At 41.0% G+C, this 144,179-nt stretch overlaps 3 protein-coding genes across 5 annotated transcripts; all 3 read left to right on the plus strand.

Annotated features, from left to right (window-relative positions):
- Positions 1–21,514: 21,514 nt before the first annotated feature.
- LOC129836465 (sulfotransferase 6B1-like) lies at positions 21,515–30,517 on the plus strand. Its single transcript, XM_055902670.1, has 7 exons — positions 21,515–21,813; positions 25,878–25,990; positions 26,877–26,966; positions 27,981–28,107; positions 28,257–28,351; positions 28,449–28,605; positions 29,883–30,517. The coding sequence occupies exons 1-7, from the start codon at positions 21,621–21,623 to the stop codon at positions 30,008–30,010; spliced, it is 903 nt and encodes a 300-aa protein (XP_055758645.1). The 5' UTR covers positions 21,515–21,620; the 3' UTR covers positions 30,011–30,517.
- A 2,685-nt stretch (positions 30,518–33,202) lies between these two features.
- Positions 33,203–81,686, plus strand: acoxl (acyl-CoA oxidase-like). Of its 3 annotated transcripts, XM_055902673.1 has the most exons (20): positions 33,203–33,432; positions 33,745–33,841; positions 33,963–34,049; positions 34,208–34,294; positions 34,572–34,670; positions 35,126–35,240; positions 35,345–35,431; positions 35,614–35,686; positions 35,856–35,988; positions 36,844–36,878; positions 51,065–51,181; positions 51,737–51,890; positions 54,139–54,228; positions 55,838–55,947; positions 57,237–57,348; positions 57,583–57,670; positions 60,088–60,158; positions 75,909–76,010; positions 77,279–77,350; positions 80,250–80,338. In XM_055902673.1, exons 1-19 carry the CDS (start codon positions 33,278–33,280, stop codon positions 77,309–77,311), a joined length of 1,845 nt encoding a protein of 614 aa, XP_055758648.1. In that variant the 5' UTR covers positions 33,203–33,277; the 3' UTR covers positions 77,312–77,350; positions 80,250–80,338. The 3 variants fall into 3 exon arrangements, with proteins under 3 accessions (XP_055758648.1, XP_055758646.1, XP_055758649.1); XM_055902671.1 differs by lacking the exon at positions 77,279–77,350 and having other exon boundaries at positions 80,250–81,686; XM_055902674.1 differs by lacking the exons at positions 33,203–33,432; positions 77,279–77,350 and having other exon boundaries at positions 33,752–33,841; positions 33,954–34,049; positions 80,250–81,686.
- A 1,180-nt stretch (positions 81,687–82,866) lies between these two features.
- Positions 82,867–102,144, plus strand: bcl2l11 (BCL2 like 11). The gene is given in 5 exon segments (XM_055902675.1): positions 82,867–83,220; positions 84,971–84,986; positions 84,988–85,339; positions 87,925–88,058; positions 96,780–102,144. Coding segments are annotated over 5 exon segments (648 nt in total). The 5' UTR covers positions 82,867–83,203; the 3' UTR covers positions 96,909–102,144.
- The last annotated feature ends 42,035 nt before the right edge of the window (positions 102,145–144,179 follow it).

Raw genomic sequence — 144,179 nt, forward strand, 5'->3', positions numbered from 1 at the left:
CAGGATCCCCCACTCTTGACCCATCCTCCTCTACTTTCTTCACTGCCTCAGCATACTACTGCACTTTTTTAAATATATTTTTTTATATTTAACCTTTATTTAGCGAAAACCAGATTGCATACCAGAGTGAATACTATAGACATCAAGTAAGCCAGTCAGTTGATCATTGACAAGTTTTTCCAACACTTTTTATAAACACTGCAAAATAGAAATAGGCCTATAACATTCAGGATCGGCTTGATCTCCCCCTTTAAATAAAGGACGAACCGTGGCTGCCTTCCAAGAAACAGGAACCTCCCCAGAAAGGAGAGACAGGTTAAAAAGGTCAGAGATAGGCTTTGCGATGACAGGGGCAGCAAGCTTAAAACTTCTTATGGCTGGGATCCTGTTAACGGGATCGATATGACAACAGCCAGTGAAAGTGCAGGGCGCCAAATTCAAAACAACAGAAATCTCATAATTAAAATTCCTCAGACATACAAGTATTTTACACAATTTTAAAGATAAACTTGTTGTTAATCCCACCACCGTGTCCGATTTCAAAAAGTCTTTACGACGAAAGCACAACATATCATTATGTTAGGTCAGCACCCATTCACAGAAAAACACAGCCATTTTTCCAGCCAAAGAGAGGAGTCACAAAAATCAGAAATAGAGAAAATTAATCACTAACCTTTGATGATCTTCATCAGATGACACTCATAGGACTTCATGTAACACAATACATGTATGTTTGTTCGATAAAGTTCATATTTATATCCAAAATAAAAAATTGTCCAAAATCTGTTTACAAAAATCCGAAATCTCAGTTTATATTGGCGCGTTATGTTCAGTAATGTTTTGCCTCCTAAACATCCGGTGATTTTGCAGAGAGCCACATCAATTTACAGAGATACTCATAATAAACATTGATAAAAGATACAAGTATTATACATGGAACTTTAGATAAACCTCTCCTTAATGCAACCGCTGTGTCAGATTTAAAAAAAAATCTGATTTCAGAAAAAGAACACCATGCTATAATCTGAGTACAGCGCTCAGAGCCCAAACAAGCCCTGAAGATATCCGCCATGTTGTGGAGTCAACAGATGTCAGAATAGCATTATAAATATTAATTTACCTTTGATCATCTTCATCAGAATGCACTCCCAGGAATCCCAGTTCCACAATAAATACTTGATTTGTTCCATAAAGTCCATCATTTATGTCCAAATACCTCCTTTTTGTTCACGCGTTCAGTACACAATCCAAACTCACAACGCGCGGGCAAGTCCTTGCGAAAGTTCAGACGAAAAGTCATATTACAGTTCGTAGAAACATGTCAAACGAAGTATAGAATCAATCTTTAGGATGTTTTTAACATAAATCTTCAATAATGTTCCAACCGGAGAATTCCTTAGTCTTCAGAAATGCAATGGAACGCAAGCTAACTCTCTCACGTGAACGCGCCTGGTCAGCTCATGGCACTCTGCCAGACCCATGACTCAAAGAGCCCTCATTCCCCCCTCCTTCACAGTAGAAGCATCAAACAAGGTTCTAAAGACTGTTGACATCTAGTGGAAGCATTAGGAAGTGCAATATGACCAATATTCCACTGTCTTCGATAGGCGATGAGTTAAAAACCTACAAACCTCAGATTTCCCACTTCTTGGTTGGATTTTTTCTCAGGTTTTTGCATGCCATATGAGTTCTTCATCATTCAAACAGTTTTAGAAACTCCAGAGTGTTTTCTATCCAAATCTACTAATAATATGCATATATTAGCAACTGGGCATGAGTAGCAGGCAGTTTACTCTGGGCACCTTATTCATCCAAGCTACTCAATACTGCCCCCAGCCATAATAAGTTTTAAACAAGAAAGGATCTAAACCATCTGACCCAGATGTTTTTTTGGGGTCAAGTTTCAGGAGCTCCTTTAGCACCTCGGATTCAGTGACTGCCTGCAGGGAGAAACTTTGTTGCGGGGCAAGTGAAGAAGAGGGAGAAACATCGGGGATATTCATATTAGAAGGGGTGGGAGATGAGGAAATGTTGGACGGGCAAGGAGGCATGGCTGAGTCAAATAGGAATCCAAACTTAATGAAGTGATTTAAAGAGCTCAGCCATGTGCTTCTTGTCAGTAACAACCACATCATCAACATTAAGGGACATGGGCAGCTGTGAGGAGGATGGTTTATTCTCCAGGTCTTTATCCGTTTTCAAGAACTTCTTGGGGTTAGACCCACAGAGAGAGAACTGCTCCTTAAACTAACTAACTTTGGCCTTCCGGATAGCCTGAGCGCACTTATTTATCATTTGCCTGAACGAGAGCCAGTCAGCCTCAGTATGCGTGTGCCGAGCCTTTCGCCAAATGCAATTCTTGAGGTGGAGTAACTCTGCAAGATCACGGTTCGAACCAGGGGCTGACCAGGGGCTGAACCTGTTTTTAATTCTATTTTTCTTTATGGGGGAGTGTTTGTTAACAATACCACTGAAAATATCAAAAAAGAAGGTCCAAGCGTCTTCGACAGAGCTGATTCTATACCATTTTACAGAGGCCAGTTCATGAAGGAAGGCTTGCTCATGAAAGTTTTTTAGCAAGTGTCTATGACAAATCAGGACAGGTCGTTTCACTGAACAGCCATTACGAACACAGGCTGTTAAACAGTGATCACTAAGGTCATTACAGAAAACACCAGACTGATACCTATCAGGATTATTTGTGAGGATAACATAAAGAAGAGGAGGCTTTTCTGGGTGTTTGGAGTCATACCTTGTGGGATTGGTAATAATCTGAGAAAGATTTAAGGAGTCCCATTGCTTTAGGATTTGGTCAGGTGGTTTAAGCATGCACTACTCTGACTCTAGCACCTCAACCTGCCTGTCTCGCACCGGACACTTCCGATCCTCAGCAACATGGGCAGTTGACACAAACAACTTTATGCATATAAATTACACAATCCTCTATCCCATTCTCTCCTGCACACTTCCCACATCTTGGAATCTCCCTCCTACAAACTGCTGCGACATGACCATAAATATTGCACCTAAAACAGTGCAGTGGATTTGGTGCAAAAGCTCTAACAGGATAACTGATATATCCTAACATGACTTTGTCGGGTAGAGACTCTGACTCAAAACGACTTTACAATGACTCCTCTGTTTCACAACGCTCACCACTGGTTCTGCGTCACACCAAATGCCGAGCATCACAAACACCAGGACTTCAATTGCTCCACCTCCAAACTCCAAGTTTACTTCGATATGATGGTAATTGGCCATAAAAGCTTTTCCACCATAATTTGTCACATTATTAATTTTACCAATGCAAAAAATTCCACCATGTCGCACGAACAAATTATCTTTTGGCATTTATAAAATTGTACCAAAACTTCCTTTTTCCATTACAGCTGTCGTGATTTAAAAAAAAATGTATATGGTATGGCTTTACTCGCATAAAAACTGGATAGGAACGTGGTTATTGCACAAATCATAATCAAATCTACATTGATTGGTGGAGTACACAGATTCACAGATTTGCAGTGAAATGCTTGTGTTTCTAGCTCCAATAATGCAGTAATACCTAGCCCAATAATGGACTAAAGGAGCATAACGTTACTCCTTATAGTCCAAAGACCTTAAAGGTTCTATTTAAAGGTGAATTGTTTCAGGAAACCAACAGCCAAATGCTCCATCTAAACATGAATCGATTCTCAATTGCAGTATGATTCTATCAACATAAATCCCTCTACTTTCATATCTCAAAATAATTTCACAAATGCAAAATACACACTTACTGTACACTGTTTTAACACAGTTGCAGCCGACAGTATTTTTCAGTGACAGCAAGTTTGTGGCGTCCGTCTTCTGTTTACAAATAACATTTATTTATAAAGCCATTTTTACATCAACAGATGTCATAAAGTGCTTATACAGAACCTAGCGTAAAACCCCAAACAGCAAGCAATACAGATATAGAAGCACGGTGGCTAGGAAAAACTTCCTATAAAGGCAGAAACCTAGGAAGAAACCTAGACAGGAACCAGGCTCTGAGGGGTGGCCAGTCCTCTTCTTGCTGTGCCAGGGGAGATTATAGGACTGCATGGCCATTAAGGCCAGATCATTCTTCAAGATGTTCAAACGTTCATAGATAACCAGGAGGGTCAAATAATAATCACAGTGGTTGTAGAGGGTGCAACAGGTCAGCACCTTAGGAGTAAATGTCAGTTGGCTTTTCATAGTCGAGCATTCAGAGGTCGAGACAGAAGGTGCGGTAAAGAGGGAGAAAAGGAACAGAGAGGTAATGAGAGGTAAGGAGCTCACGAGTTCTTCTGCAAAAAGATAGAATAAGGTGTAAACTTGGCAGTAGAAAACCTAAACAGTATATTTGACCACTCAGCTTCCCTATCAAAACATTTCAAGCAGACAACCTAAGAAAATTAACAACAATGTCAAATATTTTGATGAAGAATGCAAAAACTTAAGAAAGACATTGAGAAACTTATCCAACCAAAAACATAGAGACCCTGAAAGCCTATGTCTTCACTATGGTGAATCAATAAAACAATACAGAAATACACTACGGAAAAAGAAGGAACAGCACATCAGAAATCAGCTCAATGTAACTGAAGAATCCATAGAATCTAACCACTTCTGCGAAAATTGGAAAACTGTAAATGAACAACAACACAAAGAGAATGGATAAACCACTTCTCCAATCTTTTTGGCTCTATAACAAAGAACAAACAGAAAAAACATATACATGATCAAATACAAATCTTACTATCAACCATTAAAGACTACTAGAACCCACTGGATTCTCCAACTAGATTGAATGAACTACAGGACAAAATGCAAAGCCCCCAAACCAAAAAGGCCTGTGGGGTTGATGGTATCCTAAATGAAATTATAAAATATACAGACCACAAATTCCAATTGGCTGTACTTAAACTCTTTAACATAATCCTCAACACTAGCATCTTCCCCAATATTTGGAACCAAGGACTGATCACCCCAATCCACAAAAGTGGAGACAAATTAGACCCCAATAACTACCGTGGGATATGCGTCAACAGCAACCTTGGGAAAATCCTCTGCATTATCATTAACAGCAGACTCGTACACTTCCTCAGAAAAAACAATGTACTGAGCAAATGTCAAATTGGCTTTTTACCAAATTACCATACGATAGACCACGTATTCACCCTGCACCCATCCTAGAAACCAAGATGGCGTAGCAGTGCAGACGTGGTTTGTTGTCCTCTCGTTTACTTTTTTTTTTTTTTGTATATATTCTAATTTATTTTTCAATCTCTTTATCCATTTTTAAATTAAATATACCTTCTGGTAACCCACCTCACTCAATGTGACACGGATCCGCAATTTTCTTTAGACCTTATAGCCAAAACTTTCATCAGAAGCTAGCCAGCTAATTAGCTACTAGCTATTTAGTCATTGTTAGCCACTGCTAGCGGCCTTTACCCTCTGCTCAGGCACCAGCCGTTTTTTAACCTGGATAATACCTGCTAGCCTTGGACTGTTTTTCTCCACTACAACGCAGGATTCCTGTCGTAAACCCTGGACCATTGATCATCACAGCTAGCTAGCTGCCACTGAATTACCCAGCCCCGAAGCTAGCCCTGAGCAAGGTGCATCTCCCGGCTAGCAAACTAAATTACCACAACTACAATACCTCTTTCGCCATCTGGCCCGGTCCCTTTGTCGACACGGCACCCCGCCGTACCACCACGACTGGTCGCAGACATAATTCCATCAGCTGTGCCTTCAACCGGCCTCTGCCGGACGTCGGAGCAGACGCTTCTCCCTACCCCGGCCCGCTAACTTGAAACGTCGTGTCTCCCGCGTGCTAGCGTAGCAACGACTACCCCGCAGCTTCCCTGTTCCATCTATTGCTGAACACTGGACCCTATGATCACTTGGCTACATAGCTGATGCCTGCTGGACTGTTCATTTATCACGGTACTCCACTTTGTTTATCTTTGTTTAGCTGTCGGCCCTAGCCCCGAACTGTGTAGTTAACCGACTCTCTCTGCCCATTCATCGCCATTTTACCTGTTGTTGTCTTAGCTGATTAGCTGTTGTTGTCTTACCCGTTGTTGTCTTAGCTAGCTCTCCCAATCAACACCTGTGATTGCTTTATGCCTCGCTTTATGTCTCTCTCAAATGTCAATATGCCTTGTATACTGTTGTTTAGGATAGTTACCATTGTTTTAGTATACTGCGGAGCCCCTAGTCCCACTGTACATGCCTCAGATACCTCCTTTGTCCCACCTCCCACACATGCGGTGACCTCACCCAGTATAACTAGCGTGTCCAGAGATACAACCTCTCTTATCATCACTTAGTGCCTGGGCTTACCTCCACTGCACCCGCACCCCACCATACCCCTGTCTGCACATTATGCCCTGAATCTATTCTACCATGCCCAGAAATTTGCTCCTTTTTTTCTCTGTCCCCAATGCACTAGACGACCAGTTTTGCTAGCCTTTAGCCATACCCTCATCCTACTCCTCCTCTGTTCCTCGGGTAAATGTGGAGGCTTACCCAGGCCCTGCGTGTCCCCAGGCACTCTCATTTGTTGACTTCTGTAATCGAATAAGCCTTGGTTTCATGCATGTTAACATCAGAAGCGTCCTCCCTAAGTTTGTTTTACTCACTGCTTTAGCCCACTCCGCCAACCTTGATGTCCTTGCCGTGTCTGAATCCTGGTTTAGGAAGGCCACCAAAAATTCTGAGATTTCCATACCAAACTACAACATTTTCCGTCAAGATAGAACTGCCAAAGGGGGAGGAGTTGCAATCTACTGCAGAGATAGCTTGCAACGTTCTGTCATAATTTCCAGGTCTATGCACAAACAGTTCGAGCTTCTAATTAAAAAAATTAATCTCTCCAGAAATAAGTCTCTCACTGTTGCCACCTGTTATAGACCACCCTCATCTCCCATCTGTGCCCTGACACCATTTGTGAATTGATTGCCCCCCATCTATCTTCAGAGTTCGTTCTGTTAGGTGACCTAAACTGGGATATGCTTAACACCCCAGCAGTCCTACAATCTAATCTAAGATGTTCTCAATCTCACAAATTATCAAGGAAACCAACAGGTACAACCCTAAATCCGTTAACATGGGTACCCTCATAGATATTATCCTGACCAACTTGCCCGCCTAATACACCTCTGCTGTTTTCAATCAGGATCTCAGCGATCACTGCCTCATTGCCTGCATCCGCTATGGGTCCACGGTCAAACGACCAGCCCTCATCACTGTCAAACGCTCTCTAAAACACTTCTGCGAGCAGGCCTTTCTAATCGACCTGGCCCGGGTTTCCTGGAATGATATTGACCTCATCCCGTCAGTCGAGGATCCCTGGTCGTTCTTTAAAAGGAATTTCCTCACCATCTTAAATAAGCAAGCCCCTTTCAAAAAATGTAGAACTAAGAACAGATATAGTCCTTGATTCACTCCAGATCTGACTGCCCTTGACAGGCACAAAAACATCCTGTGGCGGACTGCAATAGCATCGAATAGTCCCTGCGATATGCAACTGTTCAGGGAAGTCAGGAACCAATACACACAGTCAGTCAGGGAAGCAAAGGCTAGCTTTTTCAAACAGAAATTTGCATCCTGTAGCTCTAACTCCAAAATGTTTTGGGACACTGTAAAGTCCATGGAGAACAAGAGCACCTCCTCCCAGCTTCCCACTGCACTGAGGCTAGATAACACGGTTACCACCGATAAATCCATGATAATCGAACATTTCAATAAGCATTTCTCTACGGCTGGCCATGCTTTCCTCCTGGCTACCTCAACCCCGGCCAACAGCTCCGCACACTCCGCAGCTACTTGCCCGAGCCTCCCCCCGCTTCTCCTTCACCCAAATCCAGATTGCTGATGTTCTGAAAGAGCTGCAAAACCTGGACCCGTACAAATCAGCTGGGGTAGACAATCTGGACCCTCTCTTTCTAAAATTATCCGCCGCCATTGTTGCAATCCCTATTAAAGGTCTGTTCAACCTCTCTTTCATATCGTCCGAGATCCCTAAAGATTGGAAAGCTGCCATCGTCAGCCCCCTCTTCAAAGGGGGTGAAACTCTAGACCCAAAATGTTATAGACCTATATCCATCCTGTCCTGCCTTTCTAAAGTCTTTGAAAGCCAAGTTAATAAACAGATCACTGACCATTTCGAATCCCACTGTACCTTCTCCGCTGTGCAATCCGGTTTCCGAGCTGGAAGCCACGCTCAAGGTACTAAGCAATATCATAACCGGCATCGATAAAAGACAGTACTGTGCAGCCGTCTTCATCGACCTGGTCAAGGCTTTTGACTCTGTCAATCACCGTATTCTTATCGGCAGACTCAATAGCCTTGGTTTCTCAATTGACTGCCTCGCCTGGTTCACCAACTACTTTGCAGACAGAGTTCAGTGTGTCAAATCGGAGGGCCTGTTGTCCGGACCTCTGGCAGTCTATGGGGGTGCCACAGGGTTCAATTCTCGGGCCGACTCTTTTCTCTGTATATATCAACGATGTCGCTCTTGCTGCGGGTGATTCCCTGATCCACCTCTACTCAGACGACACCATTCTGTATACATCTGGACCTTCTTTGGATACTGTGTTATCTTCTTATGGCTGCAGGGGCAGTATTGAGTAGCTTGGATGAAAGGTGCACAGAGGTGCCCAGAGTAAACGGCCTGCTCCTCAGTCATAGTTGCTAATATATGCATATTATTATTAGTATTGGATAGAAAACACTCTGAAGTTTCTAAAACTGTTTGAATTATGTCTGTGAGCATAACAGAACTCATATGAAAAAATCCAAACCGGAAGTGGAAATTCTGAGGCTGGTGGATTTTCAACCAAGATCCCATTGAAATCACAGCGAGATATGAATGGGTTTGCACTTCCTACGGCTTCCACTAGATGTCAACAGTCTGTAGAACTTTGTCTGATGACTCTACTGTGAAGGGGGGCCGAATGAGAGAATAATTAGTCACCACTGCCATGAGGTGACCATTCTTTGACTATGCGCGTTCACATGAGAGTGAGCTCCGTTCCATCGCTCATCTGAAGTCAATGTAATTCCCCGGTTGGAACGTTATTCAAGATTTATGTTAACAACATTCTAAAGATTGATTCAATACATCATTTGACATGTTTCTACTGACTGTTACGGAACTTTTGGACATTTCGCCACGTTTCACTGAACGCGCTTCGTGACTTTGGAATTGTTTACCAAACGCGCTAACCAAAGTAGCTAATTGGACATAAATACCGGACATTATCGAACAAATCAAGCATTTATTGTGGACCTGGGATTCCTGGGAGTGCATTCTGATGAAGATCAAAGGTAAGGGAATATTTATCATGTAATTTCTGGTTTCTGTTGACTCCAACATGGCGGCTATTTGACTATTGTTCTAAGCGCCGTCTCAGATTATTGCATGGTTTGCTTTTTCCGTAAAGTTTTTTTGAAATCTGACACAGCGGTTGCATTAAGGAGAGGTAAATGCACCAATTTGTAAGTTGCTCTGGATAAGAGTGTCTGCTAAATGACTTAAATGTAAATGTAGGTATATCTATAATTCCATGTGTATAACTTGTATTATCATCTAAATTTATGATGAGTATTTCTGTTGAATAGATGTGGCTATGCAAAATCACTGGAAGTTTTTGGAACTAGTGAACGTAACACGCCAATGTAAACTCCGATTTTTTAAATAAAAATATGAACTTTATCAAACAAAACATACATGTATTGTGTAACATGAAGTCCTATGAGTGTCATCTGATGAAGATCAAAGGTTAGTGATTCATTTTCTCTCTATTTGTGCTTTTTGTGACTGCTATCTTTGGCTGGAAAAATGGCTGTGCTTATTCTGTGGCTTTGCTTATTCTGTGGCTTGGTGGCGACCTAACAATCGTTTGTGGTGCTTTCGCTGAAAAAGCATATTTGAAATCGGACACTTTGGTGGGATTAACAACAAGATTATCTTTAAAATGGTATAAGACACATGTATGTCTGAGGAATTCTAATTATGAGATTTCTGTTGTTTTGAATTTTGGCGCCCTGCACTTTCATTGGCTGTTGTCATATCATCCCGTTAACGGGATTGCAGCCGTAAGAAGCTAACTAACCTCCAAACAAGCTTCAATGCCATACAACATTCCTTCTGTGGCCTCCAACTGCTCTTAAACGCTAGTAAAACCAAATGCATGCTTTTCAACCGTTCGCTGCCCGCACCCGCCTGCCTGAGTAGCATCACCACCCTGGACGGTTCTGACCTAGAATACGTGGACAACTACAAATACCTAGGTGTCTGGCTAGACTGTAAACTCTCCTTCCAGACTCATATCAAACATCTCCAATCCAAAATCAAATCTAGAATCGGCTTTCTATTTCGCAACAAAGCCTCCTTCACGCATGCCGCCAAACTTACCTTAGTAAAACTGACTATCCTACCGATCCTCAACTTCGGCGATGTCATCTACAAAATAGCTTCCAATGCTATAATCAGCAAATTGGATGCAGTCTATCACAGTGCCATCCGTTTTGTTACCAAAGCCCCCTTACCACCCACCACTGCGACCTGTATGCTCTAGTCGGATGGCCCTCGCTACATATTCGTCGCCAGACCCACTGGCTCCAGGTCATCTATAAGTCTATGCTAGGTAAAGCTCCGCCTTACCTCAGCTCACTTGTCACGATAACAACACCCACCCGTAGCATGCGCTCCAGCAGGTATATCTCACTGTTCAGCCCCAAAGCCAACACCTCTTTTGGCCACCTTTCCTTCCAGTTCTCTGCTGCCAGTGACTGGAACAAATTGCAAAAAAAATAAATAAATAAATAAATAAAATAAAATAAATAAATAAATAAAAATCGCTGAAGCTGGAGACTTACATTTCCTTCACTATCTTTAAAAATCAGTTATCTGAGCAGCTAACCGATCGCTGCAGCTGTACATAGTCCATCTGTAAATAGCCCACCCAATCTACCTACCTCATCCCCATATTGTTTTTATTTACTTTGCTGCGCTTTTGCACACCAGTATCACTACTTACACACCATCATCTGCTCATCATCATCTGCTCATCTATCACTCCAGTGTTAATCTGCTAAATTGTAGTTACTTTGCTACTATTTATTGCCTTACCTCCTCATTCCATTTGCACACACTGTATATAGACTTTCTTTTTTTCTATTGTGTTATTGACTGTATGTTTGTTTATTCCATGTGTAACTTTGTTGTTTGTGTCGCACTGCTTTACTTTATTTTGGCCAGGTCGCAGTTGTAAATGAGAACTTGTTCTCAACTAGCTTACCTGGTTAAATAAAGGTGAAATAAAAAATTAAATAAAACAATTGACAAACAAACCAAAACAAAGGCAAAGTCTACTCATGCTTTGTTGATTTCAAAAAAAGCTTTAGACTCAATTTGGCATGAGGATCTGCTATACAAATTGATGGAAAGTGGTGTTGGGGGAAAACATACGACATTATCAAATCCATGTACACAAACAACAAGTGTGCGTTTAAATAACACACATTTCTTTTCACAGGGCCGGGGGGTGAGACAGATTAAGCCCCACCCTCTTCAACATATATAGCAACGAATTGGCGAGGGCACTAGAACAGTCTGCAGCACCCGGCCTCACCCTACTAGAATCTGAAGTCACATGTCTACTGTTTGCAGATGATCTGGTACTTCTATCCCGAAACAAGGAGGGCCTATAGCAGCACCTAGATCATCTGCGCAGAAGTAAATCTCAGTAAAACAAAAAAAATGGTGTTCCAAAAAAGTTCCAGTTGCCAGGACCACACATACAAATTCCATCAATACACCATTGCCCTAGAGCACATAAAAAAAACTATACAGACCTCGGCCTAAACATCAGCTCCACAGGTAACTTCCACAAAGCTGTGAATGATCTGAGAGACAAGGCAAGAAGGGCCTTCTATGCAATCAAAAGGAACATAAAATCCGACATATCAATTAGGATCTGGCTGAAAATACTTGAATCAGTTATAGAACCCATAGCCCTTTATGGTTGTGAGGTCTGGGGTCCCCTCACCAACCAATAATTCACAAAACGGGACAAACACCAAATTGAGACTCTGCATGCAGAATTTTGCAAAAATATCTTCTGTGTACAACGTTAAACACCAAATAATGCATGCAGAACAGAATTAGGCCGATACCCACTAATAATCAAAATCCAGAAAAGAGCCGTTCAATTCTACAATCCCCTAAAAGGAAGCAATTCCCAAAACTTCCATAACAAAGCCATCATCTACAGAGAAATTAACCTGGAGAAGAGCCCCCTAAGCAAGCTGGTCCTGGGGCTCTGTTCACAAACACAAACACACCCCACAGAGCCCCAGGACACAATTAGACCCAACCAAATCATGAGAAAACAAAAAGATAATTACTTGACACATTGGAAAGAATTTACAAAAAAACATAGCAAACTATAATGCTATTTGGCCCTAAACAGAGAGTACACAGTGGCAGAATACCTGACCACTGTGACTGACCCTAAATTAAGGATATCGTACAGACTCCGTGAGCATAGCCTTGCTATTGAGAAAGGCAGACCTGGCTCTCAAGAGAAGACAGGCTATGTGCAATCTGCCCACAAAATGAGGTGGAAACTAAGCTGTACTTCCTAACCTCCTGCCAAATGTATGACCATATTAGAGACACATATTTCCTTCAGATTACGCAGACCCACAAAGAATTGGAAAACAAATCCAATTTTGATTACCTCCCATATCTATTGGGTGAAGTACCACAGTGTGCAATCATAGCAGCAAGATTTGTGACCTGTTGCCACAAGAAAAGGGCAACCAGTGAAGAACAAACACCATTGTAAATACAACCTATATTTATGTTTTTTTATTTTCCCTTTTGTACATCATTATAACACTGTATATAGACATAACATGACATTTGAAATGTCTTTATTCTTTTGGAACTTTTGTGAGTGTAATGTTTACTGTACATTTTGTATTGATTATTTCACTTTTGTTTACCTTTTTAACTTGCTTTGGCAATGAAAACATGTTTCCCATTGAGAGAGAGAGGGAGAAGGAGAAAGACGCATGTCCGGGACAAGGTAGCATGTCTGGTGAACAGGTCAGGGTTCCATAGCCGCAGCCAGAACAGCAGAAACTTGATCAGCAGCACGACCAGGTGGACTGGGGACGGGGGCAGCCAGGAGTCCTCAGCCCAGGTAGTCCTGAGGCATGGTCCTAAGGCTCAGGTCCTCCAGGAAGGGATAAAGAGCGAAAGAGATTGGAGAATTAGACGGAGCATACTTAAGATCACACTGGCACAGACTAATGCAGCATAGTTACTGGAGACTGAGACGGGGGGAGGGGGACACTTTGGCCCCATCTGACGATACCCCCGGTCACTGCCAACCAGGCAGGATATAACTCTACCTACTTTGCCCAAGCACAGCCCTCACATCACTAGAGGGATATCAACAGACCAACTTACTACCCTGTGACAAGGCTGAGTATAGCCCACGAATATCTCCCCCATCGCACAAGCCAGAGGGGGCACAAAACTGGACTCAAGTCGAGTATGGCGAAAAAAGCCTGGCACAACGTGACGCACCCCTCTTAGGGACGGCATGGGAGAGCACTAGTAAGCCAGTGACTCAGCCCTCGTAATAGGGTCAGAGGCAGAGAATCGCAGTGGAGAGAGGGGAGCCAGCCAGGCAGAAACAGCAAGGGTGGTTTGTCACTCCAGTGCCTTGCCGTTCCCCTTCGCACCTCTGGGCCAGACTACACTCAATCATCAGACCCACTGAAGAGATGAGTCTTCAGTAAAGACTTAAAAGTCAAGACCAAGTCTGCATCTCTCACATTGATCGGCAGACCATTCCATAAACATTTTATTATATTGGAGAAAGCCCTGCCTCCAGCTGTTAGCTTAAAATTTTTAGGAACAATAAGGAGGTCTGCATCTTGTGACCGTAGCGTTTATGTGGGTATGTACGGCAGGACCAAATTGTAGAGATAGGTAGGAGCAAGTCCATGTAATGCTTTGTAGGTTAGCAGTAAAACCTTGAAATCAGGCCGAGCCTTAACAGGAAGCCGGTGTAGAGGCTAGCACTGGAGTAATATGATCACATTTTGGGGTTCTAGTTAAGATTCTAGCAGCCATGTTTAGAACTAACTGAAGTTTATTTTGTGCTTTATCTAGGTACCTGGAGAGTAGAGCATTGCAGTAATCTACTTTAGAAGTATGAAAAGCATGGATTAGCTTTTCTGCATAATCTTTGGACAAAATATTTGATTTTTGCAATGTTACGAAGATGGAAAATAAGCTGTCCTTAAAATATTTTTGATACAGTATGCTTGTCATAAGAGTCCAGAGTAATCAAGTCAAACTGTCACATGCGCCGAATACAACAAGTGTAGACCTTACCGTGAAATGCTTACTTACAAGCCCTTAATCAACAGTGCAGTTCAAGAAGAGTTAAGAAAATATTTACCATATAAATGAAAGTAGAAAATAATAAAATAGTAACACAATAAAATAACAATAACAAGGCTATATACAGGAGGTACCAGTACCGAGTCAGTGTGCGGGGGTACAGGTTAGTTTAGGTAATTTGTACATGTAGGTGGAGTGACTATGCATAGATAATAAACAGCGAGTAGCAGCAGTATACAAAACAAATGGAGGGGAAGGGGGGGTGTCAATGTAAATAGTCCGGTGGCCATTTGAACCTTTCCGCCATCCACCTCCTTATGTCAGGAACACAGGCTTCCAGGGATGGCAATTTTGGGGCTGCACCATGTTTCATTGAAATGTATAGCTGTAAGGGCCTCCCAAGTGGCGCAGTGGTCTAAGACATTGCATCACAGTGCTAGGTGTGCCACTAGACATCCTGGTTCGAGTTCAGGCTCTGTCGCAGCCGGCCGCGATCGGGAGACCCATGGGCGGTGCACAATTAACCCAGCATTGTCCGGGTTAGGGGAGGGTTTGGCCGGCAGGTATATTCCTGTCTCATCGCGCACTAGCGACTCCTGTGGTGGGCCGGGCGCAATGCACCCTGACATGGTCGCCAGGTGTACGGTATTTCCTGTGACATATTGGTGCGGCTGGCTTCCGGGATAAGTGGGCGTTGTGTCAAGAAGCAGTGCGGCTTGGCTGGGTTGTGTTTCGGGGGACGCACGGCTCTCGACCTTCACCTCTCCCGAGTCCGTACGGGAGTTGCAGCGATGAGACAAGACTGTAACTACCCAATTGGGCACCACAAAATTGGGGAGAAAAAAATCCTAGACGTATAATTACTAGCCTGCAGCTGGAAATGACTTAAGTCTAGTACAAGAATACCGACAACCGCGGAAGCATCTATTCTATGCAACGACCATCTGTAGGCCTGACGTATCCATTACAAGAGACACTATCCAGAGCCGCGGAGAAAGCTACAACCACGAAGGACATTGTGACTTCTGGGGAAGTTAACCAGAAACTCTCTGATGAACTGACACTCCAGCAGACGGACCGGCGATTCCAACAGAGAGGACAACAACGACATAGGGGCATAAATATATACATTGAAATTATTCTCGAATGAGCGGCCATTCATGTGCAAAGGATTAGCATTTCAATGAATATAGTTATCAACTGTGTGTAGTGAATCCATTTTGTCTTTCCTGCTCTTTCTCTGTCCCCACCCCTTTCCTTTGTCTTCCAAGCCATCATATTGTCTTCGTCCAATAGGGACTTATCAATGCATTGTGTTAGTAACCAATATCTACTGTTTGTTTGTTATGTATTTCTGTGATTATTTAGTTAGTAAATAAATAATTAAGTAAATTTGTATATCGCTGGAGTCAATCACCACCTTCCGGAGACACCTGAAACCCCACCTCTTTAAGGAATACCTAGGATAGGATAAAGTAATCCTTATAATCCCCCCCCCCCCCCCCCCCTTTAAAAGATTTAGATGCACTATTGTAAAGTGGCTGTTCCACTGGATATCATAAGGTGAATGCACCAATTTGTAAGTCGCTCTGGATAAGAGCGTCTGCTAAATGACTTAAATGTAAATGTAACTGATGAGGTAATGATAAGGGAATTATATGCTTAATGGTAATGACTAAAAATATTCCACCCTGAAACTATATAATTGTATGAAATGTATTATAATCATAAAACTATAATCTGATGTGCTTAGTTTTAGTCAGAATTAGAACAAGGACTTTTTGTTCCTTTTTAGTATGTAAGCAGGGTTCAAGTGTGAAACAAATGATAAGAGGAGCTATCGACAGACAACCTGTTTTACTGTGTTCCATACAGGACATTCTGTCCACACCCAGGGAGGGGAGAAACCTTGGGCTTGTAGTAGATTGTATAACAGGTGGCAGGCAATGTATGAGTAGGAGAAGACTTGAACTATATTGTCATTGTCTCAGAGGGACATTTATTAGGAAATGAGAGGTATATAAGCCAATGTACAGGAAAGGATAAGCAGAGCTCTCGTAAATAAACATTCTGACTATTGTAGACTGGCCTCTGTCTGTTTCATTTCAACAAGAACCTTACACATTCTTGGTAACAGACCGAGTAGTTTAATTTAAGTTCAGTTTATGAACATTGAGAACATAATTCTCTTAACAGGTAATAATAATTCATTGATAAGATATGAACATATCTGAAGAGTCAATTCGAGAAATAGACTCTATAAACATTTGTGGTGCCTCGACGTCCTAGTTAATTGAAATTGACATGATTAGTTTAATCACGTAATAATTACACATAGAGAATTGATTTGCTAAAATAACAGTCTTCACATTTAATAATAGTCACAGACACTACATTAGCTTTGCGACAGTATCAAAAATAAATGTTGGATAGTTTTTAACTCAGGTTAAAAAGTAGGCTGATCGCCTCCCGGGTGGCGCAGTGGTCTAGGGCACTGCATCGCAGCGCTAGCTGTGCCACCAGAGACTCTGGGTTCGCGCCCAGGCTCTGTCGCAGCCGGCCGCGACCTGAAGGTCCGTGGGGCGACGCACAATTGGCCTAGCGTCGTCCGGGTTAGGGAGGGTTTGGCCGGTAGGGATATCCTTGTCTCATCGCGCACCAGCGACTCCTGTGGCGGGCCGGGCGCAGTGCACGCTAACCAAGGGGGCCAGGTGCACGGTGTTTCCTCCGACACATTGGTGCGGCTGGCTTCCGGGTTGGAGGCACGATGTGTTAAGAAGCAGTGCGGCTTGGTTGGGTTGTGCTTCGGAGGACGCATGGCTTTCGACCTTCGTCTCTCCCGAGCCCGTACGGGAGTTGTAGCGATGAGACAAGATAGTAATTACTAGTAATTGGACACCACGAAATTGGGGAAAAAAGGGGATAAAATGTAAAAATAAAATAAATATTTTTAATAGTATGCTGATCGAGCAGCAGTGAGGGATCTTTGATATTACACAGTACTGTCTTTCCAAGATAGTCGGAAGACTTCCAATTTGGTGAAGCGCTATTTCCTTTCCAATTTCATGGAAACTTGCTTCAGGGCTCTGGCATTTTCTGTATACCAGGAAGCTAGCTAGATTTTTTTTTGTTTTTAGAGGTGCGACTGCATCTAGGGTATTATACAAGGTTAAGTATAGATCCTCGGTGAGGTGGTTAACAGATTTTTGTTGTCCAACGTCCATGGGTAGGTGGAGGGAGTATGGAAGGGCATCAAGGAATCTTTGGGTTGTCTGAGAATTTAAGATGGAGTCCGGCAATCCTCAGCAGGCCTGGCTTGCTCCTGTTTGTGGGGGAGTCACAGAAAGAGGGCCAGTTATCTACTAATTCTATCTTTTGGGAGTGGCAGAAAACAGTTGTCAACCAGCGATTGACTTGTACGAGTCTGCTATAGAGCTCATCACTCCCGCTAACTGGAAGGGGGCCAGAGACAATTATTCGATGCCAACACATCTTTCTAGCTAAGTTACACGCTGAAGTTATGTTGTGCTTGGTGACCTCTGACTGTTTCACCCTAGATCATTGGTGCCGACGTTGGTGCCTATACCATCTACACTCACAGGTTTAGCCTCAGCCAGCACCATCTTCAGATTAGCCTTCACGCCAGTAGCTCTGCCTCCTGGTAAACAATGTATGATTGCTGGATGATTATTTTTAAGTCTAATTTTACGGGTAATGGAGTCACCAATGACTAGGATTTTCAATTTGTCAGAGCTAATGGTGGGAGGATTCGACGGCTCAGACCACGTAACGGGTGCAGAAGAGTCCTGAGAAGGCTCGGGCTTTCACTCCGACGCAAAACCGGTTGAACATTTCTATCCACTGAATGAGTGACACCGGTTGAGCATGCCGATAACATTTCTTTCCAGAAGCTGTGAGAAAATTGTCCGGCTGTGGGGACTGTGCAGGGGGATTAATACTACTACTTGTATTTACTGGTGGCACAGAAGCTGTATAGTCGTTTCCTACACTTAAATTGCCCTTGCCTAATGATATTTTTATTTTATTTTAAATATTACATTTTCATAAGTATTCAGATCGTTTACTCAGTACTTTGTTGAAGCACCTTACATGTAAGTATTCTTGGGTATGACGCTACAAGCTTGGCACAACTGTATTTGGGGAGCTTCTCCAATTCTTCTCTGCAGATCCTCTCAAGGTCTGTCAGGTTGGATTGGGAGCGTTGCTGCACAGCTATTTTCAGGTCTCTCCAGAGACGTTTGATTGTGTTCATGTTCGGGCTCTGGCTGGGCCACTCAATGACATTCAGAATACCACTCTCCATATGTTCAAGCATAGTGGTGGCTGCATCATGTTATGGGTATGCTTGTAATCATTAAGGACTGGGGAGTTTTTCAGAATAAAAAATAAACGTAATGGACCTAAGCACAGGCAAAATCCTAGAGGAAAACCTTGTTCAGTCTGCTTTCCACCAGACACTGGGTGATTAATTCACCTTTCAGCAGGACAATAACCTAAAACATAAAGCCAAATCTACACTGGAGTTGCTTACCAAGAAGACAATGAATGTTCCTGAGTGGCCAACTTAGTGTTTGACTTAAATCTACTTGAACATCTATGGCAAGACCTGGGAATGGTTGTCTAGCAATTATCAACAACCAATTTGACAGAGTTGAAGACACACAATCCAGGTGTGGAAAGCTCTTGGAGACTTACCCAGAAAGATTCACAGCTGTAATTGCTGCCATCAGTGCTTCTACAAAGTATTGACTCAGGGGTGTGATATAAATTAGATAATTATGTATTTCATTTTCAATAAATGTGCAAACATTTATAAAAACATGCATTTACTTTGTCATTATGGTGTATTGTGTGTAGATGGATAAGAGAAAAAAAATAATTAAATACATTTTGAATTCAGGCTGTAACACAAATGTGGAATAAGTCAAGGAGCATGAATACTTTCTGAAGGCACTGTATATGGGGTATACAACCATCCCAGCTCTGCAGATTTTGCTGCGAAGAGACAGAATCATTAGATCCCTTGTTTTGGTACTGCCCATTTGCAGCTTGTTTTTGGTCGCAGGTTCAGGAATGGCTGAAGAATTATAACATTTACCTGGAGTTAACTCTACAAATAGCACTGCTGGGAGATTTGAAAAGTAATAGTCAATACTCTTAGCGAAACATTTTATCTTTAATTTACAATCTGGAGAATCTATGAGAATGGAAAGGTTCAGGACTTTTGTGAAATATCACAGCATAGTTAAAAATGATATGGCAAAACTGGATTGGTGTTCAGAGATATATGGGGTTGAGGGAAGCTGAAGGGTGGGACTAAAAATATTTAAAAAACAAAATAATTAATGTAAAATAAACTGTATATAGTATGTATGAGCTGGAAGTAGAAGCTTAAGTGTTGTTGTCCATTAGTTACTCCAATTAGTGGAGGGATGAAAAGGTTCGGAGAAAATAGTAAAGAAGGAAAATATATAAGAGATATTTACACCAAAATATATGGGGGATTGGAAATGATGCAGACAATTACATTGATAGAAGCCACAATCTTTCTGCAATATTAAAGCTGATCTACCCATAAACAAAAAAAAGTGCTTTCACAGTGAATTGCGGCTGAACTTGACAGCCTGTCGGCAGTGGTCAATGATCTTGAACCTTTGCATGCCAGTGATGGTTCAGTTTGGTTCGACAGTTCCTCTGTATTTCACTCTGTATCTCGGTACCTCATACGTTTCTTACATTATTTCTTGCCAGGTTATCACAGTGTTATGGCCTTGCTACAACACTGAAGAGCCATAGGAGAAGGCTTGACTGTGCTGTGTTTCTGTTCAGATCTGCATCCACATTTATTGAAATAATAGTCCTGTAGTCCTGTAATCACTTGGAGAGACTGGAGTCCTGCTAGAGGTTCTCATGTTTAGCACAGGGCACATCTCCTGACTGGCTGCTTGAACTGGAGGACCTCATCTTTTAGAAATGCCATCATTCTCTCCAACCGCTTTGACATATGTCAAGGTGAGTTTGAGTCTGGTTGCTGTGCAGTTTTGGGCGATAAAACATCCTTATGTGCACTTGAGTCGTTCCATTATAGTGCTCTGTATAGGTAGGTGGTATACAGTATATGCAACCTCTAAGTCATGCAGGAAAAGGGTATTGGCCTCGTCGATGGGAGAGGGTCAGAATAACCCCAGTCATAACATATCACATCATGTTAACATCTCATCCAATGCACACTTTCATCACAAAGCCCATGCCACATAGAACTAGGCCTATATAAGCAACACAAAAAACATTCTGCTCTAGAGATGCAATCACATCTTCTCTGTCTCCTCTGTTTTGGGCTTTTAGGGGTTGATGGGTTGTCCTTATTTCCCCTGTATTACCAGCAGCTGTCTCAGTAAGGAGTAGTCCAATAACCTACAATAAAAGCTAGAATTAATGACGTATGCATACCAAGATCCCAGCAGGATACGCTCTGCAGTAAAACATCTAACTAAAACCTCCCATTTTATTTATTTACCCCATGACCTTGTCTATTACCGGCACTGTTGAATGGGCCTCATTTCCAAAAGCATTATTATACAGAGATTATTAATTTCCATTAAGAGTATGGGGAAATGTGAAGTCTGATCACACGCCATGATTTATGTCCCACTGGGTGTGTTTGATTTGGTGGCACCATGTCAAGAGGGAGGCCAGAGAGGAAGCTTATTTGCTTATTTCTGGGCATGAGTAGTCACATTGTACAGAAACGGTTAATCAAGTGACAGTGAGAAATGTGAATGAGCCAACAGTATTTACTTTAGTTTTGAGTGGATGAAGCTATAGGGGCCACTAGATTCTAAGGGGAATTCCTGCACATATGAATGGTTTATATAAACACTCATGGGAGGACATTTCAACATCTGAGATATCACACACAGGAAACCAGATCTTCTCAACACCCCTACAGAAACCAGGAAACTCCTGCTTCTCATGCAAGCTTTATCTGAAGGACACACCTCTTTCTCCTCTTACTATACTCACTCTCACACACAACCATATTCACACATACCCACACTCAGAGTGGAGCTTGTGGCAGTCCAGCTGAACAATTTCACTGGAGGTGTAAACTGAAAAGATTCAAGCTTGAGATTTTCTCCAGGATTATACAAAATGAGCAGTTCTTTCTTAGCCAAAATCCAGTCCAAAATGGAACTGGCTAAAGATATGAAGGAGGAGGATAAGTTGTACAGATATAATGGAGTGCTGTACCCTGTCCTCATGAGTCCAGAGGAGAACCTGAAGGCTATGGAGAGGCTGGAAGCAAGAGCAGATGATGTCATGTTAGTTGCATATCCCAAATGTGGTAAGTCAAAAAATATTTAAATATGGAAAAACTGTATTTAGATGGTCAGAAGAATGTGCATTAGTAAAGTCATGTGTAGTTAGTTCCTTGAGAGACATCCTTTGGCAATGAGCATCTTGCTTATGCATTTATGTTTTCTAATAGTCACTGACTAGCTTATTATATCAAGTTTCATCAGTGGAAAAAGGAGTGTTCCACTTGGTCTTTACTAGTCTACTCTCTGCCTATACCTACTGTACACGCTTAGAAAAAAAGGGTTCTAAAAGGGTTCTTCGGCTGTCCCCATAGAAAACCCCTTTTTTGTTCCAAGTAGAACCTTTTTTGGCTCCAGGTAAGCCCATAACAATGTATGAGGTGTATACTTTTGTCTCAAAGTAGATTTAAGACTACCAAAAAACGCTGTATGACCATGATTTAGCCCACTGCAGTAAAAGGTTAAGGTTCGAGATAGCACTTTTTTTTATAATAGGCTCAAAGTTCAAGTTCAAAATACAATTGGGGTAATGAAACTTACTCATAGTGTCTTACACATAGCTCATAGCCTATGATATTTTGTCTTGCTGTGTATTTAAAAAGGAGACAGACAAAAGGTATTTGACTTGCTAACTGGGTTTGAAGTTATCTAAAATTCAGTTTCACAATGGATGGGCCTCAATGTTTGGACTTGCAGAATATAATCTGTGTGCTTTCTTTTGGGGTAGGCCCTCCCTGTCAGGCAAAAAGGGTTGCAATAAAGTCTGTTTCTGGTTTTAACCTTGTCAAAACAACCCAGTTTTGCAGCTTTGTCAGCTCTTTCCTCTGCACACTATAGAGTGATAAGGTAATCAGTGTTGAGGAATGTTGAATTAAACACACACCGCTCTGCACGCTGGCAGAGAGGCACCCTTGTAACAACGGTTAATGTAATAACACAGGTTAATGTAATACCTTGTAACAACGGTTAATGTAATAACACAGGTTAATGTAATACCTTGTAACAACGGTTAATGTAATAACACAGGTTAATGTAATAACACAGGTTAATGTAATACCTTGTAACAATGGTTAATGTAAAAACACAGGTTAATGTAATACCTTGTAACAATGGTTAATGTAATAACACCGGTTAATGTAATACCTTGTAACAACGGTTAATGTAATAACACAGGTTAATGTAATGACACCGGTTGATGTAATACCTTGTAACAACGGTTAATGTAATAACACAGGTTAATGTAATACCTTGTAACAACGGTTAATGTAATAACACTGGTTAATGTCTAAATGTTAACTTTTCGATTTATGATGTCATAAAACCGGTTTATGTAATATCTTGTAAACATTTTTAAATAGATACTGTAGTAACTTCAACCGATCATGTAATAGCATTCCAAAATCTATGCGTCACGTAAGACTTCCCTAATTTTAATACACATACTACCCTCCACCTTTCGCTAACACACACACAAACCCATGCACACTCTTACAAACACACACAAGCACACATTGAAATGCACACACACACACACATAAAATGTTTATACAACATCAATCGTAAAGGAACTTTCAAAAATAAAAGTCCCTTTGAATAGCTCTTTATATCATAACAAAGGAAATTTATTTTTTGCTGTCACAGTAGCCATCCCCCAACACACTATTTATGCAACGTTTAATATGTAGAATAAGGATTGTGTAATCCTCTTTTTTTTTGCAATCCAGGATCAGATCAATCTGGTTGATTTTGAGAATGTTTTTTTTAAGGATCGGACTAAGATCATTTTGATCCAGACACCACAATATCAAGATCACAGAATCTGGATTTTCAGTGCTTTTAATAGACCTACACCTAGCCATCTACTGGACAGGTCATGTTCCTACTTCGACACTGTCATAGGAAAACAGAAATTAGTAAACTACATGACTAAAGGTACCTAAGATTAAACATAATAGAGCCTGCATATTACTTGTAAGTACAGTCGTGGCCAAATGTTGAGAATGACACAAATATTAATTTTCACAAAGTCTGCTGCCTGAGTTTGTATGGTGGCAATTTGCATATACTCCAGAATGTTATGAAGAGTGATCAGATGAATTGCAAAGTCCCTCTTTGCCATACAACTGAACTGAATCCCCAAAAAACATTTCCACTGCATTTCAGCCCTGCCACAAAAGGACCAGCTGACATCATGTCAGTGATTCTCTTGTTAACACAGGCGTGAGTGTTGACAAGGACAAGGCTGGAGATCACTCTGTCATGCTGATTGTCATGCTGATTTGAATAACAGACAGGAAGCTTCAAAAGGAGGGTGGTGTTTGGAATCATTGTTCTTCCTCTGTCATCCATGGTTACCTGCAAGGAAACACGTGCCGTCATCATTGCTTTGCACAAAAATGGCTTCACAGGCAAGGATATTGCTGCCATTAAGACTGCACCTAAATCAACCATTTATCGGATTATCAAGAACTTCAAGGAGAGCGGTTCAATTGTTGTGAAGAAGGCTTCAGCGCCAAAGAAAGTCCAGCAAGCGTCAGGACTGTCTCCTAAAGTTGATTCAGCTGTGGGATCGGGGCACCACCAGTACAGAGCTTGCTCAGGAATGGCAGCAGGCAGGTGTGAGTGCATCTGCACGTACAGTGAGGCAAAGACTTTTGGAGGATGGCCTGGTGTCAAGGGCAGCAAAGAAGCCACTTCTCTCCAGGAAAAACATCAGGGACAGACTGATATTCTGCAAAAGGTACAGGGATTGGACTGCTGAGGACTGGGGTAAAGTCATTTTCTCTGATGAATCTCCTTTCCGATTGTTTGGGGCATCCGGAAAAAAGCTTGTCCGGAGAAGACAAGGTGAGCGCTACCATCAGTCCTGTGTCATGCCAACAGTAAAGCATCCTGAGACCATTCATGTGTGGGGTTGCTTCTCAGCCAAGGGAGTGGGCTCACTCACAATTTTGCCTAAGAACACAGCCATGAATAAAGAATGGTACCAACACGTCCTCCGAGAGCAACTTCTCCCAACCATCCAGGAACAGTTTGGTGACGAACAATGACTTTTCCAGCATGGTGGAGCACCTTGCCATAAGGCAAAAGTGATAACCAAGTGGCTCGGGGAACAAAACATTGATATTTTGGGTCCATGGACAGGTAACTCCCCAAACCTTAATCCCATTGAGAACTTGTGGTCAATCCTCAAGATGCGGGTGGACAAACAAAACCAAGGGGTCCAAGTCAGTCACACAGGTTTTCCATATGAGGAGATTCATCCATCTCTCTGCTGTACAGAGACATCCCTCTCCCTACAGTACATGTACTTATTTGACACTATCAACATAACTGAACACGCACATATAATGCAGTCAATTTAATATAATGAAATAATGCAAGTGGAGGTAAATCCCCAATATCAGCTTTACGCTTTTTTCAAACACAAAATAATTTTAAAAAAGTACTACTTTCAAATGGAGATAGCATGGGCAGCGTTGTTGAAGCTGTCACAGACACCATAATGGCACAGATACAAAGATGAGTCCTCTATCTAACTCTATGGGCCCTGTATGGGGAGAAAGCCCCATGTTTCTATAATAATCTGCATATGACATAAACATGGTTTATGTGGTCATGTACCTGCTGGGTGGCCGGTAGCCTAGTGGTTAAAGCATTGGGCCAGTAACCAAAAGGTTGCTGGTTTGAATACCTGAGTAAACATGGCGAAACATCTGTCTGTGCCCTTGAGCAAGGCACTTAATCCTAATTTGCTCCAGGGACGCTGTACTACTATTGCTGAAACCATTTTATGGATCATACAAAACACTAGGGGCTGGTTTCCTAGATCCAGATTAAGCCTAGTCCTGGACTAAAATGCACTTTCAATGGAGACTGGTTTTTCATCCATGACTAGACTCAATATCTGAATAGGATTGACCCTGATATTACAAATATTTTGGCATAATGCAATAATAACTCTCTCGTCTCATGGTTAAATGTGATGACACTTTTAGAAGAATATCAAATATATATACCTCTCTATTCCCGATCCCTCTGCGTAAATTGAAAAACGTAAATGGACCTGAATGTTCTCTGTGTCTGGCAGGTTTTAATTGGATGGTGGCGGTGCTGCGTAAAATAATAGCACAAGCAACTGGTGAGAAAGCAGAGTCCAAATTCCCTCCATTGATGGAGTTCTTTGGGACCGAAATGCTGCAGGTTTGTGCAATACTGGTTGACTTCCTGTAGCTTTAGCAACACTGCAGGTTTGTCTGCCTCAAATAAATCAAATATAGAAATACGACAGGTGTAGTTCATTGGAAATCCTGTTTATGGGTTGTTTGGTTCACTAATGCACAGATCCCCTATAGTCTAAAGAGGTTCTATAGTTATATTGGGAGGTGTTCAGCTAACTTTAGGTCTATAAAGTAGGTTTTCAAGACAGAATGTATATACAGCTAGGTGTAAAGGACGTCACGCTGCTTGCTTAGCGAGTGCCGCTCTCTCCTGAGTCGGCGCATACCGAGGCTCGAACTCAGAACGTCTGCCTCGCAAACACATGTGACCACCCTCCCGATGCGTCTATCTAGTCTGCAGCGCAAGTTGAGACAATTCAGGCTGAGGAGTGAGTTTCACAGATCCCCACCCGCTAAATAGTCATGTCGTTTTGCTGTTCTGTAACTGGCCACAATAATTACATGCAGGTGTTGCAATAATGCTGTGATCCAATAAGGCCAGTTAGTGAATGTTAAGTGAATTACTAACACATGTTCAGTGAGTGGCCTCAGCCTCTGTGTGTGTAAATGCTAGCACAGCTTGAGCTCATCCAAGAAGACGGGTCTAGCTACAGTATACACCAGTGATTCTCACATTGAATGCAATTAACTGTGGAGGATATAGTGAGATTCATTCATATAAAAGTGTTTTGTATGGCCATCTGTGTCAGGACAGGAGTGAAGAGTTTGTTCACTAAACTTGCGAGCTCCTGTGCCTAAAATTATATAACATGCCTGTTTGCACAGTGTCTGCTTAGATGAGCGTTAGAGCAACAGCATACCATGGCTCACGTAGAGTTAAATGGACACCTTGTCTATCTATCTCGCAGGTTATTCACCAAGCACCGTCCCCTAGATTTCTGGGGACACACATGCACCCAGATAACATTCCTGAATCCTTCACCACAAAGAAAACAAAGGTATGTACTTTCAACCAGAACATAGGTGTTGTTGTGGAACTCACAACAGCTGTTTTTTTAATGCTCCACAGTAGTTCATCTTCTTATACAAAATTCCATCACAACTTCCTCCAAACAGCAACTTGTAATTCCCCTGTTGTATAAGAGTGAAAGCTTTTCCTGTGTAGTATGTCAGCTAGTGTTTCTCTGCAGAGGCAGCCACAGCAGAGAGCGTACCACACAGACAGATACATACACTGCAAATCACACTGTACAGAGTACATGGTAGACAGATTAATCAAATAGCATACACACTTAGGACACTTTTCAGCAGACAGTAACTATGCTACACTGAAATATAAAACCTCCAATTTGCAATACAGTGTGTCTCACAACTCACCATAACTCTGCCCTCCCCTTCCCTCAGTGTAATGGACACAAGGGGAGACAGAGAGCTGGTTTCAAGCACAGGGAGCAGCAGGTGTTTATTTAAAAGAACCACAGGAGGAGGCAGGTAGCTGGGTCCAGGGCAGGCAGAAGGTCATACAAAGGGGGTCCAAAGCCAACAGTATAGGCAGGGAAAAGGCTAGTAATGTAGTCCAGGAGATCAGGCAATAAGTAGATAACAGGCTAAAGTACAGGCAGGGAATAGCCCCCAAAAAAGGCATCGTTAGTGAGGCAGGCAAAAACTATCATACACGGGAGGCATAAATCACAGAGAAAGACATGTCACAAAACAAACAATACCTCACAGTGATGGGGTGCAAAGAACTGAACTGAAGTGTGTGATAATAACATACAGGTGTGTGAACAGGTGATTAGAATTCAGGTGATTAGGATCTGGAGAGTGAGCGGCGTTCAGGGGATCTAGGCGTTTGAGAGTGTGAGCTGGAAAGTGAGCTGGGGATCTACGTGTTTTAGGGTGTGAGTTGGAAGCAGACGTTACACTCAGGATATAAACTTTAAAGAATGTCCTGGATCAATCTATAAAATATACTGTTGTCATAATCATGGTCTTCTGTTGATCAAAAACAGATGCTGGTGATATTCAGGAACCCGAAAGACACAGTGGTCTCTTTTTATCACTTCTCCAACAAGAACCCAGTGCTACCCACTGCAAAGTCCTGGGACTGCTTCTTCTCAGAGTTTATGAGTGGAAAAGGTACCTAAAGTGAATAGCCCTTATGAAAATTGGGTTTATATGTTGGAGTTTGCTTTATACGAAAGTATAACTTGAGTCAGTTGTATTACAGTAAGATTTGTACCTATACAGTACAAAGCCTCACCTGAATAGTAATGTCCTATTCCTAGTTCCCTGGGGTTCATATTTTGACCATGTACTTGGCTGGGAGAGGAGAATGGATGACCCTAACGTGATGATAGTCACCTTTGAGGAGTTAAAACAGGTATCAAGTATTCCTTTCTTTTTGATTACAGACATTAGTTTTGATCGGTCTGCTTTCTGTCATTTACATTCTGTCATGTTAATTGTGACCCACACAGGACCTGAGTGAAGGTGTGCAAAGGGTCTCTGAGTTCTTTGGTTTCAGTCTTAGTGATACCCAAGTCCAGACCATCGCAGAGGAGAGCACCTTCAATGCTATGAAGGAGAGCTCCAAGGCCTCACAAGGCCAGATGGCCAACGTCTTCTTCAGGAAAGGTGTGTGTGTGCGTGAGAGTGACAGAGGGAGCAAGAGAGAGAAAGAGCGCTGTATGTGGATAGAGGGAGCTTTGTTCCAGAGTTTGTTTAATCCTACCCACTGGAGACAGAAATTGTGGGATTATGGTGAGACAAACAAACACTTGATATGATGTATGTTGACTATGAATACAGACTCATGTCTCCGGTCTCCTGGTCCTCTATCCTTAAACAACCGTTGTCCTTTCCAGGGAAAGAAAGCATTGTCATACTGACCTCCTATAGGTTGAATGAATTATTAAGTGCCAAAAAAGTTACAGGGTTGATGATTTCAAATCAGCCATAAATCGCCTTATGACAGGGGGAATGGAAGCTTGTTGTCTGCAACAGGGAGGGACAATTGAATGCAAATTTCCCCAAAAAATTAATTGTTAAAACATTTCTAGCCTGCCTAATGTTTACATGTTATGCTCAACCCACTCAGTTTCCTACCACAAAACATAAGAAAATGGCTTAAAAGAGCAGAACAGGCTCCCCTGCGTTTACACTGTGATTTGACTAGATGTTCAATGTTCCTTTTAGTAAAAAAATAGGAATAGTTTCACCATATTAAAACGAGAGTTCAGTTCATGTAATAGGGCTGACCTTAAAATGAGGGACGGTTTACATTTTTTTCTCCTTAAATCACATGAAATAAATAATAATCTTCACAAATGACTTTGTCAAAAGAAAGAAAAATAACTAGGGCTTTACAATGGTGAAAACTTGGAGAAATGTTGGGGTTAAGTGGGTTAAAATCTTCCAAGAAGTCACAGAAAATGCTGAATTTTTGCAGTTTAACAAGTCTTTATTCATATTTAAAAAGATTTGAATTTTGTATGTGGTCTAAATTATAGAGCACTTTATTTAATGAATCAGGCTTTTAAAATCCAATATTGGTGCTCAATCTCTAATTCAAATATCAAAGGGGACGCAGAAGGGACTCATTTCATGGAAAGACCCATATACTGTATGTTTCATACTCACCATGTACATTCACAGTACTGCATGTCTTAGGTGTAAAGTTGAGGTAATCTTAACATCAAGCAAAGTGATACAACTATGTTATATTTTTTACAATATGTAGGCTACCTCACACTACCTTAAAGACTAGGTCAACTGTAATCTAAAAATAACTATAGATAATTTGCTTTATGTCCAAACTACAGAGTACTAGAAAATGTTATGTCGCTCTTGCTGTACATTGATCATGTGTTTTAGTTGTGTTCATGTGTTTTTGATGGGTATTTCCTCCCCAGGTGAAGTAGGGGACTGGAAGAACCATTTCAGCCCAGCCCAAAGCCAGGAGATGGACACAGCATTCAAGAAGCACCTGGCAGGGACTACGCTGGGGGCCAAACTAAAGTATGACCTGTACTGCAAGTAGACAGCAGACTGGACAAACACTTACTGAGCTGAGACAGGACACAAGGGAAACACTGACAGGGAAGATCAACCCAAACAGGCAGGCTGGTATGCAGTAGCTAAACTGACATTCACAATGAGGTATTTGGTGGTGCAACACTTGTTACTACAGAAACACTTTATTCCACTTGGCTATTCTACACTGGAGCCATTGAAGGGCATTTTTGTGGAAGTGTTACATGAGAAGAGTGGAGACTGGTGGGAGTAGCTATAGAGGGATGGCCTCCTTGTAATGGTTGGAAAGGATTATATGTAACAGAGTCAAACATGGTTTCCATATGTTTGATGTTTGATACCGTTCCATTAATTCCATTACAATGAGCCTGTTCTCTTACAGCTCCTCCCACCAGTCTCCACTGCATGAGAAAAAGTCGACATGACAATGACAGACTTCATGATAGATTTTTAAATTTTGTAATCCTTGTTTTTATATCACTGTTTGTTGATTAAAGTTGATATCGGCCTTGTATGCATTTTACAATATTTCAAGATGTCAGTGGAGGCTACTGAGGGGAGGACGGCTCATAAATGGCTGGAATGGAGCGAATGGAATGTCAAACACACGGAAACCATGCGTTGATGGTGATACCGTTCCACTTATTCCGCTCCAGCCATTACTACATGCCCGTCCTTCCCAATTAAGGTGCCACCAACAACCTGTGTAAGATGTTGTACTTTTCAGTTCAGAGTAATGGAATGTGTCAAAAAGTATAGTTCTACAAATGACATGCCACATGACAAACTATAATAATCATATGCTCAATGTCCTTGCTAGAACACCTGAGAGATCATATGGTAACCTACTTTACTGCAGGCCAGCAATGTGACCAGTTGCATGCAATAAAACCCTTGGATTGCAATGCATACAATACTAGATTCAAAGCAAATAGAATTATTCCATTTGGAAAAGGTGACCAAGATGAGACTGTCTAAATTGAAAGTAAAACATTCCATAAATTCTTAATTGTAAAGAGTGACAATCAAAACAGGGAATTTTCAAAAACTAAGACTATGGTAGCCTACTGATGTGATATTTACCATAGATACGGTATACATTGCGATATTCACCATAGATACGGTATATATCGTCTGATATTTGTGCTGTATGAGGGCCTACACTGGGGATTGCACCATTTCTTCCCTTAGTTGATAATTTCCATTATCCGTGAAACACGTTTTGATTTAGTGAAAAGAATGTCTATATCCAGTCGGTACAATATAGAACAAAAATGTTCAAATGCACTGTAGGCTACCTGTTATTGATACTGTTTTAGTTGTTTGCCATTGGTACTTGCATAACGTGGGACTAAGGCTGTGTTTACAGCCACCCTAAGAATCCAAATCTTATTTTCTTTCTATATCTGATCTACACAATCAGTTTTACATGTGACCGATGTGCACATTCACACTGATGTAACCTCTGAAGTAGCACCAGAGAGGAAGAGGCAAAGCGAGAGGTTTCACGCTCGCCAAAATAAGCCCAACGCATTTCTATGAGCTTATTTTGGACCTAAACTTGTCACCTGCCTTCAAGACAACGACTCCCATTGTTAAGCTGGAGACATGAGCATCTCATCATTATATACAGATTTCTAGTAGCACACAGATGCAATTTCCTGAAACTGTTGGTTAAAATATTATTTAAAAAAAAAAGTTATTGCAGGTCAAGTGCAACAACAAAAAACTTCAGCGCAAAAGCAATAATCACATCTTAGCATCCAGACAGAGACAACATATGGAGGATCATGATTCAAAAGATCAGATTCCATGATTTTGTTATTGCCGTTTACACATTAGGCAAAAGATCAGATAGGTGTCAGACAGTGGAGGCTGATGAAGGAAGGACGGCTCATAATAATGGCTGGAACAGAGCGAATGGAAACCATGTGTTTGTTGTTGATACCGTTCCACCTATGCCGCTCCAGCCATTACCACGTGCTCCCCAATTAAGGTGCCACCAAACTCTTGTGGTAACAGATATGCAAATAATTGGCAAAATATCTTAATTGGACTGCCTGTGTAAATGAAGCCTAAGCATCTTTACTAGCTACATATCTAGATATTGGTTAATCAACCACCCTGTTAATTGGTCAATCAGATAATCAATCTATTAATATCCACTGTGGACAATCAAGCATTACACATTGATACATTTATTTTAGTAGCTCAAGAAATACCATGTTAAAAAATAGACTGTTTTTGTAACATAGAGTAGACCTACCTCTGCGTTCACATACCTGTACAGTATGGTAGAGGCTAACTGCCAAAATAAAGGAAACACCAACATAAAGTGTCTTAATAGGGCATTGGGCCAGAACATCTTCAATGTACCTTGGCATAGATTCTACAAGTGTCTGGAACTCTATTGGAGGGATGCAACACCATTCTTCCACGATACATTTTGTGCTTTGTTGATGGAAACCGCTGTCTCAGGCACAGCTCGAATCTCCCGTAAGTGTTCAGTTGGGTTGAGATCTGGTGACTGAGGTGGTTTATATTTTATGGGGTCAGGCCATGGTAGTCTAAATAATGGCCCGCCCAGGGATGTTAATTGCTTAATTAACTCAGGAACCACACCTGCTTTCAATATACTTTGTATCCCGCATTTACTCAAGCGTTTGCAGTTTGTTGGCTATGGTCTATTCTCTGCTGACATCTAGTGAGTGTAAGTCACACAACATAATTGAATTTAAATTCCTGGGTTTCAGACTTGGTTTCAGTGCACTTTATGATGAGACATTAATGAAATGATGCAGTGCATTACATGCAATTATTTTTTTACTCATTGAATCGTTGATTATATTGTTCCCATTTACCTATACACGTCAATATCATCAATATTTATGAGCAAGTTCTGGGCAAGTATAAACATTACATGTCTGTCTCAAACACTTTTCTCTCTCATTTTGCTGACAGAGACATTTTACATTAAAAAAACGTATGATACTGCTGCGTGTACACAGCCCAATTAAAAAAAAGAACACAAATTGATGTTTTGAGGAATCAGATCAGCTCTGAAAAATATCTCATGTGAAAAGATCTGATGATTGGTCAAAAGACCAATTAGTGGAAAACTATCAGAATTTGGCTGCCTGTGTAATCGCAACCATGTATCATTTTGTACACGTTTCAGCTACACATCGAGTGACATCATCCGGACGCGGAAGTTGACAGTGAAAGTGACAATCTTCAGTTGTGTCTGGTTGTGTTCTGTGTGCTCCGCTTGACAATGGATATTTCCCAACAAGAGAGGACATGTGAGACATCAATGGCTGACAAATCTACTCCAAGTAGTCTTGCAAGATACCTCGATGGTGAATTTTGGGAAACCAAAGATCATATTCGTGAAGAAATATCCCAAGGCGAGCCCTTTCGAACTAGCAGGTTCGTGATCTCTTACTGGTGGTTTTATCCAACTTTTCTATCATATGTTGATCATCACGACTTAATCCTGTGGTAGCTAAGGTTTAAGGACATGCTCTTTTACGTATCTATCTACAGTTTTCAGCGGATGGCAAATCATGTCACGATGCCATCGCTTTATGAAAAGGGCTTGTGCGGCTGCCAGCTGTTGCGCGTTGCGCGCACATCTGGATTAAAATAATGCTAATTTCCCCGCTGCGATGTTCATTTTCAGTTCAATGTTCATGTTAAATTCTGTCACATACTAAAATGTAATACATCTTTATTCTACAGTTATGGTCTCACGTTGGACCAGAATAGAGATTTGACGGTGGAGAGACTGGAGTATATCTTAACGAGGCCACTAATGCGACATCACCTCAAAGATCAGGTGAACAAATTCAGTCTTAGACCCCTCAACTGATACCAATTTTACACCTCACTCATTGCAAATGTTTGTCTGGGTGTTGTTCAGTTATGAAACTGAGTGTTTATGTCTTGAGGGGTTTTAGATGAAAGAGAAACAACCAGGCTTCATAGCCAAGAGCTTGGGTATCACGGAACTGATATGCTCTGCAGATATGTCCACTGGAGTAAAGGTATGCTAATTGACTTCTCCAACACACACACACACTGCTTGTCATAGGCATTTATTTACATAACCAAATAACCAAATCCATGTATGATTACACTGTGTCAGCTGTGTGTACTCGCTGTCTGTACAGTGCTCTTTGGTGTTCTCCCCTCTGGTCCACAGTTGGGTGTTGTCTGTGGCTTGTTTGGTGGTGCAGTCACAAACCTTGGAAGCCCTGGTCAGAAGAAAAAATGGTATCTCCCGGTTACGGTATGTGTCCACTGCCACTCACACAGCTCACATGCAAAGTAATATAACAGATCATTTACAGCTTCTGTTCAATGTCTGCCTCTTGTCTTTACATTCATACCATGCATGCACTTGTATATAGCTTTTTCCGCCATACACATTCATTCATCCACAGCACATATTGCCATTTGATGTTATTTATCTGATACAACAATGGATTTAGCCTTTAATTTTTAACTCTTTGTCAAATCATCATCCTAATTGTTTTGGTTGAATGACTGGGTGTAACTTCTGTCAGGATTCGGAGTTCACTGGGATGTTTGCCATGACAGAGAGGGGTCATGGGAGTAACGTCCGGGGAATCCTTACAGAGGCCTGCTACGAGCCATCTACACAGGTCAGCTTAATAATATGCATAACACACTCACGAATCAAGTGACACCATTGAGGTCATGCGGAATTCTGAGCTGATGGACAGTTGTTTGGTTCAACACGGCAGTGGCCTCTTTTCACCACTCAACATGGACCAACTGTACCAGTCAGTTGGGTTAGGATGAAATTCCACTTTAGTTACAGTGTATCATAATTAGTTACACTATGTGCAGAGGACAATATACCACATACCCAAAATAGTCTGTTGTACGTGGTCCGTATTACAGTGGACTAGATAATATTGTGTTACAAAACTACATCAATATGTATTTGAAATGTGCAGGTCATATCTAGTACATACAGTATGTTCCCTCTTCGTCTGTGTTTCATGCCTTTCTTTACTGATCCTTGTACTCATTGAGTCCAAAAGAAGCATCAATATCATCATATTTAGTTATCCATTCCTCTTTTGGCCTTCAGGAGTTCATCATCCACACACCGTGTGAGGATGCCCAGAAGATGTACATCGGAAACTCCATGAAGGGGAATTACGCTTCTGTATTCGCTCAGCTCATCATCAATGGAGATTCCCAAGGTGGGACTCACTCAATACAACAGTCTGTCTGCTATGGATTGTGTTTAGCAACAGCCCCTGTGCATTTACTAGTGTGTGTTAAAATGTTTTATTCATCCCCATAGGTCCTCACTGTTTTATTGTTCCAATCCGAGACCGACATGGAGTCATGAATCCTGGAGTGACAGCCATTGACATGAAGCACAAAGAAGGTAGCTAGTTTTCAATGGCCTGTTTTTCATCTAAGCAGTATTCTTCTTCCAACTGTATGACAAATACATGAATATGATGCTGTGAGACAATCATTCTTGTCACAAATGCACACCGTTGTGTATTAATATGTGGATTTTCATTGAACATTTGAAACTTAGCCATGCTGTGTGTGTTGTCCCAGGCTTACACGGGGTTGACAATGGCATCTTGATATTCGACAATGTCAGGATACCGAGGACGAACCTGCTCAGCAAGTGAGTGGACTGTACATGTGCTCCACAGCCGGGTCATTAAACAGTTCTCTATAACTGCCTTTGGAAGTTGAATGCATTCCAGACATTATTGGAATATGTCCTCAATTAAATTATTCTTAGCTGTGTACAGTATGCAGCATCAATGTGTTTTATGACCCTCCAAATCCAGGTTTGGCTGTGTGTCAGCAGATGGGCTGTACTCTTCTCCTGTCCAGAACAAGAGCAAACGTTTTAACGCCATGTTGGCTGCTCTCACCCCTACCAGGCTGGGACTCACTGTCCAGGCCATAGCTGCCATGAAGGTGAGTTTACAAGGCCATGTGCACTATGATTTAGGCTAGTGTATGTCAACTGATTAGCTGTCTTTAGCTTTAACCATGTTTACCATCTTACTGTGATGGTTAGTGACAGCTAGAGGGCAGTCTTGATTTACGTTACCTCCCTCAACACCATCATAGGGACAAAGCATAACACTGCCTTTGTTACACCATCTTTTATATTCGACATGCTATTCTAATGAGAGAAATCAGCTCAGTCATCTGCAGTTTGAGTGGATTATGGGCCTCAGTCTGGGTAAATCTAGGCCAGATGGGTTGGCGTCATAGTCTGCTGTGTGTACCCAATGACTGGACTGAATTCCATGTTGTGTCCCAAGTCTGGCAGGTAACCAAGAGACAATCATACAAAGCTCTGACCATAGGTGACCCTTTGGTGATGTTGGATGGTTGCAAAAATAGAATTGTCATACTCTGAATGAGTTGCTAAAACAGATCTAGCTGCTTCAAAATATGATGGACTGTTATTAGCTTGGGGAGAGCAGAGAAGCATAGAAATCAGAGCTGTTAATAGATCTGGCCCAGATTATGTCCATGGTGTTCTTTTGGACTGATCTTATCAGTGTGTATAGGTTATGGTTCACAGTAACTTAGTCTTTGAACCTGTACAAAGTTTGCAGCTGTCTTTTTAATTGAAATAAAATAATACATTATGGTCCATAGACAGTTTCAAATAAACACAGTTACATTTTAAGCTTATGATTTTGTTTTTGGAACTGTAAGAACTTTACACAAAACTAATATGATTTTGCACTGAAGCTGTACCTAGAGATAAAGGCATGTAGCATCAGCGCTGTTCTGTGTTGTTTTTCTCACCTACAGTTGGGCCTCATCATTGCAGTGCGTTACAGCCACAGGTACAGTACATTTACATTTTAGTCAACACTCTTCTCCAGAGCGCCTTACAGGAGCGATTAGGGTTAAGTGCCTTGCTCAAGGGTACATCGACAGATGTTTCATCTAGTCGGCTTGGAGATTCGAACCAGCAACATTTTAACCTCTAGGCTACCTGCCGCCCCAGTGCACTTCTGACGCTCCCATACATCCCACATTAACTTAAAATGAGTTGCTTTTACATTTCATTTGACAAATGCATGTATGCACATATGCAATGGATGTGATTGAGATCGGAATTATATGATTTTCTTCATTGTATTTCAACTGAAAAGGTTCTGACAGTCATTCTAGTGGTAGTCTTTTGTATTCCTGCTCATGCACAATAGCACTTTTCATAATGTGGAACGTTTACATAAAGCCGATAGAAGTGATGGGTTAGCTCCACGCTAGCCTCGTCGCGAACCAGGCTTCCGTAAACAGTAAGCCTGGGGAAGTTCCGTCTTTAGCTGATTTCTGCAATGGATCGGAACCCGGTGAAATCGGTGACGCCTCGCAACACATCAAACCAATCAAATGCCTTGCTTGGGTGGAGCTCCAAAGGTGCTCACCAGATTAGTGCCGTATGAGCAACATAATTTAAATATAATGAAAAGAACCTCATTATTATTTTGTTGAACCCATCCGAGGGTTTTTCTTTATTTTTTTTACTATTTTCTACATTGTAGAATAATAGTGAAGACATCAACACTATGAACTAACACATATGGAATCATGTAGTAACCAAAAAAGTGTTAAACAAATCAAAATATATTTTAGATGATAGATTCCTCAAAGTAGCCACCTGTTGCCTTTGACAGCTTTGTACACTCTTGGCATTCTCTCAACGAGCTTTACCTGGAATGCTTTTCCAACAGTCCTGAAGGAGTTCCCACATATGATGAGCACTTGTTCGCTGCTTTTCTTTCACTCTGCAGTCCAACTCATCCCAAACCATCTTAATTGGGTTGAGGTTGGGTGATTGAAGGCCAAGTCATCTGATGCAGCACTCCATCACTCTCCTTCTTGGCCAAATAGCCCTTACACAGCCTGGTGGTGTGTTGGGTCATTGTCCTATTGAAAAACAAATGATAGTCCCACTAAGCGCAAACCAGATGGGATGGCGTATCACTGTAGAATGCTGTGGTAGCCATGCTGGTTAAGTGCGCCTTGAATTCTAAATAAATCACAGCCAGTGTCACCAGAAAAGCACCATCACACCTCCTCCATGCTTCACGGTGAGAACCACACATGTGAGATCATCCGTTCACCTACTCTGCATCTCACAAAGACACGGTTGTAACCAAAAATCTCATATTTGGACTAATCAGACCAAAGGACAGATTTCCACCAGTCTAATGCCAATTGCTTGTGTTTCTTGGCCCAAGTAAGTCTCTTCTTATTATTGGTGTCCTTTAGTAGTGGTTTCTTTGTAGCAATTCGACCATGAAGGCCTGATTCACGCAGTCTCCTCTGAACAGTTGATGTTGAGATGTGTCTGTTACTTGAACTGTGTGAAGCATTTATTTGGGCTGCAATTTCTGAGGCTGGTAACTCTAATGAACTTATCCTCTGCAGCAGTGGTAACTCTGGGTCTTCCTTTCCTGTGGCTGTCCTCATGAGAGCCAGTTTCATCATAGCGCTTGATGGTTTTTGCGACCGCAGTTGAAGAAACTTTCAAAAATCTTGAAATGTTCTGGATTGACTGACCTTCACGTCTTAAAGTAATGATGGACTGTCATTTCTCTTTGCTTATTTGAGCTGTTCTTGCCATAATATGGACTTGGTATTTTACCAAATAGGGCTATCTTCTGTATACCACCCCTACCTTGTCACAACACAACCTATTGGCTCAAACGCATTAAGAAATTCCACAAATTGACTTTTAACAAGGCACACCTGTTAATTGAAATGCATTCCAGGTGACTACGTCATGAAGCTGGTTGATAGAATGCCAAGAGTGTACAAAGCTGTCAAGACAAAGGGTGGCTACTTGTCAAATATTCTGATTTGTTTAACACTTATTTTTGGTTACTACATGATTCCATGTGTGTAATTTCATAGTTTTGATGTATTTTGGTGTACAATGTAGAAAATTTGTAAAAAATAAAGCAAAACCCTTGAATGAGTAGCTGTGTCCAACATTTTGACTTGTACTGTACATTTTACATACACATTTTGCATACATACTTTTATATAAAGCAATCACATAACAATAGTACATTACCAAACATAAGCTCTGTAATCCCAACCCTCAGCCACTCTCAGACCATCCCACCTATCACCATAGACCACCCTCGTTTGGTTTCCATGTGCCATATATTTTTCATTTGTGCTGTGATGTTTTACATACATTTTGAACCTTTCTAATCTTATAGTATCCACAAATTGTGAGCTAAAGATGAAAACCTTTTCTACAAATATTATTATATTATTTATTGACTGACCATGGCTTTCCAAATTGCCCAACACTGCTATTTGTAAGGTTCATTTTAAGTGAATGTTGTGATTTTTTTTTAAACATACCTGTGACCAGAGACCAGCTACATAGGGGCAATACCAGAATAAATTATCTAGTGATTCTGTCTCTATGCAGCAAAAGCTACAGAGCTGAGATTGTTGTGTGAGATTCTGTTGGTGGCAAGAATTTTGCATAATAATTTAAATTGAAAAACTCGAAGTCTTGAATCAAGTGTTGTTTTTTTTTGTACCAGTTCATAAACCATGTGCCATGGAATCGGTACATCGAAAATCTCTTCCCATTTATTTTGCAACCTGTATGGCGCAGCTGTCAACATTTTTGTCCTACGATGAAACTGGTAGATTTTTCTATATATGCCAATTCATTCTATTTCAATTTGTATCTTTTATATATGGCAGGCAAACAAGTTCCCTACCTTCTCCCTTTTCCGCTTGCCTCCATTTTTGTGATAATGCTGCAATCAATTGGTTGTAAATTTGGATTGAGCAGACATTCCCATATATTTTCGATAACTGCATATGTGACAACTCCACCGATTTATATTCATAATATCATTAATAGATAATACAATTTAAAAAACAATTTCAATAAATAGTTTTTTTATTAGTCAGTATATTTTGAGTTTAACCATAACATTTGTGATATTTGTTATCTATTCTGGAGGATAAAACTGACATTGTAACCAGTTTTGTATGGCTTGTTTTAAGAAAGGGCGACACTTTAAACAATTCCTTTTCAATTAGTCGGAAATGAGAAGTTGTAGTCTGTAAAAAGGCAATTTTTAAACAAAGGATGAACCTTTCTTAATCTACTGGAGAACCATTTGGGGTTTTCCGAGGGATCGGAATCCAGTGTAAATCAGTGACGCCTCGCAACACATCAAACCAAAAAATCTGGTAAATGGTTTTCCTCGTATACATTGTCATACTGGTATCATTTTAAATTGAGAACATATAGCTAGCTCAACATGTAAATGTGTGAATTTAGCTATTCTCTGCTTCAGATTACAGATTCCCATAAGGCCAGTGATGCCATCATACTGTAGGCCTATGGCTGCATTGGCGATGCATGCCATATGATAAGCTGGAAAATGGACTCACATAGTTGATATTCTGAAAAAGAGTAACAATTAAATCAAACACATTGGAGATCTTACAACTAGACAAAAAGGAAATGTTAATTTGAGCATACAACACAGAAACAGACACTTTCGAGACAGCAGATTACTGGATGGGCAACCCGCAACTGCCACAAACTGAACACTCCCGTGACACGCACAGGCCGCTATCAGAACTCTCCCATTCCATACTTCACTGAACTGATCAATACCTACGCTCTACCTTTACTGACAGCTGGAGCTGCAATTTCACCCTCTTCCATGACTGTTATCTACAATGCATTCAGAAAGTATTCAGACCCCTTCACTTTTTCCACATTTTGTTAGGTTATAGCCTTATTCTAAAATGTATACAATTGTTTTCCCCTATCAATCTACACACAATACCCCATAATGACAAAGCAAAAACAGGGTTTTAGAAATATTAGCAAATTTATAAAAAATGTAAAACAGATACCTTATTTACATAATCCTTTGCTATGAGAATCTAAATTGAGCTCAGGTGCATCCTAAATTAAATTGATTGGACATGATTTGAAAAGGCACAGACCTGTCTATATAAGGTCCCAAAGTTGACAATGCATGTCAGAGCAAAAACCAAGCCATGAGGTCGAAGGAATTGTCCATAGAGCTCCGAGACAGGATTGTGTCGAGGCAGAGATCTGGCAAAGGGTACCAAAACATTTCTGCAGCACTGAAGTTCCAAGAACACAGTGGCTTCCATCATTCTTAAATGGAAGAAGTTTGGAACCACCAAGACTCTTCCTAGAGCTGGCCGCCCAGCCAAACTGAGCAATCAGGGGAGAAGGGCCTTGATCGGGGAGGTGACCCAAGAACCCGATGGTCACTCTGGCAGAGTTCCTCTGTGGACAACTGGGACCATCCCTACAGTGAAGCATGGTGCTGTGGGGATGCTTTTTAGCGACAGGGACTGGGAGACTAGTCAGGATCGAGGGGAAGATGAACGGAGCAAATTACAGAGAGATCCTTGATGAAAACCTGCTCCAGGGCACTCAGGACCTCAGACTGGGGCGAAGGATCACCTTCGAACAGGACAACGACCCTAAGCACACATCCAAGACAACCCAGCAGTGGCTTCGGGACAAGTCTCTGTCCTTGAGTGGCCCAACCAGAGCCCGGACTTGAACCCGATTGAACAACTCTGGAGAGACCTGAAATATCCAGCCTGACAGAGCTTGATAGGATCTACAGAGAAGAATGGGAGAAACTCCCCAAATACAGGTGTGCCAAGCGTGTAGGGTCAAACCCAAGAAGACTCGAGGCTGTAATCGGTGCCAAAGGTGCTTCAACAAATTACTGAGTAACGGGTCTGAATACTTATGTAAATGTGATTCTTTCCTTTTTTTTTTTATCCATTTGCAAAAGTTTCTCAAACTGTTTTTGCTTTGTCATTATGGGTTATTGTGTGTAGATTGATGATGGGGGGGGAACAATTTAATCCATTTTAGAATAAGGCTGTAACGTAACAAAATGTGGAAAAAGTCAAGGAGTCTGAATACTTTCTGAATGCACTGTAGATGGTTATTTTTTCCATTCAGAGCTGACCCAACACCATTCAAATCCTATTATGTGTAAAATGCTTCTGAATGTCAACAAAATAACAAACAGCTCAATATGAAAAGAAAACAACAATAGATATTGAGCATTATTTTGTTTACCTCAGAAAACATACATTCTTTTGACAGCCCTATTGAGGGAGTCTCTTGTTTTTCCGTATCTGTTGTTGTTTTTTGTGCATCCTCATGTGTGGGTTGCGTGTTGTCTGCTAACGTTTCCAATGTGGGGGCGAGAGCGTGGGTGGGGGGGAAGGGGAGGTTTTTCTCTGTAATTGGCATCCCCAAAAATCACCCCCACGCTTGGGCGGAGCTCCAAAGGTGCTCACCAGATTAGTGGTGTAGGAGCAACATAAGTGAAATAAAATTAGTCTCATATGTTACCTGTAATGTTAATTTCCTGTAGCCTAATTTCCCCCCCAAAAATGTATATCAGCACTTTAAAAGGAATCTACAAAATCGGGTAAATGGGTTTTCCTCATATACATTGTCTACTGGTATCATTTTAAATTGAGAACATATAGCTCAACATGTAAATGTGTGAATTTAGCTATTCTCTGCTTCAGATTACAGATTCCCATAAGGCCAGTAATGCCATCATATTGTAGGCCTATGGCTGCATTGGCGATGCATGCCATATAAGCTGCAAAATGGATTTACATAGTTGATATTCTGAAAAAGAGTAACAATTCAATTAAACACATTGGAGATCTTACAACTAGACAAAAAGGAAATGTTAATTTGAGCATACAACACAGAAACAGACACTTTTGAGTGTTTGTCACCAGAGCGGTGTAGAACGTGTTGTAACGTTTGACTTTAGCGTAATTCACTTTCAGTAAATATATATATTGCAGACTGTCGGCCACACTTGATGACATGAAAACGAACACTTGAAACCTACTTTTATACAAAATGTGTCCTACCCGGACGGAAAACAGTGACGCACATAACACACAGCAGCCCTTCTACGGGAGTGTGGGGGAGGGTTCTTGAAATGTAACATCCAATCAAAACCTTGTCGTTGGGTGCAAGCGGACCATTCAAACAGTTTTTGCAATATGAAATTCTCCAGACCTTCAAGTGAGGCGTGAGAACGACGTAGATGGTTATTTTTTCCATTCAGAGCTGACTCAAGTCCATTCAATTCCTATTATGTTTAAAATGCTTCTGAATATCAACAAAAGAACAAACGGCTCAACATGTTAAGAAAACAACAATAGATATTGAGCATTATTTAGTTTACCTCCGAGAACACACATTCTTTTGACAGCCCTATTGAGGGAGTCTCTTGTTTTTCCATATCTGTTTTTTGTGCATCCTCACGTGTGAGTTGCGTGTGTTCTGCTGAAGTTTCCAATGTGGGGGCGAGAGCTTGGGTTGGCGGAAAGAGGAGGGTTTTCTCTGTGGTTGGCATCCCCAAAAATCACCCCAAATCACCCCCACACAGAGAGAGATAGAGGGAGGGAGGTAATCACAATACCGATGCAGACTACTGCACATGGAGGACACGTTTCCTGTTTTGTGACACACGTCCTATCCCCACCCACCAATCAAATAAAACACATGGGAGATTTTACAACTAGACAAAAAGGAAATGTTAATTTGAGCATACAACACAGAAACAGACACTTTCGAGACAGCAGATTACTGGATGGGCAACCCGCAACTGCCACAAACTGAACACTCCCGTGACACGTACAGGCCGCTATCAGAACTCTCCCATTCCATACTTCACTGAACTGATCAATACCTACGCTCTACCTTTACTGACAGCTGGAGCTGCAATTTCACCCTCTTCCATGACTGTTATCGTGTTTTTAATTTACAATGATTACATCAAGATAGCTAGCTGAAAGGAAGTAAGCTAGCTGATGACATTTAAATAAATTAGCTAAACAATTTGTAAAGTCAATTAGATACCTTACTAGCAGCTCAGCTGAGTTAGCCTACAAAGTGGCCTACTATAGCCAGCTAGCTAGTTAATAATACATAGCTTTTTTACATTTAAAAAATGTATTTACTTACTTGAATAGGTTCTCCCACTTCCTCCGTGTTTTTGGGTGCCTTCCGGTATTTATTGGTTGTAGCAAAGCGCAGCCATTTGGATGAATGGAGACGAGCCAAAAAATGTTTGTCACCAGAGCGATGTAGAACGTGTTGTGACGTTTGACTTTACCAGCATAATTCACTTTCAATTTCAATAAATATAAATCGCAGACTGTCGGCCACACTTGATGACTTGAAAACGAGCACTTGAAACCAACTTTTCTACTAAATGTGTCCTACCCGGACGGAAAACAGTGACACACATAACACACAGCAGCCCTTCTACGGGAGTGTGGGGGAGGGTCCTTGAAATGTAACATCCAATTAAAACCTTGTCGTTGGGTGCAAGCGGACCATTCAAACAGTTTTTGCAATATGAAATTCTCCAAACCACCAAGTGAGGCGTGACAACGACGTGATTTTGGAGGTATGGCAACACGAGACTAGCTCCACACCAACTCATCCCATAATCAATGTAATAAATTATGTAGATGGTTATTTTTTCCATTCAAAGCTGACATAACTCCATTCAATTCCTATTATGTTTAAAATGCTTCTGAATATCAACAAAAGAACAAACGGCTCAATATGGGAAGAAAACAACAATAGATATTGAGCATTATTTTGTTTACCTCCGAGAACACACATTATTTTGACAGCCCTATTGAGGGAGTCTCTTGTTTTTCCATATCTGTTTTTTGTGCATCCTCACGTGTGGGTTGCGTGTGTTCTGCTAAAGTTTCCAATGTGGGGGCGAGAGCGTGGGTTGGCGGAAAGGGGAGGGTTTTCTCTGTGGTTGGCATCCCCAAAAATCACCCCCACACAGAGAGAGAGAGATAGAAAGAGGGAGGGAGGTAATCACAATACCGATGCAGACTACTGCACATGGAGGACACGTTTCCTGTTTTGTGACACGTCCTGTCCCCCTCCCCCACCAAACCCTCCAATGCACCACCAACACGCATAGTAAAACCTTTAGGAACTTGAAGTGGGGCTAGTGGTCTTGGTAGTGAGAGTAATGATGGTCGTGTTGTCAGTGACTAGCATTAAAGAGAACACAGCTAACCCCATACAATTAGTGTTAGCTGTGTTTGAACAGTACATTGTGTAACCACTGTTAGCTTTGTTTTCAGAGTTGAGTCTACTATACATTGAGGAAAGGTTGTGGGATCATAATCTGTGAGGACTTCCCCTCTGTGTAAACACCCAGGTGTGCGCTCTTCTGTGGTCTGGCAGGGGACAAACCTTGACATAGTAGAAACATCCGTGTGATCTTTCTGGTTAACACATTATTTAGTAACATGGGACTGTCAATCACACAGTTAGAGTGTACAACTTAAACCATACAGCTGAAGTATATCGGAGTGTCACATTACATTAACTTTACAGTATCTCGGTTAGTGAACTGATGTCATCAAAGTTAGTATATTTTGCTCCTCAGTCTAGAAATCAGAGTAGGAATGATAACAGTGCCATCCATCCCTTTGAGACTGCAGCATCTACATTTTCCCTGCAATCTCTTTGAAACTCACTTGTACCCCCTAAACCAGTCTATACCACCATCCATTGCCTTCGTCTGCCCCCCATCCTCCCCCACTCTCCCCACTGAGACACCTGTGCAGATATACTCAGAGATAAACTTTGTAATGCTTCCAGAGCAACAGGTGCACAACAAGGCATGTGTGTGACGGTGACCACATCTCAACACTCAACATACACTCCGCAAAACTAATGTTCCACCACATCAGCACATACAGTGCCTTCAGAAAGTATTCACACCGATTGACTTTTTCCACGTTTTGTTGTGTTACAGCCTGAATTTAAAATAGTTTACATTTAGATGTTAGGTCCATGGCCTACACACAATATTCCATAATATCAAAGTGAAATAATGTTTTATTAAAATGTTTCCAATTAATTAAAAATGAAAAGCTGACATTTCTTGAGTCAAGATATGGAATGTCCCTCAGTCATGCAATGAATTTAAAACACAGATTCACCCACAAAGACCAGGGAGGTTTTCCAATGCCTTGCAAAGAAGGGCACCTATTGGTAGAAGGGTAAAAAAAAGCAGAAATGGAATATCCCTTTGAGCATGGTGAAGTTATTGTTTACCCTTCGGATGATGTATAAATACACCCAATCACTACAAAGATACAGGCGTCCTGCCTAACTCAGTTGCGGGAGAGGAAGGAAATTGCTCAGGGAGGCCAATGATGACTTTAAAAAAGTTTCAGGATTTAAAACATCTTAAGGATCTGACAGTTATTTTAAATTTATGCCTAAAATTACATACCCAAATCTAACTGCCTGTAGCTCAGGAAACGCTTTGAAGTTTGTGGAAATGTGAAATTAATGTAGGAGAATATAACACATCAGATCTGGTAAAAAGATAATACAATTTTTAAAACAAATGCGTTTTCTATTTTTTTTGTTCCATCTTTGAAATGCAAGAGAAAGGCCATACATTGAGAGAGGACTCTAGGTGTAATTTAGATTTTGTTCACAAGATGGCAGCAGTTTGTGTGCAAAGTTATAGACTGATCCAGTGAATAATTACATCAAGTCTGCCAGGAGTTTGCCCTAATGTGCCGAATTGGTAAATGTATATAACTATAGAGAATATACAAAACTGCTATGGCAAATAAACATTTAAGTTTACACACTCCCAGGAATGTTATACATGATGAATCATTAGCTTCCCTCTGGAAAATACACTAACTTTCACACATCAAGATGGCTGGGTGGGTGTGGAGCCAGAGACAGCAGTGGGGTCAAACTGTAGACCCCAGTTCCTACATTTGAATATAAAAATGTATTTGATCAAACAAAACTATGTTACATTTTATCTCTGGGACCCTCAGGATGACAAATCAGAGCAAGATTACTGAATGTAAGTACATTATTTACCTTCAGAGGTGAATGTATCAAACCAGTTGTCATGATAAAAGTGTTTTGTTGTTGTGCACTATCCTCAAACAATAGCATGGTATTTGTTTTCTGTAACAGCTACTGTAAATTGTACACTGCAGTTAGATTAACACTAATTTAAGCTTTCTGCCCATATAAGACATGTTTATGTCGTGGAAAATTGGCTGTTGTATACAACGTTTTCTAGTCACATTATCGCATATTGAGCAACAGCCGTCTGGGTTTAGGGACACCAATCCCGTAGAGGTTTTTAATAGCTGTGGTAGGAGAAAACAGAGGATGGATCAATAACATTGTAATTACTCCACAATACTAACCTAACTCACAGACTGATAAGAAGGAAGCCTGTACAGAATAAAAATATTTCAAAACATGCATCCTGTTTGCAACAAGGCACTAAAGGCACTTTTTGTCCTGAATACAAATTGTTATGTTTGGGGCAAATCCAATGCAACAGTACCACTGGGCAGCAGGTAGCCTAGTGGTTAGAACGTTGGGCCAGTAACCGAAAGGTTGCTGGATCAAATCCCCGCTGAAGACGTGGATGTCAATTTAAGGCAGCCCCCCCGCACCTCTCTGATTCAGAGGGGTTGGGTTAAATGCAGAAGACACATTTAAGTTGAAGGCATTCAGTTGTACAACTGACTAGGTATCCCCCTTTCCCCACTCTCCATATGTTCAAGCATAGTGGTGGCTGCATCATGTTATGGGTATGCTTGTAATTGTTAAGGACTTGGGAGTTTTTCAGGATAAAAAAGAAATAGAAAATCATAGAGGCAAGCCTGTTTCATAAACCTTTCATCAGGTCAATAACCTAAAACATAAAGCCAAATCTACACTGGAGTTGCTTACCAAGAAGACCGTGAATGTTCCTGAGTGACTATGTTACAGTTTTGACTTACATCTACTTGAAAATCTATGACAAGACCTGAAAATGGTTGTCGAGCAATGATCATCAACCAATTTGACCATGCTTGAAGAATTTTGAAAAGAATAATGGGCAAATGTTGCACAATCCAGGTGTGGAAAGATCTTAGAGACTTACAGTTGTAATCGCTGCCGAAGGTGTTTCAGGAGAGTGAATACTTACTTACTTACTTAATACGTACATTTGATATTTCTGCATTTTCAATACATTTGCAAACATTTCTAAAAACTTGTTTTCACTTTGTCGTTATGGGGTATTGTTATGTATGTATGTATGTACAGTGGGGCAAAAAAGTATTTAGTCAGCCACCAATTGTGCAAGTTCTCCCACTTAAAAAGATGAGGCCTGTAATTTTCATCATAGGTACACTTCAACTATGACAGACAAAATGAGAAAAAAAAACAGAAAATCACATTGTAGGATTTTTAATGAATTTATTTGCAAATTATGGTGGAAAATAAGTATTTGGTCAATAACAAAAGTTTATCTCTATACTTTGTCATTGCCAACAAAGGGTATATAACAGAGGTCAAACGTTTTCTGTAAGTCTTCACAAGGTTAACACACTGTTGCTGTTATTTTGGCCCATCCCTCCATGCAGATCTCCTCTAGAGCAGTGATGTTTTGGGGCTGTTGCTGGGCAACACGGACTTTCAACTCCCTCCAAAGATTTTCTATGGGGTTGAGATCTGGAGACTGGCTAGGCCACTCCAGGACCTTGAAATGCTTCTTATGAAGCCACTCCTTCGTTGCCCGGGCGGTGTGTTTGGGATCATTGTCATGCTGAAAGACCCAGCCACGTTTCATCTTCAATGCCCTTGCTGATGGAAGGAGGTTTTCACTCAAAATCTCACGATACATGGCCCCATTCATTCTTTCCTTTACACGGATCAGTCGTCCTGGTCCCTTTGCAGAAAAACAGCCCCAAAGCATGATGTTTCCACCCCCATGCTTCACAATAGGTATGGTGTTCTTTGGATGCAACTCAGCATTCTTTGTCCTCCAAACACGACGAGTTGAGTTTTTACCAAAAAGTTATATTTTGGTTTCATCTGACCATATGACATTCTCCCGATCTTCTTCTGGATCATCCAAATGCTCTCTAGCAAACTTCAGATGGGCCTGGACATGTACTGGCTTAAGCAGGGGGACACGTCTGCCACTGCAGGATTTGAGTCCCTGGCGGCGTAGTGTGTTACTGATGGTAATCTTTGTTACTTTGGTCCCAGCTCTCTGCAGGTCATTCACTAGGTCCCCCCGTGTGGTTCTGGGATTTTTGCTCACCGTTCTTGTGATAATTTTGACCCCACGGGGTGAGATCTTGCGTGGAGCCCCAGATCGAGGGAGATTATCAGTGGTCTTGTATGTCTTCCATTTCCTAATAATTGCTCCCACAGTTGATTTCTTCAAACCAAGCTGCTTACCTATTGCAGATTCAGTCTTCCCAGCCTGGTGCAGGTCTACAATTTTGTTTCTGGTGTCCTTTGACAGCTCTTTGGTCTTGGCCATAGTGGAGTTTGGAGTGTGACTGTTTAAGGTTGTGGACAGGTGTCTTTTATACTGATAACAAGTTCAAACAGGTGCCAGTAATACAGGTAACGAGTGGAGGACAGAGGAGCCTCTTAAAGAAGAAGTTACAGGTCTGTGAGAGCCAGAAATCTTGCTTGTTTGTAGGTGACCAAATACTTATTTTCCACCATGATTTGCAAATAAATTCATAAAAAATCCTACAATGTGATTTTCTGGATTTTTTTTCTCATTTTTACTGTCATAGTTGAAGTGTACCTATGATGAAAATTACAGGCCTCTCTCATCTTTTTAAGTGGGAGAACTTGCACAATTGGTGGCTGACTAAATACTTTTTTGCCCCACTGTATGTATGTATGTACAGTGGGGCAAAAAAGTATTTAGGCAGCCACCAATTGTTTTTGGAGCAGTGGCCTTTCAGGTTATGTCGATTTAGGACTCGTTTTACTGTGGATATAGATACTGTTGTACCTGTTTCCTCCAGCATCTTCACAAGGTCCTTTGCTGTTGTTCTGGGATTGATTTGCACTTTTCGCACTAAAGTACGTTCATCTCTAGGAGACAGAATGCGTCTCCTTCCTGAGCGGTATGACGGCTGCGTGGTCCCATTGTGTTTATACTTGCGTACTATTGTTTGTACAGATGAACGTGGTACCCTCAGGCATTTGGAAATTGCTCACAAGGATGAACCAGCCTTGAAATACATCCTCAGGTACACCTCCAATTGACTCAAATTATGTCAATTAGCCTATCAGAAGCTTCTAAAGCCATGACATAATTTTCTGGAATTTTCCAAGCTGTTTAAAGGCACAATCAACTTAGTGTATGTAAACTTCTGACCCACTGGAATTGTGATACAGTGAATTATAAGTGAAACAATCTGTCTGTAAACAATTGTTGGAAAAATTACTTGTGTCATGCACAAAGTAGATGTCCTAACCGACTTGCCAAAACTATAGTTTGTTAAAAAGAAATTTGTGGAGTTGTTGAAAAGCGAGTTTTAATGACTCCAACCTACGTGTATATGAACTTCCGACTTCAACTGTATGTATTGTATGTAGATGGGTGAGAGAAAGAAACTATTCAATCAATTTTTAATTCAGGCTGTAACACAACTAAATGTGGAATATGTCAATGTGTTACAAATACTTTCTGAAGGCACTGTACATATTCACAGTACAACAAATGCGCGTGCACACACACACACACACACACACACACACACACACACACACACACACACACACACACACACACACACACACACACACACACACACACACACACACACACACACACACAAGCATACACATACACACACACAAAATGTAAGTCTCTTTCACGCTCTACTCTCTCCCCTTCTCTCACACATTTTCCTCCCTCTCTTTCCCTCCTCTCTCTCTTTCCCTCCTCTCTCTCTTTCCCTCCTCTCTCTCTCCCTCCTCTCTCTCTCTCTCCCTCCTCTCTCTTTCCCTCCTCACTCTCTTTCCCTCCTCTCTCTCTCTCTCCCTCCTCTCTCTTTCCCTCCTCTCTCTCTTTCCCTCCTCTCTATCTCCCTCCAGTCGGCGTCAGTTTGGGCCTAAGGACCAGCAGGAGGTGAAGATCATTGAACACCAGACCCAGTACCTCAGACTGATGCCTCACCTGGCTGCAGCTCTGGCTCTCACCTTCACCACCAGGTAATGTTAGCACTTCCTCTATAGTGTAAAGGGATCGCTGCCGCTACCTTGCTTGACAATGGAATTAATAAATAAAAATGCTTCTTTATTGCAAAAAGTAAAACCTATGCGTTTCGACTTATGGGCTTCTTCAGTTTTTTTTTGCTCTACACACGTCAATATCAGAGAGAACTGTAGTCAAACATCACTTGAAACTGCCCCTACTCTCATGGCCCTACGCTGGGATATATAAAGGGAAACACTACTCTTAAACAGTGTTATTTCCCCCACATGCTGATTGGTTTGATGTTAACTGCCATAGTGGTGAAAAGAGCAGTTGTATCTAATGCCAGTAAATGACAGTCTTGTCACTATGATGATGCATTGTAGTGTCAGTGTTGTGTCTGTTAGTGTTTTGTCTGTACAGATTCTCTCCTTTTTCTTTTGAAGGTATGCCCCTCACAATTATATGGTATTATAATTATAGAACATCATACTAGGAATGTGTTCTAATTTCTTATGTTATGTGTCCATTGTGTGTGTGTGTGTGTGTGTGTGTGTGTGTGTGTGTTTCAGGTTTGCAGCATGTATGATGGACCATGCTCTGTGCAAAGGAGAGGTTCTACAGAACAATAGTTCTCTCCAGGCTCTGGTTGCTGGACTCAAAGCCTACAGTACCTGGGAGAACCTCGCCTGCCTTCAAGAGTGCCGCGAGTGCACCGGGGGCATGGTGTGTGTGCGCGTTTGCTTGTGGGTGTGCATGCCTGCGTGCATACATGTGTACATTATTCCAATCCTATTTAAAATACCACTACTCCCCAGTCATCTGCTAACCATGTTTCTTTCATTTAAAGACCCAGGTCCATTGTCTAGTTCTGGATCTTGTTTTTGGATGCCACTGTGACCATGTCCATGTAGAGTACAGAGGGTTCTTGGAGGTCATTTCTGTCTACTCTTTCAGTTGATGTAATACTGCTGTGGTAGGGGAAAGTTTCATTGTAATAAGTCCCTAATGCTGTGATGAATAGGTTTGAGTGTTTCTCGTTGAGGTGATCTAAGGGCAACTTGGGAAACCACAACGCTGCACCTTGTCATGTGGGAGTGCTCGCATCTCTTGAGTGTCTGATCCTACACAGACCGCACTTTGTAGTGACACTGTCTGACTTTTACCTGTTTATTTCACTGCTTTCAAAAGTGAAGCTGTTTTGAAATAGTTTTTAAAAATGATTTATGAAACAATTAACATCTTTGAGTCTCCATTTCTCAAGTCATAATATTCTTTAGATATTGTAAGAATGATTTCTGACTTATAGTTTATTATTATTCTTTACAACGCGACTCCTCCTACACCGTTTAAACTAGAAACGCTGTTTTAACTTTAAAACGTGTAGACTGGTCTGGAATAGTGTGCTTGCATACAACTTTTTCATATCTTTTACACTTTGTCCTTTTTTTTTGTCATCCATCCACTTTCATTGGATTTCCTCAGCATTTTTAAGGTCCCATTGTGACATTACCACTCCCAACATTCTATTCTATTCACTATAAACAATGTCACTTTTGACACAAATCAGCTACTTTGAACACTTTCCCAACAACTTAGACAAAAAGTTAGAGCGTGTGGAATCTTCCTCTACTTCCCTGCTGTTCAAATCTGAAATCAGAACTGAATGATCTGGTACCGATCAAACGTTACAGCTCTTTAAGTAACCTCATCAACAACATTTCCTCTAACATTTTAGAAACAACTGACATTTTTACCACTTTCCCAACAAGTTAGACAAAAAGTTGGAGGGTAAGACATTTTAGTCTACTTCTCTGTTATTCAAGTCTGAAGTAGGAACAAATATGTCTTCTAGAACCAAGGAATTTTCTAAAATTCCTTGACTAGGACACGGAAGTAGGATTGGTGACGCCTTTGTTTTGATTTGAAACATTCTTTGTGTGGTGTAAAGCAAGACATACTGACTTGCACAACACATTCACAACTCTCATTATACTGAAAATGTCCATTCATCCAAATTCCATGACTTCCTTTATCTTTGCATTTATCCCATCATTCCTCCACCCATTAGGTGTTTTTTTATTTAACCAGGTAGGCTAGTTGAGAACAAGTTCTCATTTGCAACCGCGTCCTGGCCAAGATAAAGCATAGCAATTCGACACATACAACAACACATTTAATTCTGTGTCCTTACTTTATGTATCTATCCATTTATTTATATATCCTATTTATTGAGCAATCCATCCAGTCATAACTTTCTTTTAACAGCTTTATAATTTGGTTATGAAATAAATGTATGGTTGACGGGAGGTTACTATAGCAAAAAAAAAGTCAAAACTTCTTCAACTAGAGGCACCATCATATTTCTCTCCCCAATAATAGCCCAAAACTTTTCTAATTCCTTATGAGTAATTATTACAGTTGTCATATACTGTGGTTTTCTAGTAAGAATGTGCATAAAAGTGCAGTAATCTTATTTGTGATGAAATATGTGATCCAACTGCCCCACACTCCAAATTAATACGGTTGATATAGTAGTCTATCAAAGTAATCAGACCAGATATTTTCATATATTTAACTTTGACAATATTTCACCGCTTCACTTGAGTAAAACATTTTAAACTTCTTCCACTACCAGAAAATACTTTCAAAGAGCTGAAGCAAGTCACACACTTTTTCTTCATGTAAAATAACCAACTAGTGTTGATCTATTATTTAATTGGTCGACATATTAGTTGACAATCTTGCTGGTCCCTGTACCATGATTTGTGGAATTGGGTGTTCTAGTGCTGCATTGGAATGGAAGCCTACATAGTCTGTGCATTTTAGGACCAGGGTTGTTGACCACTAATTTAATTTAATTTACGTACATGAATTGGACATGTGAATGTGAAACCCATTACTACTGTATATAAATTAGGTGTGTCTTTATATCGGTGGATGACGTGTTTCTCTGGGTTCTGACCTTTGTTAGGGTTTTATGATGGAGAACCGAATCCCTGCTCTGAAGTGTGACTCTGATGTCTTTGTCACATTTGAAGGGGACAACGTCGTCATGTTACAGGTAAAAGAACCAAAGAGGGCAATGTCCTCTTCAATATTTTACTCACACCTTCTCTAAAACTTTTAAGTGCTATATTATGTTGTTTTGCTGTTCATCACACTTTTGATGTGAAATGTTTTAAACTGGTAATGTGATTTTCACATTTACTGTATACTAACCATGGCTCCTAGACAGACAAGTTGATAGAGCTCACAGAGTCTGCTTTTATTTCTCAAAACAGTCAGATGAATCTTAGTTTTGGCAAAAACTATATACTGACATTTTCTAGAGTGGAGCCCCTGCAACTTGATAAAGGAATTGTGCTTTGAGAGAATTTCATTAGTATGTGTTTTCACACAATTGGATATTATTATTTTTGGCTTATTGGGGATGAGGGGGATTTCTCCTTGTTTGCGAGTGTAGTGGAACTACAAAGCAAGTGATGAGCGTACTACACACACACACACACACACACACACACACACACACACACACACACACACACACACACACACACACACACACACACACACACACACACACACACACACACACACACACACACACACGACTCTCTGAACTCTGAGATCATAGGAACAAGGTCACCATTCAGATACAGTGCTGTTGAGGGAGACTCAGAAATCAGAATAGCTCATCATAAACTAAAATTATTTGCAGACCCCGGGAAATATTCATAATGAAGTGGATAGTGATATCATTGTCCCAGTTTGATTTAATTATGGAGAATGCTATTTCTGTAGACAGGTGGTTAATTTGGTTGACAGAATGTATTTACAAGGGTGTGACTGAACATGAAGGTGGTTTTGTGTCAGACCAACTGTCGTGCAATCATATGTTCTTAACATTTCTATATTGTTGTACAGTATAGTCACTATTTTATTTTGCTTCATATACATCAAAGGTAAGATGTATAGGAAAGTGAAGTGTGAAAAATTGCAGTGGGAAGGATCGGAGTGGGAACTTGAAGTCAAACACAGTGCCAAGTCAAACATAATTACATTTTTATGGCAACTAAGGTGTCTGTCTGTCTGGACTGCAGTCACAAGGAGAGAGGAGGCTCTGCCAGCTGAACTCAACTCAACCCTCCACCACCAGTATCCCCACTGCACCCCTAAGGAAGATGACAGTCCCCGACCACATTTAATCAGTTTACTACTGACCTGAAAGCATGAAGAAGACCACAGCTGACCCAAACTGACATTTTACTCAAATTGAAACATGAAGGGTGTGCCAGATTGTATAGGATCTCTCTTTTACAGTTCCAAAAGTGGATTTGCCCATTTATGACATTGCGAGTGTTTCACCTATCATGAGAGGGAAATTAACATCCAGCTCTACATTGAAAGACTGGTTATGCTACTGTATGAGCGGTTAAAATATGTCTTGGTGCTAGCTATAGACCGCTTCAGTTCAGTTTAGCTTCCCCAGCCTTGTTTTTCACAATGAATGTTGACAAGCAGGATATCTATACATTTATCCAATATAAATCCTGATCATCCACCATTGTCCCCATTCTTAAATACATGTAACTGTACTAGTATAACAGAGGTTTGCATGTTTGACAACTCAGCATTCAAGCACTCAACCTTTGACCTCTGACCTGTCGCAGGTGGTGGTAAAGGAGCTCATGACCCAGTTCACCAGGCAACTGGGAAACAGTGTGATGGGCGGACTCATCAAAACCTGGACGAGCTCAGTGTCTGACAGGCTCAGAACCAGGTCAGTGAACGTCACTCAACGCCACAAGGTCATTAGAGGGTCATATATTGAAGGTGGCAGGTATCCTAGCGGTTAAAGCGTTGGGCCAGTAAATGAAAGGTCCCAGGTTCAAACACCCAAGGAGAAAAATCTATCGATTTGCCCTTGAGCAAGGAACTTAACCTTCATTTTCTCCAGGGGCGCTGTACTACTATGGCTGACCCTATAAAACAACACATTTCACTGTACCTATCCGGTGTATGTGACAAAACCATTTTTATTTTATTTTAATTAATTATTCATATTAATTATTTATTTTTATTATTTATTTTTATACTTTAGGAAATGGGTTCAAATTGTATACAGTACACTGCTTTTTATGCCACTGTCTTCTATTCCTTGTGCGTCAAATAAGTACATTCACGTGAGCTATTTCTTGCTCATGGGGACAGTTTTAGACTCGCTAAACACCCATAAACCTCTAGAATTTAGAATTTAGTCTTCTATACGACAGAAAAACCCAGACATTTGTCCACACTCTCAACTCCTTTCAAATACCTCATTTATTCACATGTATTCTCAATATTTTTTGTATATTCTCATATTTCCTAGTAGGGGAAACCACATCTCTTTTCTCACAAGCTATCACACAAACGCTTTTATCTTATTGTGAAGTGGAACATTAAGATATATGTTCTTTTAAGATGCTACAGTTTCCCAGAATAGAGTCCCCCTTTCATTTTGAACACTGCTACTATGGTAGTGTGGTTTTCCACTATCTGGTGAGATGTCTTCACACTAGGTGTCATGTCCGTTTTAGTGTGTACAACTTTTACACAATCCCTGTGCTTGGCTGGTTATGAGACCATCTTGAAAGTTATTAGAAGTCGTTAATGAAAGAACCTTAACGATGTGGTCAAACGCCGCTGAAATTGAAAGCTCTCTTGCTATAAGGAGTTAAATCAAACAGGTCACTTGGGTGGGTGGATGGGGTGGGTTTAATTTAGGGTTTATTTTCTCATTTGTTTTTTGCTTTGTTTTTACTGAACATCATGTGAAAATGTGTTGGATGTGCACTGATGATGCAATTGTTATTTGTCCAATGCTGTTTATTCTGCCTATTTGCTTGAACATACTGTACAATGAAAACAATGTATCTAAAAAGTCCTTAATGAGAGAATAGTCTTGCTTGTGAGTGCTTTAGTACACTAAAATAGTACACTAACTGCCCCCTTTCCTCATGTCTATAGAATTGTGCAATGATAGAATTTGTTCAGGTTAATAATGTTGTTCATGTCCATCTTCGGTAGTTTCCTTGGCTTCAATGTGGATACGGTGGGGGACCTGAGTTTCCTGCTAAAAGCAGTGTCCTATAGGGAGAGGGTTCTACAGCGCAGCCTAGCAACCAGACTCTACAACAAGGTCAGTCCATCACCCAGTCCATCTCATCTAAAGGCATTGACTACAATAAGAGAAGTCCAACAACAGAAATGTTAAAGGCATGAATTTACTATTTAGCACCAGATTGTCAAATGTCTGTTTGATGTTGATACAGCTAGGTGTAAATTGATTCACAGTTGATTTTGGAAAAGTTTGATCAAGACTTTATGAACTCTTAATGAAGCCTTGTATTGCTCTGTCCATTGTCTCCTGCAGGTAGAGAAGAAAGGAGAGGAGTTCTTTGATGCCTGGAACTCCTGTCTTCATCATGTGACCGGCCTGGCCTTAGCACACATACACAGAGGTGGGTAGACTACAGCCTACCCTGGTCCTGGAGAGTTACAGGTGGGTAGACGACAGCCTACCCTGGTCCTGGAGAGTTACAGGTGGGTAGACGACAGCCTACCCTGGTCCTGGAGAGTTACCGGTTGGGTAGACTACAGCCTACCCTGGTTCTTGAGAGTTACTGGTTGGGTAGACTACAGCCTACCCTGGTCCTGGAGAGTTACTGGTTGGGTAGACTACAGCCTACCCTGGTCCTGGAAAGTTACCGGTTGGGTAGACTACAGCCTACCCTGGTCCTGGAAAGTTACCGGTTGGGTAGACTACAGCCTACCCTGGTCCTGGAAAGTTACCGGTTGGGTAGACTACAGCCTACCCTGGTTCTTGAGAGTTACTGGTTGGGTAGACTACACCTAACCTGGTCCTGGAGAGTTACCGGTTCGGTAGACTACAGCCTACCCTGGTCCTGGAGAGTTACCGGTTGGGTAGACTACAGCCTACCCTGGTCCTGGAGAGTTACTGGTTGGGTAGACTACAACCTACCCTGGTCCTGGAGAGTTACCGGTTGGGTAGACTACAGCCTACCCTGGTTCTTGAGAGTTACTGGTTGGGTAGACTACAACCTACCCTGGTCCTGGAGAGTTACCGGTTGGGTAGACTACAGCCTACCCTGGTCCTGGAGAGTTACCGGTTGGGTAGACTACAGCCTACCCTGGTCCTGGAGAGTTACCGGTTGGGTAGACTACACCTAACCTGGTCCTGGAGAGTTACCGGTTGGGTAGACTACAACCTACCCTGGTCCTGGAGAGTTACCGGTTGGGTAGACTACACCTAACCTGGTCCTGGAGAGTTACAGGGTGTGCACTGTGCAGGCTTTTTCCTCCGGCCTAGCATTAACATATGATTCAGCTGCGCATCGAGACTAGTTGATATTACTGCACTGTTGGAGCTAGAAACACAAACATTTCGCTACACCCGCAATAACATCTGCTAAACACGTGTATGTGAGAAATACGATTTGATTAGTTGAATCATATGTGCATTTTTGTAACTCTCCTTGGCGTTAAGTAGATGAACGCATATAGTGGTCATTACGTATGAAAAGTAAGATAGCAGAATCTGTATTTGTGTACTAAAACTGTGTGCATAAGTGTAGGGGTTTGTGTGTTTGTGTTTTGAACTAGTGGGTCTATGTAAAGACACCACTGTCTCTTAAAGACCATAACCTTTCCCTTCTCTCACTTTCATCCCACACACACACACACACACACACACAAACTCACACACACACACACACACACACACACACACACACACACACACACACACACACACACACACACACACACACACACACACACACACACACACACACACACACACACACACACACAAGCACACACAAGCACACACAAACTCACTGGCACACACACAGGGGCACACACACACACACACACACACACACAAAGTCACAGGCACACGCACACACAGGCACACACACACACACACACACACACACACACACACACACACACACACACACACACACACACACACACACACACACACACACACACACACACACACACACACACATACACACACACAAGCAAACACAAACTCCCAGGCACACACAAACTCACAAACTCACAGGCACACACACGGGCACACACACACACACAAGCAGTCTTACAACCTTAACCAGCCGCAAGGTACTAAAGAGCACAAAGGTGTCTGATGTTTGAAAGCTAAGAGCGGTCTGGAGGCTGACTGATACATAGAGGCACCCACAGAGTGAAAGGGTTTTGTTGTCATATTCCATTCCTTAGCAATATAATGCCTTTGCCCTACAGTTTTGACAGGACTTGAAAAAAAGTTTCCTCAATTGCAGTGAAGTTGCATAGTAGTTGTCTCTTGGTGGTGCAGTAGCACAGTGTGATGGCCTTGACGTGGGTTAGTGCGTATACCTAGTATCACTATGACTAGATGTCATGGTCCTCTAATAATGTGGGTGTAGGTGTAAGTTTCCCCACCACAATTGGCCGACCGACACATATTGATTCTGAACAGGGATTCAGTTCTATGTTATTTACACAAGATTCATATTCAGATACTTTTGTGGGTGCAAAATTTGTTTTCCTCAACACTTTCTTAAGTGTGTTTATTGTTCATAAATTGTTAAGATTTATTTAGTCGATCATTACATTCTTATTCATTATCTACTGACTATAATTCATCATGTGCATATGGTATCCTGTTTTGTATTACAGTAAGGCAAAGCAACGAACAGTAAAAGAGAACCCAATATTTCATTACGTTTCCATGAAATATTGTTCTGTGTGACTGTCACTGCATTGAGGCTGAACAATAGTGACCCACTGCCTAGCTGGGTAATAGCACTGTTTGCTTAGACTCACTGTTTTTTTTTTGTTTCCATAGTAACTCTGGAGCAGTTTGCTCTGGCCGTTCAAGAGTGCCCAGTCGAAGAAGACCACACCTTGCTAACGAAGGTATGTGTGAAACCAGTTTTCCACTCTTCTGTCTCTCGCCGTTCAATAGGAAACCATAAGCTCTGCTTTTGAGTCATCAGTTAGGTCCTATGGAAAGTTCTCAGAAACAACACTTTGAACACGTTTCATGAGTTCCTTACAAGGTAATAATGTGATAAGTCCTCATATGAACCTACTGTATAACCTAGTCACACCTGTCCCGTTCAAATTTTGTGTTTTTACGAAGAATACAATTTGAGAATGCAAAAGTCTTAAAATGATCTGTTTCCTATAATTCTTACTTGTCCTCGTAAAAAACATGTTGAGAGAACAGTAACATTCTCACTTAATACCCTATGCAGTAGAATTTTTATTTGTATACATTTTTTGCATTACTGTACCATCAGTGTTTCCCCTAGGAATTTAGTGGTGGCAAGGGTAGCGAAGGGGGGTGTATTGCTACTAGCGTTAGTGCAAAGAAATGCTAGCTGTTCCCATAGCCTTCCAGTCATTGAGCCCACGACTATCCATTTAAAAGCGCGTCTCGGCAGAAATACAGTACCAGTCAAAAGATTGGACACACCTACTCATTCAAGGGTTTTTCTTTATTTGTACTATTTTCTACAAATCTATGAAATAACACATATGGAATCATGTAGTAACCAAAAAAGTGTGAAGCAAATCAAAATATATTTTAGATTCGTCAAAGTAGCCACCATTTGCCTTGATGATAGCTTTGCACACTATTGGCATTCACTCAATCAGATTCACCTGGAATGCTTTTCCAACAGTCTTGAAGGAGTTCCCACATATGCTAAGCACTTGTTGGCTGCTTTTCCTTCACTCTGCGGTCCAACTCATCCCAAACCATCTCAATTGGGTTGAGGTCAGGTGATTGTGGAGGCCAGGTCATCTAATGCAGCACTCCATCACTCTCCTTCTTGGTCAAATAGCCCTTACACAGCCTGGAGGTGTGTTGGGTCATTGTCCTATTGAAAAACAAATGATAGTCCCACTAGGCACAAACCAAATGCAATGGTGTGTCGCTGAAGAATGCTGTGGTAGCCATGCTAGTTAAGTGTACCTTGAATTCTAAATAAATCCCCGACAGTGTCACCAGCAAAGCATCCCCTCACCATCACACCACCTCCTCCATGCTTCACAGTGGGAACTACACATGCAGAGAGCATCAGTTCACCTACTCTGTGTCTCACAAAGACACGGCGGTTGGAACCAAAAATCTAAAATTTGAACTCATCAGACCAAAGGACAGATTTCCACCGGTCTAATGACCATTGCTCGTATTTCTTGCCCCAAGCAAGTCTCTTCTTATTATTGGTGTCCTTTAGTAGTGGTTTCTTTGCAGCAATTTGACCATGAAGGCCTGATTCACACAGTCTCCTCTGAACAGTTGATGTTGAGATGTGTCTGTTACTTGAACTGTGTGAAGCATTTATTTGGGCTGCAATTTCTGAGGCTGGTAACTCTAATGAACTTATCATCTGCAGCAGTGATAACTCTGGGTCTTCCTTTCCTGTGGAGGTCCTCGAGAGCCAGTTTCATCATAGAGCTTGATGGTTTTTGCGACTGCAGTTGAAGAAACTTTCAAAGATCTTGAAATGTTCTGGATCGACTGACCTTCACGTCTTAAAGTAATGATGGACTGTCATTTCTTTTTGCTTATTTGAGCTGTTCTTGCCATAATATGGACTTGGTATTTTACCAAATAGGGCTATCTTCTGTATACCACCCCTACCTTGTCACAACACAACTGATTGGCTCAAACGCATTAAGAAGGAAAGAAATTCCACAAATGTACTTTTAACAAGGCACACCTGTTAATTGAAATGCATTCCAGGTGACTACCTCATGAAGCTAGTTGATAGAATGCCAAGAGTGTACAAAGCAGTCAAGACAAAGGGTGGCTACTTGTCAAATATATTTGGATTTGTTTAACACTTCTTTTTGGTTACTACATGATTCCATGTGTGTAATTTTGTAACGTCAGGAGAATGATGGGTGTGGAGTCAGGCGCAGAGAGCAGAAGTTTCACGGGAAAAAACGCTTTAATGTCCACAGTAAACAGGAACAGGTACAAAAATGGGTGAAGCCAAAACACAGGCGCAAACACAACCCAAAGACCCCTGTTACATAAACCGGACAGCAAAAATGCAAAATCAACAATACACCTCCTACGTACAATAGCAACAAGCCCGCACAAACACAAGCGGGCTAAACAAACTTTAATAGTACCCACACCAAAAACCCAACAAGGAACAGGTGAAACAAATTAGACAAAAACAAACGAAAAGGAAAAATGGATCGGTGATATTCGTGACAAATTTGATAGTTTTGATGTCTTTTGATGTACAATGTAGAAAATTAGTAAAAAATAAAGCAAAACCCTTGAATGAGCAGCTGTGTCCTGTCAAAACTGTGTCCTGGAAAGCTGTGTCCTGGAAAATCAAAAGAAATCAGCCAAGACCTCAGATAAAAAATTGTAGACCGCCACAAGTCTGGTTCATCATTGGGAGCAATTTCCAAACGCCTGAAGGTACCACGTTCATCTGTACAAACAATAGTAAGCAAGTATAAACACCATGGGACCATGCAGCTGTCATACCGCTCAGGAAGGTGACACGTTCTGTCTCCTAGAGATGAATGTACTTTGGTGCGAAAAGTGCAAATCAATCCCAGAACAACAGCAAAGGACCTTGTGAAGATGCTGGAGGAACCATTTACAAAAGTATCTATATCCACAGTAAAACGAGTCCTATATCGACATAACCTGAAAGGCCGCTCAGCAAGGAAGAAGCCACTGCTCCAAAACCGCCATAAAAAAGCCAGACTATGGTTTGCAACTGCACATGGGGACAAAGATCGTACTTTTGGAGAAATGTCCTCTGGTCTGATGAAACAAAATAGAACTGTTTGGCCATAATGACCATCGTTATGTTTGGAGGAAAAAATAGGAGGCTTGCAAGACGAAGAACACCATCCCAACTGTGAAGCACGGGCATGGGAGCATCATGTTGTGGGAGTGCTTTGCTGCAGGAGGGACTGGTGCACTTCCCAAAATAGATGGCATCATGACGAAGGAAAATGATATGGATATATTGAAGCAACATCTCAAGACATCAGTCAGGAAGTTAAAGCTTGGTTGCAAATGGGTCTTCCAAATGGACAATGACCCCAGGCATACTTCCAAAGTTGTGGCAAAATGGCTTAAGGACATCAAAGTCAAGGTATCGGAGTGGCCATCACAAAGCCCTGACCTCAATCCTATAGAAAATGTGTGGGCAGAACTGAAAAAGCGTGTGCGAGCAAGGAGGCCTACAAACCTGACTCAGTTACACCAGCTCTGTCAGGAGGAATGGGCCAAAATTCACCCGACTTATTGTGGGAAGCTTGTGGAAGGCTACCCGAAACGTTTGACCCAAGTTAAACAATTTAAAGGCAATGCTACCAAATACTAATTGAATGTATGTAAACTTCTGACCCACTGAGAACTTTCTACTATTATTCTGACATTTCACATTCTTAAAATAAAGTGGTGATCCTAACTGACCTAAGACAGGGAATTGTTACTTGGAATAAATGTCAGGAATTGTGAAAAACAGATTTTTTAAATGCATTTGGCTAAGGTGTATGTAAATTTCCGACTTCAATTGTAACTCTGGATCTTCCTTTCCTGTGGCGGTCCTCATGAGAGCCAGTTTCCTCATAGCGCTTGATGGTTTTTGCGACTACACTTGAAGAAACTTTCAAAGTTCTTGACATTTTCCGGATTGACTGACCTTCATGTCTCAAAGTAATGATGGACTGTCGTTTCTCTGTGCTTATTTGAGCTGTTCTTGCCATAATATGGACTTGGTCTTTTACCAAATAGGGCTGTCTTCTGTATACCACCCCTACCTTGTCACACCACAACTATTTGGCTCAAACGCATTAAGAAGTAAAGAAATTCCACAAATGAACTTAACAAGGCACACCTGTTAATTGAAATGCATTCCAGTTTACTATCTCATGAAGCTGGTTGAGAAAATGCCAAGAGTGTTGCAAAGCTGTCATCAAGGCAAAGGGTGGCTGCTTTGAAGAATCTCAAATATAAAATATTTTTGGATTTGTTGAACACTTTTTTGGTTACGACATGATTCCATATTTGTTATTTCATAGTTTTGATGTCTTCACTATTATTCTACAATGTAGAAAATAGTAAAAATAAAGCAAAACCCTTGGTTTTGGTGTGTCCAAACTTTGGACTGGTACTGTATATAAAAAAACATTACCTCATATTTTTTTGCAGTGGTGGAAACAGTTTAGTGGGCTATCGCTGCTAAATTTAATATAGGGAAGCTCTGACCATCATGCAGTGTGAGTCAGCTGTCCCTCTGCCACGTGTGTGGGTTCAGCTGCGATTCCCTTTCAGTGCCTTCAGAAATTATTCATACCCCTTGACTTATTCCACATTTTGTTGTGTTACAGCCTGAATTTAAAATAGACTTAATATCCTTTTTTGTATCACGTTGCAGATAGTTGTATGTGTGGGTTACAGAGATGAGGTAGTCATTCAAAAATCATGTAAACACTATTATTGCACACAGAGTGAGTTCATGCAACTTATTATGCACATTTTCACTCCTGAACTTATATAGCCTTGTCATAACAAAGGGATTGAATACTTACTGACTCAAGACATTTCAGCTTGCATTTGTAATTCATTTGTAAATATTTCTAAAAACATAATTCCACTTTAACATTATGGGGTATTGTGTGTGACACAAAATGTAAATGTCATCCATTTTAAATTCAGGCTGTAACACAACAAAACGTGGAAAAAGTCAAGGGGTGTGAATACTTTTTGAAGGCACTGTATATCTGCATCAAGCATAGTGTCAGCTGCTCCTAGTATACAACCTACACAGCTATCTACCCATCCTGTATGTGGTCGATTACTTTGCTGTTTTGCCTTAGCCGGGCTGCCTTGAGTCCTGCATAGGCAGATAAGCCCCTTTCTGTGGGTACTATCAAGGTCTCTCCCCTGTACCTCTGTATCTCTAAATGTATGTTATGGGCTGCATTAAGGTCATACTTCATTTTAGGATGGAAAACACCCTCTACTGCTCTTAAAATATCATATGTTTTCAAGATGGTAAGTTTTTGTTTTTGTGTGATGCCTCTGGTTGCATGTGAACTACTCAGATCAACACACGTTTGGTTTCAGTGTTAGAACATTGTGTAAAACTGGCAGACAGTCAGTCAGGCGACAATGTGTGGATGCAAAATAGTAGCCTTATGTAAATGTCAAATACTTGGAGTCAGAGGCATCCTATGATTTCCTCTCGTTGGACAGACAGGTTGGGCATGGTGGATGACGTCTGTATACACCTGGTGCTTATGGTGCTTTCAAGACAACTCGGAACCTCAGAGTTGAAATATGTGTAGATTTTTTTCTCTCCATATAGCTTCCTGTTGGTTGAATCTGATCATTTCCAAGAGGGAAACTCTGAGCTCATCTTTCTACAATGAGTTTCCAAGTCTGACATTTCTGAGTTTCCAAGTTCCGAGTTGTCTTGAACGCGGCATTAGCTATTGAAGCAGAAGCTGACGGATGTCATACCTGCGGTCTGTTCAATGAGCCTAGCGTTGGAAATGTTCACATTCCAGAGGACAGAGGGCGCTGTTTTCACTTTGGAGGAAAATCGTGCCCAATTTAAACAGCCTCGTACTCAATTCTTGCTCGTACAATATGCATATTATTATTACTATTGGATAGAAAACACTCTCTAGTATCTAAAACCGTTTGAATTATATCTGTGAGTAAAACAGAACTCATTTGGCACAAACTTCCTGACCAGGAAGTGGAAAGTTTGAAATCGAGGCTCTGTTCTAGGTCCTGCCTATAAATGGGCATGATACGTATTAGTATACATGCACGTCATACACCTTCCCCTAGATGAATAGCTATTCAGAATATGTGTGTCAGAAAAAGTGTCCGAAAAATATCCGGACGTTGTGGGAAAAATATGCTACATTAGCACAATGTATAACCACTGATTTCAGCTCTAAATATGCACATTTTCAAACAAAACATAAGTGTATGTATAACCTGATGTTATAGGACTGTCATCTGATGAAGCATATCAAGGTTAGTCAAAAATTATATATATTTTGCTGGTTTGTTACGATCGCTAACCTTTGCTACTGGGGACTGGCTTGTGTTTCTGGCTATTGTGGTAAGCTAATATAACGCTATATTGTGTTTTCGCTGTAAAACACTTAATAAATCGGAAATATTGGCTGGAATCACAAGATGCCTGTCTTTCATTTGCTGTACACTATGTATTTTTCAGAAATGTTTTATGATGAGTAATTAGGTATTTGACGTTGGTGTCTGTAATTATTATGGCTGCTTTCGGTGCAATTTCTGATTGTAGCTGCAATGTAAACTATGATTTATACCTGAAATATGCACATTTTTCGAACAAAGCATAGATTTATTGAATAACATGTTATAAGACTGTCATCTGATGAAGTTGTTTGTTGGTTAGTTTGGTTGGTTCTTGGTTAGTTAGGTTGGCTTTGTGCATGCTACCTGTGCTGTGAAAAATGTCTGTCCTTTTTGTATTTGGTGGTGAGCTAACATATATATACGTGCTGTTTTCGCTGTAAAACATTTTTAAATCGGACATGTTGGCTGGATTCACAAGATGTGTACCTTTCATTTGCTGTATTGGACTTGTTAATGTGTGAAAGTTAAATATTTCTAAAAAATATATTTTGAATTTCGCACTCTGCCTTTTTAGTGGAATGTGGGAGGAGTTCCGCTGGCGGAACGCCAGAGTCAGACAGGTTAAGGGCAATTACATAGGCTCAGATTTTTTATTTTAAAATCTATACCAAACAAAAACCATTGATTTCAAAGTTTAACAAACCATAGAACTCTATGCACAATGACTATGACTACTTTTAACAATTTCCACTGAAATCTTTACAAAGTTTTCATCTGCACAGTTTTTCCAGTAAATGTTTTAAATTCATTTACTGTGTAAATTATTTACTGTGCAGAGTTTTGTGACTTGTTAAACTGAAGTGAAATTCTGTTACCATGGAATTGCCCTTAAGCATCTCAGCATTGACAACAAGACTACTTGGAAAACACCAGTAATTCAAAAAGCAAAATAGTTTTTTACGGTGATATTCATAGACCTTGCATGCAGTAAGCAAAAACATTAAAGCACATACAGAAACCAGAGCTGTGGTGGATCGATGATGACTCTGTTAGCATAATAGGGATAAAATCTGAGCAGTGTTTGAACTGTGTGAGTAGACTAAAAAGTTCCTCCATTGACTCTCAGTGGAATTAAATCGTTGTGCTTCTAACAGGCCTAACAGTTTACTGCTTGCAAACGCCAACGGTCGCATCTGCTCGACCAATCGTGTGATTACCACAATAACATGGTTTGTGCTGTTCATATCACTCAACCCTTTTATTTTGGGTCAGACAGATATGGCCGTAATGTTGGGATACACACGGCATGTCATCAGGGTCCTTTTACACATTAGAGCATGACTGGGACTGAGGCTAATATTGTAAACAAATATGATGGAGCAAGGCTGTGTCCAGAAAGCCTGACTATAATCTGACCTCATAGAAACTTGGAGGTCATAATGTAGGTCCCATAGTAAGTACATACCCTATGTTAAACTACATGGTTAGCACCTTACATAATACATACATCGAGCGCACAGCCATGCAATCTCCATAGACAAACATTGGCAATAGAATGACCTTACTGAAGAGCTCAGGGACTTTCAAAGTGACACCGTCATAGGATGCCACCTTTCCAACAAGTCAGTTGGTCAAATTTCTGCTAGAGCTGCCCTGGTCGACTGTATGTGCTGTTATCGTGAAGTGGAAACGTCTAGGAGCAACAACGGCTCAGCCGCGAATTGGTAGGCCACACAAACTCACAGAACTGGACCACCGAGTGCTGAAACGCATCGCGTGTAAAAATCATCTATCCATGGTTGCAACACTCACTACCGAGTTCCAAACTGCCTCTGGAAGCAACATGAGCACAATAACTGTTTGTCGGGAGCTTCATGAAATGGGTTTCCATGGCAGAGCAACCGTACACAAGCCTAAGGTCACCATGCACAATGCCAAGCGTCGGCTGGAGTGGTATAAAGCTCGCCGCCATTGGACTCTAGAGCAGTGGAAACGCATTCTCTGGAGTAATGAATCACGCTTCACCATCTGGCAGTCTGACAGACGAATCTGGGTTTGGCGGATGCCAGGAGAACACTACCTGCCCGAATGCTGGTGCCAACTGTAAAGTTTGGTGGAGGAGGAATAATGGTCTGGGGATGTTTTTCATGGTTTGGGCTAGGCCCTTTTGTTCCAGTGAAGAGAAATCTTAATGCTACAGCATACAATGACAATCTAGACAATTATTTGCTTTCAACTTTGTGGCAACAGTTTAGGGAAGGCCCTTTCTTGTTTCAGCATGACAATTCCCCCGTGTATAAAGCGAGGTCCATACAGAGGTCCATGGATTGTCGAGATCGGTGTGTAAGAACTTCACTGGCCTGCACAGAGCCCTGACCTCAACCCCATCAAACACCGTTGGGATGAGTTGGAACGCCACCTGCGAGCCAGGCCTAATCACCCAACATCAGTGCCCGACCTCACTAATGCTTTTGGGGCTGAATGGAAGCAAGTCCCCACAGCAATGTTCTAACATCTAGTGGAAAACCTTCCCAGAAGAGTGGAGGCTGTTATAGCAGCAGGGGGGGGGGGATCAACTCCATATTAACCTGTTGAGGACAGAGGGCGCTGTTTTCACTTTGGGGGAAAATCGTGCCCAATTTAAACGGCCTCGTACTCAATTCTTGCTCGTACAATATGCATATTATTATTACTATTGGATAGAAAAAAACGTTTGAATTATATCTGTGAGTAAAACAGAACTCATTTGGCACAAACTTCCTGTCCAGGAAGTGGAAAATCTGAAATCGATGCTCTGTTCTAGGTCTTGCCTATAAATGGGCATGATGCGTATTAGTATACATGCACGTCATACACCTTCTCCTAGATGTCAAGAGACAGTGAGAGAAGAAATTAGAGTGTTTATCTTTGTCTGAGATGGAATAAATCCTCTTGGAATGACGTGTCACCCATTTCCTGTTTTCTGGAAAGCGCGAGGTTGGACCTGGAATTTCCTTCTGAAAAGCTTTCGTTATAGGCGACTACTATCTCCGGCTTTGATTTTATTTGATACATGTGACAATATCATCGTAAAGTATGTTTTTTCAATATAGTTTTATTAGACTATTGAAATTTATTCGGGACGTTAGGCGTGTTGCGTTGTGTGCCTTTGTTCAGGAAGGAGAGCTTCGAGCCACTTGGCTAGTGTGCTTGCTAATTCAAGAGGGAAAAAGGATGTTCTAAATCCAAACAACGATTGTTCTTGACATAGGACCTCTTGTACAACATTCTGATGAAAGATCGGCAAAAGTAGGACCCATTTTATGATGCTATTTCATATATCTGTCGAACTGTGTACTATTAGTTTTGCGCCCAGGTTTTGGTCACTCGCTCGCCATAACTAAGCCTTATGTCGTAATGAAGTTATTTTTAGAATTCTAACACGGCGATTGCATTAAGAACTAGTGTATCTATCATTTCCTATACAACATGTATTTTTTAGTTATGTTTATGAATAGCTATTTGGTCAGAATATGTGTGTCAGAAAAAGTGTCAGAAAAATATCCGGACGTTGTGGGAAAAAGTAGCTACATTAGCACAATGTATAACCACTGATTTCAGCTCTAAATATGCACATTTTCGAACAAAACATAAGTGTATGTATAACCTGATGTTATAGGACTGGCATCTGATGAAGTATATCAAGGTTAGTCAAAAATTATATATCTTTTGCTGGTTTGTTACGATCGCTAACCTTTGCTACTGGGGACTGGCTTGTGTTTCTGGCTATTGTGGTAAGCTAATATAACGCTATATTGTGTTTTCGCTGTAAAACACTTAATAAATCGGAAATATTGGCTGGAATCACAAGATGCCTGTCTTTCATTTGCTGTACACTATGTATTTTTCAGAAATGTTTTATGATGAGTATTTAGGTAATTGACGTTGGTGTCTGTAATTATTATGGCTGCTTTCGGTGCAATTTCTGATTGTAGCTGCAATGTAAACTATGATTTATACCTGAAATATGCAGATTTTTCGAACAAAACATAGATTTATTGAATAACATGTTATAAGACTGTCATCTGATGAAGTTGTTTCTTGGTTAGTTTGGTTGGTTCTTGGTTAGTTAGGTTGGTTTTGTGCATGCTACCTGTGCTGTGAAAAATGTCTGTCCTTTTTTGTATTTGGTGGTGAGCTAACATAAATATACGTGCTGTTTTCGCTGTAAAACATTTAAAAAATCGGACATGTTGGCTGGATTCACAAAATGTTTATCTTTCTTATGCTGTATTGGACTTGTTAATGTGTAAAAGTTAAATATTTCAAAAAAATATATTTTGAATTTCGCGCCCTGCACTTGAAGTGGTGTTGTCATATTGTGCCCGGCTTCGGGCTTGCAGCCCAAAGAAGTTAATTCCCATGATTTTGAAATGAGATGTTAGACGAGCAGGTCCACGTACTTTTGGTCATGTAGTGTATATTGGCGGTCCTATCTGATTTGAATATGGCTCAAATGTAGCCTTCCTATGCCGTTCTTATAGTCAGTGCTGTGTTGTGGTTTTAGTCAGTTTCAGATTGCTCCAAGCAATGTTGCTTACAAGGTCAGACATCCAATCTGATGTCAAATAATCTCTGATGGCCCCACGATGCTCTAATACTTACCATGTAGACCTGCCTTTAAAGAGCATTTTTGGAGGACTGTTCTCGATAAGAAACTTAATAACCTGGCGATAAGTTTCTGTCCAGCCCTTTTTGCCAGGTTACTAGTTTTGCATAATAGGAAGAGAGTGGGAACAGAGAGAGAGGCCCGACACTTCCGTGTGCCATTCACACAGCAATGTCAACACAATGTCATAATGGGCCAGACCTTATATTTGACGAGAGCTGCCACAAACATCTCTCGTCCTCATTTACCACAATAAATCAAACACACACCAGGAAATTAGCATTCAGTTCACTCAAGTAAGAAAGTTGCCAATAATGAAACATTTCTGGTTACGAACCATAGTTTATGCACCGTGTAGTTCCTTGTGGAGTGATGTAACATAAATCGTAGTAGCATCTGTCAACAGACTGTGGGATGCGACAACTAACGGGGAACTTAGTTCCGATACGCAGATTTTCGTCACTGATCATTTGGACAAATTACTATTTCTGTGTTAATGTTAAAGAGTTCTGGTTCACAATGTTTTACTGTCACTTTTGTCACATGAGAAAATAAAAAAATGTCTGAGTTATCTATTGGAATCTCGAAATGACTACGATTCTTTGGTCGGCCTATTCATTATGGAGATGGTAGGAATCTATTTTGAAACCATTGCTTCGTGTATTGAACCAAATGGAATCATATGATGTAGCATCATTTGGAATCTGTGTCTGACTTTTTGTTTTTAGAAATAAAAATGTTTTCTTTTAACATTTTAAGTAGAAGCATGTAAGTGGCCGTAGGGAGCACCAATGTCTGACCAATTGTCTGACCTAGCGCCTGGAGACAAAAGTCAGACCCAGATTCCGAATGATGCTACATCATATGATTCTATTACTCTGTTCCACACGCATGGTTACAAAATTGTTATGAATTGCAACCACTCTAAACAGATATCATATCAATAGTATTTATTTAATTTGATAGATTGAGTTTGATGTCTACTGATTGCCTCATCTTCGCCCAGTTATGTTTTATGCCAGCTCTTAGATTTACGTGTATATGTACTGAACAAACACCATTTATCTGAGGACGTGCAATGTTACACACATTTCTTGGTGAAGATTAGAATTCAATAACTCCCATGAATAATCCAGTATAAATAGTTATAAATACGTTTCAATGCTTAAAAAAGTTTGTTTTTATATACTGGAATGCTAATTGAATATGTACTCTACTTATCAATAGTTTATTCATTACATTGTAAAGTGAAGCCAGTGATTTGAACCCAACTTCTGAATACAAGGACATGTGATATTAAAAAAATCAGAGTTATGTTTAATGTGATGACACATAGTTGGAAATCACCTTTTTTGAGGACTCAGTATACTTTTCAATGGGAATAAGAAGGAAGTTCAATGGTGATTCTTAATTTAAGTTTTGGTCAACAGAAACTGTGAGTGAACAACACACCAACTGTTTATCAGAGTATTTATCTAGTGGACACCTTGATGTCTATCCAACGAAGCCTTAGGTGTTTCCACAATGTTGTTGATGCTCCCCTAAAATGTTGTTGCTAGGATGTTTTCCCCCATATTACTTAACTTGTACAATTACACATTGAATCAACTCTCGTCAATATTTATTTTCAAAGGAATTACTCTAGGCTGTAGGGCAGTTCAAACTCTCCCTGATACAGCCTTTGTCTGTTGTATAAGCACAGAGAGCCTCAAGTGTCCCTGAAGCTTCTCTCCATGTGACTCTTGTGCATCAATGAAACACTACATCTTATGCAACAAACAAATCAATCAATACAGCTTGTTGGACAGTACAGAAGCAGCAACAGTGACACAGCTGTTCTCATACAAAAGAGCTTTTACTGGGGTCCTTGAGTTTCATCCTACTAAATTAGTATTACTGTTCCCCACCAACACCATAGAGGAAAGGACCATTGTTCATTGCAGATACTGTGACTGCTTGTCCATTGTGCAGACCATTAAACTACAGCAATGCACAGTTAGGTTTTCACAATGCACCTGTCACAGTTCACCAGTTACAGTGCCTTCGGAAAGTATTCAGACCCCTTGACTTTTTCCACATTTTGTTACATTACAGCCTTGTTCAAAAATTGATTAAATAAAAAGAAATCCTCTACACACAATACCGCATAATGGCAAAGCAAAAACAGTTTTTAGACATTTTTGCTAATTTAGTCCAAATAAAAAACTGAAATTCCTTATTTACATAAGTATTCAGACCCTTGACCTCAGGTGCATCCTCGTCATTGGTCATCCTTGTGATGTTTCTACAACTTGATTGGAGTCCACCTGTGGTAAATTCAATTGATTGGACATGATTTGGAAAGGCACACACCTGTCTATGTAAGGTCCCACAGTTGACAGTGCATGTCAGAGCAAAAACCAAGCCATGAAGTTGAAAGAATTGTCCGTAGAGCTCCGAGACAGGATTGTGTCGCGGCACAGATCTGGGGAGGGGTACCAAAATACGTCTGCAGCATTGAAGGTCCCAAAGAACACAGTGGCTTCCATCATTCTTAAATGGAAGAAGTTTGGAACCACAAAGACTCCATCCTAGAGCTGGCCAACCGGCCAAACTGAGCAATCGGGGAGAAGGGCCTTGGTCAGGGAGGTGACCAAGAATCCGATGGTCACTCTGGCAGAGCTCCAGGGTTCCTCTGTGGAGATGGGAGAACCTTCCAGAAGGACAACCATCTCTGCAGCACTCCACCAAGCAGGCCTTTATGGTAGAGTGGCCAGACAGAAGCTACTCCTCAGTAAAAGGCACATGACAGCCCGCTTGGCATTTGCCAAAAGGCACCTAAAGGCTCTTAGACCATGAGAAACAAGATTCTCTGGTCTGATGAAACCAAGCCTGAACTCTTTGGCCTAAATTCCAAGCGTCACGTCTGGATGAAACCTGGCACCATCCCTACAGTGAAGCATGGTGGTGGCAGCATCATGTTGTGTGGATGTTATTCAGAGGCAGGGCCTGGGAGACTAGTCAGGATCAAGGCAAAGATGAACGAAGCAAAGTACAGAGAGATCCTTGATGAAAACCTGCTCCAGAGCGCTCACGACCTCAGACTGGGGCAAAGGTTCACCTTCCAACAGGACAATGACCCTAAACACACAGCCAAGACAACACAGAAGTGGCTTTGGGACAAGTCTCTGAATGTCCTTGAGTGACCCAGCCAGAGCCCAGACTTGAACCCGATCTAACATCTCTGGGGAGACCTGAAAATAGCTGTGCAGCAACGTTCCCCATTCAACCTAACAGAGCTTGAGAGGATCTGCAGAGAAGAATGGGAGAAACTCCCCAAATACAGGTGTGCCAAGCTTGTAGCGTTATACCCAAGAAGACTCGATGCTGTAATTGCTGCTTCAACAAAGTACTGAGTAAAGGGTCTGAATACTATTTCAGTTATGGGGTATTGTGTATAGATTGATGAGGGGGAAAAAAAGATTGAATACATTTTAGAATAAGGCTGTAACGTAACAAAATGTGGAAAAAGTCATAGGCTCTGAATACTTTCCGAAGGTATTGTATATGCATCTCACTTAAGTATTGGAAGTGCAGTGTCACACATCTGATGTACGGATGTTGACATTGCTAGTGATATCAAATGCATTGTATTTCTCATACATATCACATGCTGAGTATGCTCTGGGTGACAGCCTCTGTGTGGAGAGATATGCTTGACTTTTAATGATGGCAGTGGCACTGTGACATGACATTGGAAAATCAGCTGTTCATATCAAGCCTTAATGGGAAACTCAATTAGGTTAGGGGGCTATAAAAACAAATCCATGATTTCTTAATCCAGCCCTGCAGGTGCTCGCATCTGTAGCATTTTGGAAGGAGAGGGGACATTTGGGTCATAGCCTTGCCTGAAACTTGCAGAGAGTTTCCGTATGGGGGGGGGTGGAGATTTTACAGTTCCAGTTAGTATTTTTCTCTTAACATCTCCCCCAGAACTTAATCGAGCATCAGACGCAATTACGCAAGATTTTAGTTCTGGGTTTCCGAGATGATGGACTGTGTGGTCATGTTCGGTTTCGACTACTCTCACTCAGTGGGCATCCCTTCACTAGCCGAACCGTGTGAACCAAGGAAATGAGCAAAGCTGCCGAAACGTGATAAACCTCCTGAACTGTGTTCTTTATTTAGAGGTCAATGGTCTTGTTTGGTTCTCAGTGGAGAGCTGTGTCCACAGTGTAGAGTTGAGGGGCTGCTATCTCTCTCTTTCTTTCTCTCTCTCTTTCTTTCTCTCTCCTGTCTCTCTCTCTCTCTCTTTCTCTGTCTATTTTCCACTCCTCTCTTTTGATCTTCTGTGGCGGTTTGCTGTCATCACCATCACCTCTGAAGAGACAAGATATTAGACCACCCGTTTCTGTTTTTCCATTTCCTTCATGGTCCTCAGAATACACAGTACCAGCTCTGACCTGACAGGAACAAACATGTTATTCTAAAACAATAACCGGATGCGTAGTCAGAAACAAGTGTGTGTGTGTGTGTGTGTGTGTGTGTGTGTGTGTGTGTGTGTGTGTGTGTGTGTGTGTGTGTGTGTGTGTGTGTGTGTGTGTGTGTGTGTGTGTGTGTGTGTGTGTGTGTGTGTGTGTGTGTGTGTGGTGCATTAAGCTGGGGGCCTCTGTGTTTAACTAATATAATGCGATAGTCGTATTACCTAGTTGCATTTCGCAATTGAAACTCTATTGTTAAATCAAATATCCCTTTTGTCTTCATTCGAACAACTGATGTGCACAACTTGTGTGTTACTATAGAGGATGTTCTCATCCACAGGCTTTTCGTTGTGCTAGCAGGTAGAACGTGACACATTTCACTATGACATATTTTTACCATTGCTTGATTGTCTGTCTATGCTTCTCCTTAGTTCTGTCTCCTCCATGGCACCAGTCTGGTGTACCAGGAGAGAGCCTGGTATCTAGAGCATCACTACCTGACCCCCGCCACCAGCCGACAAATACGCACCCAGGTAAGTTATCTGCCATATAGAATAGACTGCATGCATATGTTCTTGTATGTCTTCCTTCTATGTGTGTGTACCCACGTGGAGGGATAAACAGTGATTAGTCAGTTCTTGAATTTCCCTGAAGTCTTGCTGTTGTACCGTCAGAGAACAACTGTGAAAAATGCTAACTTCAGATGGATAATTAGCATTGGTCAAAAACAAGAACCCCACTTCCATAGCCCCTTGTATTACCACTGTTATTCCAGTTGTTCACAGCTAGCTGTGATCAAACAGCAGTTTTATGACGAGGGCTATCCCACCCTGCAGAGCACGTCGGAGCCGATAAGTAGAGGGAGTCGACACCACTGTGCTAGCATCTAACCAGCAGGTGCTCAGGCTATGAGTTTACACCTCCAGAGGAACAAAATGGCTACTGCTCGCTGTGTCAATACCCCTCATTACTGTCAGAGCGGCCACTGGGAACAGTCATATCTGAGGAGACAGTTATTTAGCATGGTGCTGGACTAGATCATTGGAACAGATGAAAATATCACTTGTAGAACCTGAACAAAGTTAGTAAGAAAAGTGTACAGATGTAGGACCTTAATAGTTTGCATCCACAGAAAATGTGAATTATTATGCGGATTAAAATGAATGGACCTTTTTGTAGAGGTTGATTTTCATAAGGGAAAATCAAGTTGATATAACCCATTTTAGAAGCCTTTTTAAACCTCAATACACTACAAGGAAGGTTCTCCTGCAACAGGGTCATCAAATGAAGATCCTACATCTGTTAGTAGAGAGAATTATATATATCTCAGAATTGAAGTGGTAGGCTGTGTTCAGACATTTACACAGGCTTGGTTCCCACACTCCTTATGTCAGGTATCTATATTTAACTTGTGTTATTATGTAACGAGCCAATCTGCTGTACCTTCCATTTCCTGCATATCTAAGCCTCATATCCTCATCTCTCATAGGTGAGTTCCTCTGAAGGTGGAGTGAGAGTCACTGAAAAACAGAACAGATAAGAGTGACTGTCTTTGCTTATCACCACACAGGCAGCAGTATTAAACAGGCTATGCAAATGCCCATGCCCACCGGTCCTGGCTAGAAGGGATACAGCTTTTGATGTCAAAGTATAATTGTTTTGCATTTTACCTAACTGAAACCCTTTTCCTAACCTTAACCTTATTCCCCTAACCTGCTACTTTAATTTTCCTAACCTGCTGCGTAAGTTCTCCTAACCTTCAACGAAATGTCCAATCTGACAAAAGCTGTATCCCATCTAGTCAAAACCCTGCCTACCTGACTGTACTGTGTGAGCCTGGACAGAAACCGGCTCCTCCTGTACACTAGGCGAGGTGGGTGATGATCATCAGATTGATCTCTATGCACGCACCTACAATTTATATGTGCCCACACACCCACACACTGCTGCTTGCTGTTGCTGTTCTTGTCCGCTCAATATTGGAACTGTTCCTGATGGTCCCTGTATTTAGTTTTTGATACTGTGTAGTAACAGTCTGCTTGAGTCAGAGAGCCTTTATGAGGGAGTTGTAAAAGGTGTTCTCTAATGTAGCTCTATCTTCCTCTACTTCATAACAAGGATGTCTGTTGTTGTTGTGAAACAATTGACTGTGAGATAGATCGTTTATTAGCATGGTGGCTCCACGTGGTCTTTCTTAAGGCTTACTAAAGAGAACAGTTGTAACAAATAGATGTGGTTTTCTCAGCATGTGTCCAGCCCTTCCAACCACGCGGGGGTAATGGGGTTCACTGCATGGGAACCTGGGCTCTGCCAGGGGGGGACTGCTGTAGCTGTAAATAACTAGTCGTCAATAACCACACACACACACACACACACACACACACACACACACACACACACACACACACACACACACACACACACACACACACACACACACACACACACACACACACACACACACACACACACACACACACACTCTTAACCTTATAGCCACTGCTCACTAGCTATTAATGCTGACTCTCTCTCAGTCGCCCCATCAATGTGGAGATGGTGACCTTTCCTCTGGCTCCTCTTTCTCTCTCTGTTTGTTTAAACCTGGCGCTCCTCTTGCTTTCTATAGTCTGGGCGCTGCAGTCCTTTCATCTTTGACAAGTAGGGAGGGAAGGGGGGAATGAGACTTCAGAGAGAGCGAGAGAGAGAGTGAGTGAGGAAGGATAGATGTTCAACAGAGAGACAGGTTGACACCCTTCAGTACCTTTTATAGGGGGAGGGCTCTTTAGAAAGGTGCAGAGTGCAATTACACGTTAAACATGCCCAAGCATCATTTAGTGCCTAATAGACCACAGATAAGATAAATAAAAGACTGAAGAGTTGGTTAAATTGAACACTTTATCACAGGCCTGGTCTCTGTTTTTTCATCAGTAAGTTACTTTTTAGGACTAAATTATATCAAAGTTGTATTGCAGTATTTCACAGTCTATAAACTTCCCCATGTCCTGGAGTGAAAAAAAAATAGCACAAATGTATGGTAACAAATAGCAGATGGACAGGTAAATACTTCGTTTTTTGAATGCACAGTAGGTTGCCTCGTAGTCGACATAATGGAGTCAAATGTGCTAGTGCTTTTCTGCTTAAGAGCCACTAGGTGGCAGACATTACAATGGTTCTTGAACAAGCTGTGAATCTGAGGGAACAATCGCTGTTCATGAAATGAAGATTCTCCACACAACTGGAGACCTCTATGAACAGTGACATGATACTAGATTAACTACATGAAAGCAGAATTGAGGATCTACATTTAGTCAGGCCTATGATGGGCTAATATTTTGGATTTTTTAACAATTATGCTTGCTGTTGTCTCACTTCACAAACTGAATTGCTTACTAAGTGTTGAGCTGAAAAACGTTAAATAAATTAATTACAGCATATAAGGGGAAAAAATAAGATGTTTCTAGTCTTAAGAAATATACCCACCACTGTTTTCTATTTGTTCACACTGTCTCAGTGATTTGTGGGGTTGGCGTGCATTACTCACCCTTTCCACCACATTGGTTTTAATGGGTTTCTGAATTATCCACAGGCAATTCTTCTCCCACACCCCTGTCCCATAAGGCTGTTTACGTTTACCCTCCTACTGATTGGGAACAATGACATCATAGGCCCTCCTGAGATTATGATTAGTATGACTGTCCGCATAACAGCAATGGAAAACTGGTCGGCCAATGAGGGAGGCTGCCTGCACCTGTGACTCAGAGACCTGGGTCAACTGAAATTAGTCAATTGCTAATCTCAATGTTTATTGCTATAATTAGGCTTGCCTATTGCTGTGTAGTTACCTTCCTGTTTAGTTGCACAGTGAATACAGATAGCTCAGATTGGGTGTTGGTTCCAGCATTTTCTTAGAACAAGAGACTTTGAATATCAAAGCAAGAAAGTCGGTCGTCACTACTTACCACAGCCACAAAGTCATAAAGCCTGCCTATTTCTACAATGTATCTTCTTAAAAGGAGATGCTCTACCTAACCATAGCCATAAACCTAACCATAACCTTAAATTAAGGCAATTTTTTCCCTCTCATACATTTTTATGATATAGCCAGTTTTGACTTTGTGGCTGTGGTAACTAGTGGAAACCAAGAAAGTCAGACAAGTTGTTTTAGCAGTTACAGTTAGGAAGACTAAGTCATTCTGCACTATGATGTCCCATTGTTATCTTTCACAAACTCTCATAACGCCCCCAATCATGCAAATACACTTTGTTGATAGGCAGTTGAATCTGTTGTAAGTCTGAACTCTAAAGACAATGGGCTCTGCTATTTAGCTCCTTGAGTCAGTCTGGACGTTCTGTTGCTACTGGAACACTTAGATCCTCAGTGCAATACAACACCTGCCACCTGTCTGCCCAGAGTTGACCATTGTCTGTGTCTGTACCGCCAATACCATGATGGCCAATGCTGCTTACTCAAGATGCTGAATCATTCCCCCTGCTGGGGACTGTTGTGAAAAGTAGAAGATTGCACTGAACTTTGACTTGAAGTTCATATCAAATCAGATTAATTTGCAATATTTGTCTATACCTTGCCCTAAATTATCTAGAATTCCAATAGATAACCATTATAAAAACCACCAATTCAACCTTTGACACAAGCTACTTACAAGGTCATTCATATCAGCCTTATCCATGGCTAACCATTTTCTCACACACTCATTCATTGATTGCATTGATTTATGTAAATGTAATTGACTCCTATTGTGTTTGTCCTCCAGCTGTTGGAGCTGTGTAGATTGGTGAAGGATGAGGCCCTGAAGGTGGTGTCTGACTTCAACTTTCCCTCCTGCTGCATCCAGGCGCCAATTGCTGGGGTGGCCAACCCCCGAGCTGAGTGGGCCTTCTACTCTGCACCGGAGCACCCCATCAGAGCCTCCAAGTTATGAGCCCCACTGTGCTGATCTAGGATCTGTCCAATATTGTTCATCATGATCTAAAGGGCTAAACTGATCCTAGATCAGCACTCCTACTCTGAGACACTTTGTGGATACGGGCCTTGCTCACTGCTTGACTCATCCTGGTCTCAGTGAAGAGCCATGGGCTGTGTTACAATGTCCATGTTAGCATACCACTTAGAATAAAGCAACTTATTTGGCATGCATGCATTCTAAGTGACGTAGTGTGGATATTAGAACAGAGCCCATGATCTTTTGCCTAATCTGGACACGGTCTGAAGACTACAGACCCAGTTGTTGTCTAGACTAGTGCTATTAGCCGCAGGCATAATACACGGGACAGTCTCATTTTGATTAATTTCTATTTAAATCTCTTATCAGTTCTCAAAGAAATGTTGAAATGCTTCATGTTTGTTATACTGTCAAATCATTGGGTTTTATTTGATATGTGTGCATTTGGGAGCTTTTGTATTTTCCTTGGTCCAATCCATTACATACAGTGGATGCCTATGTGGCTCAGAATAGCTTGACACAATCAGTGTTGTTATTGAAAATGTGCTTATTTTGTTTGTACAAACAAAGCTTTGAAATTAAATGTATTCATGACACAACTACATTTTTAACAACTCTATTTGCCTTAATATTAAGAAAGAATAATGTAATGTAACATTTGATACTTGTTTCCCTTACTTGCTGAGACCTAGCCTGAGACCAGACCGTAGGTGTATGGGAGCCGACTGACTCAATAGACAAGTAGGCTGCAATGCTAACAGCATGTGGTAACTTCACAAAGTGGACCAGTGAGCTATGTATAATCACCCACCCAACCAATAAAATCCACAGCATATATAGAGACACACTTTGACTGTGAATCTCTCTGCCAGACACTTTCCCTCATCAAGACCGGCTAGACCGTGATGGCCAGCTGTTTGATTCAACAACATACAAAAATGGAAAATACACAAGATATGTTTATAATATATTTTATTAATATGAGCAGTGAGCAAATGGTTTGTGACACAATACATGTGGGAAGTGTAGGCTACTTTATATCCTTAAATTTTCTGATCAGTTGTCTGCATCACATGTAGGCCTGTAATGTTGACTCTTGATGAACAAACATTGTTAGCTCTGTAGGTTACTTGTGCTTGCATATAAACTTAAACTTTTCCATGACAGTGTCATCAGTTTTGTACTGTATCTTTGTCATATCTGAAAATCAATTGTCACTGCTCTTAATAAATGTACTTCATAGAAATACATGTGCTGTATAGTGTATCTTGTTTCACTCATGTTTTCTCTTTTTCATTTTTTATGTTTGTTGAAGACTTGCAGTCAACAGTTAAAACAAGAAGTTAAAGTAGTCTGCTCCGTATTCATAAAATTACATACAATGCTGTGTTTTAATTTGTTGTGAACCAGTTATATAATTAGTGTTTCATTGTGCAAATGATCAACACATGCATGATTGTGAGAAGGAGCAGTTGGCTTTTTAACACTGTCTTGTGAAATAGCTGTTCTTCTAACTGAAAATGTGTGGGCGAAAGTGTGAAGAACCGATCCAACAACTATTTCAGGGGCTCAATGATGTGTACTAAATGATTCTAGAAAATGACAATTCTTCTCAATGTTGATTATCTGTAAAACTATTTGGCTGAAATGTATTATCATCTAATGGAGTTTATTTTAATAGAAAGAGACCCTCATAATTTCTCTGACAACTGAAATGTTGGTAGGTACAGTATAGGATCTTGACATGTGAAGTTGCCCCTCTTTGAATTCGGTAGGCTAATGTACCACTACAGTATTGTAAACTGTTCACCTACAGAGAGAGAGGGAGAGTTTCAAGTTTTATCAATAATTATTTGTGACATGCACAAGTACAGTGAAATGCTTAACTTGTGAGCCCTTCCCAATGATACAGTATTCAATATCAAAACAGTAGAACTAGAAAAACACTATAAATAAGAAAGGAAGAAATATAAAACAGGAGATTGTAAGCTACAGTATATACAGGGTCAGTGTCCGTACCAAATGTAGTGTGCAGGGATACTGGAGTAGTTGAGGTAGATATGTACATGTAGATGGGGATTGGGAGAAAGTGACTGGTTGCAGGATATATATTAATAGTAAATAATAGCAAATAGTAACAGTGTAAACAAGGCTGAAAAGTGACTGATAGCAGATGTATTCATACTATGGTAATATACTCATGTTAATATCAACATGGAAACAAGAGCAGGTTAACAGTGACCAGGAGCAGGATCGATAGATAGGCTAAATAGAGGAAGAGGGAGAGAAGGTTTTTCTAGGCTAAATAGAGGAAGAGGGAGAGAAGGTTTTTCTGGACACTTGAAAGGATGCTTTGAAAGGAGGCTGAGATCCCACCCATTGAAAGAGTAGGCGGGTCAAGAGGCGGAGGATGGCACACAGGCGTCACCCCACTCTTGACACAGACCAGACGTTTCAACTTTTTCTATCAGTTGCGAGTGAGCTGCTACAGCAAGGAAGTATCCCCAGCTGAGATATCCACACCGGAGACAAAAGAGTCGAACGCTTTTTCCCTTCCTTCACCCAACCTATATTTTGAAGGATCTGTTTTTACAAGGCGGAACCACTATTCTTTCGATGTTGACATCGTCGTTTTCTGATTAAAAAGACACCGTGTGGGCTCTAATCTTTTGCGTTTTGGAGGTGTGAGAAGTTCAAAAGTGGATTTTCAGATATTTTACTGTTATTGACAACTCTTATGTCCCGCTACTAAAGCGGTTTAGGACATGTCCGATTCGTCCAGGTGAGTGCAAAATGAACATCAGGATTTCGCATGTAATTTACTGTTTTTAAAAAGGCTATAATTGCAGTAGACTAAGAATAGACAATGTAACAGAAAATTGCACCGCGGTTCTCCCAACTTTAGACTTCACTCAGTTGTCAAGAAAACCGTGATTCTGAGAAGAATATCCAAGATAGCATCATATGCCTAATTAATTGTTTTTTAGAGAACTATGGTGTCTTGTCTAAATGCATTTACTTTGTAGGCTACTATATCATGTGTTCTCGTAATGCAACAAAAGTATCTTATTCCGCTCACACCGCACGCCTCGCCGCGACAACACTTTGACATTAATTGGAGAAAGTTCGTACTTGTTTTGATGAAGTCCACCCCCGTGTCTGCACAGCGGTTTAGCGTGTGAGAATTATACGATCTTAACCGATGTCAATCGTTCCTGGTGATCTTTAGTAGCCTATTATCATCGTCCTAGAAAACCTTGAAACACTAAACGCGTTGGACTTGAATATAATGAAAATAAAGACCATATTCCAAAAAAAATCAACTGCTGCCTGAGATTTAAACTGCGATATTTTTGTAGGCCTATTGGTCTACTTTATTCTCGGTTACAGTGCGATGCATGACATTATATAGCCTATAATAAGCCAATAGGCAGTTTTATTTTGAAGATAGGGATGAAAGGTACCTGTTTGTTTCCCTTTTGTTTTACACATTAACCTACCCTCATTCTTCTCAGACGATCCAGCAATAAATTAATCACCTGTTGAAGTTCAACGACAATGGGACTCCTGTTCTCAGGTGATTCAGTGATATATAGGCAAGGGGTATTTCCATTTTCAAGACAAAATAAAAAATAAAAAAGAGAGGCTACTACTGCAACCTGTGGGTGGCGATAATGGACCAGTAGGCTAGCCTATGATTTTGGATGCGTTTCATTTAGCTAATCCAATCGCCTGCCAGTCACAAAGGCTCTAATCCAATCAGGTCTGCTTTCAACACATGTTCGTAGAGAACTTTTCATAACAAATGTGTGCAGACTCTCCAGCAAGAAACTGCTTGATGTGCTTGTACTCTATTGTCCGTTTTCTGACTCTGCGTTTTGGTTGTCTCTAAAATGTGGCTTTCGATTTAACTTTGAATGTGTTTGATATGAGTAAGTATTTGTGATATAGTAGGCTACTGAAAGTATTATATAAAGTATTATAAAGTCGACAGATAGCCTATAGGCATAATAGTGAAAAAGTGTACTCTGTCTGCGGTCCTTCATGCACAATTTGGAACCAATTCGAGTATGGAATACAAGTAACGATCAGATTAGTTTCGAAAACATGACTATAACTAGATTTTTCATGTGGATCCACAATAGGCTATTCACAACTTTCATTTCGGATAGAAGAAGTTAACTTGGCTTGGAGATTGGGTTGTGACGCAGTTACTACGGCTTGTATTCTCATGCCAAATGTTTTTCCCTGCTAGAAATGCTGCAATCAGCACTTCTGTACAAACAATGGAGGTACGTATAGAGGAAGAAGAAGTTACGGCCGACTCAAAAACTTGGATACACTGGACTCGACCCTGCGGGATATTTAGCCATGCGCGTTTTGTTTAATTAACCTACGTTATCTATAAATTATGTCTGTTTTAGATCTTTGATTCCAGGAGAGGAAATCTCCAACAAATAATGACAATGCACGGACAAAATATATATATTTTTTTAAAATAGCCTAACTCTGATACTTGATCTATCCTACAGACTACAAAATCGGTCCAAATGGCACGACCACCCTAATTGAGAGAGGGAAAAGCGGAGAGTCGCATCCCGGTGGCGGAGCAGCCTCCCGTGCCGAACCGTCTGACAACCCCCAGTCCTGCGAAGGGGACCAGCAGTCACGGGGAGGAATAATGATTCCGAATAGTCTGCTTGGTTTCCAGTCGAGGTCGCCAGTGTTCAGAACACTGTCCAGGTCCTCCAGTGGATATTTTTCGTTCGACAGCGATTCTATTCCAAGCTCCCCGCTATTGAAAGATAACAAGTCGACACAGACTCCGAGCCCATCTAGCCAAGCCATTACCCACGCACTGCAGCGCATGTCTCGAGCACTGGAGACCCGGCGAGATTATGGTAAAGCACGCACACTTGCTGGTGTCGCACAAATAAAATTGTTACTCACAATTCAGAGCGCTGGCTTCGAGGCATGGCATTGCGCACATGATAAACTATTTACGCTGCCCTTGTGGCAATCAGAAAGTACACTTGTTTTATACACTTAACTCACACTATTTGACGACGTCCCCTGACTATTGCAATGTACTAAGGACCACTGATTCTGTATCGTATTTATTGATATGGGGGGAGGATGGCGGGCTATTATGTACGGATGCGTCTTGGATTATTGCGCGCTAATTGGCCCTTGGGTTGTTTGTAATGTCTGTAGTTATATTTACTTAAATAACGTAGTCATTACGATATCTGCATGGGTCGAGACTCCTGTATAACGTGACGATGAGCCAATAGTTGGATTCAACCTCAGCAGGAAGTTTTTTTAGATCAGTATCTGCACTGCGTTTACTGAGTTGTGTCATAACAAGCCACCAAGGAGTGTGCGTGATAGCAAACATGCATGCGCATGTGTTTGTTAATGGCACCTGTACGTGCACCCAGATTTACACTCGACCTCAATAACATTCCCTGACAAAGCTAGTGGCCATAGAAGACAAGCAAAAGGAAATACACTAGGACAAACAGGCACTGTTTTTTGGCCCCATCGTGCATAATATATGTGATTGAGCAGCCTAATTCACCTGTATATTTTTATTTAACCACACGTCGTGAGTTGGAGTAGAGGCCACATATAGTGAGTTGGAGTAGAGGCCACATATAGTGAGTTGGAGTAGAGGCCACATATAGTGAGTTGGAGTAGAGGCCACATGTAGTGAATTGGAGTAGAGGCCACATGTAGTGAATTGGAGTAGAGGCCAGTCAAATAGCCCTCTGTGTCTTTGGTCAACAGCAAACAGCGCTTCCTCCCTGCTCATTCTCCTTAGGAGCCGGCTGATATGAGGGACAGACACATCTCTATCTGTGTTGCACACACATCTCTAATCCCAATGAGACTACTCTTAAAGGAAAACTCCTTTTGGTATTTGTTTTATTAGTCCGTAGGTGATATAGTCCAAAAATATTTTGCATGTCAACAATCAAGATATATATCAAGATATATAACTTTCTAAATACAGCCAGTATGATGCACTCTGTTACCACTACCAACATATATTTTTGCGGTGGAATTTTCCTTTAATGGGTACACTCTTAGAAAAAAAGGTGCTATCTAGAACCTAAAAGGGTTCTTTGGCTGTCCCCATAGGTTAACCCATTGAATAACCTATTTTGGATCCACGTAGAACCCCTTTGGTTCCAGGTAGAACCCTTTTGGGTTCTATATAGAAGGCTTTCCACAGAGAGGTCTACTTGGAACCCAAAAAGTTTATCCTATGGGGACAGTCAAAGAACCCGTTTGGAAACAACTTTTCCATCTCTGATGTTGGGAAGCCAATAATTGGGCCCCACTCAAAGCCATTTCTTAAGATAAAGTCTGAAGAGTTTGTTTGTGGAGAATAACATCAATGTTCTCCAGTTTTATTACCACCGCCTGTTATTGCCTGAGGGAGACAGACGCTGGGGAGGAATTGTTTACCTGTTTTTTTGACTCAGACTTTCTTTTCTGAATACCAGATATGATTGATCCTAGCACACGTATAGAAAACCACAAGTTTGGTGTAATATCTGATAGTCTATGTCAGCGTTCCCCAACTGACGGGTGGTTTTTATTTGACCCACCAAGTTTTGTGAGCAAATATGAAAAAAAAAAAAAAAAATTTTTACATTTATTTTTCTTTTATTGTTGGACATAATGGACTAAAAACACCAGGAAATCCTTTTAATTTTAGAAATCTGTTCACAAGTATTCCCGCACATAATCGAGAGAAACGTGATCGTATACAAATGTAAGCAAGGTTCGAAATGATGATGTTTTAGTCAAACATTATATCTGTTTGGGCTTCTTGTGGTCAATTTGGCGACTACAAATTATTAGTAATTATTTTTTACGGACCCCGAACATCCGCTTAAGAAATAATCATCCCGCGGCTGAATCTAGTTGATGATCCTTGCTCTATATATACTGTATCTGTAATATACAGAATGCCTTTGGTGCATTCAATTACATTTAGATTTTGACAACTTTACTTGAGGTTTCTTAACAAATAGCCTTTAAAACACACTCATAAGATTGTCATAAGATAACAAAAGGTAACGTTTCATAACAATAGTCTTACACTATCATGGATATGCTGTGGTGATGCATGAAGCATGTCAATAATTGTCACTGTGCTATGTGTTATTGTTATGTCTCTTTTATGACCGTGATATAAAGCCATTATACCAGGCTACTTGCAGTAAAGTGTTTCCATATTAACATATGGTGCAACTGATATTGTAGGGCCCTTGAGGGATATGAGAAATATTAGACAAATGGTTCATGACACGTGAGTCATAACAAGAGATCAGAACACATTCATAACTAAACCACACTATAGTACATAAGCAGGGAGTCATACTGGACTCCTCTTAGTATTGTTGTAGCTTGGTCTTTGTTATTAGATTGTGTTCAAATGAGTTCTGAGAGCCATTTGTTCTTTGTCCCCCAGACGTGTGGCCCAACCCCCTCCGGCCCTATAGAGCACGCCCACCACCGACTGCGGGGGACATGCGGTCAGAGATACTCATCGGTCAGGAGCTTCAGCGCATTGGAGATGAGTTTAACAACCTCTTCATACATGCGGTGAGTAGTTACACCAGCACTGAGACTTACAGACGGGAGGATCCTAAAAAGAGACCCATATATCCTGATGATATGTAGTTTCGGGGGGGAAACAATGAATTAAACAATCACTTTCAGGGAATTGGTAGCTTCAGTTCAAATATCCCTAAGGGAGTTTGTGGCTGTCAACCACTCTTATAGGATACGATACACAGGCACTGCAAAAATAATTCTATCACGATCAAATTGGGGTGGCAGGTAGCCTAGTGGTTAGAGCGTTGGACTAGTAAACGAAAGGTTGCAAGGTCGAATCCCCGAGCTGACAAGGTAAAAATCTTTCTGGAAGGCAACCCACTGTTCCCACTGACTTGCCTAGTTAAATAAAGGTAAAATAAAAAATAAATGATGATCACAGTAGTCACTGCAGTGCAAGGGAAAGTTCATCTTCCGATTAGATAGTGTCAATAATTTAAGCGTTTTCGCAGACCTGCTGCCGAAATCATGACAGCATCGTTGAAGAAATTGCCTGTGCAGTTGGTTTCTTTCTCTTGCTACTTTACATTTCTGGAGGTTGCATCACCTTATTTACAAACCCTGTCAAGGACTGCACTGGATCAAATGGAGCTGATAAGGTGCTCAGTTCAACGTGCCATTCTAGATGATTTCTATTTGTGTCCTTGACCTAGCATTCTGTGCTCTCATTTCTTATGTACTGAGGGCACTCTGGCTTTAGAACGTTATTTATAATACAGTGCATAAGAATAACTTGTTGTTACCAAAATAATTGTATTTGCATATCTTAATCATTTTCAGTGAGCTCACTATGACATATACCGTGGAGGGGTGAATATCACGTATCAGCTGTTACGCGACCGGCCTAATGTTCAAAGACACACCCAGCAGGAGGCTACCTTCAACACCGACATGAAAAGGTTGTGTGGAGGGAGAGGGAGAGAGAGAGGGAGGGAGATGGAGAGAGAGCGAGAGAGAGAGGGAGGGAGATGGAGAGAGCGGGAGGGAGAGAGAGAGAGAGAGGCTACATGAAAAGTTTAATAGCACTAATATAACCCTACTAGTGCAGGTTTTTTGTTAATTTATGTATATCACAAAGCTCTGAGTTTCCAGGAAAATTCTCAGCAACAAAAGAGTGATCAAATTAAGATCCTACATCTGCTACAGGACATGCTCTTTGTAGCTAAAACAATCTCTGTCAGGTGGTGATTCATCTTACCCGGGGTTACCCATTTCCTGGTTAATTTCATAACTCTGTTCAGATCTTACACTTGAACACTAATCATACTCAAATAGTTTTGTTGGGAATTTTTTTTAGGGAATTTTTTGTTTATAGGGAATCTTCTTCCATGTTCCATTCTTGTCACTCTCCATCTGCGCAGTCTTGAATTGGCTGATATGAAAGACCCATAAAATGTTTTTTAACATTTACGTCATTTAGAAGACACTCTTTTCCAGAGCAACTTACAGGAGCAATTAGGGTTCAGTGCTTTACTCAAAGGAACATTGAAAGATGTTTCACCTAGTCGGCTCAGGGATTCGAATCGGCGACCTTTCGGTTACTGGCCCAACGCTCTTAGACGCTAGGCTACTTGCTGCCCAACATCTGTTTGAAAGCTGTTGACAGTGCATGTTGCATGCATTTTAGGGAGTTTCCATGTGACTGCATGGAATTTGTTGAAAACTGTTTTTCTTGCCAGTTCATAACCCTGGGATGTTCTTGTCATGGACATTTCTATTCTGTTATCTTCATCACCATCCCCAAGGGACACTGCCTAGTACCCATAAAAGGGGAAGGTTTGTCTGTATAATCAAATATATGAACTGATGACTGGACTTTGTATTTTCTCACAAAAAAAAGAAGAAATATTTATAATGAGTGCATAAGCATTTTCCATGAATAATGTGTTACTAATGGCGTCTGGGTGTCTGGGGAGAAGTAAATATTTACACACCTTTCGACAGGTGAGGCTGTAGAACAGAACAGGGTTTCGCTCTCTCTCTCTCTGTGTGTGTGTGTGTGTGTGTGTGTGTGTGTGTGTGTGTGTGTGTGTGTGTGTGTGTGTGTGTGTGTGTGTGTGTGTGTGTGTGTGTGTGTGTGTGTGTGTGTGTGTGTGTGTGTGTGTGTGTGTGTGTGTGTGCACGCTTGCTTCGTACATGTAAATATCTCTCTTGTATAGAGGGAGGTTTATGTATTTCGAGAACAAAAAGCCCAATAAAAAGCAGAACATATTGTATTCTATGTGCCATGTTCTGGTCTCAGGTGTTTGGTTGCGATCAGGGAGAGGAATTCTGAAAGACTGTCCCTTTCTAGAATCTAGAGCTGTCTTGTACTTCTCCCATCTGTCACAATTGTCTATTACATAACTTTCTACAGGTTATTGCATTGTGTGTTACTGACAAATGCAGGTGTTTCATACAGTTCTATGTATAGATTGGCAACTGCCAATAACTGTCATAATGATTGTATCTGGATGAGCTCTAGTACTTCCTAGCTATTGACTATAAAGTGAGTCATTTCATTGTAGACAAAGTATTTGTGTGTTTTCAGGTGTCACGTAAGGTGAATCAAAAACCCTCCTGCACACTTTGTTTACTGACACACAGGTCTGTGTCATCTGTCACACTTCCCTGTCCTTCCTTCTGATTGGCTCTATGGCCTCTGGCCACCCACAGAACTGACCAGTGGCCTGCATTACTCTAGCAATGTCCAGGTTTTGTTTTGGCACACACACACACAAACACACACACACACACACACACACACACATACACACACACACACACACACACACACACACACACACATATACACACCCCATTCCTTCTCTGCCTAATAGCCATCATGGAAAATACTCTTAGGGCTGTCTGAGTGTGTGATCAAGGTCAAAGAGGCCAAGCCCGGGGGTTTGAGACTGACAGGAGGAAGTGTCAGGTTACAATGACCTGGCAGTGGAGCTGGTTAGTGAGTGATTGTTTGTGTTGCAGAATTGCAGGACTACGTGACTGCCCTGTGGTTAAGGCTCTCAGGGAGCCCACTGTGGGCTCTAATTATCCACTGGTCTGCCTTTACAGGCCTCACTCACCCAGCGCCATGGAGACGCACTCAGCCCCGCCCCGGCCCTCCTTGTCATCTTCTCCCAGGGTCAGTTTGAACCCAGGCTCCAACGGGTGTCATGCTTTGTGTGAGGCGCTGGAAAGAACTTCTGAGTGGAGTTGATCCACTGAGTCTTTGAGTGTGTTGTGGGTTTGGGTGTCTCCATACTCCCTTTCTCTGGTTCTGTGATGCTTGCGTAGGTGTTTAGTGGTTGCACCGCTGTGAAGTTAGCTTTTCATGTGTAGGTGCTCTGTCCTATGGACTGATATAGGAGGCTTTTAATTCAGGGCACTCCTCCTGCTAGAGGTATACAAATCATTTGTTTTCTTTCAAACACTTTGAATGTTTAACTGAGCCTTTCCAGAGTGCCAGATGGACAGGGTTTGCACTTTTTGAGCAATTCTAATGCACCAGGCCAGCTCAATCAAGCGCAGCTAAAGTATTTAAACGAATCCCATGTACTATTTGAGCCCAGGTCTGGTGAGACGTCTCTCCAGTGGTGAATATGGCAGATGGTAGTGTGAGACGTCTCCAGTGGTGAATATGGCAGATGGTAGTGTGAGACGTCTCCAGTGGTGAATATGACAGATGGTAGTGTGAGACGTCTCTCCAGTGGTGAATATGGCAGATGGTAGTGTGAGACGTCTCCAGTGGTGAATATTGCAGATGCCAGTGTGAGACGTCTCCAGTGGTGAATATGGCAGATGGCAGTGTGAGACGTCTCCAGTGGTGAATATGGTAGATGGCAGTGTGAGACGTCTCCAGTGGTGAATATGGCAGATGGTAGTGTGAGACGTCTCCAGTGGTGAATATGGGAGATGGCAGTGTGAGACGTCTCCAGTGGTGAATATGGCAGATGGCGGTGTGAGACGTCTCCAGTGGTGAATATGGCAGATGGCAGTGTGAGACGTCTCCAGTGGTGAATATGGCAGATGGCAGTGTGAGACGTCTCCAGTGGTGAATATGGCAGATGGCAATGTGAGACGTCTCCAGTGGTGAATATGGCAGATGGCAGTGTGAGACGTCTCCAGTGGTGAATATGGCAGATGGCAGTGTGAGACGTCTCCAGTGGTGAATATGGCAGATGGCAGTGTGAGACGTCTCCAGTGGTGAATATGGCAGATAGCAGTGTGAGACGTCTCCAGTGGTGAATATGGCAGATAGCAGTGTGAGACGTCTCCAGTGGTGAATATGGCAGATAGCAGTGTGAGACGTCTCCAGTGGTGAATATGGCAGATAGCAGTGTGAGACGTCTCCAGTGGTGAATATGGCAGATAGCAGTGTGAGACGTCTCCAGTGGTGAATATGGCAGATGGCAGTGTGAGACGTCTCCAGTGGTGAATATGGCAGATAGCAGTGTGAGACGTCTCCAGTGGTGAATATGGCAGATAGCAGTGTGAGACGCAATGCAAAGCAGATGTCTGGCCACAGAAACATGTTGTTATTCTAAGATAACTAACGTCTGTATTTTGCCACTCAAATTATCTGAGCATTCACATGGCAGCTCACTTTGTGGAGTTTCTATTTTATTTTTAAATTGGGTTTGTTCCTCAAAGGGATTTTCAGTAGGAAGCCGCAAATAAGCACCCTCTTATTTGTGACGCAATGTTATTTTGTTTTAGGACCTGCAGTCTTTGTCTTGAAGAATGAGGTAGAGAGAAGTTTGTCTGTTTTAAAAACTATTTTAAGCATCTGCATAATAACTTGTTTTAATCAAATAAAAACACATTCGATGAGTATCAGTGACAACTTTGTTTTTCCTCAGGCAGCAATTGCAGGCAGACATCTGCAAACGTATTAGCGAGTCACTTTAATTGCATGTCTTCTACTTCAAATTGTGTTAATGTTTTGTAATATTGTACCAATTAGCTGGTTGTGGGCGAAACTGTCAGTATTCAGTGAATTTGGGTATTAACGTCATCACTGCCAAAAACATGATTCTTAAAGGGAAAGCTAGATTGATCCCATATTTAAGTTGATCCACCTCCCCTCCTTCAGTCAGTTTTACACAACTAATAACATATTACTAAAGGGGTCATTGACCTGTTGATTTGCATTATGCCAGCCTCTCGTGTTGCATGCCTCAGGGTGTGAAGTGGCGTGTGATTACATACTGTGTGTACTAGTTATATAATGCAATACAAAATGCAACATTGAGTCACGATACTATAATACACACCAGAGAGGTTTTACCCTCAGACACAATGGCCAAATATCTGGATCAAGTCTATGTGTTTACCCTGTGTTGAAACCACTGCCTAGAACGGTTTAATTAGTCAAGCTTACAGTAAGTACATATATCTTCCCTATTTCTCATTCTATTATAATCTCAGTAAAACAAAGTACTGAGTAAAGGGTCTGAATACTTACAGTTGAAGTCGGAAGTTTACATACACTTAGGTTGGAGTCATTAAAACTAGTTTTTCAACTACTCCACAAATTTCTTGTTAACAAACAATAATTTTGGCAAGTAGGTTAGGACATCTTTGTGCATGACACTAGTAATTTTCCCAACAATTGTTTACAGACAGATTATTTCACTTATAATTCACTGTATCACAATTCCAGTGGGTCAGAAGTTTACATACACTAAGTTGACTGTGTCTTTAAACAGCTTGGAAAATTCCAGAAAAGTATGACATGGCTTTAGAAGCTTCTGATAATTTGACATAATGACATAATTGACATAATTTGAGTCAGTTGGAGGTGTACCTGTGGATGTATTTTAAGGCCTACCTTCAAACGCAGTGCCTCTTTGCTTGACATCATGGGAAAATCAAAAGAAATCAGCCAACACCATGGGACCACGCAGCCGTCATACCGCTCAGGAAGGAGACGCGTTCTGTCTCCACATACTGTGGTGCGAAAAGTGCAAATCAATCCCAGAACGACAGCAAAGGACCGTGTGAAGATAATGGAGAAAACAGGTATAAATGTATCTATATCCACAGTAAAATGAGTCCTATATCGACATAACCTGAAAGGCCACTCAGCAAGGAAGAAGCCACTGCTCCAAAATCGCCATAAAAAAGACAGACTACGGTTTGCAACTGCACATGGGGACAAAGATCGTACTTTTTGGAGAAATGTCCTCTCTTCTGGACTGATTAAACAAAAATAGAACTCTTTGGCCATAATGACCATCGTTATGTTTGGAGGAAAAAGGGGAAAGCTTGCAAGCCGAAGAACACCATCCCAACTGTGAAGTACGGGGGTGGCAACATCATGTTTTGGGGGTGCTTTGCTGCAAGAGGGACTGGTGCACTTCACAAAATAGATGGCATTATGACGAAGGAAAATTATGTGGATATATTGAAGCAACATCTCAAGACATCAGTCAGGAAGTTAAAGCTTGGTCGCAAATGGGTCTTCCAAATGGACAATGACCTCAAGCATACTTCCAAAGTTGTGGCAAAATGGCTTAATGGTCAACAAAGTCAAGGTATTGGAGTGGCCATCACAAAGCCCTGACCTCAATCCTATAGAAAGGAGGAATGGGCCAAAATTCACCCAACTTATTGTGGGAAGCTTGTGGAAGGCTACCCGAAATGTTTGACCCAAGTTAAACAATTTAAAGGCAATGCTACCAAATACTAATTGGGTGTATGTAAACTTCTGACCCACTGGGAATGTGATGAAAGAAATAAAAGCTGAAATAAATCATTCTCTCTACTATTATTCTGATATTTCACACTTAAAATAAAGTGGTAATCCTAACTGACCTTAAGACAGGGAATTTTTACTAGGATAAATGTCAGGAATTGTGAAAAACTGAGTTTAAATGTATTTGGCTAAGGTGTATGTAAAATTCCAACTTCAACTGTATGTAAATAAGGTATTTCAGTTTTTTTGTATTTTTATACATGTGAAAAAATGTAGTTTTTTAAAAATGTTTTTGCTTTGTCATTATGGGGTACTGTGTGTAGATTGATGAGGGGAAAAACTTTCATCAATGTTAGAATAAGGCTGTAATGTAACAAAATGTGGATAAAGTGAAGGGGTCTGAATACTTTCCGAATTCACTGTATGTTCTAATCAAACAACCTTTCAACAGCGTGTTTTAAGTTCTTGTTAAATCTTTCAGAGCAATCATTTATATCTAGCCAAGCCATCGGTCTGCCATTTCTTTCATGAACTTATCATTTTTGGCCCTAAGGTGAATGGGGTCTTGCAAGGTTCCCAGTTCTGCTCTGTCTTTCTTACAGAGGGGTTAATGCACTTCCATTTCAGTCCACTTCCTCATCACCTGTTTCCTCAGACACTGTTCACAGTCACTCCAGGCTTTTGTGGTTCTTGGCATGACTCATTTCAGCTAAAACAAAGCGTTGATATCCCCCTTGCATTAGTTCCTAAATGTCAGCACTGTATGGCTCCCTGCCAAGCTGCTCTGAATCCACACACATGCAGTGATTCACTAATGGAGTGATACCCAAGTCATACTTCAGCACAGTTGTAGAACTCAGACTTGGTGTTTCCTCAGTCCCCTCTGCCAAAGAGGCCACAGGGGAAATGACCAACGCTTATTGCAAGAGCCATGCCAAACTAGTGACCTCAGGCCAACGTGATGGCCGGGCCAAGACAGCCACCTGTTTTCATCTCCCCTTTGCCATGTCTGCAGAGGTAATTGTCTCTGAGGAGGGAGTAGTCCATTCATCCACCATTATCAGGACCCTATGACCTGGCCAAGTCCAAGTGCACTGCTAAATACCTAATAGAATGGCTCAATCTCTTCCCTAATCTCTCCATTCATCTCACAGTAAATATTTCCCTATTTATGTTTAGGTCATCAAGTACCTCTTCCATCTGAAGCTGAAGTAGCTGACCTAATAGAAAGGCTTTTATGACCGTGCTGCTGCCCTGTTTTTCTCATTAAGAAGTATGACTCATGTTGTAAACCTGGTATGTTCGTGTGTGATGGTTCAGTTCAGCCCAAGGCTCTAGTGTGGTAGTTTGCAGGGCCTCTGCCCAACACAGCAATGTTGACACAAAGATCAGAAGAGCAGATCATCGCTCCATTGAAAGGGTAAATACTTTTACCTTGGTTGCTCATTTAATGCTCAATTGTGCTTATATAATTCAATACTGTGTACACATAATTAACAAACACACATACTGTACACAAGCACATCCTGGCAGTTTCACAGGAGCCAACACATGTAAGAACGTTTCATTTGATTGCCTGGGCTTCTGGTCTTAAGTGTGGAGTTAACCCACTGATCCTAACACCCGGAGAGGGAGCAAGGGTTTGGGGTGAGGTGGGGCAGGATGTTGAGTTGTGTTGGCCTGCTTCCTGTGTTTGTTAGGGTTGCATGTGTGTCATGAAAGGACTGGCACACTGACTACAGTTGAGCTCAGCCATGTCCAGTATTATCAGCCAACCTCAGCTGTCTGTCTTCTATACACAGCAGGGGTCTTTATGGTGGTCAGCCAAGACCCCCATGGGTTCACGGAGGGTAAATCTGTTTATTAGTGCAATTTGTTTGAATCATATGTCTGGAGTAAAAGGTGAGTGGCGCTATTACGCTGTGTGTTGTGGCAATAATGTTGATGCTCTATGTTTGTGTAGTATCTTTAGTGGTTATACTGTATGTACAAGAGGATGTAACACGGCTCCTTTTCTGTGTACTCCACAGCACCTTGCAGGCGGAAACGGTCAGGTTGCCCAGGGAAACCTGCAGCAGATGCACCAAGAGCCCGCCTTCCTACTGTGGATGGGTCTTCTGATTGGACGACTATTACAGATAATCCTGCGGAGAAGATGATTGACAGACAGAAGCCCCAATCCCATCCTCTGGAGCACCCAGCAGGAACATACTGTAGAACCTGGGAGAATTCTGTTATAGACCCTATACATATATGAATATGTAAAATTGTCACATTTTCAGAATGGACTCTCCTTCATATGTGAACCTTTACAACTTTGTCTTGATGGTTTTTGACCTTGAATGGCCTCAGGATTCCCTGGTCCAGCATAAATTGGGATAGGGAATCTGTAATGCTTTGGGAATACTTTCTTTGGAAATTCTACAACACCTGGAATTGTGCACCTATGTTTCCTGCGCGGATCTGGAAAGCTGAGCCTAATCAAAGAACCAAAGATGGAGTGTCCCATTGCGGAGCGCTCACAGGGATAACGCTGTGTGGATAAGGCTTTGTGGAGGTTACATGTACCTTGTACAGCTTCTCTTTTTCTTTGCTACTGCGCTATTTTCTTTCTCTGTATTTGTTTGTTTCTAAGTGTTTGTGAGTTTACCCATGGTCAGATGTGTAGAGTCTGCGCTGTGTCTGTTCCTCCTGGTCCTCATGGCAACTCACTGTTTCCCTCCCAAAACGAACCTGCAATTCTGGTTGGATGCAGTCGGTTCCATTGTCGGTTCCATGGACCCAGATGAAGTCTGTTTAATGGAGAGTCTCCATTGAAAGTGTTTTTAAGTCCAGTAGTTTTAGACAATGATTCAGTGTGCACTCCAATAGTCTTTTTATTAACCCTTTAGGTATATTAACCTCGAGCAATAACTGAAGATGACATTTTTTTAAATGTATTTCCTTTCCAAACATATTCAGTATTAAGAGCAATAGCATGGATGTTAGTAGTCATTGTGAGAACAGAAAAAAAACATTTGATAGCAACTACAATGCCTAAAAGAATGAGATATAATGAAATCCAAGTAGATCTACATGAATTAGGGCAAACAATGTAACTTCTTGAAACAACGTACTTTACTGTTGTCTCATTTGTTTCCCCCCGCCCTTATCAGCTGTCAAACATAATTCCTGTTATCATTTAGCCTCTGGTTCGGACCTGCTGTTGTCAGTGCTTTGTTAGCCCAGCTGACACTCATGTTGGCCCAGACAAGTCTAGTGCAGTGTTGCTAGGTCATTAAAAGCTCATAGAAGCTTTGCTGGAAGAGAACCAAACTCTGAGCCGACATTAGCCAGAGGAACAGGCCTAGAGAGACAGGTTTGAATGGGTGGGATCACTCACAATGCTTGAGAACTTAGATGGATAAACAGTGAGAAAAACCACCAAATGTTCTTGACAAAATTCTTGAAACATTTTTGTATTTCTGATCTGTGGTAGAATGAATGTTTAAAAATATATTTTAAGAAAGTGAAGTAGGGTTACTTTGGATGTTACATGTTAATTGTTACCACATTCTGCACCATGGGTTTTACATTGTATGTGTCCCTCATGTGACCTAAAGATTGATTATACTGTCATTTTGCTGGTTGGTTCCTATTGTAAAGTACAGTATTGGTGTGGTTCAGTCCAACTACCTTGGTCACCCTTTTGATTCCAATGGCTCCTATCTGTCAGTCTGTTGGTATTTGATGTGAAAACCTATTCCACACCCACAGTTCAATAAACATTATCCAGGAAATTGCATGTTGACAGTATAACATGTGATGATGAAAGCCTATCTTTAAAATAGCATAGCACTTACAGATCATTCAAGGTTTTATGTGCCAAAAATCTGCCTTTTACATTTATTTAAAAAAATGTTTTGCTGACCATGTAGATGAAATGTAAGGTTGATGGTATTGTTTGATGACATTTTTGCAAACCCAATTTTGAGAAGTGCATGATGTGTTTCATTCTGTCATGTTTTTCTTGGTACCAACATTTTACTGCTCTGCCATGTTTTATATCTTGTATGACTGTCTATTATTTTTTGGTGTTGCCAAATGAAACCAAAAACCTCATTTCAAAGTACTGTATCTCAGAAGGGTGTATGTTGTCGTGTCTAGAGATGCTTTCCAAGAGAACAACTGAAAGCTGAACTGTCACCTTCTGAAACTGATATGGAAACTTCTCCGACAGTCAGCCAATGGTTCCATGTACTCTAGATATATATGTGTTGAGTGAAGGCATGGTCCATACTGTCCATCCATCCTAATGGGTAGAGACCATAAATAGGAATAGCATTTTCCCCAGACACATCAAAATTCCCAAGTTGGATCCATACATTTTCACCAGTGTCATCTTGGTGGAGGAAGTGCAGGTTTGTACCTCTTGCACAATTATTACTGTACCCAGAATTCAGTCTGTTCAGGACCCTTTTGCACTCTGTGCAGACAGACAGAAATTGATCTATCTGACTCACAGGACCCAGTACATTTGTAGCAAAATGTCATTGTTATTTTTTATATTTTCTAATTTGCACTGAAAGATTGCAATGTTGTGATTTCAAATGTGCAATACTGCTGTGCCTGTAAAAAGCCTTTTTTCATCTTTAAAAAAATCTGGAATTTTCTTTCATTGTTGATTAAACCACATCCTTTTTCATGAAAATCAATAAGCCACTGTCATTGTTCTATAACTATAACCACACATATTGCAGTCATAATGAATTTGACACAGGCAATTCAAAGAAAGTGTGACTATCTTTTTTACGCAAAATGTTTTTTTACATACAGTTGAAGTCGGAAGTTTACATACACCTTAGCCAAATACATTTAAACTCAGTTTTTCACAATTCCTGACATTTAATCCTAGTAAAAAGCTTTTACTTCTTTCATCACATTCACAGTGGGTCAGAAGTTCACATACACTCAATTAGTATTTGGTAGCATTGCCTTTAAATTGTTTAACTTGGGTCAAATGTTTCGGGTAGCCTTCCACAAGCTTCCCACAATAATTTGGGTGAATTTTGGCCTATTCCTCCTGACAGAGCTGGTGTAACTGAGTCAGGTTTGTAGGCCTCCTTGCTCGCACACACTTTTTCTGTTCTGCACACAAATGTTCTATAGGATTGAGGTCAGGGCTTTGTGATGGCCACTCCAATACCTTGACTTTGTTGTACTTAAGCCCCATTTGTGACCAAGCTTTAACTTCCTGACTGATGTTTTGAGATGTTGCTTCAATATATCCACATAATCTTCCATCCACATAATCTTCCATCCTCATGATGCCATCTATTTTGTGAAGTGCATCAGTCCCTCCTGCAGCAAAGCACCCCCATAACATAATGCTGCCACCCCCGTGCTTCACGGTTGGGATGGTGTTCTTCGGCTTGCAAGCATCCCCCTTTTTCCTGCAAACATAACAATGGTCATTATGGCCAAAGAGTTCTATTTTTGTTTCATCAGACCAGAGGACATTTCTCCAAAAAGTACAATCTTTGTCCCCATGTGCAGTTGCAAACCGTAGTCTGTCTTTTTTATGGCGGTTTTGGAGCAGTGGCTTCTTCCTTGCTGAGTGGCCTTTCAGGTTATGTCGATATAGGACTCGTTTTACTGTAGATATAGATACTTTTGTACCCGTTTCCTCCAGCATCTTCACAAGGTCCTTTGCTGTTGTTCTGGGATTGATTTGCACTTTTCACACCAAAGTACGTTCATCTCTAGGAGACAGAACGCGTCTCCTTCCTGAGCGGTATGACGGCTGTGTGGTCCCATGGTGTTAATACTTGCGTACTATTGTTTGTACAGATGAACATGGTACCTTCGGGCGTTTGGAAATTGCTCCCAAGGATGAACCAGGGAAAAAAATTCTGAGGTCTTGGCTGATTTCTATTGATTTTCCCATGATGTCAAGCAAAGAGGCATTGAGTTTGAAGGTAGGCCTTGAAATACATCCACAGGTATACCTCCAATTAACTCAAATGATGAGCAGCTTCTAAAGCCATGACATCCTTTTCTGGAATTTTTCAAGCTGTTTAAAGGCATAGTCAACTTAGTTGACTGTGCCTTCTGACCCACTGGAGTTGTGATACAGTGAATTATAAGTGAAATAATCTGTCTGTAAACAATTGTTGGAAAAATTACTTGTGCCATGCACAAAGTAGATGTCCTAACCGACTTGCCAAAACTATAGTTTATTAACAAGACATTTGTGGAGTAGTTGAAAAACTAGTTTTAATGACTACAACCTAAGTGTATGTAAACTTCTGTCTTCAACTGTATATGTCTTCATTTGTGTAAATCAATTCTCAAAACGGTCTCTATTTTGGTTCAAGTGAAAATAGGGCAGACTATTTATTTATGTAACCGTGTAAAAAGAGGACTCTTTTCTTCTGTGTGGCGACTATGCTTATCTCTGATCATCTGCAGGACACGGAAAGTATGGTACCTTCCCCAACTTGGCACAAACCACCCAAGATAATTATGCATCCCATATTCAGCCAGTCAGTGGCTGCTTCACGAGTATGTGATTTTCACGAGTATGTGGTACAGGTTGCCTAGTGGTTAGAGCGTTGGACTTGTAACCGGAAGGTTGCAAGATTGAATCCCCGTGCTGACAAGGTAAAAATCTGTCGTTCTGCCCCTGAACAAGGCAGTTACACTGTTCCTAGGCTGTCATTGAAAATAAGAATTTGTTCTTAACTGACTTGCCTAGTTAAATAAAGAAAAAGAAAATATTTCACAACTCATAGTACAAAAATCCAAACTGGTCACACTTGTAATGCTGCCAGTCTTTCATTCGAAACCTCTCATTGTGCATTCATTTGGATCGTAAACATCTTTCACCACACAACCATTGATTTATAATATAAGTTTGTGAAATGTAATCGAACAAGAACATTGGATTAATCACCAAAACACAACCATCTCTTTTCAATTTAGTTTTAACTACCAGTTAATCCAATAGCAAACAATGCAAGATATGTGTTTCAAATTTCCCTTAGAAGTGCTGAAAGTAATATGCTACAGTACTGTAAATTACAGTTTTCACATTAGACAATATACTTACATTACCCAACAAAATTTACAGAAAATCTATAATTTCCATTATATCTATCTGTCTAATCAAAGGTGTGCTCAATGAAGACATCCTCTACGATCATTCATGCAAATGTTGTATTTATTTATTATTCAGATATAATTGCAACATAGGTTTACTGTCTGTAATCAAATGTAAGAAATTAAATGAAACAAATTAAATGAATGAAAATAAAACCTAACATTTAGCACACATTAATTTGCATCAATCCTGTCTTGAGCATTTGGCCATAAATTCTCATCCACATCACAGTGAATGTCCTCATTGTTCATGCACCGCAGGAAAATACTTTTGCCAGAAGGAGGGTGGCACGCTCATGGTGATGGTGATCGTACACCTTCCACCTCCATGCTGAAAATTAATCCTCAATAGGGTTGAGGAAAGGAGAGTATGGGGGCAGATATAGGGTCACGAATCAGGGATGGGCCCATACCATGACTGAACCACCTCTGCATGGTGAAACCTAACATTGTCCAACGCAATGAAATAGGTGACCCCTTCACCTTGACAGGCCTGCTCAATTTACACAATGAGGTGTGCAGTGTTGTAGGATCCAAGTAATGGCCTACGTCCTACCACACCATCTTCAGAGATAGCTGCACACATGGAGATGTTTCCCCCACCTGGCACTTGGACGGTCACCCGTTGGCCAATGAGGTTCCGCCCATGGCGCTGAGTTTTCGCCAGGTTGAAGCCTGCTTCATCAACAAAGATATACGTGTGATAGTTCACAGCAACAAAAAGCACCATCACCCTCTAAAAATATAATTTGGTTAGTTATTTTTACAGTACAGTTCCAATATGATATTGTGAAGTAGCATGTGCATCAAATAGTAACAGTAATACAGTATATAGTGCTGTACCGGAACATACTCGGCCCGCAGTTGTTTCACGTGTTCATTGTTTCTCTCAAAAGGCACCAGGAAAATGTGTTTCATAGATACCTGATGCCTCTTCAAAAGGCGGGAGATTGTTGGTCGGCTGATGGATACCACATTTACAACGGTGTCATCGTTCTCCTCAATGGCATGCTTTATTTCGGACATTCCTGGCCCTCACCATTTCCACCACGGCCCACTCCTGCTGGTCGGTCAGCACACAGCCACGGCCACCATGTGGTCTTCTGTCAATTCTGAGTGTAGAACAGTGTACTGTCAATAGATCATAATGTAAGAATACCGTGACCTGTTTTGTGAATTTACATGCATTACAATATGTAATTTACTGTAAATATAATGGTAAGCATGGTGCATATCCTGCAGACTTAATGGTTTTCTTGGCAAAATGTTGTGATGATCAAATTGACAGGTGATCTTTTCAGATTGATGTGAACTCATCTGTCACCCTCTGCCATGGTAAGGCCTCTGTTTACCACATGGTCAACGACGATGGCCCAGACTTCATAAGACGCAACAGTTCCCTGCTGTCTGCCTCCCTCTCTCTGATGTCCACCTCTTTGACAGGGCCCATGCCCACCTCTTTGACCTCTTTGATGGGGCCCATGACGACCTCTCTGACAGGCCCCTTGTCCACGAGCTCTTTGATTTCTTCCTCTCCCTTACAAGTGTTCACACACACCCTTTTATATGGTGACAAATTGTGGTTACTACTATATGAAATCAATTAGCAATATGGAGTAATCATTATGTATGGTTTCATGTATCATACATGTAATTTAGATGTTTATACTTCACAAGCAGACAATTTATTTATGTGGTTCTCAAAATCCATATACCGTATAGTACCGCCAGGGGTACGCGCAATGCCGTCGGGACTATGCCAAATAAAAATGTGATTCACGTTTGATTCACCATTGAAAATATTAGATTTTCCAACGGGGCTATACATTTGAGTGAGGTTTTTTTCTCGCCTGAGTAGCATTGTTTCACTGCCAAAAATATTATTAAACCATCTAGTGTTCAGTGAAATAACAACACAATGTCAAATACAGCTAGTTACTCTCTCGCAGGAAACCTTCACTCTTGCGCAGACGTTTAGAAACAAAACATGACAATTCTAAAAATAAGCCACGGTAGTTTTTGGTGCGAGAATAAAGACAACTTTCGAGTAGTAAGACATGTATAAAAGCAACAGATACCATTAATAAGAAGGGGCTAGAAGCGTCTAATATGGTGCGCTACCGAGTGGCTAGGACAGGCAAGCCCCATACTATTGTGGAGGACTTAATTCTTCCTGTTGCCGCGGATATGGCTGGAACAATACTGGGGGAAAAGGCCAAAAAACTATACAGAAAATGTCTTCATCAAACAATACTGTTTCACAACGCATCAGTGACATGGCAGGAGATGTTTTGAAACAATTACTGCTTTCGCATACAAGCCAGTGAATTATATGCATAATAGCTGGATGAGTCAACAGACGTGGCGGGCCTGGCACAGCTCCTGGTATATGTCTGTTACGTTTATGGGGGGTCAATTAAGGAAGACATCCTCTTCTGCAAACCACTGGAAACTAGGACAACTTGAGAGGATATTTTTAAAGTACTGGACAGCTTTGTGACATCAAATGAACTTTGGTGGTCAAGATCTGTTGGTATCTGTGCTGATGGCGCAAAAGCCAGGGAGACATAGTGGAGTGCAAGCAGTTGCTCCCGACGCCACTTGGGTACACTGCAGCATCCACCGAGAGGCTCTTGCTGCCAAGGGAATGCCTGACAACTTGAAATACGTTTTGGACACTACAGTGAAAATGGTTACTCTGTTAAAGCAAGGCCCCTGAACTCTCATGTATTTTCTGCATTATGCAATGATATGGTCAGCGACCATGTCAAGCTTCAACAGCATACAGAAGTGCGCTGGTTATCAAGGGGCAAAGTATTGATAGTTTTCTTTACTGACTATAATTTTCACTTGTCTGACCACTTGCATGATGACGAGTTTCTCACATGACTGTCCTATCTGGGTGATATTTTTTCTTGCCTGAATGATCTGTATCTAGGATCTAGGATCTGCAACTACATTCAATGTGCGGGACAAAATTGAAGCTATGATTAAGAAGTTGGAACTCTTTTCTGTCTGCATTAACAAGGACAACACACAGGTCTTTCCATCATTGTATGATATTTTGTGTGAAAATGAACTCAAGCTTACGGACAATGTCAAATGTGATATAGCGAAGCACCTGAGTGAGCTGAGTGGGCAATTACGCAGGTACTTTCCCGAAACGGCCGACACAAACAACTGGATTCGTTATCCCTTTCATGCCCTGCCTCCAGTCCACTTACCGATATCTGAACAAGAGAGCCTCATCGAAATTGCAACAGGCGGTTCTGTGAAAATGTAATTTAATCAGAAGCCAATGCCAGATTTCTGGATAGGGCTGCTCTCAGAGTTTCTTGCCTTGGCAAATCGTGCTGTTAAGACACTGATGCCCTTTGCAACCACGTACCTATGTGAGAGTGGATTTACTCACTAGCATGAAAACTAAATACAGGCACAGACTGTGTGTGGAAAATGATTTAAGACTGAGACTCTCTCCAATACAACCAAACATTGCAGACTTTTAGGAATTATATGTGCATCCTTTCAAACCCACCCTTCTCATTAACCTGTGGTGAGTTATTCACAATTTTTGATGAACAAATAAGGTTTTATATGTAAGATTGCTAAATAAAGAGCAACATTATTGAATATTATTATATTATTATTTGTGCCCTGGTCTTATAAGAGCTCTTTGTCACTTCCCACGAGCCGGGTTGTGACAAAAACTCACATTCATTCTTACGCTTAATAAATGTATTGTATAGTGTGTGTGTTGCAGGCTTATAAATGATGGCAAAAAACAACATTTGAGAGTGCGCTGACCCTGGTGCTAGAGGGGGTACGCAGCTGGAGGTTGAATGAAGGTGCACGAGACTATAAAAAGTTTGGGAACCACTGTAGTAGACAAACAAGTTTAAAATCTAAAGGTTTACCAAACGGTTAAGTGATTAACCATCAAGCACAGTTGGATTAAGTGATGGTAAAATGTATTTTAACAAATGAGAAGAGAATCCTATGAAATGTATTGTGAGCATTGCATTGTGAAAGGCAATGACTTTATATGAAAGGTGTTTGAAGAGGAAAACGGATTCCATTTGTTGAAAAAGTTACTGTGTGATTTTGTGTGTTGTACTTAGTCAATTAATAGGCAATCAATAGGCAATCTCTACTTCATCAGAGCGCAACGTATGTTTGTCGTTGTTGAACGCTGTCCAATGCCGAAACCTGAACTAAAGACCTCGGTTAAAAAGATGACAGTGTTTTTATATACTTTTATTTTATTTTGAATCCTGCAGCTCTGTTGGGCTAAATTGCTGTGAGTGCTGCTATCTGTCCCGGAATCCTGCCAGATTCCGTATAGGGGGAGAGACGCAAAAGCCCAGCTAGCTTAGCTGTCTCGACAATCTCAAATGGAGGCCGCTATTGAACGTTTCCAGCATTACAGGAGCTGTGTTGACTTTGCTTTGTTCCGGGACAATGTGGACCGCGCTGACTTTCAATGAAGCAACTGCTTGCTATGTAGCAAGTAGCAAACCTACAATTGAAGTCAGAAGTTTACATACACATAGGTTGGAGTCATTAAAACTTGTTTTTCAACTACTCCACAAATTTCTTGAAAAACAAACAATAGTTTTGGCAAGTCGATTAGGACATCTACTTTGTGCATGACACAAGTCATTTTTCCAACAATTGTTTACAGACAGATTATTTCACTTATAATTCACTGTATAACAATTCCAGTGGGTCAGAAGTTTACATACACTAAGTTGACTGTGCCTTTAAACAGCTTGGAAAATTCCAGAAAAGTATGACATGGCTTTAGAAGCTTCTGATAATTTGACATAATGACATAATTGACATAATTTGAGTCAGTTGGAGGTGTACCTGTGGATGTATTTCAAGGCCTACCTTCAAACTCAGTGCCTCTTTGCTTGACATCATGGGAAAATCAAAAGAAATCAGCCAAGACCTCAGAAAAAAATTTGTAGACCTCCACAAGTCTGGTTCATCCTTGGGAGCAATTTCCAAATGCCTGAAGGTACCACATTCATCTGTACAAACAATAGTACACAAGTATAAACACCATGGGACCATACCACTCAGAAAGGTGACGTGTTCTGTCTCCTAGAGATGAACATACTGTGCTAAGAAAAGTGCAAATCAATCCCAGAACAACAGCAAAGGACCTTGTGAAGATGCTGGAGAAAACAGGTACAAATGTATCTATATCCACAGTAAATCGCATCCTATATCAACATAACCTGAAAGGCCACTCAGCAAGGAAGAAGCCACTGCTCCAAAACCGCCATAAAAAAGCCAGACTACGGTTTGCAACTGCACATGGGGACAAAGATCGGACTTTTTGGAGAAATATCCTCTGGTCTGATGAAACAAAAATAGAATTGTTTGGCCATAATGACCACCGTTATGTTTGGAGGAAAAAGGTGGAGGCTTGCAAGCCGAAAAACACCATCTCAACCGTGAAGCACGGGGGTGGCAACATCATCTTGTGGGGGTGCTTTTCTGCAGGAGGGACTGGTGCACTTCACAAAATAGATGGCATCATGAGGGAGAAAAAATATGTGGATATATTGAAGCAACATCTCAAGACATCAGTCAGGAAGTTAAAGCTTGGTCGCAAATGGGTCTTCCAAATGGACAATGACCTCAAGCATACTTCCAAAGTTGTGGCAAAATGAGGTCAACAAAGTCAAGGTATTGGAGTGGCCATCACAAAGCTCTGACCTCAATCCTATAGAACATTTGTGGGCAGAACTGGAAAAGCATGTGCGAGCAAGGAGGCCTACAAACCAAACTCAGTTACACCAGCTTTGTCAGGAGAAAGGAGGAATGGGCCAAAATTCACCCAACTTATTGTGGGAAGCTTGTGGAAGGCTACCCGAAATGTTTGACCCAAGTTAAACAATTTAATGGCAATGCTACCAAATACTAATTGAGTGTATGTAAACTGACCCACTGGGAATGTGATGAAAGATATAAAAGCTGAAATAAATCATTCTCTCTACTATTATTCTGATATTTCACATTCTTAAAATAAAGTGGTGATCCTAACTGACCTTAAGACAGGGAATTGTTACTTGGATTAAATGTCAGGAATTGTGAAAAACTGAGGTTAAATGTATTTGGCTAAGGTGTATGTTAACTTCCGACTTCAACTGTACATGAGCTACTGGGGAACCCATGCCCACCTACTTTTTCTTTTTCTTCCACCCCAGTAGCTGGACGAAGCTCTGGTCAGGTGGAAGTTTCATCGCCTTGTCGGCTTACCACAGCCGACTGGCCGGTGCTCGGCAGGGTTCCATCCCTAAAGGGTTCTCCCCCTTCCCTGGAGAACGGAGCTGTTCTCGACCCAACCAACCAGCCATGGAGGTAAGTCACTCGCCGTGGAAGTTGGAGAACGCGTCCTCTGGGAACGGGGTCTCCATGGAGATGTTGAGTCCGGAACTGACACAGACCAGAAACAGCTTTGCAGCCCTCGATCCAGAGGTTCTGGCGCCTTCGTCCTTTGAGGCTTACCAATCAAGATCGAATCCGGAGGTACCTGCGTCTTCGTCCTGGGTTCTGATCCTCAGAGCTCCCAGCTCACCAGACCATGAGGCTGCCTGAGAAACCAGCCCATTCAACATCACCAGCTGTCATCATAGGCAGCTCTATGCTGAGAAACATCTCGGTCCCCAAGGCAAAAACCCTGTGCTACCCAAAAGCACGAGTGCAGGACATAACAAGGCTGCTTCCAACTGGTCTACCACAGATGCCAGGAACTGACACTGTCGTAGTCCATGTGGGGTCAAACAACATCAGGAGGGCTAGCTCAGAACATTTGAAAATGTATTATTTTTTTCCTTTATTTAACTAGGCAAGTCAGTTAAGAACAAATTCTCATTTTCAATGATGGCCTAGGAACAGTGGGTTAACTGCCTTGTTCAGGGGCAGTACGACAGATTTATTCCTTGTCAGCTCGGCGATTCGATCTTGCGACCTTTTGGTTACTAGTCCAATGCTTTAACTACTAGGCTACTTGTCGCCCCGGCAGGTTGAAAAAAAAAGATTTTATCATGAAAAGACAAAAAAAAACACCCAATAATTTTAGGTCCAGTACCATCGTTGGGCCGTGGGTGTAAAAGATTCAGCAGACTACTGTCATTGCACATTTGGCTAAAAGACTACTGTAGTTGTCATGCCCTGGCCTTAGTATTCTTTGTTTTCTTTATGTTTTTTAGTTAGGTCAGGGTGTGACATGGGGAAGGTATGTGTTTTGTAATGTCTAGGGGTGTTGTATGTGTATGGGGCAGAGTTAGAGTAGTGTTGTCTAGTTATGTCTATGGCTGCCTAGATTGGTTCTCAATCAGAGACAGCTGTCATTCATTGTCTCTGATTGGGAGCCATATTTAAGGCAGTCATAGGCAGTAGGCTTTTGTGGGGTGTTGTCTATGTTGAACGTTTGTTGCTTGTCTGTGCACTTACGTTATTTAGCTTCACGGTTGTTTTGTTAGTTTGTGTATAGTGTTCGTTTTCGTGTTTTTCTCTCTTCCAAAATAAAGAGATGTATTTTGCACACGCTGCGCCTTGGTCCTCTCTCTCTCACGAAGACGATCGTGACAGTAGTTCTGCTAGAGTCACTTATTGATAACTTTGACACCTTCTGGAAACAGAAGATACTCTATAGGAATGACGGAGTCCATCCAAATCATCTTGGCTCCTGGACTCTGTCCACGCATTTCAAGGTTGCGTAGAAACAATGACTGGTAAATGATCCAAGACCAGCTCAGTTAATCCCTACTATTGTGACAATGAGTTGTCATAATGCTGCATCAAATGTACGTGATCTTAGGGGCATTGGCAAACACAATGTCAGTAATTTAATTTATGTACCCCTAATTGCACCAAATACATCTGTTTATCCTACAGCTATTGTAAGCAGTAATCATGAGCCTATAAACCAGAGTTACACTGTTAGCACTGAGGCGGTGTGCAACACTAGAAAGACCACTTTATGCAGCTCACCCTGCACTATCAGCTTCAATGTAAATAACATGTGTAAGTCTACCTCTGATAAGCTTCCCAGTAAAGCATTAAAAACAATCAAGCAACCCAGAAAAGTGCTAAAAATAGCCCATATTAACATATGTAGCCTAAGAAACAAGGTCCATGAAATCAATAACTTGCTTGTAACAGATGATGTTCATATTCTGACTATCTCTGAAACTCACTAAGATAATACCTTTGATGATACAATGGTTGCAATACATGGTTATAACATCTACCGAAAAGACAGAAATGCCAACGGAGGCAGTGTTGAGGTTTATATTCAGAACCACATTCCTGTAAAGCTTAGAGATGATCTAATGTTAAACACTGTTGAAGTAATATGGATACAGGTTCATCTGCCTCACCTAAAGCCCATTCTTGTGGGAAGCTGCTATAGACCACCAAGTGCTAACAGTCAGTATCTGGATAATATGTGTGAAATGCTAGATAATGTATGTGATATAACAAAGTATATTTTCTTGGTGATTTAAATATTGACTGGCTATCATCAAGCTGCCCACTCAGAAAAAAATGTCAAACTGTAACCAGTGCCTACAACCTAGATCAGGTTGTCAGTCAACCTACCAGTGTAGTTACAAACAGCACAGGAATTAAATCATTAACATGTATTAATCACATCTTTACTAATTCTGCAGATATTTGCTTTAAAGCAGTATCCAAATCCATTGAATGTAGTGATCACAATATAATAGCCATACCTATCTAAACCAAAGTTCCAAAGCCTGGGCCTAATATGGTGTATAAGAGGTCATACAAGAAGTTGTGTAGCGATTCATATGTTGATGATGTAAAGAATATTTGCTGGTCTGCGGTGTGTAATGATGAGCAACCAGACGCTACACTTGACACATTTATAAAACGACTTATTCCAGTTACTAATAAGCACACACCCATTAAGAAAATGACTGTAAAAACTGTTAAATCCCCTTGGATTGATGAGGAATTGAAAAATTGTATGGTTGAGGGAAGAGGCAAAAGGTATGGCAATTAAGTCTGGCAGCCCAACTGATTGGCAAACATGCTGCAAATTAAGAAATCATGTGACTAAACTAAATAAAAATAAAAGTAAACTACACTACACTATGAAACAAAGATAAATGATATAAAGAATGATAGTAAAAAGCTTTGGGGCACCTTAAATAACATTTTGCGGAAAAAAGCCAACTCGGCTCCTTCATTCAATGAATCAGATGGCTCATTCATCACAAAACCCATTGATATTGCAAACTACTTGAATGGCTTTTTCATTGGCAAGATAAGCAAACTTAGGCGTAACATGCCAGCAACAAACGCTGACACTATACATCCAATTATATAGGACCAAATTATGAAAGACAAGAATTGTACTTTTGAATTCCGTAAAGTCAATGTGGAAGAGGTGAAAAAATGATTGTTGTCTATCAACAATGACAAGCCACCGGGGTCTGACAATCTGGATGGAAACTTACTGAGGATAACAGCAGACAATATTTCCACTCCTATTTGCCACATCTTCAAGTTAAGCCTAATAGAGAGTGTGTGCCCTCAGGCCTGGAGGGAAGCTAGTCATTCCGCTACCCAAAAATAGTAAAGCTCCTTTTACTGGCTCAAATAGTCGACCAATCAGCCTGTTACCAACCCTTAGTAAACTTCTGGAAAAAATTGTGTTTGACCAGATACAATGCTATTTCACAGTAAACAAATTGACAACAGAATTTCAGAATGCTTATAGGGAAGGACACTCAACAAGCACAGCACGTACACAAGTGACTGATGATTGGCTGAGAGAAATTGATGATAAAATGATTGTGGGGGCTGTCTTGTTAAACTTCAGTGTAGCTTTTGACATTATCGATCATAGTCTGCTGCTGAAAAAACGTATGTGTTATGGCTTTATACCCCCTGCTATAATGTGGATAATGAGTTACTTGTCTAACAGAACACAGAGGGTGTTCTTCAATGGAAGCCTCTCAAATATAATCTAGAGTCAGGAGTTCCCCAGGGTAGCTATTTAGGCCCTTGCTTTTTTCAATTTTTACTAATGACATGCCACTGACTTTGAGTAAAGCCATAGTTTCTATGTATGCGGATGACTCAACACTATACACGTTAGCTACTACAGCGACTGAAATGACTGCAACACTCAACAAAGAGCTGCAGTTAGTTTCAGAGTAGGTGGCAAGGAATACGTTATCCCTAAATATTTCCAAAACTAAAAGCATTGTATTTGGAACAAAACACTCACTAAATCCTAAACCTCAACTAAATTTTGTAATAAATAATGTGGCAATTGAGCAAGTTGAGATGACTACACTGCTTGGAGCAACCCTAGATTGTAAACTGTCATGGTGAAAACCTATTGATGCAGTAGTAGCTAAGATGGGGAGAAGTCTATAATAAAGCGATGCTGTTAACAACACTATCAACAAGGCAGGTCCTACAGGCCCTAATTTTGTCGCACCTTGACTACTGTTCAGTCGTGTGGTCAGGTGCCACAAAAAAATTGCAATTGGCTCAGAACAGGGCAGCACAGCTGGCCCTTGGATGTACACAGAGAGCTAATATTAATAATATGCATGTCAATCTCTCATGGCTGAAAGTGGAGGAGAGATTGACTTCATCACTACTTTTATTTATGAGAGGTATTGACATGTTGAATGCACCGAGCTGTCTGTCTAAACTACTGGCACACAGCTCAGACACCCATGCATACCCCACAAGACATGCCACAAGAGGTATCTTCACATTCCCCAAGTTCAGAGCAGACTAGGGAGGCACACAGTACTACATAGAGCCATGGCTACATGGAACTCGATTCCACATCAAGTAACTGACGCAAGCAGTAAAATTTGATTTAAAAAAAAACAGATTAAATAAACACCTTATGGAACAGCGGGGACTGTGAAGCCACACACACACACACACTATACATACACATGGATTTAGTACTGTAGATATGTGGTAGTGGTTTAGTATTGGCCTGAGGGCACACAGTGTGTTGTGAAATCTGTGAATGTATTGTTATGTTTTAAAAATTGTATAAACTGCCTTAATTTTGCTAATGGGGATCCATAATAAATAAAGATACAAAACAAATTAAAAATGTGTTTAAAGTTTTAAAAAACAGCCTTTTAAATGATCTGTTTGGAGTTTTGTACTAAGAGTTGTGACATTTTACCACATACTTGTGAAAATAGTACCAAAGCGATTAAACAAAATTGTAATTTGAGCATGTGTCTGCTTGCCCTCTTCACCACAGACTCATGTATCACCATGGGAATAGTCATAGCAGTGGATTACCACCTGAAGGATCACTAAAGACCAACTATATCAGCCCTTTGATAAGACCAATGAATGCATAGCGCAATACAGTTTTTCTTAAATTGAAACATATCGATAGCAGAGCAGCAATGATCAAATGCAAAATACATGTACAGAATTTCTGATAATTATCTTGTCTTTGTATATGACTTTCATATCTTAGAACAACATTTGCTAAACTTTAAATACAAAATTCACTGTTAAGTGTTTTGTTCACAGAATTTTAACACATTGTTTTCGTCAGAAGAGAAATGTGTGCAATTGACCCTTCGCTAACACCAACCCATAATTTTGGCCAACCAGTTGCAGCGCTCCAATAGATAGCAAATGTTGTCGAGCCTGACACCTCGGACAAACTCACGTTTAAATTGCATGAATGCCAGTGAGGGCTATGGCAAAAACTGAGTTTTCTTTTGAAAAGTCATGTTTAAATGACAAATAATTCAACAGTGCACCAGGAGTACTTGCTACTGTGATTCCTGAAATGAACAGCCTCCTGGAGTATTTTTAGAATCTGAAATTATACTTGTATTACATTGTTTGCTAGCTCTCAGTCTCATTGAACATCAAACGTTGCTAATGCTAGCTAGCTAGCCACGTAATATAACTGTTTTCTCAAAATGTATGTTAGCTAACTAAGTTAGCAATGTTATGACTCCCATCTGCTGTCAACATCAGGATACGATTTGAGACCACTAGTTAGCTCCAAAAGTGACTATAGCCTTGACTGCATGCTGACAGTGAATTCAGAACCATTCAGGTGCTAGCTACACTGGGGGGCGGGCTTAGCGAAGAGTAAATTGTGTTCACTGTTTCCGGCAATCGTTAAACACTACTGCGCAAAATTCTAAATCGACCCCTCAGTGTCAAACCATGTACAATATAGGGAAAGGTCTAGGTAATGGGGACAGAGATGTAGTGAAGGAAGTTGGGTTACTTCTAAGTAACTTTAGGTTACTCCTAAGTCATCATCTCCAACATTGTGACCTTCCATTTTAGAGCTTTGCTTTGGTGTGGGTTGAAGCCTATACATTCATATCAGTTTTGTTTCCGCCATTGTATTCACCTTTCCTTATTTCTATTGTGGATTGTGTTTCTGTGCACCAATGGACAGTCTACAAAACTAGGAGGAAACCAGGCTATGTATTGAAATGCATGGATTTGGATTGTGATGATACTGATGAATGAATCCTGCACACAATGTGCTTATTATTATAATTTTTATTAGGAATAATATTAGATTTTATGTGAAATTGTTTGGTGAAATATGTATAAAAGGAGAGTAATTGCCCATAATTCTGCAACTTCCATCTATATAACCTTTGGATAGTTGACTGCAAAGAAAATGTATAGACCTACCTGAATTTTTAAAAGACAAACTAATTTTCTGTTTTGTCTGCTTGGACTCAAAAGATAAGCGTGGTTGTGGTAATCTTTTTGCAGGCGGTCATGTTCTTTTGATGAACATATTTGCAATTTTGACGGTATAATGTAGTTTTGATGAATTAATGTATTTATTGTAAGGGCTGTCGCTCTCCTCATCCTCGGACGAGGAGAGGAGAGAAGGATCATCAGACCAAAATGCAGCATTAGGGAAATAAGCCATCTTTTATTTGAAACGACGGCAACACGAAAACACAAAACACTTTCAAAAATACAAAACAAGAAAACGACGTAGACGAAACCTGAACATAAACTTACATAACTAAACGTAACACTTACGGACAGGAAACAGACTACATCGAAACGAAACGAACAACCAAACAGTCCCGTATGGTGCAAGACATAACACAGATACGGAAAACAATCACCCACAAACAAACAGTGAGAACACCCTACCTAAATATGACTCTTAATTAGAGGAGAACGCAAAACACCTGCCTCTAATTAAGAGCCATACCAGGCAACCAAAACCAACATAGAAACAGATAACATAGACTGCCCACCCAAAACACATGCCCTGACCATAAACACATACAAAAACAACATAAAACAGGTCAGGACCGTTACATTTATGTTTTGAGAAGGCAAATACATTTTCAAAACGCATTTACTGTTTTGCAAAAGGCCACAGAGTTCGGTGTCTTGTGGACTCTGTTTTGGAAATCGACAACATAGTTCCAAAGAAATGCTTGTACATGATTGAGAAAAACTGTAATATACACAAATTGTATTTCTTATTCAGTTCTTTACTCGCTGTATTCAGTGTTGCTCTTGTAACAATTATACAGACTCCAGGGCATATAACCTTGATTTCACCTCAGTGGGAAGAATTCACAGCACATGGAATTTTGATCTAAATAAATACAGAATGAGGATATCTACAGAATTAGACATTCAAATTCATTGCACTTGAGATTACTAGAAGCTATCAAATTCATAGTGCTTTGGTATAGCACAGTGACAGCTTTTACAGCTTGAAATGCACAGTGCAAAGGCCTTCTTTCTGTGTCTAATCGGAATCGTTTTTTTACCTCTGCCAAGAAGCAACGTACTCAGGATACCGTGGTCAAAGAAAGCAGTCAAATCCTATATTGAGTGCTTTGAGATACAGTACAACTTCATATCCTGTTCTCAATGTATTTGGTTTATATTAGAGCAGTGCCTGCCACAAGAGAGCCTTGAACTAAACTCTTGTGTCTTCCCTTTATGGGCCCACTCGGGCTGCCAAGGCACACTGTGTCTGAAATCACTCCCTTTACTTCACTGGGCCCTGTACAGTTTAGTTATGTGACCAGCTTGAAATATTGACAAGCAGAGTTATATTGATTTGTTTTAATGCTATTAGAAGTACACAGCAATTTACTATGAAACAACATCCTTAGAATTACATCATGGTTCTCTTTTTTTTAAATGTATTCATAAGAATTTCAGAATTTTAGAACAGTTCCTTTGAGCTCATCACTTGTCCCTTTTGATAATCACAAGATTAAACTGTGTTTCATCCCCTTCTCTCTTTTCCTCCTGAGACGGGATGTGTGTGTGTGTGTGTGCGGACGCATGTGTGTGCGGACGCGTGGGTGTGCGGACGCGTGTGTGTGTGCGCAGCACAGTTTCTCTGGCCTTCATCTCGGTTGAACCTTTGCAGGAATTGCATCACATTTACATCAACCCCACTACAGGCTTTTTGATGTCAGACTCAGTATGCAGTTAAGGGTAACTTACTTTAGACAGTTCTGTATCCATTGCATTCAACGGTCCTACAGCATACAGTAAAATCAATGTTTTGTGTGATACTATGAACTTTACAGGTTTGGAGCCATTTTGTGTAAAGCGGTCACTTCATATGAATACAGCTGACTGAAACCAAACCCTGTGGTCAAGAGCTCAGTAACACTTACAACTACAGAGTATTTAATTATACTGTAAGTGTAGTAGAACACGTTCACTGAAATAACGCAATAGAGAGAACACACCAAAATAGAATTTAATTTCCATTTTATTTGACCAACTGTAAATATAAAACACAATTAAAACAGTACTGGCTATTTACTGTGTATGTACCACTAGCCTCATGCGGTAATGATAGGTTGTTCCTCACTATGTAATGATTTGAAATTTGATTTGATTTGATGATAATCCTGAGTTGTGTTCTGTGACTGAGCTAACAGCTTGTGATTCTCAGTGATTCACTATGAGTGGTTATCCTGGCAATATTCCCCTCATGCTATATTTCACCAGACCTTGAGTCACTGCCAGAGAAACAAGTACTGAAACATTGATAATCTGCATAGAGTGAACTAAATCCTAGTTAAAACCTAAGAGTGTAACCTCTGTAGTTATTGCAGTAATTTACACCAAAGGTTTTGGAATCGAAGTGCATCTACATCAAATGTTATTTCTTACCTTAGGCAACTAAAATCCCATCGAAAACTCCTCTTGAAGATCTGAAGTGAAATATGTGAGAAAGAGGAGTAACTTTTGGTGAACCAATCCTTACAACAAATAAGTTATTCTAAATAAGAGCTCTGTCCCCGCAGATTCAGCATTGGCTGGATCAAAACCTGTCTGAAGCGACAGAATGGGCAGAAGTCTGCAGGCCCGACAAGGTTCCCCCCTTGTTCCTGAAAACATAGTGTGAGGAGCTAGCACCAGTTCTGTGCCATATCTTCAACTCATGTATGGAACACAGCTGCTTCCCCTCTCAATGGAAACAGTCCATTGTCTGTGCTGTGCTTAAGTGAAAAAGACCCACCTCCCCTACAGGAAAATCTCAGCTCCATGGGGAAAATATTTAATGGGTTGCTACATGACATACTGGAGAAGGAGACTGCTCATAACATCAAGTCTTCACCACATGTCTTTGTGAAGAACAGGTCAACAGGGTCTGCTCTTCTACATCTCCTACAGTTGTAGCACAACATCTTAAACCAAGTGCCAAAGCAAGATGTTAATGTAACCTTTATAGACTTTTGAAGAGCATTTAACACCATGGACCATGGCCAGCTCCTACTCACTCTACTCACACCATCAAGAGCTACCTAGACAACCACAAGGGAACAGTGAGGTAACCCACAGCTAGTCCCAGCTAAAATACCCCAGGGTGGATTGCTCTCTCCCCTAATATTTGTGCTATGCATGAACACCCTATACTCCACCCTCCTGAGCAGCGTCCACCCTGTAATGTACGCTGATAAACTTACACTCACAGAGTTGCTCCCTGGCAAGCTACCTGGCCAAACGCAAGCAGTGATCAATGCAGTGGCAGAGTGGGGAAAAACCAACTGCCTCTACATGAAGGAAGAGAAAAGCAAGAATATGGTAATCTGCTTCAAAAGGGCTGCTGACAAGGCCTCTCCACCAGTGGTTGCTGTAAACTGCCATCCAGCTGAACGTGTGGAGTCCTTCCTTTTGCTGGGTGTAATGGTGTCAGCTGACCTGACCTGGGACAAGCACATCAGGTGTATCCTAAAAAAGGTTAAACTCATGATCTACTACCTAAGTGTAGCAAGACAAACTGGCCTCCCAACTGAAATCCTACTGCAGGTACAGTGCCTTCGGAAAGTATTCAGACCCCTTGACTTTTTGCACATTTTGCCTTATTCTAAAATGTATTAAATATTTTTTTCCCTCATCAATCTACACACAATACCCCATAGTGACAAAAAGAAAAGGGGTTATTAGAATTTTTTGCAAACGTATTAAAACAAAAAATACCTTATTTACATAAGTTTTCAGACCCTTTGCTATGAGACTCAAAATTGAGCTCAGCTGCATCCTATTTCCATTGATCATCCTTGAGATGTTTCTACAACTTTATTGGAGTCCACCTGTGGTAAATTCAATTGATTGGACATGAAAAAACTATGAGGTCGAAGGAGTTGTCTGTAGAGCTGCGAGACAGGATTGTGTCAACGCACAGATCTGGGGAAGGGTACCGTCTGTGGAGATGGGAGAACCTTCCAGAAGGACAACTATCTCTGCAGCACTCCACTAATCAGGCCTTTATGGTAGAGTGGCCTGACGGAAGCCACTCCTCAGTAAAAGGCACATGACAGCCCGCTTGGAGTTTGCCAAAAGGCACCTAAAGACTCTCAGACCATGAGAAACAAGACTCAAGACTATCTGTGCTGATGAAACCAAGATCGACCTCTTTGACTTGAATGCCAAGCGTCATGTCTGGAGGAAACCTGGCACCATCCCTACGGTGAAGCATGGTGATGGCAGCATCATGCTGTGGAGATGTTTTTCATCAGCGGGAACTGGAAGACTAGTCAGGATCAAGGGGAAGATGAATGGAGCAAATTACAGAGAGATCCTTGATGAAAACCTGCTCCAGAGCGCTCACAACCTCAGACTGGTGCGAAGGTTCACCTTCCAACAGGACAACGACCCTAAGCACACAGCCAAGACAACGCAGGAGTGGCTTCGGGACAAGTCTCTGAATATCATTGAGTGGCCCAGCCAGAGCCCAGACTTGAACCTGATCTAACCCGATCTAGAAAATAGTACAAATAAAGGGAAACTCTTGAATGTGTAGGTGTGTCCAAACTTTTGACTGGTACTGTACGTTTCTGCATATGTTCCAAAATGTTAAAATAAACCTATAACAAAACCATGGAGATTTGGAATGGGCTTTGTATCGCTGTCATTTCTTGACCATATGTGACTCACTACCTGGATTCGATCTTATGTAGCAAAATGTGAAATGTTATTTTTTTTTTTTTTTACATTGGATTCAAGTAGAGACAACAAAGTACCAACACTAGGCTCTAACTAGAAGAGCAAACAGCTCTGGGAAACAATTAATAACGTTAGCTAGCTAACAGTACACTTTAGCTTAAGACATATAGCGAGCTAGCTGGGTAAACAATGAACCTAGCTAGGTAAACAACGTTTAAGACCACACGTCACGTAACGTTAGCTAACGAGCCAGCCAGATAACATTAGCTAGTTAAACAACAATGAACCAACTAACTAGAAAAGCAAACATCTCTGGGAAATGAATAATAACGTCCGCTAGGGAGCCAGCCAGCTAACAGTACACATTTGCTTAAGACATATAATGTTAGCTAGCTAGCTAGGTAAACAATGAACCTAGCTAGGGTAAACAACCTTCTCAATAGGGGGTGCTGTTTGCACTTTGTAATAATTTCGTTCCAAAATTAAACTGCCTCGTACTCAATTCTTGCTCGTACAATATGCATATTATTATTACTATTGGATAGAAAACACTCTCTAGTTTCTAAAACTGTTTGAATTATATCTGTGAGTAAAACAGAACTCGAGTTGGAGCCTTTTTCCTATGTGGATGTGAGAATGCTGAATTCTGCAAGCTGTTCCCAGGTCAGTTTATTAATTTGCCTGTCTTCTATTGGTTGAGATGCACTGCATACCCCTTCCCCTGGATGTCAGCGAATAGTGAGATTTGAAATGGAGTCTCTAGGCAGATCTGAGAGGTTATAAATGGCTTGGGAACGAAGGGTCCGATCTTTGTTCTCTTCGCTCTGACGCAGGAAGGACCTTGGCATGTTGTACTAGAAAGCTCCGGTATAGCTCTTAGATATATCCGGGTCTGTTTTTATTCGATATAGGCGTTAAAGACATCATAATGTTGTTATTTTAAACCGAGTTATATCAGTTTTCGGGTATTTATTTGTGTTACGTTCTAGGGGGTTGGGTATGTCTGGCCCACATGGCTAATGTTTACTGCTAATTGCAACGTTGAAGACTACATTCTACAACCGAGCAACGTTTCTTTTGGACAAAGGACAACTTTCCCAAGATTCTGATGGAAGCACATCAAAAAGTAAGAACTATTTATGCTGTTAATTCGTTGTTCTGTTGAAAAATGTAAAATGCATAATCCGCCATTCATTTCAGTGCGGTCTCGCTTTAACGCACGCTGTATGTTGTAGTAACGTTAATTTTAAAAATGTAAGACAGCGATTGCATTAAGAACTAATGTATCTTTCATTTGCTGTCCAACCTGTATTTATTAGTCAAGTTTATGATTAGTTATCGATTAGAATAGGTGCTTCTCCCAAGATTTCTTCCGACATTTTGTTGGCAGCTTGGCTACTTTTCTCATTGTATAACCACGATTTGTGCCGCTAAATATGCACATTTTCGAACAAACTCTATATGTATTGTGTATTATGATGTTATAGGACTGTCATCTGAAGAATTCTGAGCAGGTCAGTGAAAAAATTAATATCTTTTGCTGGTTTATACGTTATCGCTATTTTTGGCTTGAATCAATGCTGTTGTGTAGTTTGCTATTGTAGTAAGCTAATATAATGCTATATTGTGTTTTCGCTGTAAAACACTTAGAAAATCTGAAACATTGGCTGGATTCACAAGATCTTTGTCTTTCATTTGCTGTACGCTGTGTATTTTTCAGAAATGTTTTATGATGAGTATTTAGGTAATACACGATGGTCTCTGTAGTTATTCTAGTTGCTTTGGTGAGAGTTGTGATGGTGGCTGCAATGGTAAACTATGATTTATACCTGAAATATGCACATTTTTCTAACAAAACATATGCTATACAATAAATATGTTATCAGACTGTCATCTGATGAAGTTGTTTCTTGGTTAGTGGCTATTTATATCTTTATTTGGTCGAATTTGTGATAGCTACCTATGCAGGAAAAAAATGGTCGAGTAAAAAAAGTTGTGTCTTTTGCTAACGTGGTTAGCTAATAGATTTACATATTGTGTCTTCCCTGTAAAACATTTTAAAAAACAGAAATGATGGCTGGATTCACAAGATGTGTATCTTTCATCTGGTGTCTTGGACTTGTGATTTAATGATATTTAGATGCTAGTATTTACTTGTGACGCTATGCTAGGCAATGCTAGTCAGCTTTTTTACTGATGGGGGTGCTCCCGGATCCGGGATTGTGTGGAAGTAGAGGTTAAACAACACAATGTAACTCCAAGTCAATCACACTTCTGTGAAATCAAACTGTCCACTTAGGAAGCAACACTGATTGACAATAAATTTCACATGCTGTTGTGCAAATGGAATAGACAACAGGTGGAAATTATAGGCAATTAGCAAGACACCCCCGATAAAGGAGTGGTTCTGCAGGTGGTGACCACAGACCACTTCTCAGTTCCTATGCTTCCTGGCTGATGTTTTGGTCACTTTTGAATGCTGGCGGTGCTCTCACTCTAGTGGTAGTATGAGACAGAGTCTACAACCCACACAAGTGGCTCAGGTAGTGCAGCTCATCCAGGATGGCACAACAATGCGAGCTATGGCAAGAAGGTTTGCTGTGTCTGTCAGCGTAGTGTCCAGAGCATGGAGGCACTACCAGGAGACAGGCCAGTACATCAGGAGACGTGGAGGAGGCCGTAGGAGGGCAACAACCCAGCAGCAGGACCGCTACCTCCGCCTTTGTGCAAGGAGGAGCACTGCCAGAGCCCTGCAAAATGACCTCCAGCAGGCCACAAATGTGCATGTGTCTGCTCAAACGGTCAGAAACAGACTCCATGAGGGTGGTATGAGAGCCCGACATCCACAGGTGGGGGTTGTGCTTACAGCCCAACACCGTGCAGGACGTTTGGCATTTGCCAGAGAACACCAAGATTGGCAAATTCGCCACTGGCGCCCTGTGCTCTTCACAGATGAAAGCAGGTTCGCACTGACCACACGTGACAGAAGTGACAGAGTCTGGAGATGCCGTGGAGAACGTTCTGCTGCCTGCAACATCCTCCAGCATGACCGGTTTGGCGGTGGGTCAGTCATGGTGTGGGGTGGCATTTCTTTGGGGGGCCGCACAGCCCTCCATGTGCTCGCCAGAGGTAGCCTGACTGCCATTAGGTACCGAGATGAGATCCTCAGACCCCTTGTGAGACCATATGCTGGTGCGGTTGGCCCTGGGTTCCTCCTAATGCAAGACAATGCTAGACCTCATGTGGCTGGAGTGTGTCAGCAGTTCCTGCAAGAGGAAGGCATTGATGCTATGGACTGGCCCGCCCGTTCCCCAGACCTGAATCCAATTGAGCACATCTGGGACATCATGTCTCGCTCCATCCACCAACGCCACGTTGCACCACAGACTGTCCAGGAATTGGCGGATGCTTTAGTCCAGGTCTGGGAGGAGATCCCTCAGGAGACCATCCGCCACCTCATCAGGAGCATGCCCAGGCGTTGTAGGGAGGTCATACAGGCACGTGGAGGCCACACACACTACTGAGCCTCATTTTGACTTGTTTTAAGGACATTACATCAAAGTTGGATCAGCCTGTAGTGTGGTTTTCCACTTTAATTTTGAGTGTGACTCCAAATCCAGACCTCCATGGGTTGATAAATTTGATTTCCATTGATCATTTTTGTGTGATTTTGTTGTCAGCACATTCAACTATGTAAAGAAAAAAGTATTTAATAAGAATATTTCATTCATTCAGATCTAAGGATGTGTTATTTTTGTCTTCCCTTCATTTTTTTGAGCAATGTATAATAAGGTATCTGTTACACAGTGTGTTTTACAATATGTGACCCGATTCAGGAAACTAGGTGGCTGGCTGGCTCCCTAGCTGACATTATTATTTGTTTCAAGGAGCCGTTTGCTTTTCTAGTTAGAGCCTAATGTTAGCTAGCCAACATTGGACTTGGTTGGTTAGCACCCAGCACTGTGGCATTGTTGCCACTTTGTTCATTTTTGTTTAACTAGCTAACGTTAGCAGGCTGGCTCGTTAGCTAACGTTACATGACATGTGTGATCTTAAGTGTTCCCTTTATTTTTTTGAGCAGTGTATAAAAAATATTCAGATAAGAACTGTAAAGTTATGCCCATCCTCATCGGCGTTGGTTAGGGGTGGGCTTCCGAGGCTGCCGCCGCAAATGTTTTTGGAAGGCTGTTTTTGGCGGGCCCCACTGGCTTTGGGTTATGCCACCTATGTCCTCATATTCCAGCAACACTCTTGCCCATCCCATAGACACCTAGGGCTATGAGTGTCAGTGACTCAGGCTGTAGAATCCCCACATACCAGGAGATGAGGAAGAGAAACCATGGGTTTCTGGTAATACTGACACAGAACAAACAAATAGTTACATCCACCCTGCACTTTTATTGCCTTCCCTTTTCTCTCTGATAGCAGCTATTTTCAGGAAAGGGGCCAGGGTGCGACTTGATCTCTGAGGATTAGGGTTAAGGTTAGGTTTATAACTAGTGTTAGGGTTGAGATTAGATTAGAGAGTTTAATAGTCACTTGTACAGGGTTGGAGATGTAATCACAGGATACAGTGAAATTACTGACCTCCGAGCTCCATCAACACAGGATAAAGTGAAATAAAACAATACAAATATAATAAAAATAGATAATAATAAAAACAGAAATAATAATATATACAAATTAACAGCTGCGCAATAGTAAATGTCCATTTGGGTGGGGGCAGATTAAATGTCAGTTGATGAGGGGGTGGGAAATGTCCATAGGGGGAGCAGCAGGGTAGGTAGGAAAACCAGGGGAGCAGTGATGCCCCCATACTGGTCTGAGTGATAGCAGGGGTGTGGACATGAATCTAGAGTTAGGGTTATGGGTGGGGTTAGGGTTGAGCCTTGATGTGGACATGAAGCTAGGGTTAGGGTTATGGCTGGGGTTAGAGTTGAGGACATGAAGAGGACTATCCAAGAAAAGTGTTATCATTACATTCACTAGACGATCTTACCCAGAGCGACTTACAGGAGCAGTAGAGTTGAGTGCCTTACTCAAGCTCGTCCTCCTGTAGCTCCTCCCACCAGCCTCCTCTGAACCACACCTCTTGGAGGCCAGTTTAATAGTTTAACAAGGTCCTTTGCTTATAGAGTAAAGGCGTTTGCATGCTTCCCTGAACTGAAGCATCCTGATGCCTTTAACCTGTCAGAGCCGAGACCTACTCACGGGTGGGTTGGTCTTACTCTGTAAGCAAGGGACTGGGTTAAACTGTTAAACTGGCCTCCGAGAGGTGTGGTTCAGAGGAGGCTGGTGGGAGGACCTATAGATGGGCTCATTGTAATGGCTGGAATGGAATTTATGGAACGGAGTCAACCATGTGGTTTCAACATGTTTGATGTGTTTGATACCGTTCCATTGATTCCATTCCAGCTATTACAATGAGCCCGTCTTCGTATAGCTCCTCTCACCAGCCTCCTCTGGTGGGGTTAGAGGTGTGAGGCTGAGTGAGAGGCCCTATTAACAGCTTCAGCAGAGTAGAATGGTGATGTTAGGGGCCCTAATAAATTAGAGTTTCACACCCATCTTACTGGAGAGTTTCACATCCATCTAACTGGAGAGTTTCACATCCATCTAACTGGAGAGTTTCACATCCATCTAACTGAAGAGTTTCACATCCATCTAAGTGGAGAGTTTCACATCCATCTAAGTGGAGAGTTTCACATCCATCTAAGTGGAGAGTTTCACATCCATCTAACTGGAGAGTTTCACATCCATCTAAGTGGAGAGTTTCACATCCATCTAAGTGGAGAGTTTCACATCCATCTAAGTGGAGAGTTTCACATCCATCTAACTGGAGAGTTTCACATCCATCTAAGTGGAGAGTTTCACATCCATCTAACTGGAGAGTTTCACATACATCTAACTGGAGAGTTTCACACCCATTTAACTTAAGTTTCACATCCACGTTACTAGAGAGTTTCACATCCATCTAACTGAAGAGTTTCACATCCATGTTACTGAAGAGATTCACACCCATCTTACTAGTTTGTGAACCTTGCCCCTCCACTTCTTGCTACATTTTATCACTAAACACTTATCTGACAGGATTCTTAATGCATGGCATCAACAGGTATTTTTTCTGTCCAATGATGAGGACTAAAAATGCATTCTGGTTTGTTCAGCTGCCTAAGAAAAATATTAAACTAAATCCATTCAACTAAAAATATGCAACTAAAACACTATCAGGAGAATCCATTCCCTAAGAATTGGAAATATGTTGGCCAGCAAGTTGTTTAGCTGTTAAGAGTGTTGGGCCAGTAACGAAAGGTCACTGGGCTATACTTAGCCTATACTCGTGGGCAATATTCAGACTTGTCTCAGTGTAGTAAGGTGGTGGTCTGTTGATATCCCTCTAGTGGTGTGGGGGCTGTGCTTTGGCACGGTGGGTGGGGTTATATCCTGCCTGGTTGGCCCTGTCCCGGGGTATCGTTGGACGGGGCCACAGTGCCCCCCCCCTTGTCTCAGCTTCCGGTATCTGTGGTGCAATAGTCTATGTGTTGGGGGGCTAGGGTCAGTCTGTTATATCTGGTGTAGTTCTCCTGTCTTATCTGGTGTCCTGTGTGAATTTAAGTATGCTCCCTCTAATTCTCTCTCTCTCCCTTTCCCTCCCCCCCCCCCCGGAGGATCTGAGCCCTAGGACCATGCCTCAGCACTACCTGGCCTGATGACTCCTGGCTGTACCCAGTCCACCTGGTTGTGCTGCTGCTCCCGTTTCAACTGTTCTGCCTGTGGCTATGGAACCTTGACATGTTCACCGGATGTGCTACCTTGTAGCAAAAACCTGCTGTTTTTGACTCTATATATCTCTCTCTCTACCGCACCTGCTGTCTCGACCCTCTGAATGACCCTGCTGGTCATTTATGAACGTTTGAACATCTTGAAGAACAATCTGGCCTTAATGACCATGTACTGTCTCCACCCGGCACAGCCAGAAAAGGACTGGCCACCCCCCAGAGCCTGGTTCCTCTCTAGGTTTCTTCCTAGGTTCCTGCCTTTCTAGGGAGTTTTTCCTGGCCTCCGCGCTACATCTGCTACATCTTCTACATCTGCATTGCTTGCTGTTTGGGGTTTTAGGATGGATTTCTGTATAGCACTTTGTGACATCTGCTGATGTAAAAAGAGCTTTATAAAATAATTTGATTGATTGATTGACTGGTTCAAATCCAGAGCCGACTACATGAAAAATATGTCTTTGAGCAAGGGTTATCCTGCCCCGGGGCTATAAGTTGTCAGTTTTAGAATCTTCAGTACTTTCCTAAGATATTAGTCATGAAACATGATGCCTCACTCTCTTAACACACAACCATGTCTTACAACCTCCCCCTGTCAGGAAGCTCTCACATTAACACCCTGATTCATATCAAGACATGGCATGATGACTAATTGTTAGTTAGGGTTTTGAAGGTTTTTCTTTGATAAGATTAATGTTTCAGTTTGTTTGACAAAGACATTTGGGATGCTTCTCATTAATTCTCCCTCCTCCTGTCTTTGTTTCTTTGTAAGTACTTTTATTTCGTTATTTTATGATGTGAAACACTTTGTTACTTGCATTGAAAAGCTGTATACAAATATTATTATTATTATTCTAATATCCCTCTAGCGTATTTGTTGACCAATGGGAAGTATCTCAGAACACTGTGCTTTTGTCATTTTGAGCTCTTTTTGCTGTAGTGACTCATCTTACCTGTCAGTCGACACTTCTCACCTGTGATTGGCTAGGCTATTTCCATGCAGGTACAGTGCCTTCAGAAAGTATTCAGACCCCTTGACTTTTTCCACATTTTGTTAAGTTATAACCTTAATCTAAAATTGATTAAATCATTTTTGCACCTCATCAATCTACACACAACACTCCATAATGACGCTAATTTCTTTAAAAAATATCACATTTACATAAGTATTCAGACCCTTTACTCAGTACTTTGTTTTACTGAGATTATAATAGAATGAGAAAGAGGGAAGATATATGTACTTACTGTAAGCTTGACTAATTAAACCGTTCTAGGCAGTGGTTTCAACACAGGGTAAACACATAGACTTGATCCAGATATTTGGCCATTGTGTCTGAGGGTAAAACCTCTCTGGTGTGTATTATAGTATTGTGACTCAAGCCCCTTTGGCAGCGATTACAGCCTTGAGTCTTCTTGGTTGTGACGCTACAAGCTCAGCACACCTATATTTGGGGAGTTTCTTTCATTCTTCTCTGCAGATCCTCTCAAGCTCTATCAGGTTGATGGGGAGCGTTGCTGCACAACTATTTTAGGGTCTTTCCAGAGATGTTCGACCAGGTTCAAGTCCAGGCTCTGGCTGGGCCACTCAAGGACATTCAGAGACTTGTCCGGAAGCCACTTCTGCGTTGTCTTGGCTGTGTGCTTAGGGTCGTTGTCCTGTTAGAAGGTGAACCTTCGCACCAGTCTGAGGTCCTGAACGCTCTGAAGCAGGTTTTCATTAAGGATTTATCTGTACTTTTCTCCATTCATCTTTGCCTCGATCCTGACTAGTCTCTCAGTCCCCACAGCATGATGCTGCCACCACCACCTTTTGGCAAACTCCAAGCGGGCTGTCATGTGCCTTTTTCTGAGGAGTGGCTTCCGTCTGGCCAGTCTACCAAAAAGGCCTGATTGGTGGAGTGCTGCAGAGATAGTTGTCCTTCTGGAAGGTTCTCCCATCTCAACAGAGGAACTCTGGAGCTTTGTCAGAGTGACCATCGGGTTCTTGGTCACCTCCCTGACCAAGGCCCTTCCCCCCAGATTGCTCAGTTTGGCCGGGCGGCCAGCTCTAGGAAGAGTCTTGGTGTTTCCAATCTTCTTCTATTTAAGAATGATGAAGGCCAGTGTGTTCTTTGGGACCTTCAATGCTGCAGAAATGTTTTGGTACCCTTCCCAAATCTGTGTCTCGGCACAATCCTGTCTCTGAGCCCTACGGACAATTTCTTTGACCTCATGGTTTGGTTTTTGCTCTGAGATGCACTGTCAACTGTGGGACCTTATATAGACAGGTGTGTGCCTTTCCAAATCATGTCCAATCAATTGAATTTACCACAGGTGGACTCCAATCAATTTGTAGAAACATCTCAAAGAATGCTCAATGGAAACAGGATGCACCTGAGCTCAATTTCGAGTCTCTGTCACGCCCTGGCCTTAGTTATCTTTGTTTTCTTTATTATTTGAGTTAGGTCAGGGTGTGACATGGGGGATGTATGTGTTTTGTATTGTCATGGGGTTTTGTATGTTTATGGGGCAGTGTCTACTCAAGGTGTATGTATGTCTATGGTTGCCTAGATTGGTTCTCAATTAGAGACAGCTGTCTATCGTTGTCTCTGATTGGGAAACATATTTAGGCAGCCATATTCATTGGGTAGTTTGTGGGTTATTGTCTAGGTCTATGTCAGTTGCCTGTGTCTGCACTGTTTAGCTTTAGCGTCACGTTCGTCGGTTTGTTGTTTTGTTTAGTTTGTCAAGTGTTCTTCCTTTCGTGTCATTAAACGTAGTATGTATTCACTTCACGTTGAGCCTTGGTCCTCCTCTTTTCCACCATACGACGATCGTGACAGTCTCATAGCAAAGGGTCTGAATACTTATGTAAATAAGGTATTTCTGTTTTTTGCAAAAATGTCTAAAAACCTGTTTTCGATTTGTCATTATGGGGTATTGTGTGTAGTTTGCTGAGGATTTCTTTATTTTTTAATACATTTTAGAATAAGGCTGTAACGTAACAAAATGTGGAAAAAGCCAAGGGGTCTGAATACTTTCCAAAGGCCTTGTATATAATGAGAGTGCGGTAGTTAGTTTCTGTAGATGAGCTCAGGAATGAAAGTCTCCAAACTCATATCGCTGCATGATGCTCTTAGACAGTGTTTTTTCTTATATTTTCAAACATATTTATGACGTGAAGTAGGCCTTATGTAATATTTAATTTTGTCAACTTCGTTGAAACTGTAAACCAAAAAACAAATCATAGTTCAAGTATTTCCTAACACAAGATGTGTTACATGAGTTTCTTTCGTTACATGAATCTGCATTTCCCTCTGTGAGTGCTCAATCAAAATGACTGCCGCCTGAACAGGAAAGAGTCCTCCCATGAGTCAACAGGTCCTGTCACTGAAACTAGTTGACAGAGGTTGCGTGCCTCCTCTCCTCTCAGCAACACAGAACTTCTCCTTTTAACCAGAGAGAACATGTAACTAACCCTTCATATGCTTTTTGAAGAATATTAGACTGTACTACTAAGAATCATTTAATTAGACATGTTCCATTTGATTGTAGTGCAAATGCTCCTGTGGATGGTGTTATAAGTGGACTGCAATCCATGCAAACAGCATTGTCATACTGGTAGCCATTTAAAGTTCCAGTTAGGCTTGGCCATATACCATTCATACCGTATACCAGGGTATTTCGAAATACTGATGGTATGATATCCAATATCTGCTTATAACTAACTAAATGAAGTGTAACTATAAGAAATCTAAGATGTGTCAAATAAATTATATCCAGTTCAGGGCTCTAGCTTTGCATTTGGTTTCCTAACTTGCTAGCTAAGTGGCTAGATGTCAAGATCATTATTGGTTACAACAGAGACATTCAATCCCCTCCTGGATCAAGATCCCTGTTGCCTGAATTGTTTAGTGCGTCAAATTCTGTTGTTGTTGAAATAGCGCCCCTTGTGTGCACTTCTAGTAATACCGTTTACCACGGTGTGGTACAGAAACGGTATGAAGGTATGAAAAACTGGATACCGCCCAACCCTAGTTCCAGTGGTTACAAACTACTGACTGTCTTTTTCAGCTGAGGATTACAGTACCCTGTTTATTTTTTTTATCCAATGAGAGAGAGAATATACTCTTTTTCTCCCCCCCCCCCCAAATTACTCCAGCCTTGAATCTGACTATCACAACCCCAGTCCTGACAACCCAACCCAGCTCACAGTCACATCCCTGTCACATGACGAGACCATATTCAGATGTAGGATCTTAATTTGAGCCAGTTTGCTACAGCAGGAAAATGATCCTTCAGCAACAGGAAATTATGTGGATTTTAACGAATAGATGTTTTTGTAGGGTTTGATACATTTTTCGTAAGGGAAAATCAAGTCTGAGATGTCAAAGTGGAAATTACAGACTTCAGATTCCCCTTTAAACCTCAAATATGCTCCAAAAAAAATCTGCATTTCAGGACAGATGTCCTACATCAGGATGATCAAATTAAGATCCTACATCTGTAACAGTTTATCCAAACAAGGGAACCACTACCAGAGTTCTGATCAGGTTGAACTCCCCAGACACCCATATGAGACTATGTGCTCCTGACACTCAGCATGGTTCAAATCTGCTTTTTAATCCGAGTTTGGTCCCAAGTTCAATGATAAAGCCTCTGTGATATACCTCACTGGCAAAGCACTTGTTGTCAAGCATTAGTAATCAGTGGACAGCATCTGTTAACACCCAGAGTTCTAATGGTGAATTTATGATGAGTCATCAGTTGTGGGGAAGAGGCCACCACTGCATTCGCTGCTATGTAGATGTCCTAGGCAAGCAGGAACCAAACAGTTTTGAACAGACTCATATTATCACATTGGGTATAAAGTGTTTATTGCAGGGATATAAGCTGGGTTTGAAGAAGGATCATAATTTTATTGGTACGGTGCTGAGAATAAAGTAGTTGTCCAACAGTTCTGTTAGTATCTCCCTTTTCTTTCACTTCCTGCCAGTTACACCTTCAATTCTAATTTTGTCTCACACATAAAAAAAGTTAAGCTCCTTTAAGAGAAGCCTTTTTGAAATGTGGTAGAAAGGGGACATTTTTGGGAGAGATGTCAGGGTAATTGACTGGTGTAAGTGTTAGGAGGGTGTTGGAGGGGCACAATGGTGAAGGGGAGGTGTTGAAGTAACACTGAATTATGTACAAGAGGCCAATAGTGGGTTATAGTGAGTCTAAACAAGCCAGAGATTGAATGTAGCCTAAATTCTGTAACAGAATAGTTGCAGGTTTCTACACAGTAGAATGCCTGTTGATTGGGGGTGGGGGACTGTGTCATTAGGTTATGATAATGGAAGGCAGATAGCCTAGAGGTTAAGAGAGTTGGGCCAGTAACTGAAATGTCACCGATTCAAATCCCTGACGAGGTTAAAAATCTATCGATGTGCCCTTGAGCAAGGCACTTATTCAAAATTTGCTGTGGATAAGAGCTTCTGCTAAATGACTAAAATGTAAAATAAGGGGTTGGATGAAGGATCAGTGTGCTGGCTTTAAGTAGCAGGCTATACAGTACAGACGTTTCACTAAGACACTGCATTATAGCTGAACAGCAGCTGGCTCAGATTGCTACAAGGCTGTGTTTATATTGCACTGGACAGAGCAGTAAACCGGGTGGGGGGAGTGAGCTACTGACTGCTCAACATGTCTGGGCGTATCCTTGTCTGTACATTGTAGAGCCAGAACCCTGAGGCCCTACTGAGCACCCTCACGAGAGCCAGACAGAAACTGTTCAGACGCTCACCCTATCTGCCTGTAACTGTAGCCAGTTCGGACATGAAGGAACAAAAGGCAGACAGCCATCTTGGAGTGATGACCTCACCACAGAACATTAAATGAGTGGCGGTGTGGTTGGATTGTGTTTGGGCAGGGGGAGGGTAGTGATGTGTGTCTTATTATGGGGATATAGTCAGTCTTTCAGTCAGGAATATAGTGACGAATTAAACAGATACAAACATGCACACACAGCTATATGCTGTAACAGGCACATGCAGTACATACATGCTCACATAAATACTAAATGAGTTAGTGCCATCTTAGTCATATTACTCCCAATTGCAACTGTGTACCTTAACAGTAGTGGCCCTGAGTGAGCCTAACAACAGGAGAGGAGCTAGTAGCACAGCTTGTGTCTCTGGTTACCATGAGTCACTCCAGCCTTTGTGTGGCAGCTTTCAGTGACGTGTAAACAGATATTCATCCGACGTGCATCACGTGTGCCCTGGCTCCTGCAGGTCTGTGCTGCTCTAGACACATTCTCCACTCTGTTGACATTGACACGCTGCTGTCGACAAGCATTGGACATAATAACACCTCTCTTTTATTACATGTAATATAGTTTATTGATTTATTAAAAAATATATATCAATTAATATAGCTAAGAAAGCAGTTAACTGATAAGAACTGATGATTTGGTGGGTGTCTATTGCAAGGAGAGGGAGCAATGGGAATATAAGCCAAGCTGGACCGAAAGCTCAGAGACATACAGTACATAACTATGGAAGTAACACAACTTCCTGTATTTTCGCTGAGTCACCAGAGTTGTTAAAGGGAACACAGACAGATGTAACAAGGTCATGTAAGAAGACAACATTGTTATGTCAGAGATACATTGTCTTGACAAATAGCATTTTCTTCATTACCATAATATATAATGAGTTACAAAATACAGTAATACATTCTATTGAATCCCCTATTATAACATAACACTATATAGAATCTAATACCAGATCCAAACAGTGGTTTAAAAAGCTGTATAGGAGCATCCCAATTGAATCAAAATGAACAAGACCTGAATAAGACAACCGCACAGCGCTTTATTGGGCTTGGGCGTCACTCTCTGTGACGTTATGTGTGGAGCCAGGTGCATCCTGGGTATGTTCTGTCTAAAACCTCACACAGATTGACTAATATTCTGAAGCCTGACCCATGCCACCCCAAATCCTACGTAATAATGTCGTATTGCCTTACCCAATAAACCAGTTTCGATTGAATTCAGGACTTTGGCCATAAACAATGAAACATGTTATGACACAAATGAGCCATAAAACAGTCCTAATCAGAATTAACTTGGGCTGTAAAACCTCAGTAATACCTGATGATAGCCATATACAAAACACTTACAGCTGTCTTCAGCATCATATCACAGACAAACTGCATTATCAGGCGCCCCATAACACTCACTCTACATTGCTGTATCCCATTTATAGCCTGGGATACATAGATAACTACTCATTCTACTACAGCAGTGTATGTTCCAACCTCACCCCTGGGGAACCCCTGTCCATGACCTCAACTACTGCTGTCTGAACCTGTCAGAATCACATTCAACACCCTTTTTAAATCACCCTGAATCAGACTAACCCTGTTCATAAGCATGCCCTCCTTCATGACCTTAAACACACCCCATTGTGCAGCTCGTGACACAAAATTACAGTGTCTTCATTGGAAGCTAGTGTTTATTTTGGGTGATTTGAGTGGAAATGGACTCACTAATCATTCTGCATTTGAGAACTGAGCTCAAAGTCAAGAGCGTTTCCCTGTCAACTACAGAAGGCTTTAGCATTGAGACACTATTTATGAGAAACATTTATTTGGCCTTTTGGCACATCAGGGTGAACTTATGGTTCTTCAATTATTTCAAACATTTATAATTATCCATATAAAACAAAAAACTTAAGTCAGAAACCGTCCTCAGTATAAAATAATTTATTGTTGTTATGTTAGAGGTACAGAACCATTTTGAGACATCAAGGAGTCAACTTCAACAAATCGACTTCAACAACCCAGGAATCAAAACTGCAACTAGGAAAAACCAGCAGCATGAACCCAGCTTACCGTGAAGTCATGCGTCCAGCTATTTCCCTCCGTCTCTTGACTAGTCATTAAAAGGTAGTCTCCTAGTATTTGAACCTCAGGCCTTTTTAAAGCCAATAGTCTGCAGAAACAGCTTTAGAGCCATCTAACAGATCCATGTCATCACTTGGGAGCTATGAGGTGCTTTATCCCAAAAGGTCCATCCTGCTTTAACAGTAGAGTAATGGGTTGCCTGGTGTTCTAGAGGGAGGAAATGGAAACGGAATATGGCTATTGACAGGGCCCCCAGAGTGAGAGGACGAGGTGAGGAGAGCCACATAGCAGGCTCACACAGGAAATCCCAAACCACACTAACAGAGACATACAGTACATCATATTACAGTCAAATCACATTTTATTTGTCACATACTTTGTAAGCAACATGTGTAGATTATCATGGAAACACTTACAGGCCCTTACCAAAAATGCAGAGGGGAAGAAAACGAGGAATAATATAAAAATTATAACACGAGGAATGAGTAATGATAAGTCGGCTATATACGCAGGGTACCAGTACTGAGTCGATGTGCAGGGGTACGAGGTAATTGTGGTATATATGTACATATAGGTAGGTATAAAGTGACAAGACAACAATTAACAGTAGCAGCAGCGTATGTGATGAGTCAAAAGAAATAGTGCAAAAAGGGTCAATACAGATAGGTAGTTATTGGTTAACCATTTAACTAACTATTTAGTAGTCTTATGGCTTGGGGGTAAAAGCTGTTCAGTGTCCTGTTGGTTCCAGACTTGGTGCATCAGTACACCATAGAACAGTCTATGACAGTAAGGCAGGGAATGTGTTTAAAAAAAGTTATATTTGATTTCAATGCTTTGGGGGTCCTCTGAGTGGATCCTTTCAATCAAATATTTCTCTAAACCAAAATGCCTTTGTCAATTAATGATATAACATCCTTATAGATAGAGATTCATTTGCAGCTTCAAAACATGAAAAGTCAAATGTACATAAGTAGTATGGTTCAAACTAAATCATTGGGTTACCACCTGCCAAGGTACACTATGAGAAAGATGGTGTGATCTAACTGATGTGATCTGGTGTGATCTAACTGTGAAGTCTCTGTCTAAGCGTCCTCACATTTCAAACGGTAGTTCATCTCACCTCGGTCTCATGACACATCCGTCTCATCCAATGAAATCTAAAGTGGGACAGAGAAAGAGGGCTAATAAATAGATAGACACATTGTATCCAGGGGCAGATAAATGCTGTAAACAGACAAACAAACCTTTGCTATCATTATCCTATACAAAAGCTTTATGATGTTCGTTTCATGCGATAATGTGATTTGTTATTATTGATGTGTAACATGTTTTGATCTCGCTTCAATCGAGGCGTTACTTCGACACACCAGTCTTGCCAAAACATATCATTACAATTTCCCATGCTCTACTTAAATTGCCATTACCAAAAAATAATATTTAGATAAATAAATCATGCCTTACATTTAGCAGGAAATAATGTATATAATTTCCCTAGATTCTATCAAATATTATTTGCATCACAGATAATATTTGTAAGATAAAATGCAAGTTTAAGTGTTGTGTATTGTTATGATCCTCTGTTTCTTATCTCTGTTTCTAACCTCTGTTTCTCATCTCTGTTTCTAACCTCTGTTTCTCATCTCTGTTTCTAACCTCTGTTTCTAACCTCTGTTTCTAACCTCTATTTCTCATCTCTGTTTTTGGATGGATTTTCCTTGCTCATAAACCACAGGGTGTTATTTCTTACCCCCAAGCAACCTAGTCTCACTCACCAAGCTCTTATTAGCTATTGACAGAAAGTTGTCTGAAAACCCACATCCTCAGTCAAGTATTTTTTTGTGATCCAAAGAAATACGCAACAAGACTGAACAGGACAAACATTTGACGCCCACCCCCGTTCCCACAGGACTTCTCTAACCCATAGTTAGATTAGTGGTTCACAATAACATTCTTACACAATAAGTCCTCAGTCAAGTATTGTAAACATGTGTAAACAGAGAATTGAGCAAAAACGCAGATTAAACGCAAAGCTCAACCTTTCTTAAAGTATCAACATTTGCCTGAATCTTAATAAAAAATGTCTTATTCATCTTTTCAAAATATTTAATTGTATTGCTGATCAGGATAATAACTCCTTTCCATGACAATTAGGTCTGTGTTTTGATGTAATGTCAGCTTTCTTCTCACTGTATGGGAAAATGTTTAACATCCCAAAATTCAACCTATGATTTGAAGTAAAAAAAACATGGATTCCCATCCCAAAGAGAATCTCCTGTTGGTTTAAAATGTACTTTGACATAGATTAGACAGAAGAGTTCTAATTTAGTAGAGTGAGGACTAGTTAGTGAGTGGGAGAGTATTTAAATCATGTTCATGAAACCATATTTTCAGTGGTCTGCTCTGGATTGAAGTACAATTTAGTCATGGAATAGGCTTATATACAGTATGTCCGTGAAACCTTCCCTTCAAGACAGAGGAAAATACATACAAGTGTTGCTGTCCTGTGTTCATTGCAAAGCCTCCAGAAAGATGCTGCAGGACACAACAAAAATGTCAAGTGCAACATAGACCGACTTAAAATGGCCGCCCAAAGTTAAAATTGCAGCATTACTTAGTGTCTGTCATAGACAGAGAGCAGTCCCATTCACTGCCACGTCACCCCAGCCGACGACGACAGGCTCTCCTATGCAAGACACATTTCTCAGGTCACCTGAACACATCGCAGGCGGACATTATGATTAAAGAGGCCTTAATAAGTCTCAGAAAATTAAAAAATTCTAATTAAATTAAAAAACGTCAATTTAAAACACGCACTGCAACAATTAGAACAAAGACGATTAGAGTTTTGAAGGTGTTTTCAGTTAGCTGTTTATCATCCTGCCATGAAAAAAGGGCTTTGTATACTTTTCACAAGGGCAGTCATTCTTCATGACCACATTCCTAAGGGCAAAGAAAGTGTTGTGAATGATTTATTATGCAGTCTATACCAAAAAGACTGAATAGTGTCTTGGGAGCTTTGTCTTTCTGCTTGATACAGTGCATCTCATCATTTAGCAGGTTACAGGCCTACTGTTAACACTGCTGTATTAACTGGTTCAAGATCAGGGGCGACGACAGGATTTTCTGCACTGAATTAAGTCATTAGAACAGCTGGCTTTCATAGAAAACGGACATGACAATCTACTTGAGTAAAATATAAATTTTTTAATTACATGAAAATCAACAACGGATTACAAAAAGTAATTATGTTTAAAATATGAATAACCTTAAAAAAAATAAGTTTAAATAAATAACTACTTTGCCACACGATTGATCCAATTTATAGACACCCCACCCAAACCAGCGAGACACTTCCCAGAACCCCCCCCCCCCCCCCCCCCCCCCCCCGGACCTACACAAAGAGGACCCACGCCGAGAGGATCTACATCCAGAACACAACACCACCAGCCACATACACACCCCCACTCCAATCAATCAACACCCCCCCAAGTCAACCATGCCAACACCCCATTTAGCCCCCCTCAGATCAGACCTACAGTACATAGTCAATGGTAGGCTTTGAGGGGACTCCTATGGTAAGTACACCTATAGCCCATCTCTTGGCAGTAGTACTGCAGACTACTTTATCACTGACCTCAACCCAGAGTCTCTCAGAGTGTTCGCAGTCAGCCCACTGACACCCCTAACAGACCACAGCAAAATCACAGTCTACTTGAACAGAGCAATACTCAATCATGAGGCATCAAAGCCAAAGGAACTGAGTAATATAAAGAAATGCTTTAGATGGAAGGAATGTAGGTTTGGAAACCTACCAAAAAACAATTAGGCAACAACAAATGCAATCCCTTTTAGACAACTTCATGGACAAAACATTCCACTGTAATAGTGAAGGTGTAAACTTGGCAGTAGAAAATCTTAACAGTATATTTGACCTCTCAGCTTCCTTATCATATCTAAAAATCTCAAATAGAAACCGAAGAAAATTAACAACAATGACAAATAGTTTGATGACGAATGCAAAAATCTAAGAAATAAATTGAGAAACCTGTCCAACCAAAAACATAGAGACCCAGAAAACCTGAGTCTACACCTTCACTATGGTGAATCACTAAAACAATACAGAAATACACTACGGAAAAAGAAGGAACAGCACTTCAGAAATCAGCTCAATGCAATTGAAGAATCTATAGACTCTAACCACTTCTGGGACAATTGGAAAACACTAAACAAACAACAACACAAAGAATTATCTATTATCAAAATGGAGATGTATGGGTAAACCACCTCTCCAATCTTTTTGGCTCTATAACAAAGAACAAACAGCAAAAACATATACATGATCAAATACAAATCTTAGAATCAACTATTAAAGACTACCAGAACCCACTGGATTCTCCAATTACCTTGAATGAACTACAGGACAAAATAAAAATCCTCCAACCCAAAAAGGCCTGTGGTGTTGATGGTATCCTCAATGAAATGATTAAATATATAGACAACAAATTCCAATTGGCTATACTAAAACTCTTTAACATCATCCTTAGCTCTGGTATCTTCCCCAAAATCTGGAACCAAGGACTGATCACCCCAAACCACAAAAGTGGAGACAAATTTGACCCCAATAACTACTGTGGGATATGCGTCAACAGCAACCTTGGGAAAATCCTCTGCATTATCATTAACAGCAGACTCGTACATTTCCTCAGTGAAAACAATGTACTGAGCAAATGTCAAATTGGCTTTTTACCAAATTATCGTATGACAGACCACATATTCCCCCTGCACACCCTAATTGACAAACAAACAAAACAAAACAAAACAAAAGCAAAGTCTTCTCATGCTTTTTGATTTCAAAAAGCCTACGACTCAATTTGGCGTGAGGGTCTGCTATACAAATTGATGGAAAGTGGTATTGGGGGAAAAACATACAACATTGTAAAATCCATGTACACAAACAACAAGTGTGCGGTTAAAATAGGCAAAAAACACACACATTTCTTCCCACAGGGCTGTGGGGTGAGACTGGGATGCAGCTTAAGCCCCACCCTCTTCAACATATATATCAACGAATTGGCGAGGGCACTAGAAAAGTCTGCAGCACCCGGCCTCACCCTACTAGAATCTGAAGTCAAATGTCTACTGTTTGGAGGGCCTACTGCAGCACCTAGATCTTCTGCACAGATTCTGCCAGACCTGGGCCCTGACAGTAAATCTCAGTAAGAACAAAATAATGTTGTTCCAAAAAAGCCACAAATACAAATTCCATCTAGACACCGTTGCCCTAGAGCACACAAAAAACTATACATACCTTGGCTTAAACATCAGCGCCACAGGTAACTTCCACATAGCTGTGAACGATCTGAGAGACAAGGCAAGAAGGGCATTCTATGCCATCAAAAGGAACATAAAATTTGACATACCAATTAGGATCTGGCTAAAAATGTTTGAATCAGTTATAGAACCCATTGCCCTTTATGGTTGTGAGGTCTGTGGTCCGCTCACCAACCAAGAATTCACAAAATGGGACAAACACCAAATTGAGACTGCATGCAAAATTCTGCAAAAATATAATCCGTGTACAATAAAAAACACCAAATAATCCATGCAAAGCAGAATTAGGCCGATACCCGTTAATTATCAAAATCCAGAAAAGAGACGTTAAATTCTACAACCACTGAAAAGGAAGTCATTCCCAAACCTTCCATAACAAAGCCATCACCTACAGAGAGATGAACCTGGAGAAGAGTCCCCTAAGTAAGCTGGTCCTGGGGCTCTGTTCACAAACACAAACACACCCCACAGTGCCCCAGGACAGCAACACAATTAGACCCAACCAAATCATGAGAAAACAAAAAGATAATTAGTTGATACATTGGATAGAATTAACAAAAAAACTGAGCAAACTAGAATGCTATTTGGCTCTAAACAGAGAGTACACAGTGGCAGAATACCTGACCACTGTGACTGACCCAAACTTAAGGAAGGCTTTGACTATGTACAGACTCAGTGAGCATAGCCTTGCTATTGAGAAAGGCCGTCGTAGGCAGACCTGGCTCTCAAGAGAACACAGGCTATGTGCACACTGCCCGCAAAATGAGGTGGAAACTGAACTGCACTTCCTAACCTCCTGCCCAATGTATGACCATATTAGAGACACATATTTACTCAGCTTACACAGATCTACAAAGAATTAGAAAACAAACCCGATTTTGATAAACTCTCACAATTACTGGGTGAAATACCAGTGTGCCATCACAGCAGCAAGATTTGTGACCTGTTGCCACAAGAAAAGGTCAACCAGTGAAGAACAAACACCATTGTAAATACAACCCATTATTATGCTTATTTATTTTCCCTTTTGTACTTTAACCATTTGTACATCGTTACAACAATGTATATATACACAATATGACATCTGTAATGTCTTTATTCTTTTGGAACTTCTGTGAGTGGAATGTTTACTGTTCATTTTTATTGTTTATTTCACTTTTGTATATTATTTACTTCACTTGCTTTGGCAATGTTTACATATGTTTCCCATGCCAATAAAGCCCCTTGAATTGAATTGAGAGAGAGAGATTTTTCGAAGTGATTCACTCATCTTTTGAGTCTCTATCACTGATCAAATGAAGAGAAAACCGCCCACAACAATAAAAGCAAACCACACTCTGATCAGATGACTTCTACACACCTCAACTCCCTCTCTTCATCACAATGGATAAACAGACAGTGTTTTCATCTAAAGCACCATCACAACAACAAAGTGTGCATGAGTTAAATTGTTCTGAGAATTACCAGCTAAGCTACTAGAAAAGATGCACCACAAAGAAAGATCTGCATGCACTCCCACACGCTTCTCATAATATACCCTGAAAAACAACCACTCTAACAGTGTTTTACTGCCTGAAATGGACATATGACATCCCTCCTTTTCACAGACCTTATTCTGCCCAATGACAATTTTATGGCTTGGAATGCACCGCATAGTGACTGGGAACTGTTGTGACCCTGTTCCCAGAACAGAACTACAGACAGAACAAATACTCTATAACAAGGTCACTGTCCCATCTTTGTAGCGTATGTGTTCTCTCGGTCTTGCATCACAGACAGATGTGGTGAATGAGACAAGGCATAGGAGCACAGCATTGACATCAGCACCCAGGCTTAGAGATCATGGCAGCCAGCGCTTTGTCCACTCTGTCATGGATAAACAGCCATTGATCATCCATGGCTACTTAATGGATGAGCTCCACTTTAGTGAATTCATCTCAAATAAAAAGAGGGGAAGAACCCAGATGTGCATCCATCCATTATGTGGTTGGGATGGTTTGTGGGGTGATTAGTAAACATCTCCTGTACAGTACATTGTCTCAACGTCTCCTACGTGTGGCTGGCCAACTGAGAATGGCTTTGTGGGGGCAAGCAGGAGGTTGACTAGACTAGCATTTATCACACGCTGGGAAGGACAAGAGATGTGATCTGAACGTTTCTCTTTGAGGTTTCAGGTCTTCGTTCATCATCAACAGGTATAGTTAATTCATACGCATGAGAGAGTGACCGTTCCGCCACTTCTCTCCTCTTCTCCTCCTTTCTTTCTCCCACACATGTTGTAAACAGACACTAAAAGGAGAGGACGGAAACTACAATTAGCCCCATGTCTGTGTTTACCGATCACAAAGTGCTATTGGAGTTAGTCAGACACAAAGGCAGTTGGCTGATAGTCAATATCTTTGTGGAGCTGAATTTAAGGTGTGAATTACATGGCTAAGGCAGTCTGGGAGTATTTTGTTAAATGTTATTTAACCTTTATTTAACTAGGCAATAACCTTATTCTTATTTACAATAATGGCCTACCAAAAGAAAAAAGGCCTCCTGCGGGGACGGGGGCTGGGATTAAAAATAAAAAACTAGAACAAAACACACATCACGACAAGAGAGACGCCACAAGGCTACATAAAGAGAGACCTAAGACAACAACATAGCATAGCAGCAACACATGAATACACAGCATGGTAGCAACACCACATGACAACAACATGGTAGCAACACAACATGGCAGCAGCACAATATGGTAGCAGCACAAAACATGGTACAAACATTATTGGGCACAGACAACAGCACAAAGGCAAGAAGGTAGAGACAAGATAGAGTATTTTAGTTGGGTGTGTGTCAGAGAAAAACCATTGCATGGGTAAGAATAAAATACATGCCAAAATGAGGATAAAGTAGTGACAGAGATATTTTTACAAAACAATTCAGGTAGACAGTCATCTAAGTATAGGTATATGTGTATACACACAGACTATGAGCACACACACATTTAATTCTGTTCAACTGACAAAGGAAAAAAATATATGCTGAAGGTCCCTGGGTAGTGGTCAGATTCTATTAATTAACAGTCACAATGTATCATTTTTAGATTGATAGTATACTCCAAGAGTGAACAAGGAGGAAAAACAACAAATGAAACCAAGAAAATGTTTGAATAAGCTATATGCCTAAGCCATTTAAAAATAGCACATTCAATGGTAAACAAAACAGCTTTAAACAGGAAGTGAGAGGCTAATATCTGCATGCTGGTTCAGAACAGCTATAGAACAAGTCCAAATCTTGTAATGTTTCTACATTCAACTTTCCTTTTCTTTTAAACAAAGCATATAACAAATCCTAAAATATAAACACACATTGGTTAACCATGCCCTGTGTCTGTTGAGATACATAGGGCATATTACATCAGGCCCATGTTTTATACGGATTTCTAATATGAGACTTAGATGTCATATCCCCATCAAAACTATAGAAAACAGATACAAATGGCCAGTGTCCATTTGAAGAAAAACACATTCCCACACACAGGACAACATACAGGACAGCACAGCATCAAGCATAATCAAGAGGTTATATGTATGCAAATAGCAAAGATTTCTGTTTTGAATTGCAAAATGTTACAGTTGGGCTACCAAATGATAAGTGGATAAAGGACTTTAAAAGCAATACTCACACAGAAATAACCACACACTGACTAGTAGAAACCTGAGGAGTTAAAGAGGCATGGACAGGTGAAACGAGTTACAGCTTTGAAACAAACACAGTGGAAATATCTGTCACTCACTCACATTATACTGTACACCAACTGACAGCCATCACAACAATACAGGATAAATACTGTATACACTTCATTAACGATAACAAAAAATAACACTTACAAGTCATCTGTAATGTGCCCACTTTATGGTCATGAAAGCAGGTAGTCCAGATTCTAAAACTAAGTACATCCAACTAAATTATACTATGGACTCATCTAAATATTATTGGAAAACAACAAAGTACAAAATATTACACTTAATCACGCTGTACCAGTGTGAAACAGGAAATCAACTTCATAAACTTTATCAAACTTAAATACTGGCTAAAGCAAGCAAAAATGTATTGGAAATGTACAACTATCGTCTTAAACTAATCTCTAATTAACTAAGTCTACGTTTGCATGGTAGAGGTATACTTTAGATTACCATGCATTTATTAGTAAAACAATAATTTCCATCAATAATACATGTCTCTGGGGACAAAGAAATAGAGCCTAAAAATATATTGCACTTGTTTTTTTGATAGGCATTTGTTGTTGCTGAAAAGGTTAAAGATTCTGGAAACTGAGTGGGAAACAGAGTGGGTTGTGAAAGAACATTTCATGAGGCTGATTTCCCAGAAGCATACAATATGTAATATTATCAACCCATCCATCATAGTTTCACAATGACTTCTAGATTTATTTATATAAAAACAAGTCTATCACAAATAGGTTACAATATTAATGAGCTACTACAGTTTATTACACAATTACATGTCTTAATTGATGCAGATTTTGTTCGCTTTTGACATATTAATAAACACTCAGAAAAGTTGAGGCCTAACAAGAACTTTGAGGCTTTTAACAAAAATAACAAATACTTACGTTTTTCATAGAATGCAATTTGTTGTGATTCATTAAAAAAATTACATTTAAAGACAAGCAATGATTTATGTCAACAATTTTCACTTGGTTTGTTAAGTGTGAACTTGTTTCCAAAAATCAAATAAACAACTCTTGCAGTAAACAGATCATTTGACCCATTTCTGTATTCAACAGAAAACATGACAGTGCTTGTAAAAAACAACAACATAGGGTTT

Source organism: Salvelinus fontinalis, chromosome 37, assembly GCF_029448725.1.
Source record: "Salvelinus fontinalis isolate EN_2023a chromosome 37, ASM2944872v1, whole genome shotgun sequence".
Lineage (NCBI taxonomy): Eukaryota > Metazoa > Chordata > Actinopteri > Salmoniformes > Salmonidae > Salvelinus > Salvelinus fontinalis.

Bases quoted from the DNA above. Each gene is read 5' to 3' on its own strand.
- LOC129836465 (XM_055902670.1), top strand. From the start codon at position 21,621: ATGAGCAGTTCTTTCTTAGCCAAAATCCAGTCCAAAATGGAACTGGCT. The intron at 21,814-25,877 runs GTAAGTCAAAAA...TGTGTCTGGCAG, and splicing joins AGTTGCATATCCCAAATGTG to GTTTTAATTGGATGGTGGCG. The intron at 28,108-28,256 runs GTACCTAAAGTG...TCCTATTCCTAG, and splicing joins AGAGTTTATGAGTGGAAAAG to TTCCCTGGGGTTCATATTTT.
- acoxl (XM_055902671.1), top strand. From the start codon at position 33,278: ATGGATATTTCCCAACAAGAGAGGACATGTGAGACATCAATGGCTGAC. The intron at 51,182-51,736 runs GTAATGTTAGCA...TGTGTGTTTCAG, and splicing joins GCTCTCACCTTCACCACCAG to GTTTGCAGCATGTATGATGG. The intron at 57,671-60,087 runs GTGGGTAGACTA...TTGTTTCCATAG, and splicing joins CTTAGCACACATACACAGAG to TAACTCTGGAGCAGTTTGCT.